This window comes from Eubalaena glacialis, chromosome 18 (genome assembly GCF_028564815.1).
Source record: "Eubalaena glacialis isolate mEubGla1 chromosome 18, mEubGla1.1.hap2.+ XY, whole genome shotgun sequence".
Classification (NCBI taxonomy): domain Eukaryota; kingdom Metazoa; phylum Chordata; class Mammalia; order Artiodactyla; family Balaenidae; genus Eubalaena; species Eubalaena glacialis.
In genome coordinates, this window is record NC_083733.1 from 65,416,962 (window position 1) to 65,539,533 (window position 122,572).

Genomic DNA, 122,572 nt, shown 5'->3' on the forward strand with positions numbered 1-122,572 from the left:
TGTATCAGAGAATCCATACTAGAAACAAATGTCTTTAGTTCTTTGAGATTAATCTGAGATATTGCATACAGCAGAATAATTACAAGTCACGTATGGTAAAACATATGACGTGTGTATGACAGGAAGAAGGACATTTGTGGAAATGGCCCGTTACCTTCAGTGTATAAATATTTAATTATTTGTCTTTTCTTGAAAAGGCTATGTTGCTCTTAATGCCTTTCAACCTGAAGTTTGAAGTCTGTTGATTTTATGCCTTAACTACAGGCCTTTCAGAATGGTCTCTGGGAAAGAATCGATAAGATGAGGGGGCTGACTTCATTAGCTGTAGTTCAGCCACATCCATGTTGCCTGGTAAAAGTGGGACCCTTTATTATCAAATTCAATAGTGTGTGAATTAGCATTAGTTGGGGGGTGGCAGTGAATAGTGTAAAACTGTGAGATGACTAATCATGCTTACTATGTTCAGGCCCTTCTGTAGATAGGCCATTATGGGTTACAGCACAGAATGCTCTACCAACTGGCCGTGAACAGAGCAGGAGGGACACTAAGGAACTGGGCTTTTCACAGGAGGAGAGTGACAGGTTCCTAGGGACTGATTATGTGGTAGAAACAGTACAAAGGAAAAGCTGATCACTTTTTCCAATGAATGGGAATAGCTGTTGTATATATGTATGTTCAATGAAAAATTAGTCTTCTTCTTGGAAATTGAAGAGAGAGCAGTTAGCGTGAGAGAAAAACGGTATGTGCATGTGTATGATTCACATTTGACTGTTGCCATTACATTTTGCTTTGGTTTAATTCTGAATCAGTTAAAATAGGTGTTCTTTAATTAATAAAATCAGTCGTTTTTCATAACCCTGGATGAATCATGTTTCTTCCACCAACACAGTTTTATTCCACCTTAGTACTTTATAACAGAAGCTGACATTGCATCATCAGGCTCTCAGGGTTGAAAGAATCTGTAATAATTTCTTTCCCTGATGGAATCAAACAACATACAATTTATGGATTATATATTCATAATTTGTATCTGACTTATCCTCCGCAAACTCTGCTCCAGAATATTTATGCAGCTATAGTGAAAATACCATAGGAGTGTGTTTCAGACTCTGCCTTCTATTAAAGAACAAAAATTGAACCAAGTAAATTTAAAGAAATAACTGGCTTTCTTGAGTGATTTGTGAATCAGTGTGCATCCCATCTAGTATCAATAAATAAAGGGGCTCAAAGCAGCTGTACAAAATGGAAATCTTTTGTAAATAGAAACCAGGCAGGATAAGAAAGATATTTCCAAAAGAAAAAAGTTTTTTTGGCAAGGTGACCTTTTGCTGGGGGAGGGATTGCAAAGGTCTTATCCTGTAGATTACATCTGTAGTGTTGTTCAGGAAATTCCAGAGTGATTGATTTAAGGTCACATTCCTGGGAGGGGTGAAACTGCAAGTTAAGTCTTGGTTTGCTGTCCTGGGGGCAAGCGACTCCACATTGGGACTGTTTTGTTTTTTTTGAACATTCCCTGAAACCTGCTGCACATCCATGAGTATGCATTACATGAATGTAGTTCTTCATATTCTTTATTGTGTCCAAGGTAAACCCAAGGCATGCACCTTGATTTACATGACGGGAAAATACAAATATAGTACACATATGCAAAATATTAGAAAATTTAAAAATCATAAATCTCTTTTTTGTGCTTGAATCACTCAGTGAAATAATTTGAAAATATCAATGTTCATGAGTTTTCTCTTAAAAATGAACAATGTACAATGGGAATTTTTTTGTTTGATAAACTTGAAATTTCATACATTCACTCCCCAAATATTTTTTGTTGTTGCTAATTTGTACTTGTAGCCATTCAGTGGAAAAAGGTGGGACCCCACTAAAGGTCATTTAGATTGATATTAACGTTGAAGTGTTATGAGAATGTATGTTACATTATTCAGGTTTCTAGGGGGACAGGGGAGACTTTTAAGTTGTTCAAAAAATGATTTGAGACAACAGGGAATAGTCACTGGCTTGGTTTGTTAATGTGATCACTATTTGAGGCTTGTTGGAGGATATGCATATGGTTTGAACTTCCAATTTGCATCACAGGAGGGATCCATTAGGCTTCCTTATCAGCTTGCCCAGAGAAGCAGGATAGGAAGAGGTTGTGAGACTTAGAAGGTGTCAGTAATCAAACATCAAAAAATGGAGTCAGACTCTTTAATAAAACAGTGAATGTTTACTCCTGAAACTCCTGATTTCTTGGTTAGGATACACCACAGTTTTCCTTTTTTTAAAATATTTATTTATTTATTTGGCTGCGTCGGTCTTAGTTGCAGAGCGCGGGTTCTTGGTTGCTGCGTGCGGGCTCTCGAACTCCCGTCCCCTGCGTTGGAAGACGGATTCTTAACCACTGGACCACCAGGGAAGTTCACCATACTTTTCTTCATGCTAATAATTCATTACAGTTTTCCCCCTGCAGCAGACATATGTTCCATTGTTCAATAGGGTTGTTGAAAAAGTTTGTAAAATACTATTTAAATAAATTGCCTAAGATATTTTTACCCTCGTTTAATAAAAATTAATGTGTGGAACTGTTATTTAGATAATCTAAGCAATTTACCAGAAGAGCAGTTATCCAAAGGCTATTAAAATTTTGATTATAATCATTGTATTAAGCAATAGGTTACATGGTTTCTTTTCTTTTGATTTTTTTGTTTGTTTTTGTTTTGTTTTGTTTTTTTTGGCAGCACCGCATGGCTTGTGGGATCTTAGTTCCCCAACCAGGGAATGAACCCAGGCCGTGGCAGTGGAAGCACTGAGTCCTAACCACTGGACCGCCAAGGAATTCCCTACATGGTTTATTTTCTACTGTAATATATATATTTTTAAAATACCCCTTTTCTTTAGCATTATTTTTTCCTTCCAGACATATTCCCTTTTTACACCAAGGGATGTATAAATCTGTGGGTTGTTTGGGGACTCTTGTGACATGAATATGCTCATAACGCAATGACGTGTACAAAGTAGGGGCACTATAAACATGGTAGAAGAGTGTTCTTTTAGGGGTTCAGTTAAATGGAAGAACTGGAATGGCCAAATGGTGAAGTGAAATCTTTTACCTTGGGAGTTGGCTATGGTCAGGTATTTGCAAATCAAGTTTGTGGAGTTGAACAAACAGTGAATTTGTTACCAAGTCCAAGCTTGCTCTGTTAGCCACACAACAGGCCAGTAAATGGGGAGACGAGGAAGGTGTTGAGGCAAGGAACAGCAACTTTATTCGGAAAACTGGCAGACCGAGAAGATGGCAGACTAGTGTCTCCAAAAAAACCATCTTACCGGGGTTTGGATGCCAGTTTCTTTTATAGAAAAGAGAGGCAGAGGAGGTGGGGAAGTAAAGTAAAAAGGCCGTAAGTCTTGCAAATATCTCCTGGAATGGCCAGCCTTGGGGAGGGGATGTGTTAATTTCTTCTTTCTTGTAGCCATTCACAGGTGGACAGGGTCAGGATGCTTCCCTGAACAAAGGCACTTTGGTTTAACATTCAGGCAGATGGGCAGGGTTCCCTGAGGTAGGCTGTTGTGTATAGACAGTATCCTTTTAGTGAACAAAAGCAACAGGAAGCAAAGGTTAAAGTAAACAGATCCAACATGGAGTCAGGATTGACTCTTCCCTGTTACAAACTGAATGAAATTATAAGGATGAATAACAAAGATCGCAAGTTTCCAACTATAGTTTTTGACAAGGAGACAATCTCCATTGCCAAATATCTAGAAGCCCTTCTGACACTTCTCAGTGATTGGTATTCACATTCAGAATCAGTGAATTCTGCAGAGAAAATATTTGTGCTACTAATACCATGACAACTGACACCAGATATCCTCCACTTAGAATTTGATCCTGACCAAAAATAAAATGTTTTCCTTGGATAAGTGATCTTAATTTTGATTTGTATTATCTTTTCTTTCACAGTTCAAGTAAGAGTCACTGTTATTAAGGCTTTATGCCCAATAACTTAACTGAATTTTCATGTCTGAAAAAAGCACTGACGTTTACTTTCATTTCACAAATGAAGGATTTTAGGACAAAGACAGATTTAGACCCATTCACTTCCATCCCAGCAAGTGACTGAATCAGGAATTGAATCCATGTTGTCCAGGTTTAAAAACAAATCTCTTAATCAAGTTGCTACACTAACAAGGCTAATTATTTCTATCCTTCAACTACTCAACATCTGTATTTAATTTTGCATCTCTTGCCATTTTTAAATGACTTAACTTCATATGTAATTGTGGTTATGGTAACTTCCTATTATGTCATTACAAGCATAATTGTTTTTATTGCACTTTGCTTTATTGAGCTTCACAGATACTGCTTTTTTTTTTTTTTTTTTCCCCCACCTCCTAAACTGAAGGTTTGTGACAATCCTATGTGGAGCAAGTCTTTGGCACCATATTTCCAACAACATTTGGTCACTTCGTGTGTCTCTGTCACATTTGGATAATTCTCTCAATATTTCACACTTTCTCTTTATTATTATATTTGTTATGTTGTCTGTGACCAGTAATCTTTTTTTTTTTTTTTTTTAGTTTATTTGTTTATTTGGTTGTGCCGGGTCTTAGTTGCGGCATGCATGTGGGATCTAGTTCCCTGACCAGGGATCGAACCCAGGCCCCCTGCACTGGGAGAGCAGAGTCTTATCCACTGAGCCACCAGGGAAGTCCCGTGACCAGTAATCTTAATAATACTAAGTTGTGAAATGAAATGCCTGCTGCTTGGGAAGGAGGCCGCCCCACTGGCAAAGGAGAAGCCTGTGGACGGGTCTTATTTGATCTTTTTCTTGGGACAGGTTGCTGGCGTGGCCACAGTTCTTCATGGGGCAGTTGACAGGATGGGGATGCGGGGAAGAATAACACGTGGGGCAGGTCCTCTTGTCCCAGTTGTATTTCTGGGCAAGCTGCTGAGGGAAGGCTCCATGATGCCACCCCTCAGGCAAAGCACCAAGTGCAGGGTTGACTCTCTGGATATTGTATTCTGAGAGAGTACGACCATCCTCCACCTCTTTGCCCGCAAAAATCCAAGGCTGCCGGCCAGGTGGAATGCCCTCAGGGTCTTCACAGAGATCTGTGTGTCTGCATCCACTTGGCTGCCTCCTTAAAGAGATTGCAGCAATAATGTATCCTTTATTTAACATTTTGTACTGCCATTGCACAATTTATAGTCTACAGAAAAGTATAAACATGAATTCATAAGCACTGTGAATGTACGAAATTCATGTGACCGATTTAATTGCAGTATTTTCTTTATTGGGGTGCTCTGGAACCAAATATCCAACATCTCCAAAATATGCCTGGGGTTTTGTTTCAGGAGATTAGTTTCTCCTCTAGAGAAATCCTTGTTTGACATGGGAATGCTTTCCCGACTCCTCATAAACCTCTTTCCCTTACAGACTGCCACTCAGACTGAAATAGGTAAATACTCACGTGAGTCCTTCCTGCTGCCAGGACTTCGTGTGGTGTATCGGTGTCGGTCGGGGAGGTTGACAGCCCATCTCTGAGATATGTTTGTGATTCTGACATACCATCTCCTAGAACTTCATATTCAACATCAATTCAACTGTAGTACAACTACAGTGTACAGCTGGTGAGCTGAGAATGTTTCTGAAAAACTTTGTTCCCATTTGCCAATCCTGTGAATAATTACAAGTTCTTGATGAACGTCACCAGTGTATATTAGAGACGCTTCCTTTTCTATGACCCCCCTGAAGGCAGACTGGTGTTCTCATGGCAGAAACAGGAAATGCTGAAGTCTCATACTTGCTAGATAGTGATGTTGAAAATATTTTCCATGGGTGCTTTTTCAAAAATTTCTGCTCTCGTGGCAAAGTATAAATATTGCCATATTCAGTTTTCATTTTCACTCAGTTCAGAATACATTCGAATTTCCTCCTTTTCCCAAAATTACAGGTAGATAATTATTTTCCAAATATTTGATTTCCAGGAGATTTTTCTGTTTCTGATTTCTATTTTAATTCCATCGTGGTCATAGAAACATTTGGTAGAACTTGAATTCTTACAATTTATGAAGATGTGTTTGGTAGCCAGAAACATGGTTTGTCTCGCTGTTACAGAACGTGCACTTTGAAGACTGTGTGAAATTCTCTCATTACGTGGGTGGTTCTTGAAAAACAAAACAAAAACCCTCAATTTTCTTCCTCCTGTGGAAGGAAAATTCAGACCTTCCTGTTGTGTGTTTCTTTCCTCTGTGTCTCCTTTATGCTGACACTACAGCCACCCTTACACAGAGCACTTTTGACAGTTTTGGTCACCAATGTGTGGGGATTTTCCCCACGACAAGCAAGTCCGTACAACCCCAGCTTGGTGTCCTGCAACGCAACTCAGTTCTGACCCTGTCTTCACAGAAATAACATGGAGACCCCACAAGACTTCCCCTCCAGCACATTTCATATGCCAGTCGCGAGTTCAGGTTATCCACCTGTGCTTCTTCTTAACTGGTTATGCATCACAGTTTCCAACAACTCTCTTTTTTCAGTTCAGTGAATTGGCTGGAGCACCTCACAAAACTCAGGAAAACACTTCCATTTACCAGTTTATTAGAGGATATGATAAAGGATACAGATGAATAGCCACATGAAAAGATACATGGGTGAGTTCTGGGATGGACCCAAGTGCAGGACCTATCCTTGTGGAGTTGGGGTGTGTCACCCTCCCAGCGTGGAACTTTCTGAACCAGCTAGTGTTGGGATTTTATGGAGGCTTCCTCAAGTAGGCCCGATCAATTATTACCTTCTTTTCTAGCCCTACTCCTCTCCTCTGAAAAAATGGAGGGTAGGGTTGAAAATTCAAAGCTTGGTCCAATCCAAGCTTGGCTTGGTCCTTTTTTAAAATTGAAGTATAGTTGATCTACAATATTGTGTTAGTTTCTGTACATCAGCAATGAATTCAGTTATATATATAATTTTTCAGACTCTTTTTCATTACCATTTATTACAAGATATTGAATATAATTCCCTGTGCTATAAAGTAGGACCTTGTTGTTTTTCTGTTTTATATATAGTAGTTTGTATCTGCTAATCCCAAACCCCTAATGTATTCTTCCTCCCCCTTTCTCCTTTGGTAACCATACGTTTATTTTGTATGTCTGAAGTCTGTTTCTGTTTTGTAAATAAGTTGATTTGTATCATTTTTTAGATTCCACATATAAGTGATATAATATTTGTCTTTCTCTGTCTGACTTCACTTAATATGATAATCGCTAGGTACCATCCATGTTGCTGCAAATGGCAATATTTCATTTTTTTGTGGGTAATATTCCATTGTATATAAGTACCACGTATTCTTTATCCATTCATTTGTTGATGAACAGGTTGCTTCCATGTCTTGGCCGTTGTAAATAGTGCTGCTGTGAACATACAGTTGCATGTATCTTTTTGAATTATAGTTTTGTCTGGATATATGCCCAGGAGTGGGATTGCTGGGTCAGATGGTAACTCTGTTTTTAGTTTTTTAAGGAACCTCTGTACTATTCTACATAGTGGCTGCACCAATTTACATTCCCACCAACAGTCTGAGGGTTCCTTTTTATCTAATGTGGTCTTCAATGGCTGTTTTTATGTGGGAGCATTCCTGTGTAGCCCACGTGAGTCTAATATTTTTGGTGTGAGGGCTGATTTTAGTATGGATTTCCGCCATGTCTTTTCTCACTGTGTGCTGTGTGTTATCCCCTTGACAGGGGATGTGATTGGAGTGGTGGTGACCAGAGGCTGCACTCGATGTTGAATGGGGCCTCCTCTTTGCTCTGTGGTTGTCACAGCCCTTTCGGGGGCTGGGTCTGCTCCCCAGTTGTTGGAGTAGAAGCTCCATACCCACTCTGAGATTCAGCGTGAGGTTAGGTGGGACTGCAGCACGCCTGCTGGGAGAGGAGCCAATGAGTATTCCTCCGCAGGAGCTGCCCACCAGGAAGTGCACTCTGTGGAGTCGCGTGTCACCCCTGCGTGCTCACAGAGTTGTTGGCAATGCCCTCGGCCACGCCTCAGCCACGGGAACGCAGGCAATTGGCCTGGATGTCCCTCAGGCGCTGTACTCACAAAGCCACGGGAGCAGATCTGCCTAAGTCAGGCTCCGGGACCCACCATAGTGGCGCACCTGGACCCGCCTTGGGAGCTACGGAATCAACCCACACCCCGGCCTCACCTCCGTGTGCGCTGCTAACATCAGACCTACCCCAGCCACTGGAGCCCCAGTAATCCTCTCAGATATCCCGCAGGCGCAGAGTTTACAAAGCCACCAGCGGGTGCACATCCTCCAAAGTTGCAGCGTCCCCAGACCCGCTCAGATTTCAGCCCCGTGTGTGGGCAACCCGCTGCCGCTAGGAGCTCCTAAGCTCGTGGAGGCTGAGCCCTGGCTGCTCCGGCTGCTCTCCATGCCCCGCCCCTCGCCTGTAGCGCTCCGCCCAGGCCCTGCCCCCAGCCGCCCCGCCTCTTCACTCCGCACAGGCGCAGTTCCCAACTGGAGGCGGAAAGCGCCCAGTAGAGGTCACGCTGCTGGGGCTAAGTTTCCTTCTAGTGGAAGTCACTTCACGGTCGTCCTACACGTCCTCAGGATTTGCGCGTGACTTCTGAAATCCCCACACGCGCCCTTCCTCTTTAACTAAATCCAGGCGTAGCCGGTACAGTCATTCCCTTTTGGCTCTGAAATGGCTCTGAGGCCGGTCCCTGCCCTTGGCTTTTCTGCCTTCGGTTCACTTAGACACCGCCTTTTGCGACATTTTCCTGCTTAAAACCCTTTACGACCTTCCTCCCTCCCCCATGTAAAGTCTTCTTCCCCGAGTTGTATTCCGGCCCCGCAGCCTCGCCCCCTCGGCCCCTGGAGGGCAGCGCCGCCCGCCCCGCTCCCGGACAGGCCGCGTCCTCTCTCCGGTCCTGGGATTCTGGAGAACCCGCCCCTCTCCTGAGACCCCCTCCCTCCCTCCCAGCCCCTCTATCCTCGCGTCTCCTCAGGCCGGTCCTTCGGCTCCCCCGGCCTCCCCTTCGTGGTCAGCCCTTCCCCTGACCCCGCGAAGGGGGACTTGACCTGGGCCAGGCGTGTGACACCCAGGGTTCTTCAGTCTCAGATTCCACCCCGCTGGAGAATGGCCTACAGAGCAACATGGTATTGGGAGAAAGAGGACAATGGTCACAAGAGGAAGGAAGAGAGAGCAGGAAGGAAGCATAGCCACTTGGGGCGCCAGAGAGTGGAGAGGAAGGGAGTGTGAAGGGACTAAAAGGGATGTGATCGAGGGAGAGAGGAAGCAGAGACGGGGGAAGAAAGAGGCAGAAATATATGGAGATTTAGGACAGTCAGAAAGGTGGGGAGAAAGAGCAATAAGAGGGGGAACAAGTTGCAGAGTGGGCGTCACAGGTGTGAGGGAAGAAATAGGAGGGGAGAAAAAGCAGTAGAGGGGGACAAAAAGAGAAAATAGGGAGCTAGACAAAAGGGAATGAAACGGGAGCACCTAGTATAGTGCAGGTAGAGGGGAAACTGGGTCCAGGTGGATGGTGGGTTGTTTGGACATGGATGATTAAGTTGTGATGTACGATTTGTGGCTTTAGAATTTAATACATTTAAAATTTGTTTAAACTATACAGATAGAGGATGAGAATTGCAAAGTATCTGTCTACAAGGCTTGTACATTTTGTAGTTATTTGTATCAGAAGATAGCTTCCATTTGCAATCCCTGTTCAGCCAGGGGGCAGTGACTTGACTCATCAGTCAGTTGTGGGTCACCCCGCTTCCCTTTTCCTGACATAGGGTAGAGGATGGGGGAGAGAAGTGGGATTAGAAATGACTGACTCTTTTTTGCATGGTGCCCTTTTAAAGGAACATTAAAAGTGTTGTTTTTTCTAATGCTTTTACTTTTTTCTTCCTCGTTTCTTTACACTAAATCCTTTTTGTAGTTTGGGATAAATCTTAGTACATTCAACTTTTTATAAATAATTGTTAACTTCTGAAAAAAGCTGTGGTGGCTTCCTACAATCGACTCATGTCATTCTTTTCTAAATAGGCTATATTCCCAAAATTGTTTTAACTTTGAGACCAAATTCTTTAGGTTAAAAAAAAAAATTAGAAATTGTTTTCCTTTTCAGTTTGTTTCAGGTTTATTTGAGGCCTGCATTTTACCTGAAAACTGGATTTGCCTCTTGATGGCTCTTGAGCCAAAAGACACAACAAAGTCAAAGTCTAGGAGAAGGAAGGTTGTATTACTTACCCCATGTAAGGAGAACACCTGGGATCCTTCCCGAAGCAGTATTTCCTGGAACAGCAAAATTAGGGAAATTTTAAGTTAAGGGTGCATGCATATTCATGAAGGGGCTCGGTTGATATATGCAAATTCATCATGGGGCTTGAGCAGAGGAGAATTCAGCATAGAATTGGGGCAAGGCTTGACAGAGTCTGTGTCTTGTTGACTGAAGTCACTAGGGTTAGCAAAGGTTAGCATTATCATTCTTTATGTTCCAGTTTGTCTGGTGGTTGAGTGCTTGAGGAGGTTTGGATCCTGCAAAACAGCTCACGAATATGCTTCAGGTTAATCTTTACCTTCAAAACAGGACTGGGAGTCTTTACAACTGATTTTTTGTCTCTGATATGGTTAAGTTATTTCCCTGGCCTGACAATAGCTGTTTATTCTACATTCTATTGTTCCCTTAAAATCAGTAACTACTGAGGCCTATTCTTCTGTAAGGGCAAGAATTGTGGCCAGGTGTAGATCACAGAATGGCTTAGGCTTAAAATGGCTTCTCTTCTGTCAAGGAAACTATGTCTGATTCTCTTTCTCCAGGGACCCTCTACCCTTTTGCCTACAAAATTCCCCCTTGAAAAATTTCACTCATTTTTGAGCGGTACAGGGCTGAAGGTCATTCTTCTGTAATTGCTTCTTGCTGAGACTGGGCGTTGTAGTCTCCTTACTTAGAGGAATGAAACTCTCTCGCTTCTAGAGCTAGAAAAGCTTTGGGGCCCACAGGAGTAGTGTCTGAACCTTGCTTAAAAGTCATTATTCTAGCAGGTGTAGGAGAGGCACAGCGAGAGAGACAGTTGACAGTGACCTTGTAAAACACACAGCCAGTTATCAATAGTACCAGTAAGAGAAGCAATGTCATTAGCAGAAACTTGGGCCAAGAGCCCCCTGGTATATCAGATATATGATTTGCAAATAATTTCTCCCATTCCATAGATTGTCTTTTTACTATGAGCGTGCTTTAATGCACAGTAGTTTGTAATTTTGATGTAGTCCAAATTTATCTGTTTTTACTTTGCTACCTTTGCTTTTGTGGTCATATCTGTTCAATCATTGCTGAATCCAATGTGATGAAGGTCTTCCCCTATATTTTCTTCTAGGAGTTATATACTTTTAAGTCTTATGTTTAGATCTTTGATCCATTTTGAGTTAGTTTTTGTATAGGGTGTGTGTCGCCTAATGGTCCAACTACATTTTTTTGTATGTGGATATCCAGTTTTCTCAATACTTTTTGTTCAGTAGACTACCCTTCCCCGATCGAGTGGCCTTGACACTCTTGTGGAACATCATTTGACCATATATGGAAGAGTTGATTTCTAATGTTTTTTATTCTATTGCACTGGCTGGCTGGCTGGCTGTCTTATGCAAGTTCCACATTGTTTTGATTAATTTAGGTTTGGAATAAGTTTTGAAATAAGGAAGTGTGAGACCTCCAACTTTGTTCTTTTCAAGCTTGTTTTTGCTCTTCGTGGTCTCTTGACATTCCATGTGAATCCATGTTTGTTTATTTCTTCAAAAACGCTGTTGGGATTTTGCTGGGTATTGCTTTGGATCTGTTGATCGCTTTGGGTAGTATCGCCATCTTGACAATATTTTCTTTCAGTGCATGAATTTGGGATATCTATGCATTTATTTTCGTCTTTTCTAATATTTTTCAGCAATGTTTTTAGTTTACAGTGTGCAAAGCTTCCCCTTTGGCTAAGGGTACGCTTATGTATTTTATTCTTTTTGCTGCTATTGTAAATGGAATTGTTTTCTCAATTTCCTTTCTGATTGTTTATCATTAATATAGAAAAACAATTGATTTTGCATGCTGATTTTATACCTTGAAATTTTTCTGAATTCATTCATTTGTTATATCAGGGTGTTTTTTGCGGAATCTAATGGATTTTCTACTATTAGATTATGCTGGCTCTAAGCAGAGATATTTCTGCTTCTCCTTTTCCTAATTACCCAATTTCCTAATTACCTTTTATTTATTTTCTTGCCTGTTTGTCTGGCTGGAACTTCCTGTTATGTGTTCTTTTTATTTATTTTTTTGGTTGAGTTGGATCTTTATTGCTGCATGCGGGCTTTCTCTAGTTGCGGTGCGTGGGCTTCTCATTGCGGTGGCTTCTCTTGTTGTGGAACATGGGCTCTAGGCGCACGGGCTTCAGTAGTTGTGGCACGCGGGCTCTAGAGTGCAGGCTCAGTAGTTGTGGCGCACTGGCTTAGTTTAGTTGCTCCGCGGCATGTGGGATCTTCCCGGACCAGGGCTCGAACCCGTGTCGCCTGCATTGGTAGGCAGGTTCTTAACCACTTCACCACCAGGGAAGTCCCCTATTATGTGTTTTATAGAAATAATGAGAGCAGGTGTCTTGTTTTGTTCCTGATCTTAGAGGAAAAGTTTTCAGGCTTTCACCACTGAGTGTGATGTCAGTTTCAGGCTTTTTATATATGTTCTTTTTTGTTCTGAGCTAGTTTTTTGTTTTGTTTTTTTCTGTTTTTAGTTTATGATTGTTTTTATCATAAAGGCTTTTAACTAGTCTAATACTTTTCTGCAGCAATTGAGATGACCATGTATTTTTTTCCTTTCATCCTATTGATATAATTATAATGAAACATTTTCATATGTTGAACCATCCTTGCATGCGAAGAACATGTCCTCCTTGGTCATGTTGTATAATCCTTTTAATGTGCTGTTAAATTTGTTTTAATATTGCTTTATTGATAATTTTTGTATAAGTATTAGAGATATTGTACTCTGGTTTTCTTGTAGTGTCTTTGTCTCGCTTTGGTATTAAAGTAATTCTGGCATTGTAGATTGAGTTTGGAAGTGTTCCCCCCTATTCAATTTTTTTGGTAGGGTGTGAGGAAGATTTGTCTTGTTTTAAAATATTTGGCAGAACTCTGCAGTGGAACTCTCTGGGTTCCCTTTATTTTTGATTAGTGATTTTCAATTAGTGTTCTTCATGATTCAGTTTGGTAGGTTGCATATTTCTAGGAATTTATGCATTTCTTCTAGGTTATTCAATATTTTGGCCTATAACTGTTTGTAGTATTTTCTTCTAGTTTTTTTTTATTTCTGTAGAATCAGTTGTAATCAGTCCCCTCTTTTATTTCTTTCTTTTTTTTTTTTTTTTATTCAAGACCCATTTATTCTCTAGTTCTGCCCACATGGAGACACCCTCCTTGAAAAGGGGTTGAATCCTTCCGTTCACTTTAACACCCTGTGCTGAAAACATGTCTTCCGAGGTTTCAACTCCGAGATCCACAGTCTTAAAGCACTGATGCTTAAACCTCATCTAGATTTCTCCCCTTGGATGGGGGGAGATGACCCAAACACAGAGAAGAACAGCGCAGAACTGTGGACTCTGCTCGCCCATTAGACCTTGCAGCTCCCTGACCAGCCGGCTGGAGCCAGGATTAGGGCCCTGAGACGAGGGGCCCCTGCTGGGCTGCCGCCCCCGCCCCTAACTCCCATCCTCTTCACTAGGCTGGCTGTCACCTTTAGTTTCCCTGGAGTCTGGGGCTTCCAGACGGTCTCTGCTCACACTTCTGTATCCCGCTTGCTGCCTCAGCACTGCTAATTCACACTAGGGGGGAAAAGCACACAGAACTGCTTTTCAGCACACCAACGTTCCACACCAAAGTTATTTGATAAGCCTGCAGGTTCTTTTTCATCACAGGACACTCCCAAGGCCATGACTTCCTCCGGCTGCCCACTGCCCTTGCCAGCAGACTGGATGTGCGTGGCCACCGTGCTGAGTCGGGCACACCCCCTGGCTCCCCTCCGGCACACTCTCCTGGAGAACTGAGGGCAGTGCCCTGGACGCATCAGCAGGATCTGTCCTGAAGCCAGTCCTAGAGTGACAAGAGCCACACCTGCAGGTATCTTCCACTGACCAGACGCACAGGACCGAGCTGGGCGCACGGACCTTGGTCTGGACTGTGTCGGCTGGTCATTCTTGCCTAGGTTCACAGGCCAACAGCCGCTGTCCTTCCCTTCTTGCTCATCACCGCACCAGCGGGTCACTCCTACCTGCGGCCGTCACACGCCTGGCAACCTCGTGTTCCAGGGCCAGCCGAGAACTGAGACCCCAGCAGGCCCCTAGTTCCCAGCAGGCAAACTCCCCATTAAACTACTGCTGCCTAGCCGTGTTCTCGAGGCTTCAGAGCCGGGAGAGTGCGGAGAGGATAGCAATCTGCGGCGCCCCCAGCCCCAGACCCACGATGCTCCGCGGAGGCGCCGGAACCTCGCCGCACCCACCCGCGCCAATACAAGGGACCTCTGCGCCTGCCTGTCCCGCGGACCCGGACGCACATCCGACCACCGCGACCCACGATGGAGATGCGTGGGGCGGGGCTCGGCCGGCGGCGGGCGCTGGGGCGGGCAGGGATCCGGGCTCCGGCCCCGAGGCCGCGCGAACCCAGCAGACCGCCCGCCCTCCCTCCCCACCCGCCGCCGGAAAAGCCCCTCTTTCATTTCTGATTTTAGTTATTCAATCTCCAAGAACCCCTTCAATGAGGATTTTATTCAGTTGCTTTAGCAGCAGTCACGGGTCGGTTAGGGTCTCAGACCGCTAGTCTTTTCCACACACTCAAACTGTGCCTGAAGAATTATTCCTCCTATGGTATTGTCCTTGGACTGCTTTTCCAGACATGCCCACCTACCCAGATTCCTGATACATCTAACTAACTATACAGAATCTGTCTCTCAGTCTGAAATAGAAAACACAAACTGCTTCCTGCTGCCCAAACTGAGCACAATGTAATGATCAAAACAGCCAAAGCATGTGTGTGAGGGAGGATGCCAGACCCTGAGGTATGGGGTAGTGTTCCTATGACCTCATCTCCTCAAAGAATTTCAATCATCTTTTCACCATTTTTTTTTTTTAATATTTATTTATTTGGCTGTACCATGTCTTAGTTGCAGCATGCGGGATCTTTTACTTGTGGCATGTGGGATCTAGTTCCCTGACCAGGGATTGAACCCAGGTCCCCTGCATTGGGAGCGTGGAGTCTTAGCCACTGGACCACCAGGGAAGTCCCAATCGTCTTTTCACCTTGAGTGGCAATGGCGGTTCACACTTGAGAATAGGAGCTGGGAATAGTTTTGAAAAACTTAAATTTCTTGAATCTATTAGGAATTTCTAGTGAGCATACCCAAAAGGGGAGAAATTCTTCCTTTTCCATTATTCCTGGTGGCAGACAGGGTATCATGTGGACAGAGGAGGAAATACTGAGGTCTGAGCCATGGAGGACCCACAGAGAAGCACATGTGTCTCAGTGGATTCCCTGCCTCCCTGAGAATTTCCTTTACCCCAAATCTAACGCTTTCTGAAATCTCTGAGGACCCCTGAAATACCACCATTTATGGGCAAAGAAATAGAATCACACAATCAAGGACTTTCAATTTTTAAAATTTTCTGTAAGTTCAATGAATTTTTAATTAGTACAAAAGAAAGAACATGATGTCAATACTTGAGATTAGAAAATATTTGCCCCATTTTTCCAAATCAATACAAGTCAACTGTGAAGCCTAGATGAAATGGACATTTTCTACGAAAATATATTTTACCAGTATTGACTTCAGTAGAAATAGGAGTCTAAACAAACGAATATCCATAGAGGAAAGGGAGAGTTTTATGAGTCCCATACAAATAAAAGCACCAGGGTCAGATTAGCAGGTAGATTCTTCCATTCTTTTAGAGAACAGATAAGCCAATGCTATATACTCAATTCAAGCCTTAAAGAGGAAGTACAATTTCCAAATAGTTTATATAAATCAAATAAAATGCTGATACTCAAATGTCCTAAAGTTTGTACCAAAAAGAATACTATGGAAAGATCTCACATCTGCATACAGATGGCAATATTTAAAATAAAATATAGCAAAATAATAGATGATGACTATGTGAATTTTATGTCTGGAATTCAAGCATGATTCAGTGTTTGGAAATCCATTAATATAGTACATCGTGGTAGGTATAAAGAGAAATCAGGGGATCTTACTCACAGTTACAAAAACATCTATTTGGAAGAATTGAACATGTATGTATGTTAAACTCAACACTGGGAATTGATGCATTTTTTTCTAACATGTCAAAATGAAGTGATTATCTTGCTCTTTGGGAAGCACTAGAGTTATTCCACTAAGGTTAGAAAACCACACTAAAAAAAGCATATGATCACCTGTTCAATTCATTTCTCATGTGTTGGAGGTTTAGCCAGGGCAATTTAAAATGGCATGAGAATGGGAAAGAAAAATATAAAACTATGTTTGCAGATCATGCAGTCATACATCTGGAAACACAAAGGAATTGATAGAAAATCTACAAAAGATAAGTTAGGAAGATCATATAAATATACAAAAACAGTAGCTTTCATAGGTGCAAAAAACAATCATTTACAAGTTATAGTGCCAGAAACTTTAATTAGAAAAGCATAACCAGAAATGAAATAAACTAATTGGGAGTAAATCTAACAAACTTTTTAAACCTATGTGAAGAAAACTATAAAACATTCCTGAAATATATGAAAGCGGATATAAACAAATGGAAAATCACATCACATTCCTGGGTAAAAAACTCAGTATTATAACAAGGTCAATTCTCCTTAAGCTAATTTATAAACTTAACCTGTTCCCGATATAGACACTCAGTTTCTGAAGCTAGCAATGTTATCGAAAAAATCTTACAGAATAAAGAACAAGTAAGAATAGCCACAACAGAGAAGCAAAAAAGAGTGGCTATCCGTTGGAGACATGTTTATTCATGACTGGTAGGTAGATCAATGAAATTAAAAATTCAGAAATATGCCAAAGTGCGTAAGAAAAGTTGATAAGTAGCAAAACCTATAGTGGAGCTACTAGTATTCGGGAAATGGAAATTCCTATCACAATGACAAGAAATGGTTTTATTTGTCACATCCTATAGTCAGACAAAGGTCAAAGAGTAAAAAATAATTAAAGTATGGTTGAATTATTTAATAAGGCTTGATTCTCAAGCACCTGAGTGTAGCCAACTCCTTGCTCACAGTCTCCAAAGGAGTCCCTCCTACAATGACACATTTGGGGTTGAAAATTTTCCTCTGATTTTTTTTTTTCTGTGCTGCCGGGCTTGCGGGATCTCAGTTCCCCGACCAGAGACTGAAACCCGCCGGGCAGTGAAAGCCCGGAATCCTAACCACTAGGCCACCGGGGAACTCCCCCCAAATTCTGATTTTTGATGCCTCCAAGTGAATGGGGAACACAAGAAAAAGTTACGCTCTGAAGGGAAGTGAGGATAAAATCGCACATTCCGCACGGGCACAATTTTGCATTTCCTGTCACACTCCAGTTTCCATCACCTACTCTAAAACTCAGGCTGTCGCTTAATTAAAATAAGAAGTTGTAACTGCCTGAGGTCTCACCAGTTCCGGGATCCAACCGCCGCTCACAACCCCCCGTCCCTCACCCCCAGGTCCCAGCGCTCCCCCAGGTCCCAGCGCTGCGCCGCCTCGCTGCTCAGAAGATCCGCGTCTTCACCCGCTCGCCCTTCTCCCGTAAACCGTTCTCAACTCTCCGCTTCCAGTGTAAGGGGTCCGCGCATCTCTAACTCTGCACCTAACCTGGCTCCAGAGGCCACCAGACACGTTCAAAGGATCCAAAGTAGAGAAGCAGAGCCTCTCGGGAGGGAAGAAGAACAGATCAGAATCTCCCAGGGGCGGGTCCGAGGGCCAGACCCGGCGTCCGCAGGGCGGCACCACCAGAGACTCGGCCTCCACCCGCCGGAACGTCCGAGATGCGGCCCTCGGCGGCCCCGCCCCCTGGCCCGGCGGTGCGCATGCGCACGCGCAATTACCTAGGGACGCGGAAGCGGATCCTGCGGTCAGACTGGCGCCCTCGGGTGAGTGAGTCTCGGTTTTTTTGGTTCGTAAGTGCGCTATGCGATCTCCAAGCCCCGCCTTCTCCATACCTGGGTTTCGAGGGTGTCCCAGCAAACTAAAACCCCTGAAGGCGGTCGTCGCTCTCGCTCTGAGTCCGCCCCTTTCGCCTGTCGCGGCGTCGCCAGAAGACTCGGTTCGGTCCTGGGAGTCTGGGTCCGGTTCCGGTTAAAATCGCTCTGACGCAGGTACCGGCCCCAACTTTTTGCCTTCGGTCCGTAGAGACACTGACCTCCTGCAGCGACGTTTTCCTACTCTGACTCCCTTTCTCAAACCTTTGTGTGACTCCCGGCTCCCCTCCCCCCCGCCCAATTCCGTTTTGTCAAGTCCTCACTCAGGAGGTGGATCGCCCTTGACCTCCCTCCAAGGAGAGCAGAGAGGGAATACAAAGGCAGAGGTATATGCGGTTAGTGAGGCATCAGAACGTTTGGGGAGAAAGAACGACAGGGATTGCAACAGAGCGAGGCCTAACAGTCTGTGAGAGGAGGAATAGAGAGGGAGGAAAACAAAATGATGCGTATGAACAGAGAGGAGGAAACACAGAAATGGGCACAAAAGGAGAGGAGAGAAACAGAAGGACCCAGGGAGACACATACAGGGAACAAAGCACGTGGTGGTGGAGAAAGCGGGAACCCAAACCCAGGTGAGTACTGAGTTGATTAAATATGGAATATTAAGTTTTGAAGTACTAAGTGGTGTCTCTAAGCTAATCTGTTTAACATTTGTTGACATGTTTAAATTATGCAGAAGAGAATGATAGTTGCAAAAGCAGGTGTTTGAGGCGTCTGCATTTTCTAATCATTGCTTCAGATAACTCCATTTGCAAGCCCCGTTCTTCCAGAGGGTGGAGACTTAGGTCAGTCAGTTCCAGGTCATTCTCTTCCCTTCTAAGAAATGGGGGGAAGAATTTGTCACCACACGGTGCTTTTGAAAATGGTCATGATTAACAGCACTGTTGCCCTTCTGTGGCTCATGTCAATCTTTTTAAAATCTGATGTATCTTCACACTTGTTTTAACTTTAATCTCAGAAGCGATTGGGTATGTTTTAAATGTCCAAATTATTTTCACTCTAAATTTCATTGTTCAGATTATGAGGTTTATATGCTTTCCGCTGTATCCTGTATTGGAACTATTCTTTGATGTCTGCTAAATAACTTCATATGCCTGTGGTAAGGGTGTTGATCATCTTTTAACACTCAAAACCTAGTTTAACCAGTTAGTTTAATATTCAGTAGCTTCTTTCTTCCCTTAAGTGATCTGCTCAATTAGTGAGCTCTGAGTTTAAGTGTCCAACTAAGTAGATTGTCCCCCCAAGTCCCCTTTGTCCTTTCTGTGCAGATGTTCACTGATGGGCTGGATTTGTTACTGACCTGGGTTCTTGGACTCTTTAACAGTAGAAATTGGTAACAGGCCAGACGAGGAATTCAGGCAAAGCTTTACTGGGATTCGTGCTGCAGCACAAGTGAGCGGGAACAAGGAACAGGTGCCCTTGCTCGCTCCCTGATGGGGGTGTGGTGCGAGCTGGTCCCTTACAGAGGGTGAGGGTAGGGGCAGATCGGTGGGTCGGGCCAGAGGTGTAGCTTGGGTGGTCTGCCCACCCCCTTGGTGGTGCTGGGTGCAGGGATCACGTGCAGGACCCTGCTTTTGCTCTCAGCACCTCAGAAGTGGCAGCTGGGTTTTGGCCTTTTTGTTTCTTATTGTTCATAAGCTGTTTGCCCAAGCTGTGCATGTATGCAGTTACTTTTAGTCCCCTATGGTTTCTTTGTATTCTGTGTTCAGGACACATTTGTCCAGGTGCAGGCACTGTAGTCGAGGGTCCCAGGTTCCAGCCTTTTCCAGATTGATGTGAAACTTTGTTCCCACAGAACCCATGTGTTCATGATGAAGAGATTGTTAGGGCTCATCTCCACGGGTGACCCTCTTTCATGTTTTTCTGGAGGAATAACTATTTGTAATTTCATATTTTTTGACTATAATGTTTTCTGGAAAAGAGGAATTAAACGTTTAAATTTGATTAAACCCATGAAAGAGAAGCTTCTCTTGTCAGGAATATGAAAGGTAATCTGGAATTAGGATGTTTAAACCCTTTCTACCTAAACTATCCAGGCTGCCACTTCTACCCAGTTCTGCTCACTCAACTCAGACTTCCTCAGGGTAACTTGGTAAAATTACTCCCCCTCTGAGCCTCAGTGTACCCACCTGTGACATGGAGAAGACAGAGGAGACCAGTTTGCCTGGTTATAATTGAAATTTTAAACATATTCCAGTCCTCCAGCAATTATGGAAAATGCTTAAAAAAGAGGCAGGGGCATAGGCCCAGAGATGGAGGCATACCTTTTTCTCAGCTTGTCTGTCTCTGTATCAGGGGTAAATCATAAGTTTGATTGCATCATCTCTTGGCATTAAATCTTTTATGGTTTCCCATCACCCTCAGGACAAAAATCTAAATTGTTCAGTATAGCTCCACAGGGAGCTCTGGAGCTGGGGTGGCCCCTCCAGAGTTGCTCCCAATTAACAAAAGGGACAGGCTTCAATATCCTGTGTCAACCAGTCACTGGATGCTGGCTGCCTCCGGAAGAGAACAGAACTTGGAGGAGGCACCTTCCTTTGGATTAGTGCCAAGTGGACAAAGGACGGCACAGTTGCAGTCGAGTGGGGGTTTTGGCAGCAGGGAGGGCTTCCTGAAGAAGTGGGTGACAAGCTCACTAATTGGTCTTCGTGTAGGCGCTTATTGTCCCTGTATCCCTCGTGTTACAGTTGGCAGCAAAGCACTGTCTTTCCGCCACGTTAAGGTCCTCCTTCTGGTAGCTTTATGGCAGATGCCAGAAGGGGCGTATGTTGGTTGTAAGCATTAAACAGCATATTTCGCTCCCACAGAATCATCTTACCTGAAGAATCTTAACAAGAAATTCAGAGGAGGAGGAGGAAAGAAGAAGGAATGGAGCTTTCACAGGTAAAAGTCATATTCTTTGTTGATTTGTTCTCTCCTTCCTAAAATGACACAGTTTGGGCTCATTAATCTTCTCTGTCTCGGAAATGTCCGATTTACTCACACACAGGGCCTTCCCTCAGTCTCCTCTCACCTCCCTGCAGATTCCATGTCACTGTGACCCAGTGACAGGGAACTTGGGAAGAGCCCCCTTTTACGTGGTCATCCTGTGAAAGGTTTTATACTCAGGCGTGGATTGGAGATGGGGAGTCGGCTCTGTGGTGTCAGTGAGGTAGGGCAGTGAGGATGGTTTAGTGCACCCTTCTGGATGCCCTTTCAGCTCCATATAAACCAGGATGAAAGAGACTACGTTGTAAGTGATGTACTACTGTGCACAAATACCTGAGGAGGTCTAGAATGGAAGACTGATATGGGGAAACGTGCTTTGTGAGATTTTATAAGTGTATTGGAAGTTAAAGAAGTCAATCAGTGTGTTTCTGGCTCTAAAATATCAACACTTTAAAATAGAATGGGAAGTTTTGAAACAGGTGTAAGGAATGGATAGGGTGTCATCTAACAATAAGGGTTCTTTAAATTATTTACAAAGCATTCATCTCACAGAGCCTGTCGTGTTCACGTAGGGACTCTCATGCAGCAGGTGTTTTAGATAAAAATGGTTATAATTTAGCCAAGACATAGGAGCAGAACTTTCTGTCATCAGAGAGGCTGGAGGCGAATTATAATTTTACTAATTCTTGTTCAGTGTTTTTTTTTTTTGTATTAAACATCTCATGTATATATTTTCATGGTTCATCTACACACAGCGATGCAGTTTAGAGACTAAGAAGTAAAATATCCCCTTCCCTGTCACATCTTACACTGTCACTTACTGTCTCCATTAGAAACCACTGTTAATTCCCACTGCACATCTTACAAAAATGCATTTATATATGGTAATGTGATTTTAGAAAGTACTCTTCAATAAATATTTTGTTATGGTATTTTATTCTGCATATTTAAATAGTTACATACCATATATTTTATACTTGTTTTCGTGTTAATAAACTTAGAGTTGACTTTCTTTTTTTGTATCCTCATGGAGCATTTTCTTAATGAAGACACATTGGTCCTGTACAGTTTTTACTGTGATTAAAAAACAAGTCATAGTGGCTGCTTCTGAGCATGCCGACTTTACTATAGATGTCTAAGAATTTCTCCAGAATGGGAAACTTGAGCATGATTATCGGGTTAATGATGGTGTTCATAAGGAAGCACAGATACTACAGTTACTAAACAGGATTTTAAATCAACTGTCTTAAACGTACTAAGAGACTTAAGGGAAACCATGGAGAACGAACTAAAGGAAAGTAGGAGAACATTGTTTCAAGAAACAAAACATCAATAAAGAGATAGAGTTAGAAATTCTAGAGCTGAAAAGTACCAAAACTGAAATTGAAAATTCACTAGAAGATTTCAACAACAGATTGACAATCAGAATAAACAGTTAGTGAACTTGGGGCTTCCCTGGTGGTGCAGTGGTTAAGAATCCACCTGCCAGTGCAGGGGACACAGGTTCGAGCCCTGGTCTGGGAAGAGCCCACATGCCGTGGAGCATCTAAGCCCATGTGCCACAACTACTGAAGCCCGTGCGCCACAACTACTGAAGGCTGTGGGCCTAGAGCCCGTGCTCTGCAGCAAGAGAAGCCACTGCAATGAGAAGCCTGCACACCGCAACCAAGAGTAGCCCCCACTCTCCATAACTAGAGAAAGCCTGCGCACAGCAACAAAGACCCAATGCAGCCAAAAATAAATAAAATAAACAAATTTTAAAAAAAAGAACTAGTGAACTTGAACATAGGTTAATTGGAATTATCCGCTGTAAACAGAAGAAAGGTGAACTCCTTTACCTCCTATAACTCAAGAACACCCGTACCTCAAGAACCGAAATACAAAGAATCTAATTATAAAATAGACAGAGGACTTTAATAGACCTTTCTTCATAGAAGATATAGAAGTAATCAAGCAAATGAAAAGACGTTCAATGAAATTAGTAAAATGCAAAATCAAAACCACCATGAGATATCATTTTACATGCAATAGGATGACTATAACAAAACAGAAAAGAACAAGTTTTGGTAAAGATGTAGAGAAGTTAGAATCCTGATACATTGCTGGTAAAATGTTGTAGCCACTGTGGAAAACAAAACCATGTGACCTAGTGATTCCACTCCTAGATAAATACCAAGAAGAATTGAGAACACGTATTCAAACACATACTTCTACGTGAAGCTTCCAGCAGCACTATTAATATTAGAGAAAAGGTGGTTATAACCCAAATATCCATCAAGGGATGAGTGAATAATCTGTGGTTTACTCATACATTGGAATATTACTCGGCCATGAAAAGGAAAGCAGTACTGATACATAACTATAGCATGGCTGAGCCAAAAAAATTATTCACAGTGAAAGAAACCAGACAAAAGGTCACATTTTATACCATTCCAGTTATATGGAAATATCCCAAACAGGTATATCCATTGAGACATTGCATTAGTGGTGTCCAGGGACTGAAGCAAATGGGGAAGAAAGAAGCAACTGCTGAAATGGGTAAAGGATTTCCTTTGTGGATGACTGAAATATTTTTGAACAAGAAAGAGGTGATGTTTGTTCAACATTATAAATGTACTAAGTGCCACTGAATGGTACTTTAAAAATGGCTAACTTTATGTTATATGCATTTCACCTCGGTTACATAAAGAGAAGTGTAACTTGCTCAAAATTATCTTACATGGATCAGTCAGAACATTCACTCCAGCCAAGTCAATCCTTACACGTGTCTGCTTCTGTAAGTTTGTGTCAAACTCAGAAATGTCTCCTTGTCCACTTGGTGAAATGTGCTTTCCTTTCAGGGACTGTTTACGTTCAAGGATGTGGCCATCGAATTCTCTCAGGAGGAGTGGGAATGCCTGTACCCTGCTCAGAGGGCCTTGTACAGGGACGTGATGCGGGAGACCTACAGGAATCTGCTCTCCCTGAGTGAGGATAACTTCTCTCTGGAAGTCGGTAACTACGGGAGCACCTAATATGCTTTTGGATATATTTCCAGAAGTGGTATCGCTGGGTGATATAGTAGTTCTATTTTTATTTTTTTGAGAAACCTCTATACTGTTTTCCACAGTGGCTACACCAATTTACATTCCCACCAACACTGTAGGAGGGTTCCCTTTTCTCCACATCCTCACCAACATTTGTTATTTGTGTTCTTTTTGATGGTAGCCATTCTGACAGATGTGAGGTGATATCTCATTGTGGTTTTGCTTTGCATTTCCCTGATGGTTAGCCATGTTGAGCATCTTTTCATGTGCTCATCGGCCATCTTCATTTCCTCTTTGGAAAAATGTCTATTCAGTTCTTATGCCCATTTTTTAATCGGGTTTTATGTTTTTCTGACGTTAAGTTGTATAAGCTGTTTATATATGTTGGCTATTATCCCTTATTGGTCATATAACTTGCAAATATTTTGTCCCATTTAGTAGGTTGTCTTTTCATTTTGTTTATGGTTTCCTTTGGTATGCAAAAGCTTTTAAGTTTAATTAGGTCCCTTTGGTTATTTTTGCTTTTATTTCCATTGCTTTAGGAGACATCCAAAAAAATGTTGCTGCAATTTGTCAAAGAGTGTTCTGCCTATGTTTTCCTCTAGGATTTTTATGGTATATGGTCTTATATTTAGGTCTTTAATCCATTGTGTGTTTATTTTTGTATATGGTGTTAGAGAATGTCCTAATTTCTTTCTTTAACATATAGCTGTCCAGTTTGACCACCACTTATTGAAGAGACTGTCTTTTCTCCATTGTATATTCTTCCCTCCTTTGTCATAGTTTAATTGACCATAAGTGCATGGGTTTATTTATGGGCTCTCTATCTTGTTCCATTGATCGGTGTGTCTGTTTTTTTGTCAGTGCCATACTGTTTTGATGATCTTATAGTATAGTCTGAAGTCAGGGAGCATAATTCCTCCATCTCTGTCCTTTCTCAAAATTGTTTTGGCTATTTGGGGTCTTTTGTGTTTCCATAGAAATGTAAAAAATTTTTGTTTTAGTTCTGTGACAAATGCCATTTGTGTTTTGATAGGAATTGCATTGAATCTGTAGATTGTTTTTGGTAGTATGGTCATTTTAAAAATGATTCTTAATATTGATTCTTCCAACCCAAAAACATGGTATATCTTTCCATATGTTTGTGTCATCTTCAGTTTCTTTTATCTGTGTCTTACGGTTTTTGGAGTGCAGGTGTTTTACTTCCTTAGGTATGTTTCTTCCTAAATATTTTTATTTTTGATGTGATGGTAAATGGGATTGTTTCCTTAATTTCTTTTTCTGTTACTTTGTTGTTAGTGTATAGAAATGGAACAGATTTCTGTATTATTTCTGTATCCTGCAACTTTACCAGATTCATTGATGAGCTCTAGTAGTTTTCTGGTGGCATCTTTAGGATTTTCTATATGTAGTATCATGTCATCTGCAAAGCTTGAGAGTTATACTTCTTTCTTTCCAATTTCTATTCCTTTTATTTCTTTTTCTTCTCTGATTGCTGTGGCTAGGACTTCCAAAAGTATGTTGAATAAAAGTGGCAAGAGTGGGCATCCTTGTATTACTCCTGATCTTAGATGAAATGCTTTCAGCTTTTCACCATTGAGTATGATGCTGGTTGTGGGTCTGTTATATATGGCCTTTATTATGTTGAGGTATGTTCCCTCTGTGTCTGGTTTTTTGAGAGTTTTTATCATAAATGGATGTTGAATTTTATCAAAAGATTTTCTAGCATCTGTTGAGATGATCATAAGGTTTTTATTCTTCAGTTTGTTAATTTGTATATCACATTGATTGATTTGCAGATATTGAGAAATCCTCGCATCCCTGTGATAAATTTCACTTGATTGTGGTGTATGATCCTTTTAATGTATCGCTGGATTCAGTTTGCTATTATTTTATTGAGCATTTTGGCATGTATGTTCATCAGTGATATTGGCCTGTAATTTTCTTATTTTGTGATATCTTTTTCTTGTTGGTGTGAAGGTGATGCTGGCCTCATAGAATGAGTTTGGAAGTGTTCCTTCCTCTGCAATGTTTTGGAATAGTTTCTGAAGGATAGATGTTAACCCTTCTCTAAATGTTTTGTAGAATTCACGTGTGAAGCCATCTGATTCTGGACTTTTTTTTTAATAGAAGTATAGTTGATTTATGAAGTTGTTATTAGTTTCAGGCATACAACAGTGTGATTCAGTTATACATATATATATATAATCTTTTTCAGATTCTTTCTCTTATAGGTTATTATAAAATATTGAGTATAGTTCTTTTTGCTGTACAGTACGTCCTTGTTGGTTATCTATTTTATATAGAGTAGTGTGTATATGTTAATCCCAAACTCCTAATTTATCTCTCCCCTACCCCCTTTCCCCTTTGGTAACCATAAGTTTGTTTTCTAAGTCTGTAGGTCTATTTCTGTTTTGTAAATAAGTTCATTCTTACCATTTTTAAAATTTTTAGATTCTACATATAAGCAATATCATATGATATTTATCTCTGTCTTACTTAGTATGATAATTCTAAGTCCATCCATGTTGCTACAGATGGCATTATTTTGTTCCTTTTTATTGCTGGGTCATGTTCCATTGTATATATACACCACATTTTCTTTATCCATTCATCTGGTGATGGACGTTTAGGCAGCTTCCACGTCTTGGCTATTGTATATAGTGCTGCAGTGAACATTGGGGTGCATGTATCTTTTCTAACTTTGGGAGTTTTTAAATTACTGATTCAGTTTCATTACTGGTAACTGGACTGTTCATATTTTCTATTTCTTCCTGGTTCAGTCTTGGGAGATTTTATCTAAGAATTAGTCCATTTCTTCTAGGTTGTCCATTTCATTGGCGTATAGTTGTTTTGTAGTAGTCTCTTACGATTCATTGTATGTCTGTGGTGTCATTTGTAACTTCTCCTTTTTCATTTTTGATTTTATTGATTTGTGCCCTCTCTTTTTTTCTTTATGAGTCTGGTTAAAGGTTTATCAATTTTGTCTATGTCTTCAAAGAACTAGCTTTTAGTTTCATTGATCTTTTCTATTTTTTTTTAGTGTCTGTTTCATTTATTTCTTCAAATACATTTTCAATCCCCTTTTCTCTTTTCCTTTTGGGATCCCTATTATGTAGATATTGGCACGCTTTATATTATCCCACAGGTCTCGTATATTGCTTTCATTTTTTTTTTTTCATTTGTCTTTCTGCTCTGCTGATTGGATGATTTCCATTATTCTATCATCCAGGTCACTTATTCATTCTTCTGCATTACTCATTTTGCTCTTTATTGCCTTTACCTCAGCTTTCATCTTAGCAAATGAATTTTCTAATTTTACTTGGTTCCTATTTATAGTTTCTAGTTACATTTTACAGTAATCTGCATTTGTGTCGATAGCCTTTCTTAATTCCTTCCATATTTTTATTCTCTTCTTTTTGAACTTGGAGTCTATTACACTGGAGAGGTTGGTTTCATTGTTTGTTCTTTCAGGGCAATTCTCTTGATCTTGGAATTGGGAGTGGTTCCTCTGATTCTTCATTTTACGTATATTTCTCTCACCCTGTGATTTTAGGAGATAAGTTATCTATCAATATCATGATCTTGGAGGGCTGTTTTTCCATGAGAGCATCCTTGTGTAGCCTGCATGAGTGTAGTGTTTTTGGTGCAAGGGCTGATTTTAGTGTGGATGCTTGCCGCATCTTTCTTCAGTGTGTGCTGTTTATTATCCCCTTGATAGGTGGTGTGACTGGTGCTCTGGGGACCAGAGCCTGCACTGGATATTGAGCAGGACCTCCTCTTCGCTCTGTGTTTGTCTCAGCCCTCTTGGGGGCAGGGTGCTCCCCAGTTGTGGGAGTAGAAGCTCCCATATCTGTCTCTGAGCTTCCATGTGAGGCAGGCCAGACTGGGGTACTGCTGCTGGGAGAGGAGCTGCTGAGTATTCCTCCGCAGGAGCTGTCCACTGACGTGTATGCTCTGTGGTGCTGCCTGTCACCCGTTGTTTGGGTTCACAGAGTACACTGTTGTTGGCACTTCCCTCGGCCCCACCTCAGCCGTGTGAATGCCAGCAATTGGCCCTGGTGACCCTCAGGCTCTGTGTTCATAAAGTCACCAGCGAAGATCTGTAAGTGCAGATCCACTAAAGTCACATGCCAGTACCGCAGTAGTCGCGCTTCTGGACCCAGTGCAGGAGCTACAGAAGCAGCCTAGACCTCAGCCCCACCTCTCCATGCACGCACCCACAGAGCCCAAAGCTGCTAACACTGGACCTGTTCCAGCCACGGGAGCACCCGTAGTGCTCTTGGGTGTCCCGCAGATGCTGAGTTTACAAAACTGGCGGGGCTGTAGCTGCAGAGTAAATCTGCGGATTGCATAGTTGCAGAGAGTGGGCTCAGATTTCAGTCCTGTTTCCTAAATCGCATGGCCCCTGGGGATCGGCTCTGATTTCAGCCTTGCCTCTGCATATGGGTAACGCGCTGGTGCTTCCGTGCTCCGAGAGCTCACAGAGGTGGAGTTGCACCTGCTGTGAGCTTGCCAAGAGTTAGGCTGCTATGGCGGGGCCCTGCCCCTCCCCTTCACGCACCCGTTAACAGTGGCCCTTCGGTGGCGGGCCCGGGTTCCGTCTGTATACACCCCCAGTTGCGGCACGGACCACACTCCAGCCCCTTCAGGCTGTCTCCGTGCAGCCAACTGCAGTCCACTCCCTGGGCCTGTCTTCTGAAGCTCAAGTTTCAGCACCCAGTCACCTCGTGCACCAGCAGACATGCATCTTGGCCTGGGGAATGCAGTGAGGTGGCATGGATCGTCAGTGCTGGCTTTGTTCTGCCTGCCACAGGCTGGTTGGTGCACTCCCCTCTGAGCCTCTGAAGCTCTCTGTCTGTCCCAGCTGATATCCCAATCAGTCAAGGGGTTCCCAGGGTGAGGGAACATTTCCTCTTTCACATCTCCCTCCCAGGGTTGCAGGTGCTGTTCCAATTCCTTCTTCTCTTTTTTTCTTTCTTTTCATCCCACCTACGTGGTTACATGGTGATCTTTCTTGCAATTTTTTTTTTTTTTTTTTGGCCAGAATGTACAGCGTGCGGGATCTTAGTTCCTGGCCAGGGCTAGAACCCGCGCCCCCTGCAGTGGGAGTGCAGAGTCTTAACCACTGGCCCGCCAGGGAAGTCCCTTTTTTGCAATTCTGGTTGTCTGAGATCTTCTGGCAGCATTCATTGGCTATTCTGTGAGACTTGCTCCACATGTAGATGTGTTTTTGATGTATTTGTGGTAGGAGGTGAGCGCCACGTCCTTCTATCGCATCATCATGGTTCCTTCTCTTTTCTGTTGTTTTTTCAGTCTCTATCTTATTTATTTCTGCTCTGATTTTTACTATTTCTTTCCTTCTACTAAGTTTTGTTTTTGTTTCTTTTTCTTTCTCCAGTTACCTTAGGTATAAGTTTAGGTTGTTTGAGATTTTTCTTCTTTCCTGAGGTAAGCTTGTATTGCTATAAACTTCCCTCTTGGAACTGCTTTTACTGTGTCCCATAGGTTTTGGATCATTGTGTTTTTGTTCTCATTTCCCTCTGGGTATCTTTAATTTCCTCTTTGATTTCTTCAGTGATCCATTGGTTGTTCAGTAGCATATTATTTAGCCTCCATGTCTGTGTTGTTTGTAGCTTTTTTTCCTTGTAGTTGATTTCTAGTCTCAGTGTTGTGGTTAGAAAAGATGCTTAATGTGAAGTCAGTCTCTTTAAATTTACCAAGTCTTATGTTTTGGAATGGCTCGTGACCTATCCATGGGGAATGTCCGTGCGCACTTAAAAAGAGTGTCTATTCTGCTGCTTTTGGATGGCGTGCTCTTCCTGTATCAGTTAAGTCCATTTAGCCTAACGCGTTATTTAAGGCCTGTGTTTCCTTATTGATTTTCTGTCTGCATGATCTGTCCATTGATATAAGTGGGGTGTTAAAGTCCTCTACTATTATTGTGTTATTGTCGATTTCTCCTTTTATGTCTGTTAATATTTGCCTTACATAGTTAGGTACTCCTATGTTGGGTGCATATATAATTGTTATATCTTCTAGGATTGATCCCTTGATCATTATGTCATGTCCTTTTTTGTCTCTTTTAACAGTCCTTATTTTAAAGTCTAGTTTGTCTGATATAAGTGTTGAGATCCTGGCTTTCTTTTGATTTCCATTTGTATGGAATACCTTTTTCCATCCCCTCGCTTTCAGTCTCTGTGTTTCTCTAGATCTAAAGTGAGTCTCTTGTGGGTAGCATATATACAGGTCTTGTTTTTGTATCCATTCATGCACTTTGTCTCTTTTAGTTGGAGCATTTATTCCGTTTACATCTGAGGTAATTATGGATATGTATATTCTTACTGCTGTTTTATTAATTATTTTGGATTTGTCTTTGTAGGTCATTTTTTCCCTGTCTTCTTTTGTTCTCCTGCGATGTGATGACTATCTTTAGTGTTATGTTTGGATTCCTTTTTCTTTTTTGTGTGCATTATCTATTACAGATTTTTGGCTTGCAATTACCATGAGGTTTTTGTATAGCAGTCTCCATGTACGTGATTGTTTTAAGTTGCTGATCTCTTAATTTCAAATGCATTTTAACAACCCTGCATTTATACTCTACTCCTCATGTTTACTGTTTTTGATATCATATATATTTTTTAAAATTTATTTATTTCTATTTATTTACTTTTGGCTGCATTGGGTCTTTGTTGCTGTGCGCGGGCTTTCTCTAGTTGCAGTGGGGGGGGCTACTCTTCGCTGTGGTGTGTGGGCTTCTCATTGTGGTGGCTTCTTTTGTTGCGGAGCACAGGCTCTAGGTGCGTGGGTTTCAGTACTTGTGGCATGCAGGCTCAGTAGTTGTGGCTCATGGGCTCTAGAGTGCAGGCTCAGTAGTTGTGGGCTTAGTTGCTCCATGGTATGTGGGATCTTCCCGGACCAGGGCTCGAACCCGTGTCCCCTGCATTGGCAGGTGGATTCTTAGCCACTGCGCCACCAGGGAAGTCCCTGATATCATACTTTACATCGAATTGTTTTGTGTATCCCTTAACTGCTTATTTTGGATATAGCTGATTTTACTACTTTTGTCTTTTTGCCTCTGTACTAGCTTTGTGTGTGGATGATTTCCTACATTTACTGTATGTTTGCCTTTATTGGTGAGCTTTTTCATTTCATAATTTTCTTGTTCCTAGTTGTGGTCGATGCTGATGTTTTAAAACTGTACTGTTATTTGTTTTGTTCAAGCCACTGATACTTTCATCTTGTAAATTTCATTGTTATAAATGACCTTCATTTTCTTTGTTCAATCATTAGTTCCATATTTTTTATGATATTCTTTTTTAAAATAATTTATTTATTTTACGTATTTTGTTTTTGGCTGTGTTGGGTCTTCGTTGCTGCACGCGGGCTTTTCTCTGGTTGCGGCGAGTGGGAGCTACTCTTCGTTGCAATGCGCTACTCTTCGTTGTGGTGCGCAGGCTTCTCGTCGCGGTGGCTTCTCTTGTTGCGGAGCATGGGCTCTAGGCGCATGTTTTAGTAGTTGGCACACAGGCTCTGTAGTTGTGGCTTACAGGCTCTAGAGTGCAGGCTCAGTAGTTGTGGCACACGGGCTTAGTTGCTCCATGGCATGTGGGATCTTTCCCAGACTGGGGCTCGAACTCGTGTCCCCTGCATTGGCAGGTAGATTCTTAATCAGTGTGCCACCAGGGAAGCTCTATGATATTCTTAGTGTTGTTTGTTTTATACCTACAATTTGGGGTTGTGGATTCATGAATGAATATCTTTTTTTATATTTTACAGGATTTCTTTCTTGAGTGTTTATGACTTAACATTTCTTTCCCCAAAAGCTGTATAACCTCTAGAAATTTTTGAAAAACTAGTCTGAGTTATTCCTTTTACTCTGTTTCATATTAGTTAGTACCTGCTATGAACACATACACCTTCTTTTAATAGACTATTTTTTTTAAGGAGTTTTAGGTTCACGGAAAAATTGAATGGAAGTTATAGAGAGTTTCCATGCATTTTCTACCCCAGACATGCAGGCCCTCCCCAATGATCAACATCCCACTTGAGAGTGGTATGTTTGTTATCACTGATGAACCTGCATTGACACAATTAACACATCGAAGTCTATATCTATGTTAGAGTTCACTCTTGCTGTTGTATATTCTATAGGTTTAGACAAAACAAATGTATACTGACATGTTTGTAGCATAATAGTACCATTAAAGGTAATTCCATTATTTAAAAATACTCTGCTCTACCTATTCATCTCTCTCTCCCTCCCAAAGTGCAGTTGCTTGGTTATGTGGTAATTTTCTGTTTAATCTTTTGAGAAACTCCCAGACTGTTTTCCAAAGCAGCTGTACCATTTGATGTTTCCACCAGGAGTGAGTGTATGAATTTTTCAGTTTCTCCACATCTTCACCAACACTTGTTATTGTCTCTTTGATTACAGCCATTTAAGGGGTATGGAGCTGTATCTCATTCTGTTTTTTTTTTTTTAATTTATTTTTATTTATTTATTTTTGGCTGTGTTGGGTCTTCGCTTCTGTGTGAGGGCTTTCTCTAGTTGCGGTGAGCGGGGGCCACTCTTCATTGCGGTGCGCGGGCCTCTCACTATCGTGGCCTCTCTTCTTGTGGAGCACAGGCTCCAGACGCGCAGGCTCAGTAGTTGTGGCTCACGGGCCTAGTTGCTCCACGGCATGTGGGATCTTCCCAGACCAGGGCTCGAACCCGTGTCCCCTGCATTAGTAGGCAGATTCTCAACCACTGCACCACCAGGGAAGCCCTCATTCTGGTTTTGATTTGCATTTCCCTATTGAATAATTATGTTAAACATCTGTTTTTTGTGTGTTTATTGGATATTTTTCTATATTCTTTGGAGAAATGTCTGCTCAGATCCTTTTCCCATTTTAAAATTGGGCTATTTGTCCAAAGCATGGATTATATACTATATACATATATTTTTGCCATATGACTATAATTAAGTGATACTAGGTAGTTGAACTATGTACTGGCTATTATAGAACTGCAGGCTTGACATCATGATTGAGATTTCAGACAGTTTTCCCTAATTCTTAAATTTCATACATACGTGTGTTGACCTGAAGCTGATATTTCAAAATTCAGTGCTTATCAAGATTTTTTTTATTTTTCCTATCGTGTGTTCCTTCTGGAATGAAAATTCTTTTTTTTTTTTTTTTTTTGGTACTTACTCAAATCTTTTAGAATTCCAGAGACTATTATTTTGTATAACTGTGGTTACTTACTAACTTACCTGCTAGATTTATCATGGTTTACAAAAACGTTTTAGCAATTATTGTTGTGATGTACAGTTTCATAAAAATATTTTTTCTTGCATCATATTCATGTTATTAAACATTATTATAAATTTAAGGATTAGGGAAGACAGTCTCAAATCTCAATTTTGATTTTATGCTTCCAGTTCTATAAGCCAGTATGTATCAATAGATAAGCTTTCTAATTATGGAGGATCATTTAATTATCCATTTATCTGGCAAAAAATATGTGTAGTACATTGTGTGTGTGCTTGAAATTTAATTATCTAAGATCAGAGAAAACATTAATATGGGAAAAAGTATAAAAAGAAAACTAAAAAATACTATATCACAGTAGTGTTTGAAGACCATGCTTGAAGAATTTCTGTGTTCATTGTATTATTTTTTGTGTAATTATCTAATTCAACATAAAATATTTTCCAACTCTATATAATAGGAAGCCATTCTGCTGGATTTGCAATCAAGGAATTATCACCAAGAGAGGACATTACTAAAGGAGAATTATGCCGTCTAGTGACATTAGAAAGAAGTAAAAGTCATGGCATCAAGGATTTTGACCTCAAGGAAGTCTGTGCAGATGTGCAGGAGTGTGAGAGTGAGTGGGGATGTGATGCAAGAGATTATGAAGAACTAGTTTTGACCCATAACAAAAATCTCATTCACGGAGAAGATCAAGATACTAAATCCTTAATTAATTTTCCTCAGAGTGTTTCTGTAAGAAGTAATGCACGTGAATATTTCACGCACGACAAGCCATCCATAAGAAGTTTGTTAACAACGAAAAATAACGCCAGCGTTGCTGGAAACAGAGATCTCAAGTGTTTGGAAAGTAGACCTGGAGTGAGGCTGCAGGCCCAGGCGGCCCAGCTGCAGAGATTTCCAGCTGAGGAGAAAGTGTATGCATGCGGTCAAGTTGAGGAGCCAGTCAGCAGTGGTTCCTCAGTTTCACCACTTCACAGAATTGCTCCTCGTGTGGAAAACACTTTGTCACCTGCACAACACAGGAGAACACACACTCGAGAAAAATCTTACAGCTGTAATGACTGTGGGAAGGCTTTTAGCAAAAGCTCAAACCTCAGGAATCACAGGAGAATTCATTCTGGACAGAAACCTTACAGATGTAGTGAGTGTGGCAAAGCCTTTAACCACCAGTCACACCTCACAACACATCAGAGAGTGCATACAGGAGAGAAGCCTTACAAATGTCATGAGTGTGGCAAGGTCTTTAGTCGAAATTCACACCTTGCGAATCATCAGAGAATGCACACTGGGGAGAAACCTTACAAATGTCATGAGTGTGGCAAAGCCTTTACCCAGTTTTCACACCTTAGTAGACATCAGAAAATGCATGCTGGAGAGAAACCACACAGATGTTATGAGTGTGGCAAGCATTTTACGCAGCGTTCAAACCTTATGGCGCACCAGAGAATTCATACAGGAGAAAAACCTTTTAAATGTAATAAATGTGATAAGGCTTTTATTGAACGGTCACAACTTTGGGGTCATGAGAGAACTCATACTGGAGAGAAACTTTACAAATGTGATGAGTGTGGCAAAGCCCTTACAAGACATTCATATCTTACTCAACATAAAACAATCCACACTGGAGAAAAACCTTACAAATGTAATGAGTGTGGCAAAGCTTATACTCAATTTGCAAGCCTCACCAGGCATCTGAAAATACATACTGAAAATGAACGTAAGCCTCACACATGTGGCAGTGCTATTATTCAAAACCCAAAAGTTTAGGGATCATCCGATTTCATAGTAGAAAGAAACTTTAAAAATAAAACGATTCAGACAAAATGTATGCACGTATTCAAGCCTTACTCAACATATGGGACTCTATCAGGGAGAAAGAACACATACAGATGGCCAGCAGGCGCATGAAAAGATGCTCAGAATCACTAATCATCAGGGAAATGCAAATCAAAAGCTCAACGAGATATCACCTCACACCTGTTTCCAATGGCTGTCATCAGAGAGACAATAACAAGCGTTGGCAATGGTGTGGAGGAACGGGAACCCTGTGCACTGTTGCTGGGATTGTAAGTTGGTGCAGCATTTATGGAAAACAGTATGGACGCTCCTCAGAAATTAAAAAAAAACAAAACAACAACAAAAACCTGTTATATGAGCCAGGTATTGCCCTTCTGGGTCTTTGCTGGAAGAAAAGGAAAACACTAATTTGAGAAGATACAGGCACTTGAATATTCATTGTAGCATTATTTCCAGTAGCCAAGACATGGAAGCAACCTAAGTGTCCATCAATAGATGAATACTTAGAGGAGATACAGCGTGTGTGTGTGCATGCACACACACACACACACACACACACGAATATTACTCAGCCATAAAGAAATCCAGCCATTCACAACAACGTGGATGGATCTAGAAGGTATTACGCTAAGTGAAATAAGTCAGACATAGAAAGACAAATACTGCGGGATCTACTTATATGTGGAATCTAAGAAACAAAACCAAAAGAGAATGAAAACAGATTCACAGATATGAAGGACAAATGTGTGGTTGTTGCCAGAAGGAGGGGCGGTGCGGCGGTGGGTAAAATAGGTGAAGGGGATTAAGACGTGCAAACCTCTGGGTATTTAGATAAGTCATGGGGATGTAATATCCAGCATTAGGAACATGTTCAAAAATATTGCAGTAACTGAGGACAGATGGCTACACATATCGTTGTTATCATTTCATAAAGTAAATGTTACCTCGTGTGTAGTACAGCCAAAACGAACAATGTTATAACCAATTATATTTCAATAAAAAGAGACTCTAGAAAGAAACCGTATAAAACTAATGTACGTGATCTTTAATATTTACTCAACTGAATTTTTGTTATAAACACTAAACCTGCAGACATCAGTAGGGTAGTCAGGGACTGTTACAAAAACTCTACATACACATGCTTGACAACATACATGAAACGGTAAAAGCAGAACTGACCACAGATCACCCGTGTGAAATACATCATTTGAATAAATACTTTGAATTACAGAGTGAATGTATATTTTTATCTGTATAGGGATTACACACTGCGATGTGAAATACAAAACTCTCGTTGGTTAGAATGAGCAATTTCATTCGCACACCCTACAGAAGAGCATCTCTGTTTCTATTCACCATTGTGCTCAGTTCCAGAGACTCAGACCTGGGGTTTGAGGCTTGGAGGACTACGGCATGTGTTACTTTAGGTCGCTAACCATTGCTTTAAAAAGAGCAATGTTTAAAAAAATTTTTTTTTATAAATTGCATTGTTCTTTATATTTTGCTTAGGCATTTTATTTATTTATTTGCCTTTTTTAAAACCATCTTTCCCTCATCCCAGTTTTATAATTGTCATATATTAACTTTAAACTGTACAGCAGAATGGTCTTACATGTGTTGTGAAATGATTGCCGAAACAAGTTTACTTAGCATCCATCATCTCATATCGGTACAATGAAAAAAGAAACAAAAATTTTTTTCCCTTTAATGAGAACTGTGTTGTTTAAAATACTTTATTCCACACTTGTGATGAATTACGTTCAAATACCTTTGAGAAAAACTTGTTTACATCATAATATACCTAAATCAGTAATGTCTAAATGTCATGCAATTTCAGATTATCCATACATTCATTTTGAGGGGAGACAGTTTTATTTTTTAAATTGTAATGTATCTTAGCTCTTTTCTCTGTTCTTTATCTCAAAGTTTTGTCAAATGTGGATAACAAAGCCTGTAAAACAGGAAGTCATTGGGATTTATTTTTACCTAAAGTATTATGAAGTTTGCAGTATTTCTGCAAGGGCATTTTGTAGGGAGGTATATATTCTCTTTAATATGAACTCTATAGAAAGTAAAACTAGATTATCAACTATCAAATAATTTCATTTCTATACTCAGGAATTTTTATGGCAATATCTGTCACTTAACATCTACTACTAGGTATGTTTTCTCACATCCTTACATGTGAAAGATTTCATGTGCAGGAAATGGTAATCATTTGAAATGTATTGTTTGGGGAGGGTAAGTAGCGTATTTAAATATTTTCACATAAAAATGAGGAGAATGTTTTGGCATGGCACACATGAATAGAAGAAGATATATCATCACATTTATAAAAGATCTAGTGACTAGGATAGACTTTAGGACCTTTATAAGGTAGATTACTTTGTATTATGTAATATTGCTAACTAGTCATGTTGGCAAGAAAGACATTTCAGCATGGAGTTGATAGTGGAATTTTTCAGCCAACACAGAACACTACAGGAGAAACTAATTATAGGCAGAAGTCATGAATCCATTTTGTTCCTGGTGAGTTTTGTTTTAATAATAATTTCAAGGCAGCAAAATGGACATATTCACAAGAAAAGGACATTTCCTCAATCACAATAGATTTTGAAACATCTCTTGTAATATTAAGAAACAGATGCAAATTATTAATGATCAAAAATGTGAAAACACAACCATCTTGTTTGATCTGTGTATACATATTAAACCCTGTGCTAGAAAACTAAAGAGTATATACATTTTTGAGCACAGATGGAACAACTAAAATATTCACCACTGTCAAATTTAGGTAGAGATTTTATCCCAAAGGATTATGACAGTAGAGAGAGTGCTCCAACCACAAAATCTGAAAAGTCGCAACAACCAGACAGAAAAGAACTTTTCATTTATACGGAGGGCTAAACAAGTCTAGGGAAAAAAAGATCCCATATGCAGAATAAATGAGCAGGTGGCATGACGCACAGTTGATCAGGGAACGTTTTACCCTTAAGTCACCTACTCTTGGGAGTGGATGGTGTGGCAAGAGGCTTCTTCTGAATTCCAGTGCTCAAGAGTGGTCCAAAATTCAGGGGCCTTGGGAGAGGAGAAAAACGTAAGTAAATGTTGCTTAAGTCATGTTTACAAGCATTGTTCCGCGTGATCAATGAGGACAAACAATTCGGTAATCGTTGACGAGGCAAAGAGTGGGATTTTGGAGGGTCTGTATCTGGATGGTTCCTAAGTAAACAAAGGGGCCAACGTAAGTCTCATTGAAACTAATGGGGAAGAGTGGTTCTTAGTAAGTAAGCTGTTAAAAGGGGAAAGGAGTCCTTTTACCTTTGCTGTTTTCCAGAGTTACAGAGTTGTCACTATATAATGACACCAAGGAAAATTCAAAAGATAATAAATGTATGTTAATTTTGAAAATTTGAACATTAGACACTCAGTTTCTGAAGCTAGTGATGTTATCGAAAAATCTTACGGAATAAAGAACAAGTAAGAATAGCCACAAAAGAGAAGCCAAAAGAAAGTGGATATCCGTAGGAGACATGTTTATTCATGACTGGTAGATCAATGAAGTTAAAAATTCAGAAATACGCCAACGTGCACATGAAAAGTTAATAAGTAGCAAAACCTACAGTGGAGACATTAATATTCGGGAAATGGAAATTCCTATCCCAATAAGAAAGGGTCTTATTCGTCACATCCTATAGCAAGATAAAAGTCAAAGGGTAAAAAATAAAATATGGTTGAAACACACCATTATAAAGCAATTATACTCCAATAAAGATGTTTAAAAAAAAAGACAACATGAAGAAGGAGGAAAAAAAATACGGCTGAATTATTCAATAAGGCTTGGTTCTCAAGCACCTGACTGTGTAGCCAGTTACTTGCTCACGGTCTCCAACAGTCCCTCAGACAATGACAGGTTTGGGGTTGAAAATTTTCCTCAGTGATTTTTGATGCCTCCAAGTGAATGGGGAACAGAAGTGAAAATTATGCTCTGCAGGGAAGTGAGTGCAAAATGGCACATTCCGCACGGGCACAACTTTGCCTTTCCTGTCAGTCCAGTTTCCATCACCTACTCTAAAACTCAGGCTTTCGCTTAATACGAACGTGTTAACTGCCTGGGGTCTCAGAAGTTCCCGGGTCAGGCCACGCCCACAACCTCGAGCCCCGCCCCCTCCCCCGGCCGCAGAGCTCCCAGCGCCTCGCTGCTCAGAGGGCCCTCGTCTTTGCTCGCCGACCGTTCTCAACTCTCTGCTTCTGTACCTAGCCTGGCTCCAAAGGACACCAGACCAGTTCAAAGGATCCAAAGTAGAGAAGCAGAGCCTCTCCGGAGGGAAGAGGAACAGACCAGAATCTCCCAGGGGCGGCTTCGAAGGCCAGACCCGGCGTCCGCAGGCTGCGCCCGGCCATCAAACACCGCTTCCACCCACCGGAACGTCCTTTGACGCGCCCCTCAGTGGCCCCGCCCCCGACCCGCCGCCTTGCGCATGCGCAGTGAGGTGCAGACCCGGAACGAGGGGCGCGCTCTCGCGAGAGAGTCTCGGGTTTTTGGTCCGAAACTAACGGCGCTATGCAACCTTCAGGCCCCGCTTCTCCACACCTCGGTTTCGGGGGTCTCCCGGTAAGTTAAAACCCCCTGAACGCGGTCGTCGCTCTCGCTCTGAGTCCGCCCCTTTCGCCTCTCGCGGCGTCGGCAGAAGACTCGGTTCGGTCCTGGGAGTGTGGGTCCGGTTCCGGTTTAAATCGCTCTGAGGCAGGTGCCGGCCCCAACTTTATGCTTTCGGTCCGTAGAGACACTGACCTCGTGCAGCGACGTTTTCCTACTCTGACTCTCTTTCTCAAACCTTTGTGCGACTCCCGGCTCCCCTCCCCACCCCGACTCCTTCAGTCCTGTTGCCATCACCCCCTTTCTTTGATGGCTCATTGAGTCATGACAGTAGATGTAGCCTCCCACTTGTTTTACCTTTAATCTCAGAAGCCATTGGGTATGTTTTAAATGTCCAAATTACTTTCACTCTAAATTTCATTGTTCAGATTATGAGGTTTATATGCTTTCCGCTGTATTCTGTATTGGAACTATTCTCTGATATGTGGTAAATAACTTCATATGCATGTGGTAAGGGTGTTGATCACCTGTTAACACTCAAAACCTAGTTTAACCAGTTAGTTTAATATTCAGTAGCTTCTTTCTTCCCTTAAGTGATCTGCTCAATTAGTGAGCTCTGAGTTTAAGTGTCCAACTAAGTAGATTGTCCCCCCAAGTCCCCTTTGTCCTTTCTGTGCAGATGTTCACTGATGGGCTGGATTTGTTACTGACCTGGGTTCTTGGACTCTTTAATCAGTAGAAATTGGTAACAGGCCGGACGAGGAATTCAGGCAAAGCTTTACTGGGATTCGTGCTGCAGCACAAGTGAGCGGGAACAAGGAACAGGTGCCCTTGCTCGCTCCCTGATGGGGGTGCGGTGCGAGCTGGTCCCTTACAGGGGGTGAGGGTAGGGGCAGATCGGTGGGTCGGGCCAGAGGTGTGGCTTGGGTGGTCTGCCCACCCCCTTGGTGGTGCGGGGTGCAGGGATCACGTGCAGGACCCTGCTTTTGCTCTCAGCACCTCAGAAGTGGCAGCTGGGTTTTGGCCTTTTTGTTTCTTATTGTTCATAAGCTGTTTGCCCAAGCTGTGCATGTATGCAGTTACTTTTAGTCCCCTATGGTTTCTTTGTATTCTGTGTTCAGGACACATTTGTCCAGGTGCAGGCACTGTAGTCGAGGGTCCCAGGTTCCAGCCTTTTCCAGATTGATGTGAAACTTTGTTCCTACAGAACCCATGTGTTCATGATGAAGAGATTGTTAGGGCTCATCTCCACGGGTGACCCTCTCTCATGTTTTTCTGGAGGAATAACTATTTGTAATTTCGTATTTTTTGACTATAATGTTTTCTGGAAAAGAGGAATTAAATGTTTGAATTTGATTAAACCCATGAAAGAGAAGCTTCTCTTGCTCAGGAATATGAAAGGTAATCTGGAATTAGGATGTTTAAACCCTTTCTACCTAAACTATCCAGGCTGCCACTTCTACCCAGTTCTGCTCACCTAACTCAGATTTCTTCAGGGTAACTTGGTAAAATTACTCCCCCTCCGAGCCTCAGTGTACCCACCTGTGACATGGAGAAGATAGAGGAGACCAGTTTGCCCGGTTATAACTGAAATTTTAAACATGTTCCAGTCTACCAACAATTATGAAAAAACACTTAAAAAAAGAGGCAGGGGCATAGGCCCAGAGTTGGAGGCATACCTTTTTCTCAGCTTGTCTTTCTCTGTCTCTGTATCAGGGGTAAATCATAAGTTTGATTGTGTCATCTCTTGCCATTCCTTTTATGGTTTCCCATCACCCTTGGGACAAACTGTTCAATATCGCTTCAGCAGGGAGCTCTGGAGATGGGGTGGCCCCCCAGATTTGCTCCCAATTATTGCATCAGATGGTAACTCCATTCACAATCCCTGTTGATCCAGGGGGCAGAGACTTGCTCAGTCAATTCCAGGTCCTCCTCTTAGCTTTCAAAAAATGGGGGAAGAATTTCTGTCACCACATGGTGCTTTTTAAAATGGCTATTATTAACAGTACTATTTTCCTCTCCCCCTTTCTACTGTGGCTCATGCCATCCTTTTCTAAATTTGATGTATCCTCACACTTGTTTTAACTTAATCTCAGAACCCACTGGATATATTTTTTTTAATATTTATTTATTTGGCTGCATCTGGTCTTAGTTGCAGCACATGGGATCTTTAGTTGTGGCGTGCAAACTCTTTAGTTGCGGCGTGTGGGATCTAGTTCGCTGACCAGGGATTGAACCCGGGCCCCCTGCATTGGGATCACGGAGTCTTAGCCACTGGACCACCAGGGAAGTCCCTGGATATTTTTAAAATTTCCAGATTGTTTTCCCTCTGAATTTTATTGTTTAGATTATGAGGTTTATATGCTTTTTATCCTAACTTGGAACTATTTTTTGATGTCTGGTAAATAACTTTACAGTATTTCACTATGTGTGTGGTTAAGGATGTTGATAATCTTTTAACATTCAAAACCTAGTTTAACTAGTTGTTTAACATTCAGTAGCTGCTTTCTTCCCTTAAGTGATTTGCTAAATTAGTGAGCTCTGAGCTGAAGGCTCCAGCTAAGTAGACGTTCCCCTCTGATCCCCTCTGTCCTTTCTGTTGTTGAAGGATGGGCTGGAGTTTTTGTTTGTTTTTAATTTTTTGGCCACGCCACGCGGCGTGTGGGATCTTAGTTCCCTGACCAGGGATAGAGCCCGCACCCCCTGCAGTGGAAGCGTGGAGTCTTAACTACTGGACCGCCAGGGAAGTCCCAGGATGGGCTGGATTGATGTGGAATTTTGTTCCAACAGAGCCCATGTGTTCATGATGAAGAGATTGCTCAGAGCTCATCTCTACAGGTGACTCTCTTTCATGGTTTCCTGGAGTAATAACTATTTATCATTTTGTATTTTTTTAAGAGTTTTTTTTGTTTTTGTTTTCAAATTTTATTTATTATTTATTTATTTTTGGCTGCACTGGGTCTTTGCTGCTGTGCGTGGGCTTTCTCTAGTTGCGAGCTGGGGCTACTCTTTGTTGTGGTGCACGGGCTTCTCATTGCAGAGCACGGGCTCTAGGCGCGCGGGCTTCAGTAGTTGTGGCACGCAGGCTCAGTAGTTGTGGCTCATGGGCTCTAGAGTGCAGGCTCAGTAGTTGTGGTGCACGGGCTTAGTTGCTCCAAGGCATGTGGGATCTTCCCAGACCAGGGCTCGAACCCGTGTCCCCTGCATAGGCAGGCGGATTCTTAACCACTGCACCACCAGGGAAGTCCAGTATAATTTTGTATTTTTGATTCTATTTTTTTGGGAGTAGAGGAATTAAATGTTTGGGTTTGATTAAACCCCTGAAAGAGAAGCTTCTCTTGCTCAGGAATATGGAAGGTAATCTGGAATTGGGACAAACTCTTTGTATTTAAACTTACCCAGTCTGCCACTTACACTCAGTTCTGCTCACTCAACTCAGACTTCTTCAGGGTAACTTGGTAAAATTACTTCCCCTCTTTGAGTCTCATGCGCCACCTGTAACATGGAGAAGATAGAGCAGACCAGGTTTTCAGAGTCTGAGCAAATGGGATCCCTGAGATGATTTTGAACATTGGTCTTGTGTTTACATTTGGCAGGTTGTTTGGATGTGTGCCCAGTTATCATCAGAATTTGAAACACGTCCTAGTCCTGCAACAATAATGAAATCCACTAAGAAAGAGGCAGGCGCATAAGACCAGAGAAAGAGGCATGGCTCTCAGCTTCTTTCTCTATCTATGAATCGTGGGGTAAATCTTTTTTCTTTTTTCTTTTTTTTTTTTTTTTGAGACTTGTGTTGGTTTCATAGTGTATGCAGATGTCAAATCACTATTTAGTATATTTGAAACTAACATGTATTGTACATCAATTATACTTCAAAAAAATAGAAAAAAAAGCTAATATGACTTTAGAATACATTGATATAAATGCAACATTCGATATCAATATCATAAAAACAGATAGTTGGTTCTTCATCTCTTCAGTAGAATATTCTGTTTTGGACTTTGGGCCAAATTTTAGGAAGAACCTTTGACAACGTAGGATGCCTATATGAGAAAGCAGAACCGAGCCAAAGGACTTGTGACAACTTTTTGAATAATTGCTTAATTACAATCTTCACATAAACACTGGAGCACTGTAACTGAGTGCAAAAAACCACAGTATTTATTGGTTTATGATGTTTGTCATAAAAAAATACACAGTCTGTTTTACCGAAGGCAGAGGTTATGAAGAAAAGATGAGACCATGTGTTTGTGGAAACTTGTAGTGTTGGATGTGTTGCTGTGTGTGTCCACACTAATCAGTATCAACGAGAGTATGAGTGGGCAGGTAATGCAGTCAAATGGAGAACAGTTCCTACTCTGATTACGTTGAGGGGGTAAGAAGGCTACTTGTTGAAGATAGAAAATACCCCATCAATATGGACTGCCCTAGCTCCTTAGGTACCACATCCTCATAGTTAGTGACCTGGTTCCCGTCCCAACTGGCATAGAACCCACTTTGTAAACAGTGCTCGAGGTTGCACCCGTGGACGTGTTGGGAGCCACATCCTTGTACCTTCTGGTATACAGACAAATTTCAGCACTAGTAATCCAATAGGAAAGTAATAAAATGATGTTCATAATAAAATGATATTACTGTGAAAGTAATATTGCTGTAAACACAATGACATCTACCAACTGGTGTATGCTTACTTCTGCTGCAGTTATACCTCTGCTCATTCAATGTCGACAACCTATTTCCAATAAGACATTGAAACACAGACAGATATTTCTTTCTTAATAATTATGTTTTCATCGAGTGTTACATGATTAAGGATATCGTCTCGGGAGTTCCCTGGTGGTCCAGTGGCTAAGACTGCACACTGCCAATGCAGGGGGCCTGGGTTCAATCCCTGGTCAGGGAACTAGATCCCACATGCTGCAACTAAAGCTCCCGCAACTAAAAAGATCCCACGTGCCGCAACTAAAAAGATCCCACGTGCCGCAACTAAGACCCGACGCAGCCAAATAAATAAAAAAATACAATTTAAAAAAAAAAGGATATTGTCTTACCACTCAAACGCCTTGTTTCAAATGGCCTATAAGTAGACCCCACTGAATGATGAGGAGCTGGGTAAGTCAGTTACTATAAGGTGGGCTTTCAAATTATGTTCAGAAGAGATCTCAGGAGATGGTTGCCAGCATGTGGAACCGAATGCAAGCTACCAGAGTGGAAAACATGTTCCCTTTTACACAGAGCTTACATTCTTTTAGGGAAAATAGATATGTGAATATTTTAAAACATACGTTGTTAAATGAAATAATAGAAGCATGTGTAAACTGCAGAGGCGAATAATTCTTTCTGGGTGGGATTAAATGGGACCATTTAGGGGAAAAGAAAGAATCAGGAGAGGCAAATCTTACAGCCATTTCATCTTAGTTTATTTTTATTATTCAAGTTGGATTTAAATAGTTTATATTAATTCAACAGCTAATTAAGGAGAAGCAGCATTCCAAAATAAAGAAAGTAAGTGTGTTGTCGGGATGAGGAAGAGAATATTAGCATCCTGTAATGTTGCTTGGATGCAGAGTGTGACACAGAGAGTGAAAGAAATGCAGGCAAAGCAGGGGTCCTGTCACCAGGGGATCACGACATAGTCTCTCCTAAGGAGCTTGATTTGACCCTGTTGACACGAAGAGGTCATTGAGAGGCTAAAACAAGGTACTAATAGGTCAGTGTTGCACTTTAAATAGTGAACTCGCATAAGTGTATGGATTATGGATTGAAGGAAGAAGGAACCACAGGCAAGGGAGACACTTGGCAGATCTTTGAAATTATCTGAGTGACACGTGAGGATGGGCGTGGGGGAGAAAGCATCACATGAAAGGAAAGGATGAATTTGAAACCTACTGAGGAGGTAGAGTCTGTGTCATTTGATGATTTATTAGATGTAGGTAAGAGGAAAGGATGGAGTAATTGAAGATGATACATTGTTCCCTGGAAGAATAGATACTGTGCCACTAATTAAATTGAAGAAACAAGTATAATTACAGGTTTTAGGGTAAATCTTAAGTTTAATTGTGTCATCTCTTGGCACTAAACCCTCTTAGGGTTTCCCATCGCCTTCAGGACAGAAATCTAAAATCTTCAGTGTAGCTTCCGCAGGGAGCTCTGGAGCTGGGGTGGCCCCTCGGAGTTGCTGCCACTTGTCGGATGGGACAAGCATCCTATCCTGCGTCAGCCAGTCACTGGATGCTGGCTTCCTCGGGAGGAGCCAGGGGCTGGGAGGAGGCACTTGCCTCTGGTGAGGGCCAAGTGGACAAAGGACGGCGCAGCTGCAGCGCAGGGGGCGTTCCAGCAGCGGCAGGGAGGGCTTCCTGAGGAAGTGGGTGACAGGCTCACTGACTGGTCTCCTTATAGGAGGTTATTTTGTCTGCATCCCTCCTGTTGCTGTGGTCCTTCTCTCCCCCATATTAAGGTTCTCCCTGTGTGTATACTTGTGGCAGGGGAGGGAGGTATGTTGATTCTAAGCATTTAAGAACGTATTTTTGTCACACAGAATAATCCTACCTGAGAAAGAAGCTCAGAGGAAGAGGAAAGAAAGAAGGAATGGCCCTTTCCCAGGTGAAAGTCATATTCTTTGTGGACTGTTCTCTCCTTCCTAAAATGACACGTTTTGGATGCGCTGAGCTTCTTGGTCTCTGAAGTTTCCTGTCTAAAATATTTACTCACACACAGGGCCTCCCCTCAGTCTCCTCTCACCTCCCTGCAGATTCCATCTCACTGTGACCCAGTGACGGGGAGCTTGGGAAGAGCCCCCTTTTAGGTGGTCATCCCGTGAAAGGTTTTATACTGAGGCGTGGATTGGAGATGGGGAGTAGGCTCTGTGGTGTCAGTGAGGTAGGGCAGTGAGGATGGTTTACTGCACCCTTCTGGATGCCCCTTCATCTCCACGTAAACCAGGATGAAAGAGACTACATATGTAAGTGATGTACTACTGTGCACATAATACCTGAGGAGGTCTGGGAAGGAAGACTGACATGGGGAAACGTGCTTTGTCAGATTTTATAAGTGCCTTTGAAATAAAAGGAGTAAATCAGTGTTTTTCACTCTAAAATACCAGTACTGTAAAGTAGAATGGGAAGCTGAGAAACAGAAATAAATAATAGGGTGTTATCTAACAGTAAGGGTTTTAAAAATTATTCACAGCACGTTCGTCTTACAGAGACCCTCCTGTTCTTGTATGGACTCTCATGCAGCATGTGTTTTATTTATTTATTTAAAAATACTTATTTATTTATTTACTTTGGCTGTGCCAGGTCTTCGTTGCAGCACGTGGGATCTTCGTTCCAGCATGCGGGATCTTTGGTTGCAGCATGCGGGATCTTTGGTTGCAGCATGTATGCGTGATCTAGTTCCCCAACCAGGGATTGAACCTGGGCCCCCTGTGTTGGGAGCGTGGAGTCTTACCCACTGGACCACCAGGGAAGTCCCAGCATGTGTTTTAGATAAAGATGGTTATAATTTAGCCAAGACATAGGAGCACAAATTTCTGTCATCAGATCGACTGGAGCCAAATTATGATTCTACTGCTTGTTGTTCAGTGTTATATTTTTTTGTTTTAAACACTTCATAGATGTAGTTTTGTAATTCAACTTCACACAGCGATGCAGTTTAGAGACTACGAAGTAAAATATCCCCTTCCCTGTCACATCTTAACACCATCACTTACTGTCTCCATCAGAAACCACTGTTTGTTCTCAGTGCAAATCTTACAACAGTACATTTATATATGGAAATGTGATTTTAGAAAATATTCTTTACTAAATATTTTGTTACGGTATTTTATTCTTCAAATTTAAATGTCTACATACCACGTATCTTAGACTTGTTTTCATGAACAGACATAGAGATGACTTTCTTTTTTGTATCCTCAGTGGAGCATTCTCTTAATGAAGATAAATGGGTCCTTTACAGTTTTTACTGTGACAAGAAAAGGCCGGGACTTCCCTGGTGGTCCAGTGGTTAAGAATCCACCTTCCAATGCAGGGGACGCAGGTTTGATCCCTGGTCGGGGAACTAAGATCCCATATGCCGTGGGGCAACAGAGCCCATGCGCCACAGCTACCGAGCCTGTGCACTCTAGAGCCCATCCGCCACAACTAGAGAGGCTGCGTGCCGCAACAATTGCCCATGTGCTGCAGCTAAGACCTGACGCAGCCAAATAAGTAAATAAATTTATTATTATTTTAAAAAAAGCCACAGTGGCTGCTTCTGAGCATGCCGACTTTACTACAGATTTCTAAGAATTTCTCCAGAATGGGAAGCTTGAGCATGATTACTGGGTTAATAATGGTGTTCGTAAGAAAGCACAGATACTACAATTACTAAATAAAGATTTTAAATCAACTATCTTAATTGTACTCAGAGACTTAAGGGAAACCATGGACAGAGAACTAAAAGAAAGTAGGAGAAAATTGTTTCAAGAAACAGAAAATATCAGTAAAGAGAATTAGAAATTCTAGAGCTGAAAAGTACCACAACTGAAATTGAGAATTCACTAGAGGATTTCAACAGCAGATTGACAATCAGAATAAAGAATCAGTGAACCTGAACGTAGGTTAATTGGAATTATCCACTCTGAATAGAAGAAAGGTGGTAAAAAGAAACATGAACAGAGACTAAGAAACTTTTGAGACATTCCCAAGAATACCAGTATACACATAATAGGAGTCCTAGAAGGAAAGGAGAAACAGGAAAAGGCAGAAATAATATTTGAAGAAATAAGAGCTGAAAAACCTCACAAATTTATTAAAAATGTGAACCTGCAAATCCAAGAAAGTCAACGAACTCCAAGTATGATAAATTCATAGAGAGCTTGGGCAAGACACATAGTCAAGTGTTAAAATACAAAAAAAAGAATGTAGAGAGTAGCAAGACAGAAATGACTTCTCATGTACAAAGATGCTTAATAAAATTAACAGCCTCTTTCTCAGAAACTGTGGAGGCCAGGAAGGAATCTGATGATATATTTAAATTTTGAAAGATTAAAAAAAATTCATTATCAGGCAAACTATGCTTTAAAATTGATAATGAAATTTAGAGACTCCTAGATAAACGAAAGCTGAGGAAGTTCACACTGACAGACTTATCCTACATGAAACACTAAATGGAATTCTTGAGGCCAAAATTAAAGGCTACTAGCAGTACCTCAAAGGCACAGGAACAAATAAAGAACAGTGGTAATATAACTACATAGGTGTATATAAAAGGCAGTATTACTGTATTTTTTGGTTTATAACTCATTTTTTAACCTGAATTAAAAGGCAAATATGTAAACAATCATTATAAATCTGTTATTGAATGCAAAATGTATAAAGAAGTAATTTTTGACAATAACAATATAAAGGGAGACAGGATATATATATATATAATATATAACCTGCAGGGTAACCACTAAGAAAATAATTTTAACATATACAGAAATGTGAATATGAAGGGAATCAAAATGTTATGCATGTAGACACACACAAAGAAGGAAACGAGAGGAATTACAAGACCAAGAAAATATTGGACATACAGAAAGCAAATAGCTAAACAGCAAAAGTAATTCCTCCCTTGTTTATTGGGTACTTTTAATGTAAGTAGATCAAACTCTTCATTAAAAGTCAATGATTGCAAGAATTTTTATAAAATGATTCTACTGTATCTTTCTACAGAATGCTAACTTTAAGATACTCAAATGGGTTGAAAGTGAAAGGATAGGAAAAAACATTGTGGAAATAGTTACCAGTCTTAGCTACACTAATGTCAGATTAAATAAACTTTAAGTCATAAAATTGTTACCAGAGAAGTTCAAGGATATTTTATATATATATATATATAATTATATATATGTATATACATATATATAAGATACATGTAAGGTATATGTATTTATATACATAAAAGAGTCAATTCATCGAGAAGATGAAACAACTGTAAACAATATATACGTAAGTACAAAGCCCCACATCTTTTGAAGCAAAATTTGAGGAGTGATAGACAGTTCAACTATAATAGTTGGAGACCTCAAAATACTCTCCTTTTAAACTTTTGTTTTGGCTGTGTTGGGTCTTCGTTGCTGCGCGCGGGCTTTCTCTAGTTGTGGCGAGCGGGGGCTACTCTTCGTTGTGGTGTACGGGCTTCTCATTGTGGTGGCTTCACTTGCTGCGGAGCATGGGCTCTAGGCACATGGGCTTCAGTAGTTGCAGCCTGCAGGCTCAGTAGTTGCAGCACACGGGCCCTAGGGCAGGTGGGCTTCAGTAGTTGTGGCGCGCAGGCTCAGTAGTTGTGGCTCACGGGCTCTAGAGTGCAGGCTCAGTAGTTGTGGTGCATGGGTTTAGTTGCTCCACGGCATGTGGGATCTTCCCGGACCAGGGATTGAACCCATGTCCTCTGCATTGGCAGGCGGATTCTTAACCACTGCACCACCAGGGAAGTCCCTCAATACTTTACTTTTAATATCCAGACAGGAGCTCAATAAGGAAATAAAGGACTGAGCAAAACTGTAAACCAAGCAAACACTGTAGACCTAAGAGAAATATACAGAACACTCCATATAACAAAAACAGAGTGTACTCAAAACTAGGAATAGAAGGGATTATCTTTGGTGTTAAAAAGGATATTTATTAAAATCTCACAGTTAACATCATACTCATTGTTAAAGATGGAAAGCTTTCCCAAATAATCAGGAAGAAGCAAGTGGGGGGGACGCATTTTGGCACTATATGCCAACATTGTACTGAATATCTAGCCAGATAAATTAGACCCAAAAAAAGAAAGAAAAGATGTCAAAATTAAAAAAGAAGTCAAACTATATTCACAGAAAACATGCTCTTATACTTAAAAACATCTGAACAATCCTTAAAAAGACCATTAGTGATAATAAACAAATTCACTGAGGTTACAGAATACAATATCAATACCCAATATTCAGTCGTATTTCTGTACACTAGCAATAAACATATTGAAAGTAAGTGAAACAATTCCATTTACAAGACCATCAAAAAGAGTAAGAATTTAACCAAGGAACTGGAAGATTTGTACAATGAAAACTAAAAGTATTGCTTAAAGAATTGAAGGAAAATTTAAATAAATGTCAAGATATCCTTTGTTGACTGTAAGACTTAGAGTAGTTAAGATGGCAGTACTCACCAAAGTGTTATAAAGATTGACAGCAATCCATGTCAAAATCCCAGCAGCCTTTTCTGTACAAGTGAGAACCTGATCCTTAAATTCATTTTGAATTAGTATGGACCCCAAGTACCCAAAATAAGTGAGAAAAAGAGTAAAGTTGGAGGACTTACACTCCCAACATCAAACCTTACTGCAAACCATGGATAAACAAAACTGTGGTTCCAGCTTGAGAAGAGTAATATAGATCAAAATGATAAACTAAGAGTCCACAAATAAACCCATCCATCTATAGCCTATTCCTTTTTCACACGGTGCCAGAAACATTCAAGGAAAAAAAGTAGTCTCTTAAAAAGTAGTCTCTCCAGTTGTACTGGGACAACTGGATATCCATGTGAAAGAGAATGAAATTGGACCTGTGCCTCTCACCATATAAATCAGTCAGTTCAAAATGAATCAAAGGCTAAGCATAACAGGTAAAACTCTAATACCCTTAAGTGAAAGCATAGGGATAAATCTTCATGATGTGTACTGGCAGTGGATTTTTTTTAGATAGGACACTGAAAGCAAAAGATAGAAAGACAAAATAGATAAGCTGAGCTTCACCAAAATTAATAATATTTGTACACTGAAGGACACTGTCACAAAATTGAAAACATAATCTACCAAGTGGGAGGAAGTATTTCCAAATCACATATCTGGTGTCTATTATCTAGAATATATGAAGAACTCCTGTAGGTCAAGAACCAAAATACGAAGAACCTAATTATAAAATAAGCAAAGGACTTTAATAGACCTTTCTTCACAGAAGATAGAGAAGTAACCAAGAAGCAAACAGATGTTCAATGAAATTAGTCAGTAGTAAATGCAAAATCAAAACTACCATGAGATATAATTTCACACCTGATATGATGACTGTAATAAAATAGAGAATAACAAGTTTTGGTAAAGATGTAGAGAAGTTAGAATCCTGATAAGTTGCCGGTAAAGTGTTGTAGCCATTGTGGAAAACAAAACCATGTGACCTAGTGATTCCACTGCTAGATAAATACCAAAAAGAATTGAGAACAGATAATTCAAACACATACTTCTGCATGAACGTTCCAGCAGCATGGGGCTTCCCTGGTGGCGCAGTGGTTAAGAATCCGCCTGCCAGTGCAGGGGACACGGGTTCGAGCCCTGGTCTGGGAAGATCCCACATGCCGCGGAGCAACTAAGCCTGTGCGCCACAACTACTGAGCCTGTGCTCTAGAGCCTGCGAGCCTGAGCTACTGAAGCCTGCGTGCCTAGAGCCCGTGCTCCGCAATGAAGAGTAGTCCCCGCTTGCCGCAACTAAAGGAAGCCCGTGCCCAGCAACAAAGACCCAACACAGCCAAAAATAATTAATTAATTAAAAAAAAAGTTCCAGCGGCAGTGTTAGTAATAGACAAAAGGTGATTATAACCCAAATGTCCACCAAGGGATGAGTGAATAACCTGTGGTGTACTCATACAGTGGAATATTACTTGGCCATGAAAAGGAAAGCAGTACTGATACATAACTATAGCATGGCTGAGCCAAAAAAATTATTCAGTGAAAGAAACCAGACAAAAGGTCACATTTTATACCATCCCAGTTATATGGAAATATCCCAAACAGGTACATCCATTGAGACAAAGCATTAGTGGCGTCCAGGGACTGAGGCAAATGGGGAAGAAAGAAGCAACTGCTGAAGTGGGTAAAGGATTTCCTTTGTGGATGATTGAAATATTTTTGAACAAGAAAGAGGTGATGTTTGTTCAACATTATAAATGTACTAAATGCCACTGAATGGTACTTTACAAATGGCTAACTTTATGTTATATGCATTTCCCCTCGGTTACAAAAAGAGAAATGTAACTTGCTCAAAATTATCTTACATGGATCAGTCGGAACATTCACTCCAGCCAAGTCAATCCTTATACGTCTGCTTCTGTAAGTTTGTGTCAAACTCAGAAATGTCTCCTTGTCCACTTGGTGAAATGTGCTTTCCTTTCAAGGACTGTTGACATTCAAGGATGTGGCCATCACATTCTCTCAGGAGGAGTGGGAATGCCTGGACCCTGCTCAGAGGGCCTTGTACAGGGACGTGATGGTGGAGACCTACAGGAACCTGCTCTCCCTGGGTGAGGATAACTTCCCTCCGAAAGTTGGTAACTACTGTATATCTTTGCATTTTCCCTTCTGAGTCTTTTATGAGCCCCTAGCATGCTTGTGAGAGTTTCAAATCTCTGTTCTTGAGAGAGTGATTGAAGCTGTTTGGATTCAGAATGAAAAGCCTTCATAATGCGGCTTATGACTCTATAACTTCTCGTTTCTTCAGAAGTTCTGCATTCATGCTTGATTAGTGGTGGTTGCAGAACATCAGCAGTCAGAAAGCCTTATGGCAAATTTTTAAAAATATGTCATTCTGTGGTTTCACTCTTGTGCTTTTGATTCTGTAGTTCTTGGAAGAGAGCTAGATATCTACACATTTAAAATCGTCTCTAAACATTCAGGAGGCAGTCAGTTGATTACTTTTTGAAACACTTTTCTAGATCCATCTATAATATCCTTTCTTCTTAGCTGAACAAAGCACTGAGTATAGCATTATCATGTTCTGTTTTTTTTTTTTTAAATTGAAATCTCTTTTGAGGTGAACAGTATCTTCACTATGGAACAAGGGGAAGAGCCCTGATCTGTGGAAAGTGAAGTGAAAATAGGGAAAAATACAGAGAGGTCAGGATGTATTACTGTTATTATTTTTTTTGGCCTCACCATGCTGCTTGTGGGATCTTAGTTCCCCGACCAGGGGTTGAACCCAGGCCCTCGGCAGTGAAAGCGCAGAGTCCTAACCACTGGACTGCCAGGGAATTCCTGGTCAGAATGTATTTAGATGTGAACTTAAATGAGAGCTCAGAGGGCACAGAGCAAGCTTCTTCATTAAATATTCTTTGAGAAGTTCTCCTGAAATGGGAAAGAACCATGGGAAAATAAAAGTCCATTTCGTATGAGTTCTCAAAGGAAATTTAACCCTGCACAAGCGTCCTTATCACTGTGTTACTCAAATATATAAAAGTGTAAACTCACACTCTGCTATGGTACTCCAGCTCATTCAAAGCCAAAGCAAAGGCTTTATCATGACCTGTAACACTCTACTATCTGGCCCCTCCTACCATTTTGATGTCTTGGTTTGAGAGGGATGGAAAGTCCTCTTTCCCCTTCATCTCTTGGTTTTCAGTTAATACATATCAGAGCTAAGTCCCCTATAGTTCTGACCCCAGGACCTATTTAGTTTCCTCCGCATTTTATAGTTTTGGGAGAACTTCTCAAGGGATAGACAAAATAGCTGCTCTTCCACTGTATCTGGGGTTCCATGAATCTTACGGGGCTGTGTCAGGCCTTCTCTGCCTATTCAGGCTCCTGAGCCATTTTTTCAGTTCCTTTTGCCGCACGTACGTAAAGAGGAGCGGGGTGCACATTTTGAGGTTGTTACTCAGAAGTAATATAATGACTAGAGACTGAGATCCTCTTTGACCCCAGCTGCTACGTGGTAGTATATCTCAGTCTTTCAGGCGTTCACCCTACTACAGCCTGTGGGTAGAGCATACCACCCCTTCTCAAGAGGACCACAGTTTGACCCTGTCATTTTTTTCTCATATCTTGTATTTTTCTCCCTCTTCCAGCTCTCTGCCTAGTACTGGAACATAGAAAGACCTTAGGTGTTCTGATTTCTTTCTCTCTTCTAAGATTTTGCCTCTGAAACTTGTTTTTTTTGGTATTCTTTTTTAATTTTAATTAAAAAAAATTTTTTTGGCTGTGTTGGGTTTTCGTTGCGGCGCGTGGACTCTCTCCAGTTGCAGCGAGTGGGGGCTACTCTTTGTTGCAGTGTGAGGGCTTCTCATTGCGGTGGCTTCTCTTGTTGTAGAGCACAGGCTCTAGGCATGTGGGCTTCAGTAGTTGCAGCACGTGGGCCCTAGAGCACACAGGCTTCAGTAGTTGCAGCACGTGGGCTCAGTAGGTGCGGCACGTGGGCTCTAGGGTGTGAGGGCTTCAGTAGTTGTGGCACATGGGCTTAGTTGTTCCGCGGCATGTGGGATCTTCCTGGACCAGGGATCGAACCCATGTACCCTGCATTGGCAGGCAGATTCTTAACCACTGTGCCACCAGGGAAGTCCCTGAAACTTGTTTTTTAAACACACATTCCAGGGGCCTAAAGTTTCAATCTCTCTTTGTGCCTTTAGTTCATAGGCAGCTTATGGTGGACACTTTGATGCAGGGGGTTTACTGTTTAAGAGAAGATTCTTGGAGCAAAACACTGAACAATATGTTACAATATTATCCTGCTCTACATGCAGAAGTGTTTCTTGAAGCCACTGGATAGAGTGGTCAGCATGTCCAAGAAACTAAGACAGAAAGCATCAGGAGACCCTGACCAGGAAGGACCTCCAGTTGTCCTCCTAGTTCTTGTGGAGTGTAACACTGCCTCGCTGGGGCAGGGTGACAATGTGCGTAGGAAACAATACGGTCATCAACTTTGAGGTGGCAATAAAAGGTGTAGGAACTTATCCTAAGGAGAACACTGTCCAAGTTCACAACCTCATACCTGTGAGACTGATCAAGCTACTGTTCATGCCACATTGTTAATCCTGTGTGTGCCATCCTTCATTCACTTTCAACAAATATGATTTTGACATGTCTTATTGAGGAAGCTTATAAATTTGAATGGTGCTGACATTTTTTTTTAAATTAAAAATTTTTTTTTTAAATTTTATACAATTTTTAAAGGCTACGTTCCATTTACAGTTATTACAAAATATTGGCTGTATTCCCCGTGTTGTACAACACATCCTTGAGCCTATCTTACACCCAAGTTTGTCCCTCCCACACTCCCACCTCTATATTGCCCCTCCCCCGCTGTAACCACTAGTTACCTATATCTCTGCATCTGTTGCTTTTTTGTTGTATTCAGTAGTTTGTTATATTTTAAAAATTCTACATATGTGATACCATACAGTATTTATTTTTCTCTCTCTGACTTACTTCACTTAGCATACCTTTCAAGTACATCCATGTTGCTGCACATGGCAAAATTTCATTCTTTTTTATGACTGAGTATTATTCCACTGTATTTGTGTGTGTCTGTGTGTGTGTGTGTGTGTATGTACACCACATTTTCTTTATCCATTTGTCTGTTGATGGACCCTGAGGCTGCTTCCATATCTTGGCAATTGTAAATAATGCTGCTATGAACATTGGGGTGCATGTGTTTTTTTGAATTACTGTTTTGGGGCTTTTTTGGATATGTACCCAGTATTGGAATTGCTGGGTTATTGGTAATTGTAGCTTAAGTTTTTTGAGAAAACCTCCATACTGTTTTGCAAAGTGGCTTCACGAATTTAAATTCCCACCAACACTGTAGGAGGGTTCCCTTTTCTCCATATCCTCGCCAGCATTTTCTGTGTTCTTTTTGATGGTAGCCATTCTGACAGGTGTGAGGGGATATCATTTGGTTTGGATTTGCTTTTCCCTGATGGTTAGCAATGTTGAGCATCTTTTCATGTACTTGTTGGCCATCTGCATTTCTTCTTTAGAAAAATGACTGTTCAGTCCTTGTGCCCTTTTTAAAATCGGGTTGTATGTTTTTTTGATGTAATGTTGTATGAGCTGTTTAAATATGTTGGATATTAATCCCTTATCATTTATATCATTTGCAAATATTTTCTCCCATTTAGTAGGTTGTCTTTTCCTTTTGTTGATGGTTTCCTTTGTTGTGCAAAAGCTTTTAAGTTTAATTAGGCCCCATTTGTTTACTTTTGCTTTTATTTCCATTACTCTAGGAGGTGGATCCCCAAAAATATTGCTGCGATTTATGTCAAAGAGTGTTCTGCCTGTTTTCCGCTCGGAGTTTTATGGTATATGGTCTTATATTCAGGTCTTTAATCCATTTTGAGTTTATTTTTGTATATGGTTTTAGGGAATGTCCTAATTTCATTCTTTTACATGTAGCTGTACAGTTTTCTGAGCACCACTTATTTGAAGAGACTGTCTTCTGCATTTTATATTCTTGCCTCCTTTGTGGTAGATTAACTGAACATGAGTACCTGGATTTTTTTTATAGGCTCTCTCTCTTGTTCCATTGATCTATGTGTCTCATTTTGCCAGTGCCATACTGTTTCAATTACTGCAGCTTGTAGTATAGTCCCTAGGGAACATGATTCCTCCAGCTCTGTTGTTCTTAAGATTGTTTGGCTATTTGGGGTCCTTTGTGTTTCCATACAAATTAAAAAATTTTTTTTTCTAGTTCTGTGAAAAATGCCATTGGTGTTGTGATAGGGATTACATTGAATCTGTAGATTGCCTTAGGTAGTATGGTCATTTTAACAATATTGATTCTTCCAATCCAGAAACACAGTGTATCTTTCCATCCTTTTGTGTCATCTTCAGTTTCTTTCATCTGTGTCTTGTAGTTTTCAGAGTACAGGTATTTTGCCTCCTTAGGTAGGTTTATTCCTAGGTTTTATTCTTTTTGATGTGATGGTAAATGGGATTGTTTTCTTAATTTCTCTAATACTTCATTTAGTTTATAGAAATGCAACAGATTTCTGTATATTAATTATGTATCCTACAACTTTACGGAATTCATTGATGAACTCCAGTAGTTTTCTGGTGGTGTCCTCAGGCTTTTCTATGTACAGTATCATGTCATCTGCAAAGAGTGATAGTTTACTTCTTCCTTTCCAACTTGTAGTCCTTCTATTTCTTTTTCTTCTCTGATTGTTGTGATAATTTATTCAAAATTATGTTGAATAAAAGTGGCCTGAGTGGGCATCTTTGTCTTGTTCCTGATCTTAGAGGAAATGCTTTCAGCTTTTCACCACTGAGTATGATGTTAGCTATGGGTTTGTTATATATGGCCTTTATTATGTTGAGGTATGTTCCCTCTGTGCCTGCTTTTTGGAGAGTTTTTGTTTTATCATAAATAGATGTTGAATTTTATCAAAAGGTTTTCCAGCATCTATTGAGATGATCATAAGGTTTTTATTCTTTTTTTTATAATCAGTATTTTTTTAATTGAAGTATAGTTGATTTACAATGTTGTGTTAATTTCTGCTGTGCAGCAGTGATTCAGTTATTTTTATATATATATATATATATATATATTCCTTTTTTAATGTACTTTTCCATTATGGTTTATCATAGGATATTGAATATAGTTCTGTGTACTATACAGTAGGACCTTGTTGTTTATCCAGTCTATATATAAAAGCTTACATATGCTAACCGTAGCCTCCCACTCCACCCCTTCCCCAACCCCCTCCCCCTTGGCAACCACTAGCCTGTCCTCTATATCTGTGATTCTGTTGCTGTTTCATAAATAGGTTCATTTGTGTCATATTTTAGATTCCACATATAAGTAATAACGTATGGTATTTGTCTTTCTCTTTCTGACTTACTTCACTTAGTATGATAATCTCTAGTTGCATCCATGTTGCTGCAAATGGCATTATTTCGTTCCTTTTTATGGCTGAGTAGTATTCCATTGTATATATGTACCACATCTTCTTCATCCATTCTTCTGTTGATGGACATTTAGGTTGTTTCCATGTCTTGGGTATTGTGAATAGTACTATGAACATAGGGGTTCATGTGTCTTTTTGAATTATAGTTTTGTCTAGATATATGTCCAGGACTGGGATTGCTGGATCATATGGTAATTCTATTTTTAGTTTTCTGAGGAACCTCCATACTTTTTTCCACAGTAGCTGCACCAACTTACATTACCACCAACACTGTAGGGTTCCCTTTTTCCATACCCTCTCCAGCATTTGTTATTTGTAGAATTTTTAAGGATGGCCATCCTTACTGGTATGAGGTGGTACCTCATTTTAGTTTTGATTTGCATTTCTCTAATAATGAGCAATGCTGAGCATCTTTTCATGTGCCAACTGGCCATCTGTATTTTTTCTTTGAAGAAATGTCTATTCAGGTATTCTGCCCATTTTTTGACTGGGTTGTTTTTTTGTTGTTGAGTTGTATGAGCTGTTTGTATATTTGGAAACTAAGCCCTTGTCGATCGCATCGTTTGCAAATATTTTCTCCCATTCTGTAGGTTGTCTTTCCATTTTATTGATGGTTTCCTTTGCTGTGCAAAATCTTGTAAGTTTGATTAGGTCCCGTTTGTTTCTTTTTGCTTTTATTTCTATTGCCTTGGGAGACTGACCTAAGAAAACATTGGTACAATTTATGTCAGGGAATATTTTGCCTATGTTCTCTTTTAGGAGTTTTATGGTGTCATGTCTTATGTTTAAGTCTTTAAGCCATTTTGAGTTTATTTTTGTGTACGGTGAGAGGGTGTGTTCTAACTTCACTGATTTACATGAGGCTGTCCAACTTTCCCAATACCACTTGCTGAAGAGAATGTCCTTTTCCCATTGTATATTCTTGCCTCCTTTGTCGAAGATGAATTGACCATAGGCATGTGGGTTTATTTCTGGGCTCTCTCTTCTGTTCCATTGATACATATGTCTGTTTTTGTGCCAGTACCATGCTGTTTGATTACTGTAGCTTTGTAGTATTGTCTGAAGTCTGTGATGATTATGCGTCCTGCTTTGTTGTTTCTCTTCAGGATTGCTTTGGCAATTCTGTTTTTTTTATGGTTCCGCATTTATTTTGTTTGGGATCCTCTTTACTTCCTGTACCTGGATATCTGTTTCCTTTTTTTAGGTTTGGAAATTTTTCGGCCATAATTTCTTCAAATACATTTTCGATCCCCTTTTCTCTTTCTTCTCCTCTGGAATCCCTATTATATGCAGATTGGCACACTTTATTATATCCCACAGATCTCTTATATTGCTTTTATTTTTTTTTCATTTGGTTTTCTGTGTGCTGTCATGATTGTGTGATTTCCATTATTCTATCCTTCAGGTCACTTATTCTTTCTTCTGCATTATTCATTGGGCAGTTGATTGCCTTTAGCTCAGCTTTCATCTGTGCAAATGAGTTTTCTAGTTTTTCTTGGTTCCTCTTAATAGTTTGTAGTTCCTTTTTACAGTACTCTGCATTTCTGTTGATAGCCTTTATTAATTCCTTCAGTATTTTCAGTATCTTCTTTTTGAAGTCGGTGTCTGTTAGACTGAAGAGGTCTGTTTCACTGTTTGTTGTTTCAAGGGAATTCTCTTGGTCTTTTAACTGGGAGTGGTTCCTCTACTTTTTCATTTTAATTATATTTGTCTTACCCTGTGAGTTTAGGAGAAGCAATTATCTACTGTGGTCTTGGAGGGCTATTTGTATGTGGGGGCGTCCCTGTGTAGCTTGTGTGGGCTTAATATATTTGGTGCAAGGGCTGTTTTTAGTATGGATGACAGTTGCGTGTGTCATCAGTGTGTGCTGATCATTATCTCCTTGATAGGAGATGTGCAGGTGAGGTGGCTGGTGTTGGGTCCTGGGGTTCTAGGCAGTGGTGGTGGCTCAGGTGCACCCCCTGAGCATGTAATGGGAATGGAGGTGGCTTGTGACCATTCCTGGAGTCCAGGCGGGTAGCGGTGGCAGCTCCTGACCACTTCTAGAGTCTGTGAAGGTGGCAGAGGTGGCTCGTGACCAGCCCTGGAGCCAGTACAGGTGGTGTCCTGTTCTTTGAGAGCAAGCACGTGCACAGGGAAAAAGGGTATGAGGGCGAGTCACCCCTTCCCTCACACACCCCCCAAACAATGGTGCCTGGCCTCTAAGGCACCCCAGGCTTCCTCCGCATACACCCTCAGTTGTAGTCACACCAGAATCCAGTCTCCCCCCCCAACCCCACTGGGCCTATTTCTGCACAACCATCCCCAGTCCTCTTCCCAGGCCTGATCACCAGAGCCTGAGTTCCAGCTCCCAGGATGTGCATCTCAGGCTGGGGAGTGCAGGGCAGTGGCACTGACTATGCGCTTCTCCCTCCACTCTGGCTGCCTCAAACCGTCTGCTGCGTTCTCCTCTGAGGCTCTGAAGCTCCCCGTCTGTCTCAGCAGATCTCCCTGCCAGTGAGTGGGCTTCCAAGGGTGCAGGAACCTTCCCTCTTTCACAGCTCCCTCCCAGGGGTGCAGGTCCTGTCCCGACTGCTTTCGCACTTTTTCTTTTTCTTTTTTCCTACCCGGTTACGCGGAGATTTTCTTGCCCTTTCAGAGTCTGAGGTCGTCTGCCAGTGTTGAGTAGATATTCTGTGGGAACCGTTCCCCATGGAGGTGTAGTTTTCATGGAGTTTTCGTGGATCTGTGGGAGAAGGTGAGCTTCACATCCTATTGCTCCACCGTCTTGGTCGCTCCTTCTGGTTTTTACGTTTCAGTTTGTTAATGTGTCGTGTCATATTGCTTGATTTGCAGATATTGAAAAATCCTTTCATCCTGGGATAAATTCCACTTGATCATGGTCTATGATCTTTTTAATGTATTGTTGGATCCGGTTTGCTAGTATCTTGTTGAGCATTTTTGCATCTATGTTCATTGGTGATACTGGCCTGTAATTTTCTCTTTTTGTGATCTCTTTGTCTGGTTTTGGTATAAGGGTGATGCTGGCCTCATTTTTTTAAGTGTATAGTTGATTTACGATGTTCTGTTAATTTGTGCTATACAGCAAAGTGATTCGGTTATACATATATGTACATTTTATATTCTCTTCCATTAAGGTTTATCACAGGATATTGAATACAGTTCCCTGTGCTATAATAGTAGGACCTTGTTGTTTATCCATCCTATATATAATAGTTTGCATCTGCTAAACCCAAACTCCCAATCCATCCCTCCTGTGCCCCCTCTTCCCCTTGGAAACCGCAAGTCTGTTCTCTATGTCTGTGAGTCTGTTTCACAGACAAGTTCATTTGTGTCATAGCTTAGATTCCACCTATAAATGATGTCATATGCTATTTGCCTTTCTTTTTCTGACTTACTTCACTTAGTATGATAATCTCTAAGTCCGTCCGTGTTTCTGCAAATGGCAAAATTTCATTTTTTTTATGGTAGAGTAATATTTCATTGTACATACTACAATATCTTTATCCATTCATCTGCTGATGGACATTTAGGTTCCTTCTATGTCTTGGCTATTGTAAATAGTGCTGGTATGAACATTACAGTGCATGTATGTTTTTGAATTATAATTTTCTCCAGATATATGCCCAGGAGTGGTATTATGGAATCATATGGTAACTCTATTTTTAGTTTTTTAAGGCACCTCCATACTGTTTTCCATAGTGGCTGTACCAGTTTACATTTCCACCGACAGTTTAGGAGGGTTCCTTTTTCTCACACCCTCTTCAGAATTTATTATTAGTAGACTTTTTGATAATAGCCTTTCTGACCGGAATGGGGTGATAACTTCATTGCAGTTTTGATTTGCATTTGTCTAATAATTAGTGATGTCAAGCATTTTTTCATGTGCCTTTGGTCATCTGTATGTCTTCTCTGGTGAAATGTCTATTTAGATCTTCTGCCCATTTTTTAATTAAGGTTTTGTGTTTGTTTTTTTGATACTAGGCTGTTTGTATATTTTGGAAATTAATCCATTGTGGGTCACATCTTTTGAAAATATTTTCTCCCATTCTGTAGGTTGTCTTTTCATTTTGTTTATGGTTTCCTTTGCTGTGCAAAAACTGTTAAGTTTAATTAGGTCCCCTTTGTTTTTATTTCCATTGGTCTAGGAGACAGATTCAAAAAGATACTGCTGTGATTTATGTCAGAGTGTTCTGCCTATGTTTTTTTTTCCTCTAGGAGTTTTATAGTATCTGGTCTTAATATTCAGGTCTTTAATCCATTTTTAGTTTATTTTTGTATATGGTGTTAGAGAATGTTCTAATTTCATTCTTTTACATGTAGCTGTCCAGTTTTCCCAGCACCATTTATTGAAGAGATTGTCTTTTCTCTGTTGTATATTCTTGCCTCCTTTGTGGTAGATTAATTGACCAGAGGTATGTGGGTTTATTTCTGGGCTTTTCTATCAATCTGTTCCATTGATCTATCCTGTTGCATTGTCTTTTTTTTGTGTATGCTAGTACCATACTGTTTCAGTTACTGTAGCTTGTAGTTTAGTCCTTAGGGAGCCTGATTCTTCCAGGTCTGTTCTTGTTTCTCATGATTGCTTTGACTATTTGTCTTTTGTGTTTCCATACAAATTAAAATTTTTTTTTCTAGTTCTGTGAAAAATGCCATTGGTAATTTGATACGTATTGCATTGAATCTGTAGATTGCTTTGGGTAGTATAGGCATTTTGGCAATATTGATTCTTCCAATCCAGGAACAGGGTATATCTTTCCATCTCTTTGTGGCCTCTTCAGTTTTTTTCATCAGCGTCTTACAGTTTTCAGAATACAGTTCTTTTGCCTCCTTAGGCAGGTTTATTCCTAGGTATTTTATTCTTCTTGATGTGATGGTAAATGGGATTGTTTCCTTAATTTCTTTCTGATCTTTCGTTTTTTGTGTATAGAAATGCAACAGATTTCTGTGTATTAATTTTGTATCCTGCAACTTTACTGAATTCATCGATGAGCAGCAGTAGTATTCTGATGGTGCCTTCAGGCTTTTCTATGTATAGTATCATGTAATCTGCAAACAATGACACTTTTACTTCTTCCTTTCCATGGATTTCTTTTATGGCTAGGACTTCCAAAATTATGTTGAATAAAAATGGTGAGAATGGGCATCTTTGTCTTGTTCTTGATCTTAGAGGAAATGCTTTCAGCTTTCCACTGTTGACTATAATGTTAGCTGTGGGTTTGTTACATATGACCTTTATCATGGTATGTTCCCTCTATGCCTGCTTTCTGTAGAGTTTTTATCATAAATAGATGTTGAATTTTATTAAAAGGCTTTTTGGCATCTATTGAGGTGATCATATGGTTTTTTTTCTTCAATTTGTTAATGCAGTGTATCACATTGATTTGCAGATACTGAAAACTCCTTGCACAACTGGGATAAATTCCACTTGATCATGGTGTATGAACCTTTTAATGTATTGTTGGAGTAGGTTTGCTAGTATTTTGATGAGTATTTTTGCATCTATGTTCATCAATGTTATTGGCTTGTAATTTTCTTTTTTTGTGATATATTTGTCTGGTTTTGGTATCAGGGTGATGCTGGCCTCACAAAACGAGTTTGGAAGTGTTCCTTCCTCTGCAGTTTTTTGGAATAGTTTCAGAAGGATAGGTGTTAACTCTTCGCTAGATGTTCTGTAGAATTCAGCTATGAAGCCACTGGTCTTGGACTTTTGTTCTTTGGGAGTTTTAAAATTACTGATTCAATTTCATTACTGGTAATTGAACCATTCATAGTTTGTATTTCTTCCTGGTTCAGTCCTGGGGGATTGTACTTTTCTAAGAATTTGTCCATTTCTTCTAGGTTGTCCATTTTATTGGCATATACTTGTTCATAGTAGTTTCTTATAGTCTTTTGTATTACGGTGGTGTCTGTTGTAACTTCTTTTTCACTTCTGATTTTATTGATTTGGGCCCTGTCCCTTTTTTTTTTCATGTTTCTCAGAAAAGGTTTATCAATTTTCTTTATCTTTTCAAAGAACCAGCTTTTAGTTTTATTGATCTTTTCTGTTTTGTTTGGGTTTTTTTTGGTCTCTCTTTCATTTATTTCTTCAAATACATTTTTGATCTCCTTTTCTCTGTCTTCTTCTGGGATCAATATTCTGCATAGATTGGCATGCTTTATATTATCCCATAGGTATTGTATATTGCTTTCATTTTTTTCTTTTGTCTTTCTGTCTGCTGTTCTGATTGGGTGATTTCCATTATTTTATCTTCCATATCACTAATTCATTCTGCATTATTCAGTTTGTGATTCATTGCCTTCAGCTCAGCTTTTGCCTCAGCAAATGAGTTTTCTAATTTTACTTGGTTTCTGTTTATAGTTTCTAATTCTATTTTACAGGAATCTGCATTTCAACAGCCTTTCATAATTTTTTCAATATTTTTATTACCTCCTTTTTGTACTTTTGTACTTTAGACTTTAGGAGTCTATTAGACTGGAGAGTTCTGTTGCATTGTTTGTTCTTTCAGGGGAATTCTCATGATCTTTGAATTGGGAGTGGTTCCTTTGCTTCTTCATTTTACTTATATTTCTCTGACTCTATGATTTTAGGAGAATCAGTTACCTACTGTGGTCTTGGAGGGCTGTTTCTATGTGGGAGCATCCCTGTGTGAGTCTAATATTTTTGGTGCGAGGGCTGTTTTTAGTATGGATACCGTGCACGTCTCTCCTCAGTGTGTGCGGTCCGTTATCCCCTTGATGGGGGTGTGACTGGTTTAGGGGTGACTAGAGCCTACGATGGGTATTGATTAGGCAACTCCTTTTTGCTCCGTGGCTGTCACAGCCCTGTTGGGGCAGGGTCTGGTCCCCAGTTGTTGGAGTAGAATCGCACATCTGTTTCTGAGCTGCCGTGTGAGGTAGGCAGGACTGGAGCACTTGCACTGGGAGAGGATCCTCTGAGTATTCCTCCACAAGAGCTGTCCACCGGTGACTGCGCTGTGTGGTCGCCTGTCACCTGTCGTGTGGGCTTACAGAGTACAGTGTTGTCAGCACTGCTCTCGGCCCTGCCTCAACCGTGGGAATGCAGGCAGTAGGCCCTGTTGGCCCTCAGATTCTATGTTCATGAAGCCACCAGCACAGATCAGTAGATACAGATATACTGAAGTCAGGTACCAGGATCACAGCACAAGCTACGGAAGCTGCTGAGACCCTGGCCCCACCTCTATGTGGGTGTACCCACAAAGCCCGCAGCTGCTGAGGCCGGACGTGCCCCCGCCATGGGAGACCCCGTAACCCACTTGGGTGTCCCACAGATGCTGCATTTACAAGACCTGTGGGGCAGCAGTGGCAGAGTAAGCCCACAGATGGCACAGCTGTGGGGAGAGGGCTCTGATGTCGGCCCCACGTCCATGGGTGGGCAGCCCACACTTGCGTGCTCCCAGAGCTCGTAGAGGTGGAGACGTGCCTGCTGTGAGTGTGCCGAGAGTGGGGCTGCTGTGGTGGGCCACCCCTCCCTTCACGTGCCTGTTGATGATGGCACTTGTCATGCAGGTCCGGGGTCTGTCCACGTACACCCCTGGCTGCAGCCTGTGCCACACTCCAGCTGCTTCAGGCTGCTTCCATGCAGCCATCCCCTGTCCTCTCCCAGGGTCTGTCCGCTGAAGCTCGAGTCTCAGCACGTAGGTGACACAGGCCTTCTGTGCTCGTCCGTCTCTGTCCTGCCTGCCGCAGGCTGCTTGTTGCCCTCTTTCTCCTCTGAGGCTCCCTTTCCGTCGTGGCTGATCTCCCACCAGGGAGGGGGGTTCCCAGGTTGAGGGAACCTTTCCTGTTTCACAGCTCTCTCCCCAGAGCTCAGGTCATGTCCCGATTCCTTCTTTGTTTTTTTCCTTTGATCCTACCCAGTTATGTAGTGATCTTTCTTGCAATTTCAGTCGTCTGACACCTTCTGCCAGAGTTCAGTAGGTATTCTGTGAGAATTTTTCCTCATGTGAAATGTATTTGTGGGAGGAGGTGATCTCCACGTTTTTCTGTTCATGTTTTTCTGTTCTACCATCTTGATTCCTTCCCCTTCGTATTTATTTAGTCTCTATTTATTTTTGTTCTGATCTTTGTTATTTCTTTCCTTCTACTAACTTTTGTTTTTGTTTGTTCTTCTTTCTCTAGTTCCTTTAGGTGTAAGGTTAGGTTGGGTTGTTAATTTGAAATTTTTCTTGATCCCTGTATCGCTATAAACTTCCCTCTTAGAAGTGCTTTTGCTGTTTGGATCGTCATGCTTTCTTTTTCATTTGTCTCTAGGTATTTTTTATTTTCTCTTTGATTTTTTTCAGTGGTCTATTGGTTATTTAGTAGCATACTGCTTAGCGTCCACATCTTTTGTGTTTTTGCAGTTTTTCTTTCTTGTAGTGGATTTCTAGTCTCAGTGCTGTAGTTGGAAAAGATGCTTGATATGATTGCAATCTTAAATTTACCAAGACTTGATTTGTGGCCTGGCATGTGATCTATCCATGGTGAATGTCCATGTGCACTTGAAAAGAATGTGTATTCTGCTTTTGGATGGAATGTTCTCTCTATATTTATTTATTATTATTTTAAAAATATATTTATTTTAAATTTTTCTTTATTTATCTTGGTTACACCGGTCTTAGTTGCAGCATGTGTGCTCCTTAGTTGAGGCATGCATGTGGGATCTAGTTATCTGACCAGGGATTGAACCTGAGTTCCCTGCACTGGAGGGTGGATTCCTAACCACTGCATCACCAGGGAAGTCCCTCTCTCTATATTTATATCAAGTCAGTTTAGTCCAATTAAGTCAGTTTAGTCTAATGTGTTATTAAGGCTTGTGTTTCCTTATTGATGTCTGGATGATCTGTCCATTGAGGTAAGTGGGGTGTTAAAGTTCTCTATTGTTATTTTGTTACAGTTGAGTCCTACTTTTATGTCTGTTAATATTTGCCTTATATATTTAGGTGGTCCTATGTTGGGTGCACGTATATTTACAATTGTTATATCTTCTAGATTGATCCCTTGATCAATATGTAGTGTCCTTCTTTATCTCTTGTAACAGTCTTAATTTTTTTAAAAATTATTTTTGGCCGCGTTGGGTCTTCACTGCTGCGTGCGGGCTTTCTCCAGCTGCGGCGAGCAGGGGCTACCCGACGCTGCGGTGTGCGGGCCTCTCATGGGGGGCCTCCCCTGTTGTGGAGCATGGGCTCCAGGCACGTGTGCTTCAGTAGTAGTGGCACGTGGGTTCAGTAGTAGTGGCTTGCAGGCTCTAGAGCGCAGGCTTAGCAGCTGCAGCACATGGGCTTAGTTGCTCCGCAGCGTGTGGGACCCTCGAAGACCAGGGCTTGAACCCATGTCCGCTGCATTGGCGGGCGGATTCCCAACCCCTGCGCCACCAGGGACGTCCCAACAGTCTTAATTTTAAAGTCTATTTTGTTTGACACAAGTATTGCTGCTGTGGCTTTCTTTTGATTTCCATTTGTATGGAATACCTTTTTCCATCCCCTCACTTTCAGTCTGTGTTTCTAGTTCTAAAGTGAGTTGCTTGTAGGCAGCATATATACACGTCTTGTTTTTATATCCGTTCAGCCAGTTTATGTCTTTTAATTGGAGTATTTAGTACTTTTATGTTTGAGGTAATTATTGATATGAATGTTCTAACTGCCATTGTTAATTGTTTTGGATTTGTTTTTGTAGGTCTTTTTTTCCCGTTTGTGATTTGATAACTATCTTTAGTGTTGTGTTTGGACTCCTTTTACTTTTTTGTGTATGTATCTATTATAGCATTTTGGTTTGCAGTTGCCATGAGGTTTTTATATAGCAGTCTATATATACGTGATTAAGTTGCTGATCTCTTAATTTCAAATACATTTTATAAACCCTGCATTTGTACTCTCCTCCCCTCATGATTACTGTTTCTGATATCATATTTTACATCTAATTGTTTTGTATATCCCTTAATTACTGTGGATATAGATGATTTTACTACTTTTGTCTTGTTACCTCCCTGTTAGCTTTGTGTGTGGATGATTTCCTGCCTTTATTGTACGTTTGCCTTTATTGGTATACAAACTATTTTGTAGTATTTTTAGCTTCTAGTTGTGGTAGATGCTGACATTTAAAACTCTACTGTTACTTGTTTTGCTTTTAAACCACTGATACTTTCATCTTGCAAATTTCATTGTTATAAATGGCCTTCATTTTTCTTTATTCAATCATCAGTTCTGTATTTTTGATGATATTCTTAGTGTTCTTTGTTTTATATCTACAATTTGGGGTTTGGAATGAATATTTCTTTAATATTTTATAGAATTTCTTTTTTGAGTGTTTGCCTTAACTTTTTATTTTTATTTTTTTGATGTGGATCATTTTTAAGGTCTTTTATTGAATTTGTTACAATATTGCTTCTGTTTCATGTTTTGGTTTTTTGGCCACGAGGCATGTGGGATCTTAGCTCCCCAACCAGGGATCAAACCCACACCCCCTGCATTGGAAGGCGAAGTCTTAGCCACTGGACTGCCAGGGAAGTCCCCGACGTAGCATTTGTTTCCCCGAAAGCTGTATAACCTCTAGAAAGTTTTGAAAAGATAGTCTTCCTTTTACTCTGTTTCATATTAGTTAGTACCTATTATGAACACATATACCTTTGTTTTAATAGGCTATCTTTTTTTAAGGAGTTTCAGGTTCATGGAAGAATTAGGTGGAAGTTATAGAGATTTCCCATGTATTTTCCATCCCAGATATGCAGACCCTCCCTCATAATAAAAACCCGACAGGAGAGTATGTTTGTTATCACCGAGGAACCTACACTGACATGTATTACCCACTCAAAGTCCTATGTTAGAGTTCACTCTAGGTGTTATATATTTTGTAGGTTTGGGCAAATGTATACTGACACGTGTGTACCATAATAGTACCATAAAAAGTAATTTCATTATTTAAAAATCCTCTGTGCTCTACCTATTCATCTCTCCCTCCCTCCTAACCGCTGCAATGACATATCTTGTTACTGGCTTCGTACGTTTGCCTTCTGCAGCATGTCGTCTAGTTGGAATCAAACAGTTTATATAGCGTTTTCAGATTGTTTTCTTTGACTTAGTTATATCCATTTAATTTTCTCCATGACTTTTCATAGTTTGATAGCTCATTTCTTTTTAGTGGTGAATAATATTTCCATTGCCTGGATGTACCACAGTTTATTACTCCATTCACCAACTGAAGGACGTTTTGGTTCCTTCCAAGTTTAGATGATACAGATAATGCTGCTATAAATACTTATATGCAGGGAATTTATTTCTGCATGTTTGTTTTTTGTTTTTGTGGCATGTAATAGTTCTTCATTCCTTTTTGTTGCCTTGTAATAGTCCATGAACGAATACAACATTTTGTTTATCCATTTGTGAGTTGTTGGACATTTGGGTTGTTTCCACCTTTTGGCTATTGTGAACAATACTGCTAGAAACATTTTTGAACAACATTTTTTGTGGACGTATATTTACATTTTCCTTTTGCATAAAACTAAAAGTGCAGTTGCTTGGTCATGTGGTAATTTTCTGTTTAATCTTTTGAGGAACTGCCAGTGTCTTCCAAAAGCAGCTGCTGCACCATTTGACGTTTCCACCAGGAGTGAGTGTATGAGGGTTCCAGTTTCTCTACATCCTCACCAACACTTATCTTTCTTTTTGACTACAGCCATTGTAGGGGTGTGGAGTTGTACCTCATCCTGGGTTTGACTTGCATTTTTCTATTGAAAAATTATGTCAAACATCTTCTTTGTGTGCGTATTGGCTATTTTTCTTTGTTCTTTGGAGAAATGTCTGTTCAGATCCTTTGCCCATCCTAAAATTGGGTTGTCTTCTTTTGTTGAGTATAAATAAGTTCTTTATATCTTCTAAATGCAGGTGCCTTGTCAGATATTTATGATTGGTGAGTATTTTTTTATTGTTTTGTAGGTTTCCTTTTCACTTTTAGAGGGTAGAAGCTTAAAGGCTGCAGGAGATAATTGAGATTTTGTTTTTAAACTAGGTTCTTATAGCATCCACAGTAACAGTCCCAAAATGGATTTTCGTGACTGGGAGGCCTTTAGGTTAATTATAAAGTATTCCTCAGTCTTAACTTTCTGGGATGAAAGGTACTTAGGCCCACTTGGGGGCGCATTTGTTTCTACCTGCAGCCTCTGAGAACTGTGTTTGCACAAGTAATCATGTGGCTCACGACACCCGTGCTGCTCTCCTTAGACCACGCCCCTCCACCCATGGCTACTGTTTTCTGACTGCATTCATCTTGTTTTTACATTTCCTGTTTACAAAAGTAATTGTCAATGTATAAGACATGTTTTGACCAGATAAGAAAGTTTCACTCCCAAAAACCTTGGTCTAGAAGACAGTGTTACCTCATTTGACAGGAAAACCACCTTCCATTAACTTAATCCTTTGGGAAGATGACAGTGTATTGTTGATCCTTCTCCTAATAATACCTGACTAATAAAGTGGAGCTAAGTCTACTTGTTTCTTTTTGTCCATCCTGGCTTGTCACCAGGATGCATTCAGTACGAAGTCATGATGTGGATAATGACAAAAACTGAAAATTCAAAAATTAGATGTAGTTTACTTGAGATACAGCACAGCTTACTGATATGTCTAATTAGCTTTTCTGTTAAAAAGAAACACCCCCCCCCCAAAAAAATCCCCCGTTCATCACTTATTTAAAAAATGTTTATTGGACTCCTAGTATATATTGATAGAAAGCACCACAATGATAACTTCTTTTAAACTGTTTGCTCTCCTTCCTTCATTTTTCCTAACCTCCCCACCCTGTGCCTTAGTCAAGCAGAAATCTGTTCTGTTCGTTTGTTTTGTGTTTTGGTTCTTTTTGATTCCACATGTAAGAGAAATCATAAGGTATTTGTCTTTCTGTGTGTCACTCACTTCAGGTAGCATAATGCCCTTCATGTTGTCACACATGGCAAGTTTTCATTCTTTTTAATGGCTGAATAGTATTACACTATATATATTTAGACATGTCTCAGTTTCTTTATTCATTTATATTCATTGATGGACACTTAGGTTGTTTACTATTGTAAATAATACTGCAGTGAACAGGGGGATGCATATATCTTTTTGAGATAGTGTTTTCATTTTCATCATATAAATACCCAGAAATGGAATTGCTGGATATTATGTTAGTTCTGTTTATTTGAAGAACATCTGTACCGTTTTTCGTAGTGTCTGCACTAACAAGGATTCCCTTTTCTCTACATCCTTGCCAACACTTACTTGTCTTATATTTATATCTATATTAAAGCCATTCTAAGAATTGTGAGGTGATATCTCATTGTGGTTTTAATTTTTATTCCCCTGATGATGATGTTGAACATCTTTTCATGTATCTGTTGACCATCTGTATGATTTCTTTGGAAGAAAATCTATTTGGATCTTCTGCCCATTTTTTTTTTTAATCAGAATTTTTGTTGTTTTTGCTGTTGAGCTGTGAGATGTTTATGTAATTTAGATATTAAGCCCGTTAAATATGATTTGTAAATATTTTCTTCCAACCCATAGGTTGCCTTTGCATTTTGTTGATAGATTCCATTCTTGTGCACAAACTTTTTAGATTGATGTAGACCTACTTGTTTATTTTTATTTCTTTTGCTTTTACTTTTCATTTCAGATTCAAAAAATCATTGACAAGATATCAAGGAGCTTACTATGCTTTCTTCTAGGAGTTTTTTTTTTTTCAGGTATTACATTCAAGTCTTTCTTTACTTTGTTTTGAGTTAACTTACGCATATGGTATAAGATAGTGGTCCAGTTTCATTCTTTTGTATGTGCCTTTCAGTTTTCTCAATACTAATTATTGATGACACTGTCCTTTCCCCCCTTGTATATTTTTGGCTCCTTTGTTGTAAATTTATTGATTGCATATGTGTGGGTTTATTTCTGGGCTTTCTAGTCTCTTCCATTGACTTAGGTCTGTTTTAAGGCCAGTAGCATACCCTTTTAGTTTCCATTCTTTGTAACATCGTTTGAAATTAGGGAATGTGATGCCTTCACCTTTTTTATTCTTTCTGAAGATTGCTTTGGCTATTTGGTGTCTTTCTGGTTCCACACAAATGTTAGGATTATTTGTTCTATTTCATGTGCATGTTTTTGCATGTAGAGAAGTTTTTGGCTCATTTGTGTAACTACCAGGTAGTGCGATTGCTAGATCATATTTAAGATTGTAAGAAACCGCAAAGTCTTCCAAACTAGCTATACCATTTAGCATTCCCATCAGCAATGAATGAAAGTTTTTGCTGCTCTGCATCATTTCTAATTTTTGATATTTTCAGTGTTCTGTATTTTGGCCACTATCATAGGTGTTTAGTGGTATCACATTTGTTTTAACACACATTTTCCTCAATTAAATCTATGTCATTTTAAACTTTTTCTTATTAAGTTTTAGTCACAGGTTACCATTCAATTGATTTGCTGTAGTTTTCTATAAGGAAGTTTTGATTTCTATTTTAATTTCAATTTTTTTTTGCTGCAAATAATTGTTTTGCTGAAAGTATCACTTTCATTTTAGGTTTGTAGGATTTGCTGGCAAAATAACCACTCTTACACTCAGTTAAACAAGAATTCAGAGAGTTCATTGAATTAAAAGATTACAGTATACTAAAAAAAAGAATAGTGTAACTAACTAAGAAAGTATAGTAAAGACAGAGGTTTATTACACCACGGAATTGGGGAAGCACCTACATCCAGATCCAAGTAGCACTGGGAAGTCCCTTCAACAGCAATCTGGAGTCCCAGTTGGGAAGGCCCTGGGCGGTGCATCCACCCCATGGGTGAGACTTGTTTGCTACTGGAAGGATTCCTGCTTTTAGCATCAGGCCATAGGTTGACAATAGTCAGCCTACGTGCAAATTTGCAGCTCTGGTTATTGTCATAAATGCCTTGGTCTTAACTCATGAGTCTTGGAGTGTTCTCTGATCCCTGGGGGCTGGCCAGGCCCTCAGGGTGCAAGAAGGCCCCAGACTTACTCCCTATCTTATCTAATGATTTACAAAGTGTGCTGCCTGCAGGTAGCTCAGCAGTTCGGCATGTAGCCAGCTTTTAGGGTCATTGCCTGGTCAGAGAGGCCTAGTGCTGCCTCTGAAGCCTGAACAAGACTACTTTACTAGCTTCCCCAACATTAATTTATTCCAATAATTATTCTCCCTGTGTAGATTCTTCATGCACATCTTGGTATGCTGATATTTAAATATCTCATTTTAATTAAGGAAATGTAGGTAATTTTTTCATACTCCATGATTTCCTCATTATTACTGCTTCTAACAATGTTTCTCAGAAATTTTCTTACGTTCCTTGAATTACATATTTCAATGAAGCCTCTTTTGTTCCCTGTCCTCTCTTTCAACTAAATTTCATCAAAAGTCACCTGGTCCTTGTTGATATACATCGTCCTGTTCTTCAGGCTGTTAATCGGCTGCTTATGCTGTCGACCACATCTCTGCACGTAGAGCTCTGCCATGGATCAGCACGGCTCCGCCAGAATTGTTTCTATGGTTAAACCCTGCTGTGAACAACACTTGTCCATACAAGTCATTCTTTCCTCTAGGTTGTGTAGTAATGCCCCTTAGGGTTACTATTTGCTGTTGCTGTTCCAGAAGTCAAAATTCATTACTTTCTGTTACGTGCATATTAATTTCTATTGATAAGAGTAAGTATATCTTTAGTGATATACATACAGTAAGAGCACTTGTCATCTGATGTCTGTTATATGTTTGGGATTGTCATGTTAAAAGATCCAAAGATATGATTTCAAACACTTTAAAAAATTCCAGCAAAAGAGATCTGTTACTTTTATATAACAAAGCTGTTTGCACTAAAAAACTTCATGCTAAAATTGATATTCTGTTTTTAAAATGTATAAGTAGTTTAAAAGTTATTCTTACCAAATATAATCACATCCACAAAGAGTTTAAACCTTGGCAAAAGCCTCCTGTTAGCTTTGTTTCCACCAGTCAACCTCTGTCGCCCCTGCCAAGAGATCATCATCCAGCAGCCATGATCAGCCTCCATTGCTGTACCCTTGAGAGGGTTTTATTGCATCCACATGTGTTCATGCAGAGTGAATTCATTCATTATCCAGGTTTTGCTTTTAGGTCCTGCAAAGAACATTCTCGTACGTATCTTCTGGAACCAATAATGTATGCCTAGGAATGGAATTTCTGGGATACTCAGCTTGATCATGTTTAGAACAAATACTGGAATAGATGTAAACCTACAGTCTTCCCATAACAGCACTCTCTGTCTTCCTAATATCGTCCACATTTCCTTCATACCAACAGTATAGTTTCCATAGAATGAGTCATGTTTATGCTTCTCGCTACGGCAGTTGTTCTTTTCCCAAGGTTAGGCTTTCATCGGCTGCAGTACAGTCCTCTTCCCATAGATTTGCAAGCACAGGCAGTGCTCCCACATTGCCCACTACTTTCACTCTTGCTTTGTTAAATCCCAGTCCTGGCCTTCCCTCAGATTTTTGTGGATCTAAGTGAACTCTATTGGTACTTCTTAGTACTGTATTAATATTTAGCACTTGGGCTCCCCAGTTCCCATAAGACCCCACCCCTCCCCATACCCCACACACTGCATAAGGAAGGACCCCTACTTGCACACAGTACAGTTTGCTCAGATCAGCAACTCGGTCTGGTCACTGTGTACATCACCACGTGCTGGACATGACTCCTATCATTATCTGGGAATGGTAGGACAGTCACAGTGACACAACTCACTGCCCGTATCTTCCTTGAAACATTTCTTTCTAAGATACAGGTTACTTCCTTCAAATTTTCTTAAAATCTGTACCACCTGGATGGACCGATGCTGCTTAATACATATGAACATGTCATGTTACTCTGCACACCCAGGTTCAAACTGTCTCTTGAATTTGCTTTCTGTGTGAGTTAGAGATAGATGTGTGTTTTTATATGAAAAACTGTGATTATTTACTCAAGAATAATTAAATAATTAATGCTGTTATAGGGCTTGAAATATTGCATGGCAGATAGTAAGGACTGTAAAGTTACCTTTAGTTAACTAGATGTGTCATTTTTTGTTCATGGTTATTATGAAATTGACCTTGGCCTACATTATATTTTGGCTGTTGTCTTTTTCTAATTATTTTCCATATAGATTTCTCTCTGACCTTAAGATAACAATTTTCAAAGCATACATTATATACCATATATATATATATTTTTGCCATACAAGTGTACAATTAAATGACACTCCAGTTAGGTAGTTGAACTATGTAGAACCGCAGGCATGACATCATGATTGAGATTTCAGACTGTTTTCCCTAATTCTTAAACGTTATACATACATTTATCTGAATCTTTCAAAATTCAGTGCTTATCAAGATATTATTTTTCCTATTGTGTGTTCCTTCTGAAATGAAAATTTTTTTGGTTGGTACTTACCGGAGAATCTTTTAGAATTCCAGAGACTTATTATTTTGTGTAAATGTGGTTATTTATTACCTTACCTGCTTGATTTATCATGGGTTATGTAAATATTTTATCAGTTATTATTGTGATGTACAGATTTTAAAAAATATTTTTTTCTTACATCATACTCACAATGTGATTAACATTATTATAAAGGTTAAGGATTAGGGAAGACAGTCTCAAATCTCAATGATGATTTCATGCTTGGATTTTTATAAGCCAGTACATAGGTAAACGTTCTAACTGTGGACTATCATTTAATTATCCAGATACATTGCAAAATATATATGTAGTATGTAGTGTATGGTTGAAATTCTATTATCTAAGATCAGAGAAAACAGTAATATGGGAAAATAAATAAGAAAATTAAACTGTATATAACAATAGTGTCTGAAGACGATGTTTGAGAAAACTGTTCATTGTATATGATTTTTTATGTAATTATCTAAGTCAATATAAAATATTTATTTTCCAACTCCATTTAATAGGAAGCCATTCTGCTAGACTTGCAATCAAGGAATTATCACCAAGAGAAGACACTGATAAAGGAGAATTATGCCATGTAGTGGTACTGGACAGAAATGAAAGTCATGGCATCAAGGATTTTGACCTCAAGAAGTCTGTGCAGATGTGCAGGAGTGTGAGAGTGAGTGGGGATGTGATGCAAGAGATTATGAAGAAGTGCTTTTGACCCATAACAAAAATCTCAGAGAGAAGATGAATAAATCCTTAATTAATTTTCCTCAGAGTGTTTCTGTAAGAAGTAATGCACGTGAATATTTCACGCACGACAAGCAATCCATAAGAAGTTTGTTAACAACGAAAAATAACGCCAGCGTTGCTGGAAACAGAGATCTCAAGTGTTTGGAAAGTAGACCTGGAGTGCGGCTGCAGGCCCAGGCGGCCCAGCTGCAGAGATTTCCAGCTGAGGAGACAGTGTATGCATGCGGTCAAGTTGAGGAGCCAGTCAGCAGTGGTTCCTCAGTTTCACCACTTCACAGAATTGCTCCTCGTGTGGAAAACACTTTGTCACCTGCACAACACAGGAGAACACACACTCGAGAAAAATCTTACAGCTGTAATGACTGTGGGAAGGCTTTTAGCAAAAGCCAATTCATTCTGGACAGAAACCTTAGATGTAATGTGTGTGGCAAAGCCTTTAACCACCAGTCACACCTCACAACGCATCAGAGAGTGCATACAGGAGAGAAGCCTTACAAATGTCCTGAGTGTGGCAAAGCCTGTGCTGAGCAGTCAAGCTTTAACAGACATAAGAGAATCCATACCGGACAGAAATCGTACAGATGTCTTAAGTGTGGCAAAGCCTTTACAGTGTGCTCATATCTTACTCAACATGAGACAGTCCGTACTAGAGAGGAACCACACAGATGTAATGAGTGTGGCAAGCATTTTACACAGCACTCAAACCTGAGAATTCACACCAGAGAATTCATACAGGAGAAAAACCTTTTAAATGTAATAAATGTGATAAAGCTTTTATTGAACAGTCACAACTTTGGGGTCATGAGAGAACTCACACTGGAGAGAAACTTTACATGTGATGAATGTGGCAAAGCCCTTATAAGACATTCATATCTTTCTTACTCAACATAAAACAATCCACACTGGAGAAAAACCTTACCAATGTAATATGTGTTGCAAAGCTTATACTCAATTTGCAAGCCTCACCAGGCATCTCAAAATACATACTGAAAACAACATAAGTCTCACATAAGTGGCAATGCTTTGATCCAAAGCTCAAGGTTTAGGGGTCACCAGAGATTTTATAAGTAAAGAATAAAGCGATTCAGACAAAATTTGTGCAGGTATTCAAGCCGTATTTAACATATGGGAGTCTATCAGGGAGAAAAGACATACAGATGGCCAGCAGACACATGAAAAGATGCTCACCGTCACTGATCATCAGGGAAGTGTAAATCAAAAGCTCAATGAGGGGGCTTCCCTGGTGGCGCAGTGGTTAAGAACCCGCCTGCCAATGCAGGGGACATGGGTTTGAGCCCTGGTCCGGGGAGATCCCACATGCCGCAGAGCAACTAAGCCTGTGTGCCACAACTACTGAGCCTGAACTCTAGAGCCCGTGAGCCACAACTACTGAGCCTACGAGCCACAACTACTGAAGCCTGGGCACCTAGAGCCCGTGCTCTGCACAAGAGAAGCCACCGCAATGAGAAGCCCACGTGCCGCCACAAAGAGTAGCCCCCGCTCTCAGCAACTAGAGAAAACCCGTGTGCAGCAGCGAAGACCCAATGCAGCTAAAAAATTAAATAAATGAATAAAATTTAAAAAAATTATATAAAAAAAAAGCTCAATGAGGTACCACCTCACACCTGTTTACAACGGCTGTCATCAGAAAGACAACGAGCATTGGCAATGGTGTGGAGAAAAGGGAACCCTGTCCACCATTGCTGGGATTGTAAGTTGGTGCAACATTTATGGAAAACATTACTGAAGTTCCTCAAAAATTAAAACTGTCAGATGAACCAGGTATTGCACTTTAAAGTATTTACTGGCAGAAAAGAAAAACAGTAATTTGAGAAAATATAGGCATTTGAATATTCATTGTAGCATTATTTCCAGTAGCCAAGATAGAGAAGCAGCCTAAGTGTCCATCAATAGATGAACGCTTAGAGGAGATGTTGTATGTCCATTCCGCACAGTGGAACATCAGTCACCCTTAAGAAGTCCAGCCATTTGCAACAACATGGATAGATCTAGAGGATTTTATGCTAAGTGACATAAGTCAGGTGTAGAAAGACAAATACTGCACTATCTCACTTATACGTGGAATTGAAGAAGCAAAAGCACAAGACAAGGAAAACAGATTCACAGATAAAGAACAAATGTGTGGTTGTTGCCAGAAGGAAGGGCGGTGCGGCAGCAGGTAAAATAGGTGAAGGAGATTAAGAGGCACAAACCTCTATATAATAGATGTCATGGGGATGTAATATCCAGCATAAGGAATGTGTTCAGAAGTAGTATGGTAGGGACTTCCCTGGTGGCGCAGTGGTTAAGAATCCTCCTGCCAATGCATGGGACACGGATTCGAGCCCTGGTCCGGGAAGATCCCACATGCCGCGGAGCAACTAAGCCCGTGAGCCACAATTACTGAGCCTGTGCTCTAGAGCCCGCGAGCCACAACTACTAAGCTCATATGCCACAACTACTGAAGCCCACGTGCCTAGAGCCCGTGCTCCAAAACAAGCCACCGCAATGAGAAGCTCGCACACCACAACGAAGAGTAGCCCCCGCTCGCTGCAACTAGAGAAAAGCCCGCACGCAACAACAAAGACACAACGCAGCCAAAAATAAATAAATTTATATATATTTTTTAAAGTAGTATGGTAGTAGCTCTGAGGAAAGATGGCTACACAGATCATTGTGATCATTTCATAAAGTATGCAAATGTTACCTCATGTAGTACAGCCAATACTAATACTGTTGTATGTGAATTATATTTCAATAAAAAGAGACTCCATCATAGACAGAAACCATACAAAACTTACGTGGAAAAGCCTGTAACTAGGGCTCATGCCTTACCTTATATCAGAATATACATCTTTGAGAGAAACCAAACAAATGTCATGTATAACTGCATAACAAGGTGATAATTAGTTGGAAATAATATTATAATACATGTTAGTGCAGCTTCTATCAGAAATAATTTGTCCCTTCTTTGTTCACACAAAATACATCCAACCTTGTATGTTAAGGATAGAAGGAAAGGAAAGGAGAAAAAGTTCTACCAAAACATGACTTCAGTCACACATGAGGATTTCATAAGTTTCTTGAGATTCCTCTTCAATCAGAGTCCTATATGGAGTCCTCATCACTCATAACACATTATGCTGAAACAGAGAAATAAAACTTAAATAAATCCTACCATTTATTGAAGAAAAAGGAGGTACCCAGTGGTCTTTGGTCCACAGCAAATGTGCAGTTTTGCTGAGCAGATGTTCTCAGGTCCCTATTCCATACGGCCAGGAATGGGAAATGATCTTTCCTGGACTCCGTCTTTTCCCCTGAGAATGGATATCCAATATTTTGTGTTTTGTTGTTCTTCACTTAACCTAGTAACATCCAACAGAGTATTACAAACTATGCCTTCCTTGAGCAATAAGCACTTTTCCCCAATACCTTCCCAGGACCTTCAGCCCATGCGCCACAACTACTGAAGCCCACGTGCCCTAGAACCCGTTCTCTGCAACGGGAGAAGCCACCGCAACGAGAAGCCTGCACACCACAACGAGGAGTGGCCCCCGCTCGCCACAACTAGAGAAAGCCCGCGCCCAGCAACAAGGACCCAATGCAGCCAAATAAATAAATAAATAAATTTATTAAAGAAAAAGAAAAACTACAGTGAGATATCACCTCACACCCCTTAGAAGGGTTGTCATCAAAAAGCCAAGAGATAACAAGTATTGAGCAGAATGTGGGAAAGAAAAAGGATCACTAGTGCACTGCTGGGAAGAATGAAAACTGTTGCAGCCACTATGGAAAACAGTATATAATTTCCTCAAAATATTAAAGAAAAAAAAAAACCATCAAATAATGCAGCAATTCCACTGCTAGGTATATATCGGAGAAAATAAAATCACTGTCTTAAAAAGATACCTGCACTCCCATATTCATTATAGCAATATTCACTATAGCCAACTCATAGAAACAATCTAAAGTGTCCAAGAGATGAATGGATTAAAAAAAAAATCTAGTAGACATACACAATGCAATATTATTCAGCCATAGAAGAGAAGGAAATTCTGTTATTTGTACCAACATGGATGGACGTTGAGACTATATGCTCAGTAGAATAAGTCAGACGTAAAAAATAATACTGAATGATCTCACTTATATGTGGAATATACATATATAGAAGAACAAAAGAGACAAAAGCTAACAGAAGTAGAAAAAAGTAGGTTAGAGATAAATGAAACAATAAAAACTACAGAAAACCACAACCCTACAATATGGTTGTTTGAAAAGGACGAAAACACTGACAAACACTTACCTAGATTTACTCACAAAGAGAACACTCAAACTACTGAAATCAGGAATGAAAGAGGGGACATCACAACCATTTACAAATGATTCTACAGAAATCAAAAAAATTCTAAGAGAATACTAAGAACTATTCTATACCTAAATGTTGGATAACCCAGAAGAAATGGATACTCTCCTAGAAAATATAACCTCTCAAGACTGACTCATGAATAAATAAAAAAATGTGAACAGACCTATTCCTATTAAGGAGATTGAAATCACTAATCAAAAACCATACAACAAAGAAAAGCCAGATAGCTTCACTGCAGAATTCTTCTCAACATTTAAAAGCAATTAAGACCAATCTTACTTTCACTCTTCAAAACAACTGAAGGAAAGGGAACAGTTCTAAACTCCCTCTATGAGGCCAGAGTTACTCCAATACCAAAGCCAGACAAAGACACTACAAGAAAACCAGAGGCTATAATCTCTAATGAATAATGATGCAAAAAATCAATAAAATAGTAGTAAACTGAAACCAACAGCACATTAAAAAGATTATATACCATGACTAACAGGGATATATTTTTGAAATATAAGGATAGTTCAACATATGAAAATATTTTGATGTAAAACAGCACATTAACAGAATCACGGGAAAAAAACTGCATGATCATTTCTACTGAAAAGCATTTGAAAAGCATTTCATGATAAAAACACTCGGTAAACTAGAGATAAAAAAAATACTACCTCAGGTCCTGGAGTGTGGTCTGGGCCACAGCTGGGGTTGTGTGCAGGACAGAGTGCAGGTGTGCACTCAACCGCAACATAATAAAGGCCATATATTAACAGCCCACAGCTACCATCTCACTTGATGGGGAATGACTTAAAGCTTTTTCTCTAAGATCAGGCACAAGACAAGGATACCTGCTTTCACTATTTCTAAAAACATTACTGAAAGTTCTAGCAAGGACACATAGGCAGAAATATAGATAAAAGGTATCCGAATAGAAAAAGGAAGAAGAATTTTTCTGTTTACAACCTGCATGATCTAATGTGTAGAAAAAACTGAAGATTCCACACACACACAAAAATCCTGCTGGAACTAATGAATGAATTCAGAAAAATTAGAATAAAATATGTAGGTATAACCTTATCCAAGGAGGAAAACATTTTTACACTATAACCTAAAAACACTGCTGAAAATATTAGAAAAGATACCAATAACTGCAAATATATCCCGAGTTCATGGATTGGTAGGCAATATTGTCAAGATGTCAAGACTACCCAAAGTGATTAACAGATTCAACACAATTCTTAGCAAAATCCCAACAGCGTTTCTTGAAGAAAGAGATAAATCCATACTAAGATTCATATGCAATCTAAAGACCCTCATAGCAAAAACAAGTTTGAAAATAACAAAGCTGGAGGTCACACAATTATTTCAAAATTATCACAAAGCTAAACTAATCAAAGTGGCAGAGTACTGGCATGAAGACAGAGAGACCCGAGGAACAGAATAGAGATGTCAGAAATGAACGCTTGTGTATATGGTCAAATGATGTTCCCCAGGGTGTCAGTACCACTCCGTGGGGGAAGGTCAGTCTACTGAACTATGCTGAGAGGACATCAAGATGGCGGCGTAGAAGGATGTGGAGCTCACCTCCTCCCACAAATACATCAAAAATACATCTCCACGGGGAACAGTTCTCACAGAATACTTACTGAAAGCTGGCAGACGACCTCATACAACGAGAACTGCAAGAAAGATCCCCACTTAACTGGTTAGGACAAAAGGGGGAAGAAAGGAATCGGGATGGGGACTGCACCCCTGGGAGGGAGCTGTGAAGGAAGAAAGGTTCCCACACCCCGGGAAACTCCTCGACTGGCTGAGAGGTCCACCAGGACAGGGAGGGGAGCTTTCGACGCTAGAGAGGAGAGTGCAGGAGCTGGCTTGTGGCCAGGTAGGGTAGGGAGAGCAGCACAGCCAGTCCTTGCCATGCTGCTGCACCTCCCAGCCCATGTGTGCCTCCCGGCGTGTGCAGCAACTGGGTGCTGAAACTCAGGCCTCGGCGACATACTTGGGGAGAGGATTCGGTTTTGCTGTGCAGAGACGGCCCAAAGGTCCTGGAGTGTGGTCTGGGCCACAGCTGGGGTTGTGTGCAGGTGTGCAATAGGAGCCCATTATCACTGCACAAAGGGAGGGGCGTGGGTCTGCTATAGTAGCCTCATTGTCAGGGTGCTCAGAGGGGCACAGCTCTGGCCGTCGCAGGCTTTGGGAATGCGCATGGGTGGCAGGTTTGGGGAGCACACACGTGTCACTGGAGGGGCGTCTGACCCGATTATTGGCACTCTGGCAGCAGGGTTGAGTTGGGGAATGGCACCAGCAGCAGCGGACTTTGTGGGCTCACACACGTGGAGCTGGGGCTGAATCTGAGCCTATTACCAGTGCTCCTGCAGTGGAGGTGGGTCTGAGGGCAGCACCAGCAACCTGGACTTTGTGGGCGCACACACCAGGTAGCAGGCGGTGTCACAGAGTCACACATCCCAGTGGAGAGCTACTGGGGAGGAATACATCATAGCTCCTTTCCCAGCAGGGTGATCCAGTCCTGCCTACCTCACGTCACAGCGTAGAATTGGATCTGGGGGCTTCTACCCCAACCAGTACTCCAACCACAGGGCTGTTACAACCACCGAGCAAATAAGAGGCCCTGCCAAACGTCCACTGCAGGGTCTGGTCACCGCAACAACAAACATACCACCTATCAAGAGGACAACGGCCAGCACACCCTAACGAAAGACGTGGCAAGCGTCCATACCAAAATAGCCCTTACACCAAAAATTTTGGACTCACACAGTCTATTCAGGGATGCTCCCACATAAAAGCAGCCCTTCAACAGTAGATAACTGTTGCTCCTAAATTCATAGAGAAATATAAATAAAATGAAAAAGCAGAGGAATACTTCCAATTAGAAGAACAAGATAAATCTCCTGAAACGACAAAAAATTAAACAGACCTCTTCAGTCTATAAGCCCCAAGTTCACAAAGCAGATAATAAAAATGCTGAAGGTATTAAGAAAGACTATCAAATAGAAATGCAGATCACTGTAGCAAGGAACTAGAAAACATAAAGAGGCGCCAAACAAAACTAAAAAACTCAATTGCCAAGATAAAAACCGAACTAAAGGTAATGAATAAGGAGACTAAATAAGGCAGAAGAACAAATAAGTGATCTGGAAGACAGAGTAACAAATCACACAATGAGAAGAGCTGAGAGACCTACACCAAGACATATTAAAATGGCAAAAGTTAAAGAGGATTCTAAAGGCAGCAAGAGAAAAAGTCAGTTACAAGGGAACCCCCATAAGGCTATCAGCTGACTTCTCTACAGAAACTCTTGCAGACCAGAAGGTAGTGGCAAGATATATTCAAAGTCCTGAAAAGGACAAACCTGCAACCTAGAATACTCTACCCAGCAAGATTATCATTTAAAATAGAAGAAGAGGTAAAGAATTTTTCAGACAAGCAAAAACTAAAAAAATACAGCAATCCTAAACCCACCCTAAAAGAAATATTGAAAGGATCTCTAAATAGAAAAGAAGCAAGAATCTATAGGAAAGGGAAAAGTCACAATACAAAAGGCAAATATATAAAAGGATTGAAAATCACATAAATGAGCCAATTCATAGATTAAAAAACAATCAAAAAAATTTTATGAAAGCAATTATAACTACAACGAACAGCAAAAGGATAAACATGAAGATGTAAAATAGGACATCAAAATCACAAAATGTGAGGGTTAACATATTTGAAAACCAGGGTAACCACAAATCAAAAACATACAATAGAGTCACAAAAACCAAAAAGAAAGGAACTCAAGCATAATGCAAAAGAAAACTATCAAACCACAAAAGTAAAAACAAAAAGACAAAAGGAACACAGAAGAAATACAAAATCAACTGGAAAACAAGGTTTAAAATGGCAGTAAGTACATACTTATCAATAATTACTTCAAACGTCAATGGACTAAATGCTCCAGTCAAAAGACACATAGTGGCAGATCACAAAATAAAACAAGAACCTACAATATGCTGCCTACAAGAGACCCACTTTAGGGCAAACAACACATACAGATTGAAAGTGAGGGGATGGAAAAAGAAAGTTCACACAAATGGAAATGACAAGAATGTGGGGGTAGCAATACTCATATCAGACAAAATAAACTTTAAAACAAAGGCCATAGAAAAAGACAAGGACACTATACCATGATAAAAGGATCACTACAAGAAGAGGACGTTACACTTATTAACGTATATGCACCCAATATAGGAGCACCTAAATACATAAATACTAACAGACATAAAGGGAGAAATTGAAGGGAATACAATAATAATAAGATGCTTTAATACCCCACTAATATTAATGGACAGATCTTCCAGACAGAAAAACAATAAGGCAACAGAGATCCTAAATGACACAATAGAACAGTTAGGCTTAATTGATATCTACAGGATATTACATCCAAAAAACCCAGAATACACATGCTTTTCAAGCGCAGATGGAATATTCTCTACAGTACACCACATACAAGGACAAAAAATAAATCTCAACAAACTTAAACGGATAGAAATTATTTCAAGCATCTTTTCTGACCACAACAGCATGAAACTAGAAATCAATCACAGAGAAATAAGAAGAAAACGATTACACGCAGACTAAACAACAGGCTACTGAAAAACCAATGCGTCAACGATGAAAGCAAAGAGGAAATCAGAAAATATGTTGAGACAAATGACAATGAAAACACAACCATAAAAAAAAAAAACTATGGAATGCAGCAAAAACAATCCTAAGAGGGAATTTCATAGTGATAGAGGCCTTCTTCAAAAAAGAAGAATCTCAAACAACCTAAACTACCATCTAGAAGAATTAGAAAAAGAAGAACAAAACCTAAAGTCAGCAGAAGGAAGAAAATAATAAAGATCAGAGAGGAAATAAAACATAGTGATTAAAAAAATAGAAAAAAAAAAAAAAACAATTGCTGGTTTTTTGAATAGATAAAAATTGACAAACTTCTGACCAGCCTCACCAATAACAAGAGAGGACGCAAAAAAACAAAATAAGAAATGAAAGAGAAATAACACCTGATACCACAGAAATACAAAAAATCATAAGACAATACTATGAAGTTATATGCCAACAAAATCGACAACCTAGGAAAAATATACAAATTTCTAGAAACATACAGCCTCCTAAAATTGAATCAGGAAACATAATTTGAACAGACTGATCACTAGAAATGAAATAGAATCTGTAATTAAAAAAAAAAAAAAAAAAACTCCCTGCAAACAAAAGTCTGGGACCAGATGGCTTCATTGGGGAATTCTACCAAACATACAAAGAACTTATACCTACCCTTCTCAAACTCTTCCGAAAGACTTAAGAGGAGGGCACATTCCCAAAGTCATTCTATGAAGCCACCATCACCCTGATACCAAAAACCAGAAAAAGACAATACCAAAAAAGAAAATTACAGGCCGATATCTTTGATGAATATACATGCAAAAATCCTCAAAAAATATTAGCAAACTGAATCCAACAACCCATAAAAAGGATCATATACCATGATCAAGTTGGATTCATTCCACGGTCACAAGGATGGTTCAACATTCACAAATCAATCAACGTGATACACCACATCAACAAAAGAAAAAACCACATGATCATCTTAATAGATGCAGAAAAAGCATTTGATAAAATTCAACATCCATTCATGATAAAAACTCTCACCAAAGTGGGTATAGAGGAAATGTATCTCAACATAATAAAAGCCATTTTTGACAAACCCACGACAAAGGCAGCAAGAATATATAATGGAGAAAAGACAGTCTCTTTTAGCAAGTGGTGTTGGGAAAGTTGGACAGCTGCATGTATATCAATGAAGTTAGAACACAACCCTCACACCATACACATGAACTCAGAATGACTTAAAGACTTATAAAATATAAGACATGATATCATAGAACTCCTAGAAGTAAACACAGGCAAAACATTCTGACAGGGGCTTCCCTGGTAGTCCAGTGGTTAAGAATCTGCCTTCCAATGCAGGGGACATGGGTTCGATCCCTGGTCAGGGAACTAAGATCCCACATGCCGCGGGGCACCTAAGCCCACACGACGCAACTACTGAGCTCACACGCTGGAGCCTGTGCGCCACAACTAGAGAGAGAAGCCCACACGCCACAACAAAGAGCCAGTGCACCTCAATGAAGAAGAGCCCATGTGCCGCAACTAAGACCCAACGCAGCCAAATAAATAAAATAAATTAAAAAAAAAAACATTCTGACATAAATCACAGCAATATTTTCTTAGATAAGTCTCCCAAGGCAAAAGAAATAAAAGCAAAAATAAACAAATGGAACCTAATCAAACTTACAAGTTTTGCATAGCAAAGGAAACCATCAACAAAACGCAAAGACAACCTATAGACTGGGAGAAATACTTGCGAACAATGTGACTGACAAGGGCTTAATTTCCAAATATACAAACAGCTCATACAATTCAATATACAAAAAAAAAAAACCGATCCAGTCAAAAGTTGGGTAGAATTTAACCAAGATGGCGGAGTAGAAGGACGTGCTCTCACTCCCTCTTGCGAGAGCACCAGAATCACAACTGGCTGCTGGACAATCATCGACAGGAAGACACTGGACTTCACCAAGGAGGATACCCCACGTCCAAGGACAGAGGAGAAGCCACAGTGAGACGGTAGGAGGGGTGCAATCAGAGTAAAATCAAATCCCATAACTGCTGGGTGGGTGGCTCACAGACTGGCGAGCACTTATACCACAGAAGTCCACCCACTGGAGTGAAAGTTCTGAGCCCCACGTCAGGCTTCCCAACCTGGGGGTCCGGCAACAGGAGGAGGAATTCATAGAGAATCAGACTTTGAAGCCTAGTGGGAATTGATTGCAGGACTTCGACAGGACTGGGGGAAACAGAGAACCCACTCTTGGAGGGCGTACACAAAATAGTGTGTGCATCGGGACCCAGGGGAAGGAGCAGTGACCCTGTGGGAGACTGAACCAGACATAACTGCTAGTGTTGGGGGGTCTCCTGCAGAGGCGGGGGCTGGCTCTGTTTCACCGTGGGGACAAGGACACTGGCAGCGGAGGTTCTGGGAAGTACTCCTTGGCGTGAGCCCTCCCAGAGTCTGCCATTAGCCCCACCAAAGAGCCCGGGTAGGCTCCAGTGTTGGGTTGCCTCAGGCAAAACAACCAAGAGGGAGGGAACCCAGCCCCACCCATCAACAGTCAAGTGGATTAAAGTTTTACGGAGCTCTGACTGCCACAGCAACAGTCAGCTCTACCCACCTCCAGAGCCTCCCATCAAGCCTCTTAGATAGCCTCAACCACCAGAGGGCAGACAGCAGAAGCAAGAAAAACGACAGTCCTGCAGCCTGTGGAACAGAAACCACATTTACAGAAAGATAGACAAGATGAAAAGGCAGAGGGCTATATACCAGATGAAGGAACAAGAAAAAACCCCAGAAAAACAACTAAATGAAGTGGAGATAGGCAACCTTCCAGAAAAAGAATTCAGAATAATGATAGTGAAGATGATCCAGGACCTTGGAATAAGAATGGAGGCAAAGATTGAGAAGATGCAAGAAATGATTAACAAAGACCTAGAAGAATTAAAGAACAAACAAACAGAGATGACCAATACAATAACTGAAATGAAAACTACACTAGAAGGAATCAATAGTAGAATAACTGAGGCAGAAGAACGGATAAGTGACCTGGAAGACAGAATGGTGGAATTCACTGCTGCGGAACAGACTAAAGAAAAAAGAATGAAAAGAAATGAAGACAGCCTAAGAGACCTCTGGGACAACATTAAACGCAACAACATTCGCATTATAGGGGTCCCAGAAGGAGAAGAGAGAGAGAAAGGACCAGAGAAAATATTTGAAGAGATTATAGTCGAAAACTTCCCTAACATGGGAAAGGAAATAGCCACCCAAGTCCAGGAAGCGCAGAGAGTCCCATACAGGATAAACCCAAGGAGAAGCACGCCGAGACACATAGTAATCAAAGTGGCAAAAATTAAAGACAAAGAAAAATTATTGAAAGCAGCAAGGGAAAAACGACAAATAACATACAAGGGAACTCCCATAAGGTTAACAGCTGATTTCTCAGCAGAAACTCTACAAGCCAGAAGGGAGTGGCATGATATACTTAAAGTGATGAAAGGGAAGAAACTACAACCAAGATTACTCTACCCGGCAAGGATCTCATTTAGATTTGATGGAGAAATCAAAAGCTTTACAGACAAGCAAAAGCTAAGAGAATTCAGCACCACCAAACCAGCTCTACAACAAATGTTAAAGGAACTTCTCTAAGTGGGAAACACAAGAGAAGAAAAGGACCTACAAAAACAAACCCAAAACAATTAAGAAAATGGTCATAGGAACATACATATCAATAATTACCTTAAACGTGAATGGATTAAATGCTCCAGCCAAAAGACACAGGCTTGCTGAATGGATACAAAAACAAGACCCATATATATGCTGTCTACAAGAGACCCACTTTAGACCTAGGGACACATACAGACTGAAAGTGAGGGGATGGAAAAAGATATTCCATGCAAATGGAAATCAAAAGAAAGCTGGAGTAGCTATACTCATATCAGATAAAATGGACTTTAAAATAAAGAATGTTACAAGAGACAAGGAAGGACACTACATAATGATCAAGGGATCAATCCAAGAAGAAGATATAACAATTATAAATATATACGCACCCAACATAGGAGCACCTCATTACATAAGGCAATTGCTAACAGCTATAAAAGAGGAAATTGATAGTAACACAATAATAGTGGGGGACTTTAACACCTCACTTACATCAATGGACAGATCATCCAAAATGAAAATAAATAAGGAAACAGAAGCTTTAAATGACACAATAGACCAGATAGATTTAATTGATATTTATAGGACATTCCATCCAAAAACAGCAGATTACACGTTCTTCTCAAGTGCGCACAGAACATTCTCCAGGATAGATCACATCTTGGGTCACAAATCAAGCCTCAGTAAATTTAAGAAAATTGAAATCATATCAAGCATCTTTTCTGACCACAATGCTATGAGATTAGAAATGAATTACAGGGGAAAAAGCGTAAAAAACACAAACACATGGAGGCTAAACAATACGTTACTAAATAACCAAGAGATTACTGAAGAAATCAAAGAGGAAATCAAAAAATACCTAGAGACAAATGACAATGAAAACACGACAACCCAAAACCTATGGGATGCTGCAAAAGCAGTTCTAAGAGGGAAGTTTATAGCTATACAAGCCTACCTAAAGAAACAAGAAAAATCTCAAGTAAACAATCTAACCTTACACCTAAAGAAACTAGAGAAAGAAGAACAAACAAAACCCAAAGTTAGCAGAAGGAAAGAAATCATAAAGATCAGAGCAGAAATAAATGAAATAGAATCAAAGAAAACAATAGCAAAGATCAATAAAACTAAAAGCTGGTTCTTTGAGAAGATAAAATTGATAAGCCATTAGCCAGACTCATCAAGAAAAAGAGGGAGAGGACTCAAATCAATAAAATCAGAAATGAAAAAGGAGAAGTTACAACAGACACCGCAGAAATACAAAGCATCCTAAGAGACTACTACAAGCAACTTTATGCCAATAAAATGGACAACCTGGAAGAAATGGACAAATTCTTAGAAAGGTATAACCTTCCAAGACTGAACCAGGAAGAAGCAGAAAATATGAACAGACAATCACAAGTAATGAAATTGAAACTGTGATTAAAAATCTTCCAACAAACAAAAGTCCAGGACCAGATGGCTTCACAGGTGAATTCTATCAAACATTTAGAGAAGAGCTAACACCTATCCTTCTCAAACTCTTCCAAAAAATTGCAGAGGAAGGAACACTCCCAAACTCATTCTATGAGGCCACCATCACCCTGATACCAAAACCAGACAAAGACACTACAAAAAAAGAAAATTACAGACCAATATCACTGATGAATATAGATGCAAAAATCCTCAACAAAATACTAGCAAACAGAATCCAACAACACATTAAAAGGATCATACACCACGATCAAGTGGGATTTATCCCAGGGATGCAAGGATTCTTCAATATACGCAAATCAATCAATGTGATACACCATATTAACAAATTGAAGAATAAAAACCATATGATCATCTCAATAGATGCAGAAAAAGCTTTTGACAAAATTCAACACCCATTTATGATAAAAACTCTCCAGAAAGTAGGCATAGAGGGAACCTACCTCAACATAATAAAGGCCATATATGACAAACCCACAGCAAACATTATTCTCAATGGTGAAAAACTGAAAGCATTTCCTCTAAGATCAGGAATGAGACAAGGATGTCCACTCTCACCACTATTATTCAACATAGTTCTGGAAGTCCTAGCCACAGCAATCAGAGAAGAAAAAGAAATAAAAGGAATACAAATTGGAAAAGAAGAAGTAAAACTGTCACTGTTTGCAGATGACATGATACTATACATAGAGAATCCTAAAACTGCCACCAGAAAACTGCTAGAGCTAATTAATGAATATGGTAAAGTTGCAGGATACAAAATTAATGCACAGAAATCTCTTGCATTCCTATACACTAATGATGAAAAATCTGAAAGAGAAATTATGGAAACACTCCCATTTACCATTGCAACAAAAAGAATAAAATACCTAGGAATAAACCTACCTAGGGAGACAAAAGACCTGTATGCAGAAAACTATAAGACACTGATGAAAGAAATTAAAGATGATACCAACAGATGGAGAGATATACCATGTTCTTGGATTGGAAGAATCAACATTGTGAAAATGACTATACTACCCAAAGCAATCTACAGATTCAATGCAATCCCTATCAAATTACCAATGGCATTTTTTACAGAGCTAGAAAAAATCATCTTAAAATTTGTATGGAGACACAAAAGACCCCGAATAGCCAAAGTAGTCTTGAGGGAAAAAAACGGAGCTGGAGGAATCAGACTCCCTGACTTCAGACTATACTACAAAGCTACAGTAATCAAGACGATATGGTACTGGCACAAAAACAGAAACAGAGATCAATGGAACAAGATAGAAAGCCCAGAGATAAACCCACGCACCTATGGTCAACTAATCTATGACAAAGGAGGCAAAGATATACAATGGAGAAAAGACAGTCTCTTCAATAAGTGGTGCTGGGAAAACTGGACAGCTACATGTAAAAGAATGAAATTAGAATACTCCCTAACACCATACACAAAAATAAACTCAAAATGGATTACAGACCTAAATGTAAGACTGGACACTATAAAACTCTTAGAGGAAAACATAGGAAGAACACTCTTTGACATAAATCACAGCAAGATCTTTTTTGATCCACCTCCTAGAGTAATGGAAATAAAAACAAAAATAAACAAATGGGACCTAATGAAACTTCAAAGCTTTTGCACAGCAAAGGAAACCATAAACAAGACGAAAAGACAACCCTCAGAATGGGAGAAACTATTTGCAAACGAATCAACGGACAAAGGATTAATCTCCAAAATATATAAACAGCTCATTCAGCTCAATATTAAAGAAACAAACACCCCAATCCAAAAATGGGCAGAAGACCTAAATAGACATTTCTCCAAAGAAGACATACAGACGGCCAAGAAGCACATGAAAAGATGCTCAACATCACTAATTATTAGAGAAATGCAAATCAAAACTACAATGAGGTATCACCTCACACCAATTAGAATGGGCATCATCAGAAAATCTACAAACAACAAATGCTGGAGAGGGTGTGGAGAAAAGGGAACCCTCTTGCACTGTTGGTGGGAATGTAAATTGATACAGCCACTATGGAGAACAATATGGAGGCTCCTTAAAAAACTAAAAATAGAATTACCATATGACCCAGCAATCCCACTACTGGGCATATACCCAGAGAAAACCGTAATTCAAAAAGACACATGCACCCGAATGTTCATTGCTGCACTATTTACAGTAGCCAGGTCATGGAAGCAACCTAAATGCCCATCAACAGACGAATGGATAAAGAAGTTGTGGTACATATATACAATGGAATATTACTCAGCCATAAAAAGGAACGAAATTGAGTCATTTGTTGAGATGTGGATGGATCTAGAGACTGTCATACAGAGTGAAGTAAGTCAGAAAGAGAAAAACAAATATTGTATATTAACGCATGTATGTGGAACCTAGAAAAATGGTACAGATGAGCCGGTTTGCAGGGCAGAAGTTGAGACACAGATGTAGAGAACAGACATATGGACACCAAGGGGGGAAAACTGCAGTGGGGTGGGGATAGTGGTGTGCTGAATTGGGTGATTGGGATTGACATGTATACACTGATGTGTATAAAATTGATGACTAATAAGAACCTGCAGTATAAACAAACAAACAAAACAACTAATACTAAACTTCATTGGGTTATTTGTATGGAAATATGTTAATATAAATGTTTCAGACATTACATGAAACTTCTAAAAATCTTATATGTTCTGGTATAATGTTATAAGTCATAATCCTAGTTATTACTTTAAAATGTATATCTCAGAAATAACTAATTTTCTTGTCAACTGCATTATTATGAACTTTCATCAAATCTTTAACCGTGGTCATTTTTAAGTCTTTTGTCATTTACAGACAGTTCTGGGTGTACTCTGATGCTTTTGTAAATATGTTCCTATAAAAGGGTTTCATCTTCAGGAAATTCATGGAAAAGACTCTGACAAGTACAGGTTTCTGGTACCTGACTGTACTGCTGAACTGAATGAATAAGCATTTTCAGAACTCTAATGAAAAACTGATGAGCTCATAAAAGTGCTAACAAAAGATCAAGATGAAAAAAAAATTAATTACATGGGACTGAGTGAACTGATGAGGATGAGTATAATTTTTGTGACTTTCTGTTTGAATTTAAAAAAAGAAAAAATCCCACAAGAACTCAGAGGCAAAGAATATACAAATCAATTTTCACTGCAAAGTAAAGGAGCTGTTACAGTGGAGGATTACTGGACTGAATGTCAATATTATGACATAGTATGAGTGTGTTTCATGTTTGGTAATTGCAATCATTGTTGCTTTTGTTGTGGTCATCCATGTACAATGCTTGGTGTCAGTCTATTTATCTCTTGTAAAAATAAAATACAGTGTGTGTGGGAAAAAAAAAAAAAAAAAAAAAAAAAAAAAAAAAGTTGGGTAGAAGACCTAAATAGACATTTCTCTAACGACATACAAATGGCCAATAGGCACATGAAAAAATGCTCAGAATCACTAATTACTAGAGAAATGCAAGTCAAAACTACAATGAGGGGCTTCCCTGGTGGCGCAGTGGTTAAGAATCCGCCTGCCAATGCAGGGGACACGGGTTTGAGCCCTGGTCCGGGAAGATTCCACATGCCTTGGAGCAGCTAAGCCCATGAGCCACAACTACTGAGCCTGCGCTCTAGAGCCCGCGAGCCACAATTACTGAAGCCCACGTGCCACAACTACTGAAGCCTGCGCGCCTAGAGCCCGTGCTCCGCAACAAGAGAAGCCACCGCAATGAGGAGCCCGTGCACCGCAAGGAGGAGTGGCCCCTGCTCGCTGCAACTAGAGAAAGCCCGCGCACAGTAACAAAGACCCAACACAGCCATAAATTAATTTAAAAAAAAAAGAAAAAAAAAACTACAATGAGGTACCACCTCACACTGGTCAGAATGACCATCATTAAAAAGTCTACAAATAACAAATGCTGGAGAGGGTGTGGAGAAAAGGGAACCCTCCCACACTGTTGGTGGGAATGTAAGTTAATGCAGCCACTATGGAAAACAGTATGGAGGTTCCTTAAAAAACTAAAAATAGAGTTACCACATGATCCTGAAATCCCACTCCTGGGAATATATCTGGAAAAGATGAAAACTCTAATTCAAAAAGGATACATGCATGCCAATGTTCATAGCAGCGATATTTACAATAGCCAAGACACGGAAGCAACGTACATGTCCACTGACAGATGAATGGACACAGTGGAATATTACTCAGCCATAAAAAAGAATGAAATATTGCCATTTGCAGAAACATGGATGGACCGAGGGATTATCATACTAAATGAAGTCAGACAAAGAAAGACAAACATTATATGATATTACTTGTATGTGGATCTAAAAAATGATACAAATGAACTTATTTACAAAACAGAAACAGACTCACAGATATAGAAAACAAACTTATGGATACCAAAGAGGAAAGAGGGGGAAGGATAAATTAGGAGTATGGGATTAACAGATACACAAGGATGGTTCAACATATATCTACTACTATATATAAAATAGATAAAAAACATATATATACTACTATGTATAAAATAGATAAAAAAAGATTTACCATATAGCACAGGTAAGTATATTCAGTATCTCATAATAACGTATAATGGAAAAATAACCTGAAAAAGTGTGTGTGTATGTATATGTATGTATCTGTATATATATAGATATAAAACTGAGTCACTTTGCTGTACACCTGAAACCAACACAATATTGTAAATCAAGGATAATTCAATAAAGTAAACAAGCAAACAAATAATTTGTAGAGTGAATTAAAAAAAAAAGATGTTGAGGAAACTAAATATCCACATGCAAAGAATGCAGTAGGACCATTATCTTACACAATATACAAAAGTTAATGGAAAATGGATCAAAGACCTAAACATAAGACCTGAACGTATAAAAGTCCTAGAAGTAAATATAGGGAAAAACTTGTTGACACTAGATTCAGCAATGATTAATTGGATATAACACCAAAAGCACAGGCCACAAAGTAAAAACAGATAAACTGGACTACATCAAAATCCTAAACTATTGTGCATCAAAGCACACTCAATCAAGTGAAAAGACACTATGAAATGGGAGAAAATATTTGCAAATGATATAACTGAGTATAGGTAAAAATTGAGAATACATAAAGACCTCTAAAAGGGTCTGATCACCAGTTCCACCACGGCAGGGGGCCTTTCCCCAATTCAATCCTCAACACTAATATCATAAAAAATACAGACCTGATGACTAAATAAACAAAAATCAAGACCATACATAATGCACAGAAATGTACAAAATGAAAGTAGCAGTGCCTTAAACAAAACGAACTATAGCTTATCATTGAAGGTATCACACCAATTCATAAGCTCTTTTATTACCATGCTTCAAAATTAGGTGTTGAGGTAGAATGAATAAAGGCACACACAGGTGACAAAATATGTAGCGTGAACAACAGTTTAGTCAACAGCCTCACAGATACGAGGACGAGAACCTGGACGATGTATTCGTAGGAGAAATTCCTATACCATTTACTGAGGTTCATAAAGGATGATCATTGGTATATGTAAGCAACAGTCACAGTGCCCTTGAGACATGCTTCTGTGACACTCCTCAACCAGAATAAAAACCTGGAAAGACGTATCAGTCAGGCTCTCATGATACTTTCTAGCTCACATTGTAGAACATGCTGTCCACTCCAGTAAGCAGCTGCAAGTGGTGATTTTGTATGCAGCTGGAGAACACTGCAACATATGAGGGAAAGTATTCTCCATAAAAACTTTGTTACCAAGTAAACCCACTCCACAGAGTCCACCAGAAGTTGTCCACTAACTAAAAGTGGATGATCACAGTAAAAAAAAACTGGATAAAATTTCAGATCCTAGGAATATCTATTTCAGAAGCAAGTTTCAGAGTCCAATCAAGCAAACGTAAAGAACGTGTGGAATCAGAAAGTGTCTACATTACCCAACTAGGAAGAGCACTCCAAGAGAGAAAAAAATATAAGATATGGGGGTCAGATATGATAGGATCTTGAGATGGGACCATGTTCTCTGCCCACAGACGCCAAGCTAAGAGCCTGAAAAGGTTCACACGTGCTCCTCTTGCAGGACTGGGGATCAGAGAGGATGTCTCTGTCCGTGGTCCTTACAGTTTCCTAAGTAACAATTACGTAAGGTTCAGTCAACCTGGCCGCCACTCGCATCACTGAAGTATGTGGCAAAAGCAGAACGGAAGAAATGGCTGGGAAACCTAACTAAGCGGACAGGGCTTCAGACAGCTCCATGTAGGTTAGGAGGTGCCAGATGGAATTAAAGAACAGCCAGGGCTTCCCTGGTGGCGCAGTGGTTAGGAATCCGCCTGCCAATGCAGGGGACAAGGGTTCGAGCCCTGGTCTGGGAAGATCCCACATGCCACGGAGCAACTGGGCCCGCGTGCCACAACTACTGAGCCTGCGCGTCTGGAGCCTGTGCTTCGCAACAAGAGGGGCCGCGATAGTAAGAGGCCCGCACACTGCAATGAAGAGTGGCCCCCGCTCGCCGCAACTAGAGAAAGCCCTCGCACAGAAACGAAGACCCAACACAGCTAAAATAAATAAATGAAAAAAAAACAGCCAGTGTTTACTCTCTGTTACTATCTGTTGATTACATCTTCTCAGAACATCAAATGGGGATTAAACTGACATAGGTTCAAGGGTTGGACTCCGGAGGCATCAGCTCTTATCTCTGTGGACAAAGAACTGAGCATCCAGTGGAATCAAGACCAGGAGGAGAGATGAGGGGGCAAGAGACCCCTTTAAAACAGCCCGCCTCATGCTTCTTAAAGTCAAGAAAGACCGAGTTCACATATAACAAAGCGTTGTGGATCAAGATAAAGTCTGACTTTTATCTTTGTTGGAGCTACAGCACCACTGGAAGGTGAAGGGGTAAATTTCACACGTTGAAGCACAGTGATAAGTTGCAGAGAAAAATTTCCTCTGAGAGCTCACAAGAAATAAACCTCTGTTTTCCCAGAGAACTCTCCCAACAATGGGAGAGTTTCCCCAACACTATTAAGGGTGTGGTGTCACCTCTGCCCTTCTGACATCTGACCGGGATTCACACTTTTGCTACTTTCCCACTCATTAGGTTTTCTGATACTTTCATGTCACTCTTGACAGTCCAGGGCTCATTCTCTTGCTTCAAGATGGAGATAATATTCAGATCAGAAAGAGAAATTCCTGCTTATTAGAAGTAAGAAATGTGAAGTGCTGTGGCTCTTCCAGAATCCCAGCTCTTTGTTCAGCTGGGTAGTAAGGACATTACAGGTGGGTCTGCAAAAACATTTCACAAATTCATCCACCGCCTCCTTGTGAACGCAGAGGGAACAGCGTAATATGCAGACACCTAGCTCCCTTCCTAGAACTACTGAATCTAAAGCACAGGGGTAGAAAACACAGGAAATTGGGTATTTTAAATGTTTCCCATTGGGCTTTATAAACACTCAAGCTCTGGAACCACCCCCGACGTATCATGAAATGGGCAGATCACCTGAAGAAAAGGACAGTTTAAACTCCTGACACTGCACGTCCTGAAGCATTTCATGTCCGAGTCAACAGGGATTTCAAATCAGTCAAGCAAAAGAGGGGCTCCCAAGAGGCACACAGGAAAAATGCAAAGATATCCAAGAGCAGATCCCAACTTCTAGAGGGAGGGAAGTTATCCTCACCCAGGGAGAGCAGGTTCCTGTAGGTCTCCACCATCACGTCCCTGTACAAGGCCCTCTGAGCAGGGTCCAGGCATTCCCTCTCCTCCTGAGAGAATTCTACGGCCACATCCTTGAAGGTCAACGGTGCCTGAAATGAAGACACATTTCACCAAGGGGCCATGAGGAGAGTCCTTATTTTTACACAATGTGAGAAGGGGAGACAGGTGTAACAATCAATCTGGTTGAAATATGTAAATGGCAAAGCTATGTAAAGGTATTTGGAGCAAATTATGTGTGTCTAATTTTAACGCCTTATGTTTTATATAAGAGAGTATGATATCTTCCAAACAATGTGGATTTTTCATGTTTCTTGACAATACATGAAATACACACAAATAAAACTGAACACCAGATTGTCATACAGATATTATGTTCTACACACTGAGATATTCAATATCTAGATGAGCTACATTATGAGTGGTGTTTTCAGAGATGACAAAGTCCAGAGTGGATTTAAAGAAAGGTCAGAATCTTAAATTATGATCAATAACAACCGCAATGACTAAAAGGGTCTGAATACTTCCTATATGATAAGCAGTACTCTAAATGTTACATGTATTAACTTGTTATCAACAGAATAGCTCATTAGAGAAAGATGTGTTCCCATCGTACAGAGGAGAACACTCTGAGAAACTCGACTCAGGTCAACAGGTAAGAAATGACACAGCAAGCACCTGAACTCCGGTGGCTGGGATCTGGAATTGAAGCTAAAGAGTGTCAAAGAATTGGAACTGTTAAAATTCACAAATCTAAGGACATGTATAGACTAAAAGGATGGAAAAAGATATTCTATCCTACAGAGAGTAGAGGTGGCTACATAATATCAGACAAACTAAAACCAAAACCTGACACACAAGGGACAAAGGATATTATATAATTAAAAATGGTCGATTCAATAAGAAGATTCAACAATTATAAATACACACACACACACATCTAACATTAGAGCTCCCAAAAATATGAAGTAAAAATTAACAGAAATGAAGAGAGAAATGGACAGCAGCACTGTAATAGTATGACATTATAAGACCCCAGTTTTATTTATGGATGGAACCATACAGAAGATCAATAAGGAAACAGAGAACGTCAATAACACTATAGACTGACTGGACATAACAGACATGTACACGTCACAACCACCCAACAACAGCAGAAAAGACATTCTTCCCAACTGTCCATGGACCATTCTCCATAACAGACCACATGTTGGGGCACAAAATAAATCTTAAATTTAAGAAGACTGAGGTCATAAAAGTATCTTATCTAACCACAATTAAATGTAAATAAAAATAAGCAGACGGGGGGAAAAAAAAACCACCAAAAATGTGGGAAAAAAAGCCAAAAACCAATGGGCCAAAGAAGAAATCACAAAGGAATTTTTAAAATATCTGGAAGAAAATAAAAATAAAACATACCAAAATTTATAAGATACAGTGAAAGCTACACTGAAAAATGCTTATAATAAAGAAAAGATCTCGGGCTTCCCTGGTGGTGCAGTGGTTGAGAATCTGCCTGCCAATGCAGAGGACACGGGTTCGAGCCCTGGTCTGGGAAGATCCCACATGCTGTGGAGCAACTGGGCCCATGAGCCACAATTACTGAGCCTGCGCATCTGGAGCCTGTGCTCCGCAACAAGAGAGGCCGCGATAGTGAGAGGTCCGCGCACCGCGATGAAGAGTGACCCCCACTTGCCGCAACTAGAGAAAGCCCTCGCACAGAAACGAAGACCCAACGCAGCCATAAAAAAAAAAAAAAAAAAAAGATCTCAAATCAGAAATCTATTTTTACACCTAAAGGAAACAGAAAAAGAAGAAAAAAACTAAACCCAAATTTAGAAGAAGAGGTAAATCAGAAAGATGAGACCACAGATAAATGAAATAGAAAATAGAAATATATAAACTAACAAACCAAGAGTTGGTGTTTTGACAAAATTAAATTTACAAACTCTTAGCTACACTATGAAAAAAACAAGATTCAAATAACTAAAAACATACAAAAGGGGAGAGATTGCAACTGATGTCACAGAAATTTTTTACAGGATTATAAGTGAGTACGGTATACAATAATAGGCCAAAAAATTACATAATATAGAAGATAGAGGAAAATTCTTAGAAACATATAACCTACTAAGCCCTAATCACTAAGAAATAAAAAGTCTGAACAGAAATATAGCTGAAGAGATTCAAGCAGTAATCAAAAACTTCAAAGAAAAACCTAGGACCAGATGGCTTAACTGCAGAATTTTACCAAATATTTAAGGAAGAATTACCTCATATCCTAACAAAAATCTTCTGAAGAGTTGAAGAGGGAACACTGGCAAACTTGTTCTATGGAGCTGGCATGATTCTGATACCAAACTCAGAGAAAAACACAAGAAGGAAGGAAAACTACAAACTAATATCCCCAATGAATACTGATAAAAATATCATTAACAAAATACTAGCAAACCAAATTCACAGCAAATTAAAACTATTTTACATCATGACCAAGTGGAATTTATAAGGCAAGGATGATTCAACATACAAAAATCAATTAATGCAATGCACCACATTAACAGAATAAATCAACCCATGATCATCTCAATTGCAGAAAAAAGCATTTGACAAAATTCAACAACCTTTCAGGATAAAAACCTCAACAAACTAGGAACAGTAAACTGTCTCAACATAAGAAATGCCATATATGAAAAGAACACGGTTAACATCATGCTCAATGGTGAAAGAGTGAAAGCTTTCCCTCTCAGATCAGGAAGAAGTCAAGGATGCACACTCTCTGCACTACTGTCCAAAAAAGTACTGAAAGCCTTAGCCAGAGTAATTAGACCAAAAAAAAAAAAAAAAAATCAAAAAAGTAAAATTATCTTTTTTAGTAGATAATGAGGTTTATAAAACTGTAAAACTGTAAAGATTCCACAAGAAAACTGCTACATCAAAAAACAATTTTAGAAAAGTTGCAGGATATGACATCAACATGCAAAAATTAGTTGTATTTCTATACACAATGCACAAAGTCAAATGAAAATTAGAAAACAATCCTATTTCTATAGCATCAAAAAGAATTAAATACTCAGGAACAGATTAGCCAAGGAGGTGAAAGACTTGCACACTGAAAACTACTAAATGTTGCTAAAAGAAATCTAAGATGATACAAATAAATAGAAAGACATCCTATACTCATGGATTGGAAGACTTAAAATGCCCAGAAAATCCTAAATGTTTCATAGATTCAGTGGAATCCCTATCAAAATTCCAATGGCAATTTTTGCAGAGATAGAAGAAAACATGGCAAAACTGATAGGGAATCTCAAGGGACCCCAAATAGCCAAAATACTCTTGAAAAAGAAGATGGAGGCCACCCTTTTTTAGATTTCAAAACATAGTAAAAACAAAGGAATCAAGAATGGTGTGGTATTGGGAATTCCCCGGCGGTTCAGTGGTTAGGACTCCTCGCTCTCACTGCCGAGGGCCTGGGTTCAATCCCTGGTCAGGGAACTAAGATCCTACAAGCAGCAAGGCCTGACCAAAAAAAAAAAAAAGATGGTGTGGTATTGGCATAAACACAGATACTTAAACCAATGGAACAGATTAACTCAGAAATAATTCTTGGAATATATGTGAAGTGTATTTAAATATATATATATTATTTACTTATTTATTTATGGCTGCATTGGGTCTTTGTTGCTGCATGCGGGCTTTCTCTAGGTGTTGGAAGCAGGGGCTGCTCTTCATTGCGGTGGCTTCTCTTGTTGCGGAGCACGGGCTCTAGGCACGCGGGCTCAGTAGTTGTGGCTTGTGGGCTCTAGAGTGCAGGCTCATTAGTTGTGGCGCACAGGCTTAGTTGCTCTGCAGCATGTGGGATCTTCCTGGACCAGGGCTCGAACCTGTGTCCCCTGTATTGGCAGGCGGATTCTTAACCACTGTGCCACCAGGGAAGTCCCTTAAAATGTACTGACAAGGGTACCAAGACTACAATAAGGGGAAAGGACAGTCTAACAAATGGTGCTGGGAAACCAGGTATCTACCAGCAAAAGAATGAAGCTGGAACCTTACCTGCATCAAACGCAGAAACTTCTTTGTGTCAGAGGAGGCAATCAACACAGTGCAAAGAAAACCTCTAAGGAACGGAGGTGATGCAAGTGATTTAAAGAATTTCTAAAATCAGTGATGGAATAAAACACCCTCTATCACTGATGTTTCTGAACTTTCCATTCCATTCTCAATCATTAAGATTTTGAAGTCAGTGACTCACTCATTTAACTTCAACTGCATTAGAAAGAGTCAGAGCAAATTTCTCCTTATTGGTCTCTTTTCTAGCACTTATCAGGTATTGTGCATATTAATACCATCACTTCCACGTGCAGCTTCTTTATCCCGGTTTACAGAGAGTGGACACTGCATCCTGCATCCAGATGGGGCCCTAAGCAATCCCTGCTGCCCAGTAGCGCTGACACCACGTCTCCAATCCATGGGTGTGAAGCCCTGCCCAGTGGAGACTCCTCACAAGTTCCAGGTCACTGGGTCATGGGGAGACGGGATCTAAGTGGAGATGACAGGCCCTGAGGGAAGGACCCGGGTGACTGTGACGGTACAGGTGTCAGGCGGGATACTTCAGAGTCAGACAAGATCAGCGAGTCCAAAGAAGGGCATTTCAGGACGGACAGACAGTAAAATCAACTGACAATATGACTTTACCTGAGAAAGAGCCATTTCTGACTCGTTTTCTTTCCTCTCCCTCCTCTTCCAGGCTTCTTCCTCAGACAATATGAGTCTTTAGAGGTCGATCTTGAAAGTTGGAAACAGGCTGTTTAATGCTTAGAATCAACACAGCCCCTTCCTGAGTCACCACCACACACACAGGGAAGACCTCAGCATGTGGAACAGACAGTCCCCTAGCTGCCCACGGTCCCAGGAGGGACTCAGGACAGTAAACTCCCACACACAGTCCAACACGTGCATTTTCCCACACCTTCTTCAGATCTCCTGGTGAGGCCCTCACGTACACAGCAGCAGCGGGCACCTCAGCTGGACCCGACGATCCCCTTCAGGTCACAGACCAGCCCTGATCCATCCCCACGCAGAGCAGAGCCCCCTCAGCCTCAGCCCAGATCTCAGCCCTCAGGAACGGGGGCACCCAGAGTCATGATGCTCAGTGATGGATCCAGATTGGAATCACCTGGGGCACCTTAAATATGATTGAGGTTGGGCCTCACCGCAGCTATTTAAGGGGGAATCTTTGGTCAGGGGGCGCAAAACATGTATATGCAAAATGCCTCACTGATCTAGTGGGAAGACTGGGTTGAGCACCACTCAAGAGGAAAGCCCAGCACACCTTCTTTTCCTTTTCCAGCTTAATCGAGGTATAACTGATGAATAAAAATGGTGCACATATAAAGTGTACAATGTGATTATTTGACAGATGTATACACTGTGAAATAATTATCACAATCAAGTAATTTACACTTCCATCAACTCACAAATACCATTTTGGGTCTGAGTAGTGAGAACACTTAAGTGATACTCCCTCAGCAAATTTCAAGTATACAGAAACACAGTATGGATAACTATAGTCAGCATGATGTGTATTAGATCCCCAGAACTTATTCATTTTACACCTACAAGTTTGTACCCTCCGACCAACATCTCCCCATTTTCCCCACCACCCAGCTCCTGGTAACAACCTTTCTATTGTTTCTATGAGTTTGACGTTTCTAGTTTCCATATATAATATCTGTCTTTCTCTGTGAGGCTTATTTCACCTAGCATGTTCTCTAGGTTCATTTATTTTGTAATAAATGGCAAAATCCTTCATTTTTATGGCTGAATAACATTTCATTGTGTGTGTATACATACACACACACACATTTTCCTTATCCATTCTTCTGTCAACAGACATTTTGGTTCTTTGTACATCTTGGCTTTGGCGAATGATGCAGTAATGCTCACTGGAGTGCAGACATTTCCCTCAGAATATCGATTTTGTTTCATTAGCTATCTAGCCAGAATAGTTTTTGATAGATTGTGTGCCTGTTCTTTTTTTAATTTATTGAGGAACCTCCACATTGTTTTCCATAATAGTCGTACCATTTACATTCCCACCATCAGTGCACAAGGGTTCCCTGTTCTCTGTATTGTGCGTGCGTGCGTGTGTGTGTGTCTGCATGTTTTGGGACAGAAAGGGAGAGGATAATAGAGTAGCCAGCACCGGCCTGGCAACAGGAAAGTCTCACACAGCTTCCCAAGGACGAGCCTCTGGACTGCGGATCCCTGCGGTGTTCCTGCCCTCCGATTCGTGGAAAAATCTTTCTCTACATCACAGGACTTTGTCTCCTGTTAAGTTGTGCCCATAGACCCATACATAACAAGACCTCCCTAACGAAAACCTTCTGCCATTTGAAGCTTAGTACTCATAATTTCCCTTCTGGACTCAAAATTTACAAATTCTCATGGTCCAACACACTCTCCATATACCCCATAATATCCCCCTCCTATCCTGCTATAAAATACCAGAAAACATTCCAACCCCTAATAACTCGTGCATTCATGCTGGAATAATACATATGAAGACACCTAAGGACCCTCTAGACCCAAGACACTATATTTTAATATAAAGCATTATTTTTAAAATTTATTTATTTATTTATTTATTTTTGGCTGCATTGGGTCTTCGTTGCTGCCCGCGGGCTTTCTCTAGTTGCGGAGAGCGGGGGCTACTCTTCACTGCGATGCACAGGCTTCTCATTGCGGTGGCTTCTCTTGTTGTGGAGCATGGGCTCTAGGCGCACAGGCTTCAGTAGTTGTGGCACTCAGGCTCAGTAGTTGTGGCGCACGGGCTTAGTTGCTCCGCAGCACGTGGGATCTTCCTGGACCAGGCCTCAAACCCGTGTCCCCTGCATTGGCAAGTGGATTCTTAACCACTGTGCCTTGGAACCAGGGAAGTCCCAAGACACTATATTTTAATTCACAGTGCCCCAGCCCAAAAAATGTCATCTCCAAATCTAATAATAAAAGCAAGATGTCTCCAACGATGCACATGCCCCAATGAGAACATACATCTTCCACGGAAACACTCCAACTTCTCTTTTGTATCTTTCAAAGTGCATCTAAAACTTTCTTCACTTGCAACCCAAAATACTCAAAAATACCAAAAGTAACCCAGAAAATGATTTCTGAGACTTTCCCTATATTACTCCATGGGTTGCAATGATGATGATGCTTGCCCCCCAGAAAACCCAACAAAAGTCAGCGTGTGGAGTGGATGCTGTGGGGCACCCTCTAGATCCAGCACCTTGGGACTAAGGCACCCATCCTGCACCCACAGCTCCCTGTGGGCTCAGCTCAGGCCTTGGTTCTACCATCATTGCGCGGTATTATTTCCCTCTGCCTAATTCCACTCCTTACATTCCTCCTCAGGTGTGATCATGACCTACCCAATTAAAACTAGTACATGCAAATCCGTTTCAGCACGTGTGTCCCAGGCAACCTGAGTTGACACTAGGGCACCCCAAACCATTCCATGCAGCCCACAACCATCCATAAACCCACTTGCAGATGCTCCAGCCAGAACTGAGACATGCCTTCCCAACATTCTACACACCCACTGATCCCACAAGGAACAGGAGCACACAGCATTCATTGGGCTCTTCTGTTTGACCACACTTGCTGCCATATCCCTCCTGCAGACCTCTCCACTTTTCCCCACTTTACTACCTCTCCTCCGGGCATGACTGAGCAAGTAGGGCTAAAAAGCACACAGGCTTCTGGGCGCAGACATCACAGTAGAAATGCTGCCACCCAAAGGATGCTAGGTATTCTGTATGAAGATCAAGAAGTTGGCCCTCCTGGGAAAACTTGCCAGCAACTGGGGACGATATAGAGTCCAGTTACAAAGGCTACTGAGTTCAGTGAGGAAGTCACCGAGAGAGGGTCCCCAGGTCTCACTGCGTCCTGATCTCCCCACGCACAGCTAACTGCAAGATACCCTAGCTCTTTACGAGGGGCCTCCTTCATGGCCCCTTATGCTCCTGACTTTCTGCCTACCTTTAACACAGTGAAATCAGTATCCCCGACTCTGAACAGATGAACTGCTGGAAGGCAAAAACCTCTTGTCAAGGTGGCGACTGGCCCTGGATGTTTAGAGCCTGGAAGACCTGAGAACTACGGTGGATCAATGACACAGCGGACTACACGTGGGGACACCTCAGCACACTGCCTGCGGGTACCAGTCTAAAGTGCTTACTAGGGTTCTCTAAATCGTTTTGTTCTTATTTTGAGTAATTAAGCAGCCACAGCGGGTAAGGATCAATTAAAGTTGAAATTTCCAAACAGAATTACCATACAATCCAGCAATCCCACCCCTGGGCATATATCCAGACAAAACTATAATTCAAAAAGATACATGCACCTCTATGTTCATAGCAGCACTATTCACTGTAGTCAAGACATGGAAACAAGCTAAATGTCCACTGACAGATGAATGGATAAAGAAGATGGGAGATATATATATATACATACACACACACAAATGGAATATTTCACAGCCATAAAAAAGAACACAATAATGCCATCTGCAGCAACATGGATGCAACTAGAGATTATCATACAAAGTAAAGTAAATCAGAAAGACAAAGATAAATACCATATGATATCACTTATATGTGGAATCTAAAACATGACACAAATGAACCTATCTACAGAAACAGAAGCAGACTCACGGACATAGAGAACAGACTTGCGGTTGCCAAGGTGGAGGGGATTAGGGGAGGGATGGAGTGGGAGGCTGGGGTTAGCAGACGTAAGCTTTTATATACAGAATGGATAAACAATAACGTCCTACTGTATAGCACAGGGAATATACTCAATATCCTATGATAAACCATAATGGAAAATGATTTTTTTAAAAAAGTTCAAATTTCCAGAACAAATATGCAAACCATCATCATCACTTGTTCAAGTCCCTTGGTCTTCCCTGAGGATTACTCAGCCCAACCCACAGTCCTAGCATCTAAACACATTCTCAAAGTCATGTACTGCCGTCATCCTGGGAAAAAGAGGAACGCTGTGTGCACTTCAATGGAGAGAAAACAGGAAAGACTCAAAATAATCAATGGAGAAGGGCATTTCTGTTGATGGCAATTGATACAGAGGCAATAAAACCTGGGTAACGTGACAGAGATTGTCAGGAGGGGACGGGAAGACCTCTCTGAGCCTAGACCTGAAGGAGGACAAGGGGCCTGAGCCATGGTGACTTAAAGGCCAAAGGTAAGAAAAGGAACTAAGAACTGAGACAGAAAAGGTGTTGGTGTTTGGAAACAGAGAAAAGAAGAATATGACTGGGGCAGAGTGAACTGTGAGAAAAGGGTCAGCTCCCAGGATGAGGCTGGAGACCCTGGCAGGGCCCTGAGGAGGACACAGGGCTGAGCAGGCACAGTGAGGAGTCGGGATTTTGTCCTGAAGACAAATGGAGGCCATTGGAAGTCTGAGTGCCAGGACCGACATAAACTCCCTATAGGTTTACACTTAATGCAGAGAAGGATGACTGACTACGGGCTCTCTGACTCGGAGCCTAGCTTCCTGCCTCCATCCTAACACTTTTGTTTTTCATTCTGGGAGGCCTGGGACCCATTTAAAAAATTCTAATTACAACTGCACACTCTTTCCAAGAACTGCCACACACGGACACACACCCAATTTGGCCAATCCTTTCAGGGGTCAGGGTTGCTCAGACTGAGAATTTCTGGTCTAGTCTGTCATCTCATCTCATCTCCTTGAGGCCTAGAGGGGAGACATTTCTGAGAAGGTCTGAGTTTAGAGAACAGACCAGGTGGAACTGAATTCTGAAAAGCTCACCTGAAGGGCCAGTGGGCACAGTTTGTCCTTATCACCTGTCCCATTTATTTATTTAATCACAATAATGAAAGGGAACATTTTCTTGGAGAAGTGCAACAATTAGAAAATTCCAGCTTGCTTTTTTTTTTTTTTAATGCTTAGACAACAACTTCTTAATTTGCACAAGTCCAGAGACACTCAACCCAAAAGAGGGCAGAACCCTTTGAATTCTTCCTAATGAAATGAAAGTCTGTTTTCCCAGAGTACTCAAAAATATTTATTTGAATGGAAAATAAAATGAATGAGTTATTGTTATACTGAAATAAGCCCTTATAGAATTAAATAATTTGCTTTATTAAATTTTCATCAGTGTATTTCTTCTCCCTAAAACAGGTAGGAACTGAATAGAAAGAAACAAACAGAAGTGGGTTGTTATGGTCTTGGAAATTACATAAACATGCAAAAGCAAGGGAATGATTAATAAATAAATCTCCAGCTCCAATCATTTCCTGATTTTGGATGCTATTACAGGTTGAACTGTTTCTCCTCAGAAAAGATATGTTGGAGTCCAAACTCCTAGTACCTCAGAATATGACCTTATTGGAAACAGGTCTTCATAGAGATGATCAAGTTTAAATGAGGTCATTAGTGAGTATGCTAATCCAATATGACTGGTATCCTTATAAGAAAAGGAAATTTGGACACAGACACACACACAGGGAAAATGCCATGTGAAGATGAAGATTTTTCTTAGGCAGAAAAACATCTATGCCAAGGAATGACAATGATCATCAGGAAACCACCAGAAGCTAGGAGAAAGGCAAGTAACAGAGTGTCCCTCACAGATCTCAGAAGGGACCAGCCAGGCTGACACCCTGATCTCTGATTTCTCGTCTCAACTGTAATGCAATAAAATTCTGTTTAAGAGACTCAGTTTGTGGAACTTTGTTACAGCAGCCCTAGCAACCTCATACAGGAGCCTAGAGACCTAGTTATTTTTCTACATGAAAATACTTTCCTCTTAATACTATTTATTTTCTTTGTGAAATAATCAACAGCGATATTTTTGGAAGAGAAGAATTCGTCAAAAGGTCAAAAGTTAGAAACATCTTACTCTCAATTTGCTTTTATATGTAACTATTAAATCTATTTTTGAAGTTTCTTTTATGAAGATAGTGTCATTTTCATAGAAAAAAGACAATTTCTCTGTTTCATCATTATATTCTAGGTAATTTATAAAATGGCAAATGCCATTTTGATTCTAACAATTATAAAAACTTTTATACACAATGTATTCAATTTCAGACCATAAGCTTCAAGAAACTATAACAAAAATAAAGTTCTCAGAATGAGAAAAATAGAGAAGTCAATGTGGTGTTATAACATTAAATTAAAATCAATTACACACCCACTTACCCAACACAAGGGATATAACATACAAATAAAGAGAGAATTAATAAGAAAATTGTTATAGACTTGCAGGATGATCTTCAGAGGATTCCTAAAATAGAACTGTATCCTGTATTTATTGATGCCATGATTTTCTCCCCATCTTCATCTTGGGAATATATATGAATAATTCAATCAATAGTAAGTTCTACTGCTGTGTGTTTTAAAATATTTTCCTGGCTCAAAATGTTTAACAACAGGGTCCAGATATAGGATGCCAGACTGACTGCCATCAGCAAGAAAATAAAAACATTTTCTTTGGAAATCTAAACATTAATTTGGATTTGACTGTGGCAGTTACCACATAAAGATTAATAAGCACTCAACTAATAGATAACGATTATCTTTCGTCCTCTCTTAGCAATAAGCTACTAACGCATAAAAGTGGGTATAATTTGAGCGAAATTATTTTCCAGTTTAAAAGTGAGTTGCATGTGAGTACCTGATAGAGCTGTAGCAGCAATAGGATTTGTTTTTAAATGTTTACTTTATCAAAACCTTTTTGTTGTTTAAATCGACCAGCTGACTAAGACAGATGTGTCTGTTCAATTTTCAGAAGAGGGAGCAGATGCTCAAATTCAAAAATAATGGATATGGGTGATTTTAAATAGCAAAGATGAAAGTTGATTTCCCAATCTTATTTTCTTGCCAAGCAGCTGGGCAGCCATAAAGCACGCTTACCTAATTGGTGCCAATTAATTACCATGTGGGTTCAGTTTAGAGCTGAATCCAATACTGGTTCAGAAGCCTATACCATTCAGGGACTCATCAGACACACCTTCAGAAATGCTACAAACATACTACTATTCAAAATGTGGGTGGCAACTCCTTTAGCGTCTCACTGTCAAGGGAAATATGTATTTAATAAAATACTGCCTATGAGATCAAAGCCCCTAGCACCCATCCCTCTCACTAATTACAACAGTAAATTTGGATACATTACAAAAGAAAACAAACACTACTTGAGGACTCTGGAAGGTAAACAAGAGCAGAGAGGTGATGGGAATGAGCCAAAAGTTGGAGAAGCAACCCAGTCACATGGTTTTGCACCAAGGGTAGACATCACTTGCACAGCAGCACGTAGCACGTGCAGCTAAAGTTCTGACAGAAAATTTGGATATTTCTGGCCAGGGAACAATGGAACAAAGGCAGTTAGACCAGAGTATGGGAAGAAAATCCTAGAGGAGAAGAAGCTTGAAAAGAGGCACCAGCGTTTCTGTGTAGAAGCCCATAAAACTCCCAGCCTAACACGTGAACCACACGTGCTTTGCACAAACCCAAATCAGCATAGCAACAATTTTGAGCACTCAGCTGACAACTGAACCACTTGCAAAATCTCAGCCTAACCTCAGCCTAACCCCTGAACCTCACAGGTTCAAATGAGACAGGCCAAAATCAGCATGACCAAGGTTTTGAGAAAACAACTGAGACTTGAGCCACTGCAACAAAAGGTTAAACACAACTGGCAGTCTGAACAAAACAAACTCGATCTCCTACAGAAACAAACCATCAACATTCTTCAGAGGATTATAACAAAACCCAGAGTCTACACAACTCACAACATCCATGAAATAATAATAATAAAACAACACTTAACATACCAAAACTGAGGAAAATAGGAGTCATTCTCAAGGGAAAAGGCAACTACGAGACATTGATTCTGGGATGACTCAGATGATAAAATTATCAGACAAAGATTTTAAAAGCACCTATTATAAAACTATGCTCTATGTGGCAAAGAAACATACTTGAAATAAATCAAAAAGGTAGAAATTTTAAAGAAATACAGAATTTTATAAGAAGAACAAAATGGAAATTTTACAAATAAAAAAATAAATTATTTAAATAAAAAACTCCCTGGAAACTCCATGAAGACATGCCAATTTGTCTTCAGACTGTATTTTAACCAGCACTAGTAACAGTTTCTGCTCAGAATAGGTCCATGAAAATATTTAATGAATAAAATCTTAAGTATGGTAAAATGAAATATTATTTAAAATATTTTAAATAGAGCATATAATTTACATAGGCTGAAAAATTTATATGAAAGCACATATAAATTTTTAATGCAGAAACCTCAGTCCTTTATAACAAGGATAAACCACATTATCATCTTTACCTTTTGAAATACTAAATATCCCATACTAAAGACAAAATACAAAGTAATCTATTAAACGTCCTAGATATATAAAAAAATTAAAATTTTCCCATGTGTCTTGAATCTGCTTGAAAGGAGATTGGAAGTTGCAACTCTGTTCTAACCACAAGGCTGAACGAACTAAAAAATCAACAACTTTAAGAAAAGTAAAGTCACAGAGCCAACAACAATTTTCAGTTGAACCAAAAACTGGAGAGACAGAGAGGCAGACAAAAAGAATCACAACTTACCGGAGTGGAAACTCATGAGTTGAAACTCCACCAGAACCGGTCCCAGAGTTAAAAAAAGAAAAAAACCTGAACTGTAATTAAATTGCTGGAGGCTCAGAGCAGACAAGTCCAATAAGTAAAAACTCCAAGGGACCCAGTCATAGGTGGGCCCCTCCATGCAACTGTGAGTTTCACCTGCAGGAGCTCAACCAAGTTCTCATAGTAAATACTGGAGAAAAAGACTCTGGAGCTTCCAGTGGGGACAGAGAAAAAGGGACTATTTTGAAATACACCTGAGCTTGCTGTTCCTTTTAAAAAGGCCCGCCCACAGGTGAGACTATTTAACCATAGCCTTACCTGCTGGGGTTTTGAACCTAACTGACTTGCTGGGAGGGAAACACCCAACTGCAGACCATACTAGTCATCCTGTCCCACAAAAGGAAGGGAGAATGAGAATTATATATGCAGTTCACAGTGCAGAGTTACAGGCTCACTAAAAGACTGAGACCCACTCATAGAACTCTGAATGCTTCCCCTCCCCCCACACCCCACCATCACATTACTAAAGGCCTATTTACAGCAACTGCTTTTACGCAGTGCATCATGTCTATCACGAGAAGAATTACAAGGCACATCAAAGGCAGCAATCACAGTTGGAAGAGGCAGAGGAAACATCAGAATCAGATATGCCAGGGATGCTGGGATTATCAGACTGAGAATTTCTGCTCACGCCTGTCCCATTTCAAACACTGGGACCATCTTTCATGTTCCTGAGCAAAGGAAGCTTCTTTCAAGGTCTGATCACACTGATACCAAGCATTTAATTCTTTTCCAGAAAAATCACAGTAAAATACTTTAAAAATACAGAATTGCAAAAACATAGCTGTGGAAAACATAGCAAGGAGTCAACTTAGAAATAAGCTCTGAGCAAACTTCTTCATCATGAACAGAGGGGCTCTGTTGGAAGATTCCAAGTCAATCCAGCCCATCCTTCATCAACTGCAGTGACAATCAAGAGGGACCTGAGGGAAACATCTTCATGTCACCTCACAGCTCACGATTTTCACAGATCACATAAAAGAGAAGGCAATGTATTATTATTAAGCTAACTGGTTAAACTAAGTTTTAACTGTTAATAGAAAAGATCACTGACATCTTTCCAAGTCCTTATCAAAATAGTCAAATTATTTACTAGTTACCAAAGAACATTTCCAATATATAACTTAATGAGGAGAAAGCAGGCAAGTCTCGAATAAACCTGAAACATTTTAAAAAGAAATATTTTGTGAAATTTTTTTAAAAAGTTTATTTATTTTTGGCTGCATTGGGTCTTCGTTGCTGTGCGCGGGCTTCCTCTAGTTGCGGCGAGCGCGGGCCTCTCATTGTGGTGGCTTCTCTTGCTGCGGAGCACAGGCTCTAGGCATGCCGGCTTCAGTAGTTGTGGCTCGCGGGCTCTAGAGCGCAGGCTCAGTAGTTGTAGCGCACGGGGCTTAGTTGCTCCGCGGCATGCGGGATCTTCCCAGACCGGGGATCAAAACCATGTCCCCTGCATTGGCAGGCGGATTCTCAACAACTGCGACACCAGGGAAACCAGTGAATTATTTTTAAATCTAAAAATTCTGGTGTCAAAGTTTAAAAAAATTGAGACTATATCATATTTAGAAAAGTAGTACACGAGTTGATTATAGAAGGCCACCAAAGCTTATTCCAGAAGTTAACAATTATTTACAGGAAAGTTCAAGTTGTACACACTAAAATTTATTCCAAGCTCTGTAAAGAAATGATAAAGAAAAAGTAACTCCATCACAAAAAAAACAACACTTCCAATCGTTCCTTTACAAAGGTACCATGTAGTGACAGATTCAATCATTTCTTGCCCCACGTGTCCTCTCCCTCCTCCTCTGCTCCAAGTCAGGAAAAGGGAAGGGGGTGACTCACAACTGAGTGAATCAAGTCCCTGCCCCCTGGCTGAACATGGTGGGCAAATGTTATCTTTGCATACAAGTAATTACAAAATGCACAAGCCTTGCAGACAGCAGCTTTGCAATTCCCATCCTCATCTGCATAATTTAAACAAAAAAAAAAATTTTTTTTTTGGTTTTTTTGGCCGCACTGTGCCGCATGCAGGATCTTAGTTCCCCAACCAGGGATCGAACCTGTGCCCCCTGCAGTGGAAGCGCGGAGTCTTAACCACTGGACCACCAGGGAAACCCCAATTTAAACAGATTTTAAATGGATTAGATTCTAAAGACACAAATCAGTATTATCACAACTTAATCATCCATATCCAAACAACTCACCACCCATCCGAATCCAGTTTCCCCTGTCTACCTGCACTACTAGGTATTTCCATTTCATTCTGTTTCTCTGTCTCCTTATTTCTTTCTGTCTCTCGTCTCGTTCCCCTCCGCTCTCCTGCCGCTCCTGCCCTCCTCTCTATTTCCTCCCTCACTCCTGTCCTGCCCCCACTCTGCAACCGTTCCCCCTCTTGTTGCCCTTTCTGCCCAACCAGACTGCCCTCAATGTCCATTATTTCTGCTTCTTTCTTCCCCCACCCCTCCTCCCTCTCTGCCCTCTCGGTTACACCTTTTCTGAGACAGGACGGAAGGGGACGGGGCGCAACCTTTAGAAGAATGACACAGCAGTTGAGAATACGACAAAAACTGGTTATAACCGATCAGGCCCGACTTCCAGTAGACTCTGAGCCTCGTTACACGCTCATTGTAATACATTAGCTAAATGACACACCCACAGGCGCCATGACAGTTCCGAGGCCAACCATACAAGGCCAAAAAATGGGCAGTTGCCCAATTCCTGGAAATCTCCGCCTCTCCCCGAAATAGTTGGAATAATCCTCCCACTCATTAGACTATGAAGTTACTCAGCCCCTAAAAACTAACCACCCCATATTGTGGGGCCGCTCTCACCTTCTGAGACGGACTGCATTCTGCCTACGGAACGTGCATATCCCAGGGCCTCTCGCCTTCTGAGAGCCTACATTCTGTCTATGGAGTGTGTATCTCTCTCAATAATCTCCTTCTTACCCCTCACTTTGCCCCTCGCTCAATTCCTTCCACGCTGAGATATAAAGAACCTGAGCTTCATTGAGTCCTGAGACCAGGTGTGCGATGTTAATTAAAGGACAGTGGGTTCGAGTCCCAATCTGAGGTGTGTGGTTTCACTTCTCTCCCTGTTACACTCCCTTCCTCCCAACTCTCTAGCACCCCGTGGGGACGCTTCCTTCCTGCTCTCTCTCTCTCTTCCTCTGCTCTTCTAGTCACTAGTCCTCCTTCTCTCCCAGCACCAAGCTGCTCTGAAGGCCGAGGTTCCAACTCTTTTATCCTCTCCCCCAATTCCGTGTGTGAAGGGCCTCACCGCTGTCACCCGCCCCCTACCGCTGATCCAGAGCCCCTCTCTCTAGGTTGCTCTCCAATCCCCGGAGATCCGGCTTTTTAACTGACTTCTCTATTTTATTCACCTGCTACAATCAAGGCTTAATCACTTGCATTTTCTGTCTCTTTACAAGTCCTCAGCCACCCTCCATGTTCCCATCGGTTCTCCCCCATTCTTTTCTCCTTCTCAGTTTTTCTATTTCTCTCAGTCGCTCTGTCTCAGCTTCTCCTGATCCCCCTCGCCCCCATGTTTACGGTGACGGCGACTGAATAAGATGCCCGCGGACAGGAAGGGACCATTTTCCAATGGAGGTGGTGTCACACGTCTGGCCCAGGTCACCTCCCCCTACACAGGGTGAGCGGAAGGGCTGACTACGAAGGGGAGGCCGGGGGAGCCGAAGGACCAGCCTGAGGAGCAGGCGAGGACAGAGGGGCTGGGAGGGAGGGAGGGGGTCTCAGGAGAGGGGCGGGCTCTGCAGAACACCAGGACCAGGGAGAGGACGCGGCCTGTCCGGGAGCGGGGCGGCCGGCGCTGCCCTCCAGGGGCCGAGGGGGCGAGGCTGGGGGGCGCGAATCCACCTCGCGGAAGAGGACTTTACAGGGGAAGGCGGAGGTAGTAAAGGATTTAAAGCAGGAAAATGTCACGAACAGAAGTGTCTACCTGGATCGAAGGTAGAAAAGCCAAAGGCACTGGGACCCGCCTCAGAACGATTTCAAACCCAAAGGAAAACATACCCGACCTGTAACAGCGATGTCTGGATTTACTGGGTCGGAGGGCCGGCTGCTGGGAGTTAAGGTCCGTAGTGACTCCCAAGACCCTGAGGGTGGAGTCAGCGGGACGGCGGAGCACAGATTTACACTACAAACGAGAAACGCGCTGGGCAGTGCAACCTCCACTCCGCACTGTCCGCTTCCCGGGCCATAAGAAGCTGCGCGCGCAGAGTCTCCGGCAGGGCTTCCGGGGGCGGGGCCTGGGCGCCATCGGCGAGGGGCGGGGCGAGGAGGGAGCCGAGGCCCGCGCAGGGAACGCCAGGGGGCGGGGCCGGTGACGGGGAGGGAGGGGTGGTTCCCCCTGCCTCGAAACTGCTCATTTTAAGTGTCTGTCTGGAGAGGGGGCTGCGAGCCGCAGGTTTAAGCCAGAAAAACAATGTTAACTCACGGCTCCCAGTGTGACCTTTGCTCCGCACTATTCGCTTCCCGGTGTGAAAGAAACTGCGCGTGCGCATACGGGCTACGGGCGGGACCTGAGCGGAGCACCACCAACAAGGGGCGGGGCGTGAGGAGCCCAGGCCTGCGCAGCGACTGCGAGAGGGAGGGACGCGTGCCGGCTAGGGGCGTGGTCTGCGCGTCTTTCAGTTTCCCTCCCAACCTCTTTTCCGAGTTTAGACATGCTTGAGGGTCTTTGTGTCGTGTGAGGTCGCATTGCTTCCAGCTTAGTTTAAGTTATTGTCTTTAATAGTTTAACAGTAAAAGCTTACAGTTGTGTGGGCCACTTATTTTGGAAATTAAGATATTTTCTTTTTAACAAGCTGAAAACAGTTTAAGTCAGAACCTATTTCTGCCAGAGGGTTGAACGCCCGTCCTGAACTGAGAGAACTGGGATCTCAGTGAGGGATTGATGTGAGGTGGTGTTTGGATCCAGGAACATTTCCTGCAGTTAGAATGAATTTAAGCAGTTTAAATAAACAGCAACTGGAGTTATCTCTGTAGGGATTATAAACTAGAATATGAAATACAAAACTCTCCCTGGGTAGAATGGGCTCTTTAATACTAAAACGCTGTGAACAGCATTTTGTTTCTAGTCTCCATTCACCCAGGAGGCCAAATTCAATTCAGTTCCAGAGACTCTGATGGGGACAAGACCTGGATGTGAGGAGTGGAGGGCCTAAGCAGTGACAATTCAGGTCCCTAATCTTTGCTTTAAAAAAGAGCAAAAGTTTTTTTATGAACTGTATAAATTTGTCGACCAAAAAAAAAAAAAAAAAAAAACGTCAATCTAAGGAAGAAATGGAATATTTTATTTAAGCCAATCTGAGGATCATAACCCAGGAGACAGTCTCTCAGAGAGCTCTGAGGACTGTTCGGAAGAGGTAAGGGTGAAGGCCAGTATATATGTGATTTTGGGGAAGAGATACAGTGCAATACAAGCACAGGTATTGGAAGAAGGTTACTGCTGTTGGTGAGGAACAGCTGTCTTAGTTAATGGTTTTAGTGCCTTTTTAACTATGGGAAGATGCAAGAAACTGGGTTCATAAAATTGTCTCCTAAAAATATCTATCTGTGGGCCAGTTCTGCCAGTTTTCCCAGAGCAGAGAAGAGAGCGCCTCGTCCTGATCTTCACCCTGAATTCCTGTCAGGGTGGCTGTAGTTCAGTGACTGCGGTGGCTAATGTCTTGTTTCTTGTAGAACTGGGTGGTGAGCAACATTCTCTATTTTACAACCCCTTCCCTTTCGGTCTTAATTTCAACCAAGTTTTGGGAGGCATTTCGTGACCAATTTGTCCCACGGTGCTAAGAATGCTCATTCTCAGGTCAGGTGAGGATTTCGTGGATGGGCTACTCGATGTGCTGTAACTGGACTAAGCGCTGTTAACAGTAGACAAAAGCCTCTGGACCGCCTATCTTACTAGTCTGTTACGGTCCGGGTTCCCTCTGGTTGCTTCTTCCCATATCTAGAGTTACACTATTACAATCATTGATCTTACAGGACTATATTTGGTCCACTGTTTCAAGTCACATAGTCACTATTATTTTCATTGGCGGCTCGGTCACACATTTGGTAATGCAAGAAACAATAATCTTGAAAAATGGGCAGAATACAAGTAGTATAGCTATTATCATTAATAAGGTCCTAAGTAAGTATTTAAGTTAAGAACTTCCACTAGGTGCGACCCACTATCTCCCAAGGTTGTCAGACCCAGTCTGTTCTGCACCAATTGTTATCTTTTTTTTTTAACCGTTTTTAAAAACTGAAGTATAGTTAATTTACAGTGTTGTTAGTTTCAGGTGTACAGCAAAGTGATTCAGTTATAGACACACACATAACATATTATAATATTTATATATTATATATATCCTAAAGTATATATATAATATATATTTTTTCAGATTCTTTTTCATTATAGGTTATTACAAGATACTGAATATACTTCCCTGTGCTATGCAGTAGGTCCTTGTTGTTTATCTATATTACATATAGTAGTGTGTATATATTAATCCCAAACTCCTAATTTATTCCCCCCACCCCCACTTTCCCCTTTGGTAACCATAAGTTTGTTTTCTATGTCTGTGAATCTATTTCTGTTTTGTAAATAAGTTCATTTATATCAATTTTTTTAGATTCCACATATAAGTGATATCATATGATATGTGTCTTTCTGTGTCTGACTTACTTCACTTAACATGATAATCTCTAGGTCTATCCATGTTGCTGCAAATGGCACTATTTCATTCTTTTTTATGGCCGAGTAATATACCATTGTGTATATATACCACAGTTTCTTAATCTATTCATCTGTCGACGGACACTCAGGTTGCTTCCATGTCTTGGCTATTGTAAATTGTGCTGCTATGAACATTAGGGTGCATGTATCTTTTTGAATTAGAGTTTTCTTCAGCTATGTGCCCAGGAGCAGAAATGCAGGACCCTATGGTAACTCTATTTTGAGTTTTTTAAGTAACTTCCATACTGTTCTCTCCATAGTGGCTGCTGCAACTTATATTCCCACTAACAGTGTAGGAGGGTTCCATTTTCTCCACACCCTCTCCCTCATTTATTATATGTAGACTTTTTGATGATGGCCATTCTGACAAGTGTGAGGTGATACCTCATTGTAGTTTTGATTTGCATTTCTCTAATGATTAGCGATATTGAGCATCTTTTCATGTGCCTATTGGACATCTGTATGTCTTCTTTGAAGAAATGTCTCTTTCGATCTTCTGCCTATTTTTTGAACCAACTGTTATCTTTAAGGGAAATAACAGATTGACATTGTACATAAAGTTCACTAAAGATGTCTGCATGTATAATGCAGGTGGTGGGTCACCATGACCCCTTACAGGATTGAGAAAGGAATGTTATCTTTTAAGGAGTTATGTAGCTAGCACCAGAAGAATAAAAGTCGATCTTTAATGTGGAGCAGGTATTTCTGCCATTGGGGAGGTCTAGTTAATGCATAATGCGGATGCACAATGCACACCAGAGGGAAGGGAAGACAAAGGGTAGAGAAAAAGGTTTTCTTGTCTTGCCTTTAAAATATGAACTTTAATCAAATTGCATTTTTTATATAATTGTTATTCTATTCCACACTTGAGGTAAACTTGTTCACTTCATCATATACGTATCAATAATATCTAAATACAATGTAATTTCAAATTCACTATACATTCATTCTGAAAGTACCTGGAAAGTTCATTTTTTATTTTAAAATTGGAAGGCATTTTAGCTCTTTGTTTTCTATTTCTGAATGTTCAGGTGTGGATAACGAAGCTTGTAAAATATATAGTCTCCAGATGACACTGGGATTATTTTGACCTAAAGAATAGTTGATTTTGCATTATTTCTATGGATATTTAGTAGGGAGGTATATTCTCTTTAATATGAGCACTAGAGAAAGTAAAACTAGATTACCTGAGGTCTGATAACTTCATTTCCACCCTCAACAATATTTAATGGTGTTCAGCAATTAGTAGAATAGAATGCAGTAAGCTAATGAGGGCCCATTTAGGAAAGAAGCTTGTCTTTCTGACAAACACACATTGGTTCTATGCATATTTTTCCATTGTCTTCTCTAGAATAGTAATGGTGATACTTCCACAAGTAGGAGACTTGAGGAACAAAGTGGTTTGTCTGCCCCTTGCCTACGTTTCCTCCCTCAAGTCTTCCAGCTTCCCCTCTACTGTTCGGTTCAGACACCAGCTTCCGGCTGTTCTACTTTCTACTGTTGGTTTACACAATCCCAACAAACCCAATCAAGTCAGCATTTGAGGCTGTGAATATTTAAGCCAATGTCATTGCAAACAACCAAGAACTTTTCTCCATCGAGGGGTCTAGGCAGCCGGGAGGCCTCTCCTTTTTCTGCTGATTTTAGGCTCTTTTGTTTCCGAAGTGGGTCTTGCTCAGCCTTGGCAGCGACCCCTTGGTTGAGGTCACTGCGGTCCCGGTTGAACTTACACTTGCCCTTCGCGCTTGTTGAGGGTAAGGGGCTTTGTCTGGATGGAGGACCCTTGGCTAGACCCGCCTCTGCTGTTCCTGGTCAGCTCCTTCCTCACTCTTTCCCGGGCAAAGGACTCCTGCACACATCCGTCCCCCAAAGTGAAGACCATGCCGCAGGGTGTATGAGTTTCACTCTCTGTTCTTCTCATTAATTTGCTGACTACACACGGAGTATGTACTGTAGTCCAGGCTTGTTTTGTCTGCATCAGGGGTAAAATGATAAGCCGGTGGAATACACTGCCCTACCGTATCCAGGTTGTTTTTCCATAATGGAGACAAGCACACCCTGTCACTTACTTACAGCCGTGCAAGTCAGATGCCCCAAAGCAAAGGACGTGAGTGCACTCATTCTCCTGTGACCCTCTACTTCCTTGCCCTCCCTGGCATCCCCATCACATCCAGCTGTGCCTCCTCTGTGCTGTCCCCATGTGGCTCATCACCGCTGGAGAAAAGCACACCCCCAGACTGCCTGGTCTCACTTCAGGTTCCTGGCTCTGTTCCCTCACATTCCCTGTGTCTGCTCCATACCTTTCCTTTACAGGCCCTCATCAGTCCAGTTCATCCTCTCCCATCTTTCCTCTCAGAGACCCTGTTTCTTCTTCATGGAGCCCCTGGAGCGAAGGGAAGAGACCTCCTCTAACTGGCTCACCCATCTGCCTCAGGGCCTGTGTTCTCTCCTCAGTATCGACTGTGAAGTCTGTCCCTGCTCCTGGCTGCGGCTGACCCTGCGATTGTGCCCTTGTTGCCAACTTCACTCTGTGTCAGGACGGCATGGCCTCCTTCCTCCACTGCATCATGTATTTGACTTTCTTTTTTTAAATTTATTTATTTATTCATTAATTTTTGGCTGCATTGGGTCTTCGCTGCTGCACGCGGGCTTTCTCTAGTTGCAGTGAGCGGGGGCTACTCTTTTGTTGCGGGGCGCAGGCTTCTCATTGTGGTGGCTTCTCTTGTTGCAGAGCACAGGCTCTAGGCACGCGGGCTTCAGTAGTTGTGGCACACGGGCTTCAGTAGTTGTGGCTCGCGGGCTCTAGAGCACAGGCTCAGTAGTTGTGGCACACGGGCTTAGTTGCTCCACAGCATGTGGGATCTTCCCAGACCAGGGCTCGAACCCGTGTCTCCTGCATTGGCAGGTGGATTCTTAACCACCGCGCCACCAGGGAAGCCCATGTATTTGACTTTTAGGGGTTTATTTTCATCAGCATACACAAATGGTGGTGTTGCCTATTTTACACACAAAGACCAACACACACACACACACACACACACACACGCCAAAACCTTTTTATGCACTCTACCATCTTTAAAACATTCTTAATTAACTATTACATTTTCCCCACTACTAAGTACCTTTTTTTCTATGCTCCATTTCAGAGCACAATATACTACAAATTTGTTTATGCTTTTTGTCTTCAATTCTTGCCTCTAGTTCTCCCGTGAACCCCACCCAATCAAGCTTTCACATCGACCATCCACTGATACTTTCTTTTCCAGAGTCACCAATGACCTCCTCTTCTCTCAATCCAATAATTTATTTCCCCTTCTCATCTGGGCATTTCCTGAACACAATGTTTATATTAGGACACCCTGTCACTCTATCATTGTACATGTACACCTTCATTGTACTTTAAAACATCGTACCTTATTGCTGAATTACCCTTATGGAATATAAGCTACTGGAAGCTAGGGCATTGATTTTGTT

General features: G+C 40.7%; 1 protein-coding gene, 1 long non-coding RNA gene and 1 pseudogene across 5 annotated transcripts; 2 read left to right on the plus strand and 1 right to left on the minus strand.

Annotated features, from left to right (window-relative positions):
- Positions 1-18,088: 18,088 nt before the first annotated feature.
- Positions 18,089-36,241, plus strand: LOC133078687 (zinc finger protein 677-like). 4 transcript variants are annotated; one of them, XM_061173835.1, is made up of 4 exons: positions 18,089-18,141; positions 21,057-21,132; positions 24,018-24,171; positions 33,921-36,241. In XM_061173835.1, exons 2-4 carry the CDS (start codon positions 21,118-21,120, stop codon positions 35,231-35,233), a joined length of 1,482 nt encoding a protein of 493 aa, XP_061029818.1. In that variant the 5' UTR covers positions 18,089-18,141; positions 21,057-21,117; the 3' UTR covers positions 35,234-36,241. The 4 variants fall into 4 exon arrangements, with proteins under 4 accessions (XP_061029818.1, XP_061029822.1, XP_061029821.1 ...); XM_061173839.1 differs by having other exon boundaries at positions 24,018-24,144; XM_061173838.1 differs by having other exon boundaries at positions 18,135-18,366.
- A 3,560-nt stretch (positions 36,242-39,801) lies between these two features.
- On the plus strand, positions 39,802-78,279 carry LOC133078712 (zinc finger protein 677-like; annotated as a pseudogene).
- A 26,956-nt stretch (positions 78,280-105,235) lies between these two features.
- On the minus strand, positions 105,236-116,562 carry LOC133078785 (uncharacterized). The gene is made up of 2 exons (XR_009697930.1): positions 116,392-116,562; positions 105,236-105,510 (listed from the first exon to the last, which is right to left on the minus strand). It is a non-coding gene; the product is annotated as an uncharacterized LOC133078785 (long non-coding RNA).
- Positions 116,563-122,572: the final 6,010 nt, after the last annotated feature.

Bases quoted from the DNA above. Each gene is read 5' to 3' on its own strand.
- LOC133078687 (XM_061173835.1), top strand. The intron at 24,172-33,920 runs GTAACTACGGGA...TCTATATAATAG, and splicing joins TAACTTCTCTCTGGAAGTCG to GAAGCCATTCTGCTGGATTT.